This window comes from Hirundo rustica, chromosome Z (assembly GCF_015227805.2).
Source record: "Hirundo rustica isolate bHirRus1 chromosome Z, bHirRus1.pri.v3, whole genome shotgun sequence".
NCBI lineage: Eukaryota > Metazoa > Chordata > Aves > Passeriformes > Hirundinidae > Hirundo > Hirundo rustica.
Genome location: NC_053488.1, coordinates 65,821,344 through 65,965,522, shown reverse-complemented (window position 1 = coordinate 65,965,522; position 144,179 = coordinate 65,821,344). Strand labels below are relative to the sequence as shown.

The window sequence follows — 144,179 nt, the reverse complement described above, 5'->3', positions numbered from 1 at the left end:
CTGCAGATGCCGTGCACACACCTGCACTGGGCCGCTGGGCTGCAGCAGAAACAGACCTCCAGAGAAAAGAAGGAAATTGCATGTTGTCAGGAGGGTGATGGAAAGGGATGGGAAACAGAGGGAGAAAGCAGAACAGGAAAACAGCTGTCTGCCTTTTTTTATTTTACTTTTTTTCAAATGGAAGACGTTCTCTGCTTCCTCTGGCAATGTAAGAGGTGCTGCTGAGGTGAAGAAAGGGAAGAGGGAACATAAATAGAAAGGTGAAAAAGATGCTTGATAAAGGAAATTCGGACCAAGGAGAGAAAATCTGGAACTATTTCAAAGCAAACCTTCCCTTAACTGTGGGGAGCTAGCCTGTAAGTCTAAACAGGCTATGTAATTTGCTGTAGCTCATGCCCTCTAATTTAGCCACTAGGTGCATTTGTACAGAAATACAGAACTAAAAGCAGTTCAGAGCATGTCAGGAAGTGAAGTTGAATATGTGTTTTTTGGGACTCTATCTGGTTAAACTCCACTTAAATACCTGTTTGGGAATATAAGTTTGGCAAACAGCATAGCCAGAAAAATGAAAAAAAAAAAAAAAAATTACTTCAGAACTCCTCAGTCATTTGTGAGCTGTGCTGGAAGCATTAATGAATTGCCATTTCAAAAGTTTGTTCAGAAGCTGTCACCACAATGTAGCAATGGTACTGTTTGAAAATCCGGGAAAAGGGGAAAAAAAGCCACTTTTCAACTTAAGAATGGTCAGAGGAGTATTGAAAAATACCTGGAGGTGCAAAATCTTTGCTGCAGGATTTGCATTAATCAGAGAGACTTTCTTTCTTTCTTTCTTTCTTTTTTTTTTCCTTCTATCAAGCAGTAATTCATAGACATTCGCATCAATCCTGTTATTTATGGTGGGATGGCACACAGAGACCAGTGATGCTAACAGTATGATTATCCTGCACTTCCTTCTGCAATCAGGAAAGAAACCACTGCAGGGTGTATTGCGATGAGAGCATGACACTGATTTGGTGGGGCTTGGCAGCATTTGAATCAGCAGATTGCTGTGCAGCTAGGGATTATTTGTGTAAAGCCAGTGCCCTCAGGTGTGCTAGGTCCACACAGTGTGCAATGCTGAATGATGTACACAGTAAAAATAAAGTTTAAGAGACAAAAATGGAAGTAAGAAATGAGAAACTACAAATGGGAACCAACTGGAAAAGACTGCAAAACAGCAAGATCACATAAATCAGGATAAAATCCTGTGCTTTTGGCACCAATGACCTCACTCTCTTTGGTTCTCTAGTACTACCTCTCCCAGTGCCATTTCCTGAAAAGGTCAAACTTCTTTACCTAAGTCATTTTATTCTCACAATATTTCACCCACAGATGTTGCTGGTCCTCTCCCTATAGAAATGAATACCCTGAGCCTTAAAATAAAGTCACTCACACTCACCATCACAAGTGTGAAATATCAAGTACTGTCAAAGTGCTAAATACATTTAATTGGAGCCCACATCTGGTTTAAGGGGACTGCATCTAGCTCAGCTGCAAGCTTTGAATTGACTTATTACTGGGGGTACAGTATGTGCAGCAGCGCTGGAGAGGTTTATCATGTATCTATGCACACAAGCATGTAATTTTAAACTTATAATAGATGCAGGGGGTTGATTTGTTGTGGCTGGATTTATTCTGTATTATTTTTTAATTTTGCTGGTGTATGCTGGACAATGTTAAACACTGTACTTTGTGAGAGATTTTATAGAATTTAAATACAAATCTGATTGAGGTGTTAGCTGTCCAGCATATCTGATTAGACAGAAATGGATATGTAATAGATAATTTTTAATATAGATCATATATTGGTCCAAAGTTAACTGTTATCAATTTGTCTATGGTTTATAGACTGTAGCTTTTACATAGAAGAGGTAATACATTAGTCTGTAGTTAATGAATAACTGTTATTGACAGAAAATATTTGCAAATAATAAAGCAACTTATATAATGCCTGTAAAAGCTTTTGTTTCCTTAATGTCTGTGCTAAATGTAATCATGAGTCACCTAATGGCCTGGAATGGTGTCCTTTGTACACCCAAACATACAAGCTTATGAAGAGGATAGGTGAAGGGAAAAGTGGTGCGGTTTACTGAGGAATCCATTTCTGGCTGTTGTGTTTATTTGTAAAAATTTCCCAACATGCTGAAAGGCAATTATCTGCCATTGGGTATGTACTAAAAATGTGTGGCATGTCAACAAAGACCATAATTCATATTTAAGAGGATGGGATCACCGCTGTGGTCACTTTCCTGGGTTTTTGATTAGGTTTGTGGATGGAGTGGAAATTGCTCCAATGTGATGGATGATCTTGGACTCTCACAGTAGGGACAAACCTGGCAAACATTACTGTCAGGGGGGTTGGGGTATGAGCATAGTCATTAAAATGTAAAATTTTAAGTACTTTCATGCCATCAGCAAGAGCCTAATAGCAAAAATTTGACACAGTTAGCTTTGCTTTTACTTCTGTGGACATGGAGACACAAAATAGTTTACGCCCTACTGAAGGAATAATCAACAAGAATGCATTCAAGCAAACAGAAGCGGCAAAATTACTCCTTTGGTCATTCTTATCTACAAGCCACCAGAAGAGCTGTTTGCTGAAGATGTTCTAATGACAGGATGATTCTGTCATGACAACAAGCACGTATCCCAGCTTAAACATGTATTTGGGAAAAGATCACTGCTGTATTTCCCACACATGGAATTCAATGTAGGAGAAACAAATTATCTTCCCTCAGTTTGACTGCGCATCGGGAGATCTGGTTAGGTATGGCCTCCCTGAAAGGCTTTCTGGTTGTCATGTTGATCTGAGACAGTAGTCTCAAGGACTGCTGATCCCACAGTCTTGTTTGCTTTCCTGAGATTAGGGGATTTCATGTTATGAAACCAAATTCCCTAAAAACACCATGAGTTTTCTAAATTTAGGTGTCATCTTTCGTACTGGGACTGTTCAGATTTCTTTCCATTCTGGATGAATTTCCCCTTCATGTAATCCCCTTCACGATAGCATGAAATATTCATAGAGAAGTTAGTCCAGGCCAACACATAGCTAAGGTGTTTAACTCATCTTTCAATGTGTTTAATGTTCATCTACATATTTTCTCTATCTCTATCTACGTGTTTTGTCTAAAATTTGGAGCTCTATGCACTTCCCATGCACTGGCTTCTCTGAAACTTGTGTCATTCAGCTGCTCCCTTTTCCTTGCATGTTTCACATCCCATGGGACAGTTCACAGTCAGGATGCAGAACAGCTCCTTATTGCAATTGTTCAAGGCAAGCATGTTCCTTCTCTATGCACAATTCTTCAGTGAAACACCTGCAGCCTGGACAAGAGTATCCTGGTACTTTGTGCAGCCCTCACAGTGCTGTTTGTTAAAGGCCATTTAAAATTGCAAGCCACAGGTGAGGCTTTCCTGAGGGTAGTTGCAAAGGCCAGTTCTCTACACATCCTGGTCTAGAATCTGCTCTTCCCAACAAGCCCACAAAGAACTTCTCACTGTTGGCACCTTCCCCATGTTTCCTGGGGTTGAAAGAGGACTTGATTTACATGGAGTTTCAAACTAAGCAGATTGACATCAAAGCAACGGAAATCAGGCCCCAGTAAGTGGTTTATAAATGCAGCCTAAGTGTTTTGAATCAAAACAGTTCTTTTAGTGAATTTGGAGGGGTACGTCTGTTGTCCTTATCATTGTTCGTTTTTGTCTTGAAAACACTGAAAGGTCACTCACATGAAATCCACACAGGGGATCATTAGGAAAAAAGTTTCCATTCCTGAATAAAACCCTTACCAATAGGTTTTTCCTGATCTTTTCTTGCATGGTATTACTTGGAGAGGATAGTAATCTAAAAAGAAAGGTATGTATGGATTGTCTCAGAGAAACCTCCCATGGGTTGTATTGGGCAAAATCAAGGAACAGAAACTCAGCTTGTGCATGCTTTTCTCATCCCAGATGGAGAAGACAAAGCTTTGCTCTGCAGTCTTTGCAAACAGCCTTGAGGCTGCTTCATATCCCTGAACAAAAAGCTTATGCAGAAGCACACAGTGAGAACCAGATGTCTGACTCATAAAGTACTTAACTGAAACAACAGCAATATATAAGTTTGCTGGATGTTTGTTTTAGGAAGTGTGCTATCTCCATGTGTATATCTCTAAGATGTCAATGACAACACTTCCTTCCAAAACTGAAAGAACTGTGTCTTTTTGTAGCACTGGTGCATCTACTGGCTGCACCAAATAGCATGAAACAAATACAATGTTACAAGGAAGCAGGAAGGAAAATCCAGCTTTTGACATAAACCTTTTATGTAATTGGGCATCTAAAGCTTCATTGAGTACATGTGTACAAACACAGCAGAGAAGAAAAACAAGGCTTCAATAAATATTTAGTATTGCAATTGACCCAAACAACAGAATTACCTAAAATCCACTCTTCATCCAGATTTGACTTTTACAAATGGATCTGGGATATCCGATCAGCTGAACTAGAAACAGCAGGGTTGTTACTCAGGAGATGATGCACTGAGGTGTTCAAAAGAAGCACTGTGCATCACAGCAATCTTGCCTTCTGTCTCCATCTGCCTGAAATGGCTGAGTAGGCTCAGTGATGTCACCCTGCTGATGTGACCAGTAAGGGAAGGAAAAAAATTACCCAAAGGAAGAGCTTAGACTGATAAACTGAGGCAAAGAATGAAGTCCAAAACCACTGAAGTGCTTCTGTCACCTTCTGCTATTGAAACCCTTCAGAGATGGACACCAAGACTGGCTTGAAGGGTATAAGAGTAAATGCTAAAGGTTGTGTTTGCACCCGAGCCCACCTTCCCACAATGGGAAGATGTCTGCTGAACGTGTGCCATGGGGTGCTTTCCACAAGAAGCCTGAATCTCCAGAAGCCTGAATCTCCATTTCACAGAGACATGTGGAAAAGCAATATTCTTTATTAACAGTCCTGCTCAAAATGGAGGCAGGTTTTCCCATATGCTATGGCAATAGGAGAAGACTTTTACACTGATGGCTGTTATTTTCATCACAAGCAGAAAGACAGGATCTGCTCAACCTCACATTAATGAATGAACCTGGGGAGATTTTTTTTTTTTCTTTTTTTCTTTTTCCCCTCTATCAAACAAGCTTATGTAGAGGGTCACAACAGGAAATCATTCTGACACACAATGAAATTTCCTATGTATCTGTTTTCAAAACATTATAGATTTGGTAGATTATTTCAGCTTATCTTTTCAAAATGTAAAATTTAAACAGTCCTTTTCACTAGAACTTGATTTAAAAGAGAATCTTCAAAGAATAATAATTTAAAAAAAAATCAGTCATGATTTAAACTCTTTTTTGAGCAATGTTGCCATTAAAGTGTTACAAATTCTTACAGCCATAAGGCAATGTCACACATTTTACTGTAGCTAAGAGTCAGTGAACTGTAGCTCACTCATGAAGTAAGTGAAACTGTATAAATATTCTGTAAATTACTCTTCACAATGAGCCATCTGTCTAAGCAAAAGCTTGTGTTATTGTCCAGACAATACTGAGAACTTTCTAGCACTGACCTTAGAGAAGACATATTGCATAGCCCAAATCCAAACACGACCAAGCTAAATGCAAGCAAATCAGGGGTGCTTTCCTTTCATTAGAATTTCTCCCTGACCTCTGGATGACAAGGGCATAGGAAAAGGAAGCAATTTTTCTTCTGTCTCCTTGGGGAAAGAACATTCGAAATAGATTTCCTGTGACTGGTCTGCATCATCTCTCTGGTGCCCATTGTGGAACTCTGGAAGACCACCTTTTTATTGCATCCATCACAAACATTTATTCACTTTTTCTCCATGAAGGGCTCTGTGTGAAATTCAAAAAAGATTTCGGTGGGTACTGCAGGTAGCTGGAAGGAATCAATCAAAATATTTTAGCACTTTAGAGAATAGAAGTGTCTTACTGGAAGAATTGCTCCAAAGTTAATCCTTCTGATCTCCTTAAAGTATTTCCCATATTTTTCTCACCAGAGGTTGTAAAGGTCAAATAATAATGATATATCCTTCTTTAAGTGTTTTGTTGAAAGTTTGAAAAGGCCCTTTTTTAATTTTATTATACATTTGAAAATATATTTAGCACCCCAATTTTTATCAGTTTAAGTTACCACCATGTATTATAGAAATAACGCTTCTTGCATACTTCCAATCCTTTTGAGTTGTGGCCTATTTAATTATGGTAAGGCCATATGCCAAACTCTTTGTTCCCAGAGTCACAGGTTCCCAGGGGACCCTTGGCTATGACCAGAAATCAGTGCTGAACCTCTCCAGATTTCCCTCTTTGGTGATATCCACCTAAGAGCAATTTGTGATTCTGCATTTCCTACCAGAAGACCCTCCTAATGTGCAGCTTACTGCACATTAGTTTTCCTTTTGTTCTACCTGGATGAAAGGATGCCTCAGCATACAAGTTCCTGTAAGGTAAGGAAGCACACCAAGAGTATCGTGGCTTACATAAGTGTTTTACATGGTAACATATGCAATATTATCCTACACAGACTGCCAGCTGCATGGAAAGAGGCGCTGAATGAGAGAAATGCAGGTACAAGCGTGGGAAAACAACTGATTCCTACACTAAACAACTAACCAAAAATCCACAGCTAAGCTCTTTTAAATATGGGCCTCTCAGATTTTACAACATTGTGAGACTAAACTTGTAGTCATATATCTCAGAGAAACAGATATGTATTACATTTAGGGCGATGCCAAGCTGCAGCTATTATCAGGGTAGACATTAGGATCAGCATTAAGATTTCAAGGAGGCAAAGAAACAACAGGTAATATTCACAGCCATCCTAATTTTTTCTTTCCTTTGTGCAAACTGGGAATGGTAAGATCATCGTTTCAGTGACTTCAGAGATACAACATTAAGAATAAACTAGTTGTACCTCTGGTGAGGGATAAGGATGGAAAATATGGCTGGGATATAGGGGAAGGAATGACCTGAAAGCAGATTGGAATACATTGACATTTTGAGCTTCATGTTGTAGCAAGTTTCTGGAGCTACTTTTAGGAGTCAGGGAGATGAGGAAAAACTAGAGGTATAGTGAAATTGGGGAAATCAGGAAGCATCATCTGTGCTGTGTTGAGAGCTGCCATCAGCTTGTGTCCATATTTTCTGGTTCAAAAAATTGGTGGCGTTACAGTAAAATGATCAAGCATCTTAATGTGATTTAGGCAGTTAGAACTGAGTGGTCACCGTTCACGAAGATGTTCAGGAGAAGTTTCCAAAGGGATCTGAAAAGAAATAGGCATCAGTTACAGGGATGCTTTTATGTCCTTCATTTTTGTGGCCTGTAAGCTATGTGCAGGGGTTTATCATGAGAATTTAGACTTCATAAAATTGGTTAACTGGAGAGACAGATGTGTTTAAAACAATTACCTGTTTCTTTTTCTTTCATGTTTATAATGGGATTGGTGTCAAGAAAAGGACACTAAAATGTTGAAGCAAAGAAGGCATTTAAAATTGCCAGATAATCTTGTTTAGAACTACTGCTAGTCACTTGGTCCCAAAATTACTTTTAGTTCTGGATTTCATGTATATGACTTGGACAAGTATCAGCTGTCAGGTGTTGGTTTAAGTAGATAATTGGAAGAAATTTAAAATAGCTCACAAGATATGTGGGAAATTAGTATCACCATTATGCCCGAGGTATTTTGCTCTGAGGTTCATATATACCTGTGACATAAGATTCATGTTTAAACTATTCCTGCTTAGTGTTGGAATTAGCATTGTTGTGGTATTTGAAGAAAGAAACCATCAAGGAAGTGTTGAATTCTTCTTTAATGTTGCTTAAATAGAGTTTCACTTGCTAAAAATCCTCAACACAAGATGATGTTGAGGTTTGGGTTTCACAGAGATCACCAGACCAAATGTAAAACTGTTGCTAAAACAAGGGCTGTGATTAAGGTTGAAGTTCAGGGTGGGAGAAAAAAGCATGAAAGGAAAAGAAAAGTCTAAGAATAGTACAGTAGCTGAAGTTAGGACCTTGTGTGGCTTGCTGCATATTTTTATCTCTTGGGCTTGTGGTGTGGGTGAGGCTTTGTCCTAGATTATTGGTGGTACTCTGTTAGGAAAAGCGAGACAGTGAAAGAATACAAAAATTCAAAACCAGAAAACACAAAGAGAAATGGACAAGCCGCTCATGGACAGTATTTGAAACTTGGCCAATGTTTTCTTCTTGCCACTTCTGAAGCCTAACCTTGGGCACCCACCACCCTCTCATTAGTCCCATAGATGTTCTCAATTCTTTCCTGGTGTTAGTGGCCCAGGCAGGGATGATCCTGGGCTCTGCTGAGGAGCACACTCAAGGCAGATTGGAAGGGAAATATATTTTATTTATTATTTATTATTAAACAATAATTAAAAAATAAATTAAATATTTTTATTATTATTTATTAAGAATATTCTAATGTTCTTAAATATATATTGATTAAAAGAAGTAAGCAGACAAGCTCTTGCACTATTCCTAAATTCTGCCTAATTATGTATTCTCTGCCTCTGGCTCCAGTTTAATATTTACTTTGATTTCTGATCCTAGCTTTAAGTTAATTAGCCCATTAATAATTCTATATGTAAAAACACTGGAAGACAGTGGTGCTGAAGGAGCTTTTATCTTAATTAAGTGGCCTTTAGGTGTGATGTTGACAGTACTTGGGTTTTTTAAACCAAGACAGTCTTAAACCAAGACAGAACTTTCACAATACCCCTAGATACAGCTTAAGTCTCAAGACAGCTGAGAATCACGAGCCTAAAATATGGCAAAGATCGTTTTGTGCATCAAACCTCAAATTCTCATTGCAGACCACTTACCATCCTTTCATTACCAGAGCTTTTGAATAAGCAGTCCAACATTCTGAAAATCAAAGTCAAATTAACATAAACAAAATATGGCATATGTAAAAAGGATTTGAAAAAATGTTGGGGAAAATATCCCACTATGCACCCCATTTCTCCTTAACAAAAATGTACTTGAAAGTGAATGCTGATTAGATACCTCAGCTTTGCCAATGGATGACAAGTTTAAAACTGAGACCCACGTTGTGACCAATCACAGATTACCTTCTTCAACATCTTCACGCTTTATGGAAATATTAGCCCTCAGCTGGATCTCCAAGCAAAGAAGGACAGGAAGTTTGAACTATTGCATGCATTTTTCTTGGAAACAGCCCCCAGGTTTGTTGCATTGCATTATTTGTTTTCATATTGTATTTTTTGTTACTTATTTTTATATTGGGCTTTGTGTTATAATGGTTTGTTCTGTACTCCCCTGTTCTCCTGGAAAGTGTTTTATTCCAAGGTTTGCAGGCCCTGTCTGTCATTCGGCTGTTCCTCCCAGCTTCTGGAGAGTTCAGGTAAAGACATCAAATGATAGGGCAAGAGCCAAGGAGGTTCCTCCCTTTATGTTCCCATTGGTTTCTTTGAATGTCCCTCCAACCCTGTTCTACTCCCACCTCATCCCTCATTGGGTGTTGGTTTGTCGCCTCCTTCAGCCCCTCGTCTGGATACAAGCCCAGAACACGAGGCTGAGGCAGGACTTGGCCGGAGCAGCACAACTGAGGCAGACGTCCGACAAGGACAGAATAAAGACCTCGGGCTTTGCCCTCTGACCAAGTCTGACTCCTTTCCTCCGCCATCCCTATCTCTCATGATAGGGGGAAATGCCCCTTTTCGGCTCCCCTGGTTTCCAGGACCCGGGGGAGTTTTCCTGTCTGATTGCAGTTTCGAGCTAGCCTGGGCAAAACAGAGACAGTGGCTTGATAGAGACAAGCAACACAGGTTAATATAATTTTTGCATTACAATTACTTCAGAAAAATAGAACACCAGTCTATGGGGATTCTTTTATTTCTTACATAGTCCAATAATACCTAGAAAATCTAAGTTTAAAAATTAATACATATACCTGTCATGCAAACAATGTTTTCTTTAGAAGGCAGATGGTGTACTGTATAGGTAAAAATATTCAGGGATTTCTAGCAGAGAGAACGTATTTCCCAACCTACATTTGGATATAAAACCTGGGAGCTTGAAAGAACTGAACATGTACCAAAGTCCATGTATGTGCAAGATCTCAAATTCATCTGTTTTATCATGCATTAATCAGAACTCCAGCTTCTCATAGACTGAACCCTAACTAATTTGAAGTTTAGCCTCCATAGCACCGAGACAACTCCTAAGCTTCAATGTGGATACATGAGAACCAGGATGAGTGAAATGCCATTACTGTTTCCATAAACTTTGAAAAAACCTCCTAAGTCCTCAAGGGAGAAAAAAAAGCAATCAAAATCCTCCAGATTTCAGGATGTTGGGAAAAAAATTAAAAACAACTCAGAAAGCCAAGCCCCATAAGATGCAGGTCAATAAGATGTGCAGGAGATAGAAGGAAAGTTGTGTTCCTCACTCTCATTTCTGTCCAACAAAACCAGTGAGTCCTTCACTGGGCCTCATGTGACAAGAAGCTTTCGTCCTCCCTCGGCGGTGGAGTCCCTCACTCCTGGCTGCCAGCATGGGTGATGCACGCTGTGAGCAGGCATTCTCTGCATCCCTGCAACAAAGCGCATTCCCAGCTAGATTACTCATACTCCACTGGCTTCTGGTTTTCTTCATGTGCACTCATTTGCAAGCCATTAAACAAGAGACACAAGCTGTCTGTAAAATTGGGTCACGTGAGTGTTACCCAGTCAAGCCATTGGTTTTGCCAAAACCAGGATTTTCCAGCCATCACAATGGATTTTTTTAAAGCTCCATCCATGACAAAATTAACAACAACAACAATAGCAACCACAACAATGAGGGGGAAGGGAGGTAATTTAAAAATATATAAATAAATAACCCATCCCCCATTTCAAAAACCTGTGGTGGGAAGAAGATGAAGTTAAGTCTCCCGTGACACTTTTCTGATATATTGAAGTATTGTTCTTCACCATGACATTTAATTTCCAACACAAGCTGATGTTTCTTACTATCTTTAATTATTTTCTAGCTAAGATACATGTGGAAAGACAATTCTGTTTTTTACAGAATATTGGTTTTGTGCAGCAAAAACAAACACCTTCTAGGCTGAGATGAACTGAGCCCTGGGATCAGAGAGTAAATAAACATTTACCCAAATCATATGTCAAAGTGGCCACTGCTGACATTCACCCAGGACTTCAGACTCTGGACATACAGCACCTCCTCTTTTCCATGAACGGCACATATTTTCTGAGCTCAGGGATCTGTCTGGCTTTTGGGAAAACCAGGTAAAGTTCAATGGGGTAAAAAGGGTTCTGGAATAATGAATTCCCTGAGGCAGGAGAATCCTAAAGGAAGTGAGGGGATGAAAGCTTGCAAAAAGGATGTTGTAGGAATAATTTTTGTTAAAAAGCAAAAGTTTTTTTGCCCCTGATAACAGGAGATTTACCCAGATAAGTGGACAAATCCAGGTAATCTAGCTGTAAGCACAGCTGGCGAAGTAGGAAAGTGCCTTATACGAGGCAAAAGGGGAGAATGAGATAAGTCAGAGGCTGTTCTGAGCCACACCTGAGAGATTTTACTTTGGGGTGGAGGAACGCTCTCAAAAGGGTAGCAGCATTGTTATCCCTGTGTACAGATTTAGATTTCACAAGAATTTGTGGGGAATTCATGTCTTAATCCTATAGAAAAGCTTAGAAAAATAAAGCTTAGGGTTGCTGTCATCCTGTTCCCTTAGGGTTGCCATCATCCTGCAACAAGAGATTATGAGACTAGAAGTATGGCGGGAGCATTGGGCAGCAGGAACAAAGCTGGTTTTTCTCACCCAAGGTAAGGTAAGAGCAGTCAGTAAAAGTCTCAGCCTGCTCTGCTCTGAATGGTTATGTACTGTCTCTGTGCTGACTAGGAGCATCACAAAATTACACAAAAGAACATCAGTCCAGAGCCTTAGCTCTGTCAGATGTGTGCCTGCTGCATTGGACTACAACTCTTCCCCTTTTCTGCCCATCTGTTGTCTCTGCTGCAGCACAAATGGAACAGGAATACCAGAAACAAGTGGGGTCATGAGTGATTTATCTTTCCTTTCTGTGGCGCTGCACTCTAGCTGCTGGGACCAGCGAAGGAGCACTCTGACAAGGTCTCCATTGTGAGCATGTTCTGGAGAGCCAGAACTCGCTGTTTCATATGAACCTGGGCCAGATCACAACCACAGGCAGAATTCATCTGAAATTTGAGATGTTTTAATAATTTTGGAATTTTGATGACAGATTGGTTTGTAGGAAAAAATAAGATCTTGCTTGGCTCCTAAGCATGCACGTGAAAACCTACATTGGTATCATTCAAGAGACAAAACAGCACCACCAATTTAGTTTTGCTCCTCCCAGAGCATGGGAGCTCCTCCCACTGAGGTGAAGCTGCTGCTGAGCAGGCATTTCAGCCTGAGCAGTGAAATAATAATCTGCTATGAGTGCCATTTTAATTAGCATTAATGTTTTTGCCCTTCACTCTACCTGTGAGATACATTTGCTCTTTTATAAGGTAAGGACATGAACTCCAACTGAGAGACCTATGTAGCAGGACACATTGTACACATTATTCAGTCTGGGTTTTGAACATAGTAAGTTAGCTTCAGCTACTGCAGCTCTGCCTCTGTTGCTTGTCCTAAACTTAACATGGGGATAAACTTGAGTCAGTATTCTTAGCAGTATCTCTTACATTCCTGTATTATATGATGGATGGGGCTGGAGGCATAATACAAGATGTTTCATTTTCTCACTGATTATTATTCCATAGCTTTCCTTTGCTAGGCAGAAGTCAAGGTAGAAAAGCCAGGCAGAGCTGAGACTACTCCGGTTTCTAGCTCTCCCTGGATTGGGAGCAGCCCTGAGGAGAAGGAGTTGAAGGCGTGGCTGAATGAAAAATTCAACATGATTCAACCATGTGCACTCACAGCCAGACCATGTCCAGGGCTGCATCCAAAGCAGCAGGGGAGGGAGGGGATTCTATCCCTCTTCTCTGTTCTGGTGAGACCCCACAGGGAACACTGCATCCAGCTCTAGGGTCCTCAGCACATGAAGGATATGGATCTGTTGGAATGAGTTCAGAGGTGGCCTGTAAAGGTGACGGCTGGAGCACCTCTCCTATGAAGACAGCTGGGAACATGGGAGTTGTTCAGCCTGGAGATGACAACACTTCAGGAAGACCATGTAGCACCTTCCAGTATATAAATGGAGCCTACAAGAGAGCTGGAGAGGGACTTTGACAAGGGCATATAGTGATAGGATAAGGGGTAATGGCCTTAAACTGAAAGAAGGTGGGGTTAGATGAGATATCAAGAAGAAATTCTTTGCTGTGAGGGGCTTGAGGCACTGGCACAGGTTGCTCAGTGAATTTGTAGATCCCCTGAAGTGTTCAAGAACAGGCTGGATGAGGTTTGAATAACCTGATCCCATATAAGTTGTCCCTGTCCATGCTGAGGCAAGTCTGAACTAGATGATCTTTAACATCCTTTCTAACCCAAACCCTTCCATAATTCTATGATTTTGGAGGGATGAGCAGGCAGTTAGGCAATGCCACAGTGTACCTGCAATACCTCTGCTATAGTCCTGATTTGTCAGACTGCTCCTCTGGCTTTGCCACAGATGTGTGCAACCGTGGAAGGATCACACACTCCTTCCTGTTGCTACTTAATTCCTGTTTTGCAACACTGGGCATTTGCCTTGGCATTCACTACGGAAAATGTTTAAGGACTCCTCTGGTTGGATGGACCATTCCACAGCCATTCCTTCTTCCAAGAGAACGTTTTCATCATTTCCAGCATCTGTGACAGAGGTCATCTTCCCATGCCATCAAATAATAGACAATAACTTGTTTTCTGACTGTGGGGGAGCCTGGACAAAATCTTTATGGATTTCTTAGAAACCTGATAACAGAGTTAGCTTCTAAGCATGAAAATACTTATGACCTTAAGCTTCATTGTGGAATATCTTGCAGATATCAAGCACAACTGCTGACCCCAGTGTGTAAGTATTCAAAGGGTTCCATATGGGGCACAACCTTTCTTGGGAGTGATTGTGCAGATTGCCTGTGTTTGTGTAGTTTCCTGCGCTGTGGTATTGAAAGTCTGGATATGTAACTAAAATACAGCAATAGATCTTTGGTGAAAAAAAACCTTATATGAAACTAAAACAGTGTCACAAACATAGCTGAAATACCTCAACAAGGCAGAAGACCTGTGTCTAAATGTCTTACAGTCATATATGTCTTTTGTTTGTTGTTGCTCAGAACAGAAGCCTGACTACATGCATGTGCAACACATATACACATATGAACACACAAATGTTCATTCATTGCTATTATTTCATTGTGAAATAATAGGAAGCATGCTAGCCCTATCCATGGGAAGATGGTCAAACCTGCTGCCAGGAAGAGCAAATGCTTTACATGTAGAAAGTGTAAGATGTACTTAGGAATAAATCCTGTATGTTTGGGTGTATCTGAAATATGCACATTTCCAGGCAGATTTGTTGTCACCATGAGCAGTATTAAAAGTTCTGCTAATAGGAACAGGATCAGACAGTGATGTCTTAGTATTTTGAAATTTAAAGTCTACAGGGTCTGAAAGAAAATAACTCTTCATTACTGCTGTGAATTTGGATATCATGCCGGCAATGAAGGCTGGAAACTATATCTTGTGCCATCCTTTAGTTCAGTTCAAACACTGGTTAGACACAGTCACTCCAGACAAAATTCAGCCCTTCTGGGATAAGATTGGAGGAAATCGTTTGGTCAAAAGTTTGTCCTCTGGTCCCCAGAGGATTATTCTGAGAATAGTTATGAGTTTTAGGGTCTCCCAAAACTGATCCAGAGACAGGTTGATCATCACTTGCTTGGATCTGATTGCATTTGTTTGATGCTGCATAAATTCTTGGGCAGCTGATAAAATGCTGTGGCTCAAAATAGAAATCTGGCGGTCCAACGAAATGGTCTGCTCCCCTTAAGTTGTTTTACGGGGTAGTCCATGGTAACCACTGAGAAACCCACTGAAACCAGCTCACTGAACTGTGTACCTCTCCTAGAGACAGTGTACATTTATGAGTCCAGGCCATATTTAGATTGCAATTCTCTTAGTAGGATGGTTACAAAACCAGAAAAACTGTCTGTGGAGAGATTCAGCATGACTTTCCAAGCCAGATTTTCTGAAGCTGCAGAATGATGATGATGATGCAAAAAATATACTTGTCCATTACTAAGATTGTGTGTGACCTGTGATGTCCTCCTCTCTCATAAAGGAGAGCTGGATGTGGATGTGTTTGCAGAGCTCAAACACCTGAGCACCACTGATCCATGCACTGGGAAGGTTCCCAAGGCATCTAGATCTTCCTGAGGGGAAAAAAAAAATCAAAAAATCAAAGGATTTCTCAGTTGTTCTTTTGCTGATCTTTTAGCTTATTTATCATCTGCAAATACAGAAATCTTTCTTTTTTTCCAATTTTCATATCTTACAAATACTCTTGCTCTTTTTTCTCCTGTGTCATTTGGCAATTTTTATGCCTGTAGGTAATTAAAATTTGTACATATACACTTCTATTCTGAAAATGAGAACTAATACAGGAAAAATGAACATGTAGATGTAAAATAGCCATTACTTTTTTCTCCCATTTTTCAAATAATCTCTATGGTAATTTTATACTCATCCAGTTTTGAAAAAGTATTCCCTTTTCCTCTTCTGAGCCTCCCACTCCAATTACAAACTCAAACCAGCAATCCGTAACGTAACTTATATCTGAAAGATCTTCATTTTCACATTTAAGACAAAGAAAAATTAACACTCTTCCTTCTGGTTGTTCAGTACATTCCCACATATATTAAATATGTGTGGCATGTCCCACCAGCCAGCTGTCTTTCACATAATTGTGTTTGTGCTTGGAGCCACTGCTGCTAAGTATGTGTTACCTCAGTGTGACCATACTGACAGTTTACTGGGAGGGATGGCACCTCTTGTTAGACAAACACATTCACTACTGGCCAAAAAAAAGATCAGGTGACAGGCACACAAGCTTCTCTATATGTCTGAAACCAAAGTAACAGATTAGAAGCTAAACATGTGTGGAAATTAATGTTCCACTTTCATAATTAAAGACATTTTGTGTCTGTAGTACAGGGTGATGTCAACAAGGTTACAGAACTCTTAATGCCTGGGAGCGGACACAGAAAGAGAAGGGATTCATTTTTGCCTTGAGGCAGTAATTTCTGATGTTGTATTTTTTAATATATTTTTAATGCAGATTTGGGAAGGCTATAGTAGTGTTGAATACATTCTCCCTGACTCAGCCCAGTGGCTTCTAAAACACATTTGTTTTAGAAGGCAAGCTGAAATGACCTGATCAGATAATGTCTCTGGATAGATCGTGTATGTAGAAAATGGGTCATTAGTCATCATTCAATGATCTTTGCAGGACACTCCCTTCTTCGTTAAGGCCGCAGGTTTCATATGGCACATTCACTTCTGCACCATCTCAAGTCGGCATTCCTGAAAAGTAATTGGAACCAGCTGTTTACCTACAAAAAACACAGAAGGAAGAGATCACATAAGTTCAGTTTTTGTAGCCAGAGACATCCCTTTGGAGATAAGGATGGCTTTGACAGTGACATTTACCTTCATTTGTCATTAAAACTACTGCATCATTTTCTTTTCCTGGACACCTACAAGGTCTAGTGGCCCTATTTCTGTGAAGAGTGAGTGCATTTAAACTGCTTTTGGCAAACAGCAATGACTTCTTCCCCCTCCATAAAAGCAAACCAGTGTAACTGCACTGTCAGTGCAGTTAAATGATCGTATATGCAATCGTTTTCAGGAGAGATTCAAGAAGGTGTTAACAGTGAAAGAAGACACTTCAAACTAAACAGTTGCAGCTGGGGAACAAATCCCTCAAATTACTTGAAGCCCAGGAAGCCTTGGTAGGAATGTGCATTTGCTTCCTCACTTTTTGAAAGAAAAAGACAAACAAAAGCCACAAGAAAGTTTGAAAACATTACCTGGCATCTCCTGCAGACAACTAAGAATGCTTAGAGAAATTGCGCATAAACTTTCAAACCTTTCATGCAAAAACTTCAGACATGAAACCTGTCTAGGAGGTGGAACAGGGGACTGAGCAAAGCTGATGGAGTGGCTTTGAGAGGCAGTAGGGAGGAAAATGCAGTTTCAATTGCTTTATAGGGAAGCAACAGCAATTCCACTGCAGTATTTTCCCTCAGTGTATCCATGGAACTTGCAGGGGGTCTCAAAAAGGGCAAAAATGTTCAGAGTGAATTAAGGTGCAGTTGGTTGGGTTGAAACCCCACATCTCAAAAAATTGAAGAGAGACTCAGAATCTGGGGGAGTGGCGAAGAAATACCTGAGACTGGATGCAATCTGAGCTGCAGCAGCAAAACAGGAGAGGAGAGAGCTGTAGCCAACATTGTCTTGCCTGTGCAGAGGAAAGCACAATGAACCTCAAGCAGGCTCTTAAACACTAGGTTGGATCGCTGTTGGTCAGGACTAGACTAGGAACCTGTAGACTCTCTCAGGGCTGGAAGTGGTGTTTGTCTGCTTCTGAGGCAACAAAGTTTTGGTTGGCATCATGAAATAGATGCAGATATCCACAGCATAAAACAGGAGGTTTTTCAGAGTTAGCGTGTTGCTGGGTTCCATCCTGTCAGGCAGTCTCTGAAAGTGACTGGTCTCTTCAATCACTGCGGTGGCCTCCTATTTCTTTATTATGTACAGATTTCTTTAAGATTATATGATATCCGCAGAGTCCTTAATGTTACGACATTTGCTCAGAAATCTTAGGAAACTTCTAGACAGAACTCAGTCCTGTAGAATTATAAAATAACTGAATGCTGCTAGTGATTTCAAGAATCTCTGTCCTTGGCATTTTCAGCAAATTACAATCAGCAATTAATTCAGCCTTATGACCCTTACCTAGCTGGAATTTCTGAGATTCACCACAAATGCAGCTTTAGAATAGCAACAAATTCCATGGGAAAGTTAGGGACCCACCAAGCTTACATAACTATTTTTTTTTCATCATAGCAATGCAAGCAACAACTTATGCTTTGAAAAGAGCATGAGCTATGTCTCCAACAACAAGCCTGTGTTTGATCCACTTCAGATGCTGCTTCTGAACTTCAGCAAAATTGTTCATCCATTTTTGATTTTGTGGCAGCTCAAATACAGGGTATTTTTGTATCTTCTCTGCTTTTTTTCCCTAAGCATTTCTTACTTAGCCAAATTTTAGAGATTGATATCACTCTGTAAATGACTTCTGCAATGTTTTAGAACCACTCTGTTGCCTTTGTGTGTTTTGCATGGAGAGATGACAACTGCATATGCCTTGGACAAAATAGTTCGTACCTAGGAAAAAGACCGAAGATGATTCCAGTACATAAGGGCAGTGGCCTGCAAATATTATCTGCAATCCAAGCAAGAAGTGAATCAAACCAAATACAACAGTTTCTAAATGGCCCAAATATCTTTTCAGTATCACTGAGGTCTGCCCATAGTTGGCCTGCAACAGGTGATGAAACCCCAGGCAGTGACATTGAGCTGGGGAAGAGGGGTTTGCAAAGCGTTTCCCTGCCAGGAGTGGGTTATTGGAAGCAGTGGTCAATGTGCCAAGGGTTGCTGACATGGAACTTACAAGTTGTTACGGAGTTGATGATATTTCCCAGGAATGGAAGACTGGACAAGAATAATGCCCACTGAAATCACTTAGAATATCTGTCAGGCTGACTAATGCAGGCTGTATCAGTATATTTTCTGGGGTGCCTTGTAGCATGTCTCTTTCTTTGAAGAAAAGTAGGGGGATTGTCTGTTGACCTAAATGATCTATGCCAGAAGCATTTTGATACTGTATGTGTATGTTAAGGAGAGGAAAAGTCTTCAGCCCCGTCTCAGCTGTGTGACATATCCCACCACAAGAGATCCCTTGTGCACTTGCTGATACTGCAAGCGTGTCTGAGCACAAGGGCAGAACAAGCATGGTGACACACACTCCTCCCTTGAGAAATACCAAGACATTTTACTGCAGCAACCTTTGACTTAAAAGCCTGTCTGACAGCACTTGAGGAAGGAAACAATGAAAGAAATAGTGTAAAATATTCAAAGGGGAAAGCACTAGACAGGAACTTCAGAAGTGGTTCAAAGCATTTTGTAATTACAATGGAAGTTTTAGAAGGAAGTGAATGAAAATAGCTGCTCTAGCATTCTTTAGATGGTCTGCATTATTTCAGGGGAAAAAAGGAAAAATCGGATCTGTTTCTTTTAGTTAAAAATAATAAGATTCCAGGGAAAGAAAACCAAAACCAGAAGCATCAGCAACAAAAATAAAACAGGGAGGAGGACCTAAGCCTAGCTGAAATTAAATAAACAGTATAACCTAGGTTTTGTTTGCAATCCTGGAACACTGAACATAAGATAATGTAATGTGTGTAGTAACTGTTTCACGAAATAATGTGTGTAATAAGGGTTTCATGAAATAATGGGTTTGGAATAAAAATATAGTAAAAGGGTAGAAGTGCGATAAACCCATGGAGAGGTAACGTAGGTCTGCACTTGACCTGCTGAATGCAATGAATACTTTATCAAATTTAGGACTGTACTTTAGGACTGTAATTTAGGATAACTCAAAATGTTATCCACAACTCAAAAACATTCCATATGTTTCTGCGGTACGTCGTACATCAAAAATTGTTACTGTCTCTTCAAGACCTGTTGACCGGAAAGGGAACCGTGGAGGTCGGGAAATGCCAGGACCTTTTTTAAGGTCAGGGTTGCGCAGGCAGGAGCTCTCTTGCTGTTCTTGATCTTTCATTCTTGTGAGGAGTCTGGGACGGTGCAAGCCACAAGCCTGCTTTTCCTCCTTCTGGTCTCCCGAGCAGGTGCTTCATGCAGGTCTCCGAGTAGCAACCCAGGAGGCTGAATTTGGCAATCCCGAACTGCTTCAGGCAGATTCCGTAATCCCTGCCCGCAGCCTGGAGCCAGGGCCGTCTGCGGCCAGACTGCCATTCTGTGGTGCTCGGTGGGACCATTCCCTTTCCCCTGCAAGACACCAGCGGCTCGGGGACCACAGTGCCAGCAGCTGCTGGGTCGAGGAGGCCAAGGGAGAGGCAGAGAAGTTGGCGCTGCGATGCCGCTCATTCGATGAGTTCTTCTGTTCTGACTTCCAGACACCAGAGTGGGTCAGCAGCTTTTGTCAACAGAGATTGACAGACAGCAGCTACCCCCTGAAGGGGCATTTCCTTGGTCTTGGACTCCAGGTTCTTTTTCTGTTTGGACCTTGTTCCCTGTTTTTGTTTGGTTGTTGTTGTTGTTGTTGTTGTTTGGGGGTTTTTTGGGGGGGTGGGGGGGCGGGGGGGACGTGGGACTTTTTGTCATCACAGCAGCTCATCTGCTGCATTGTTCATTCTCTCCCTGTTCTCTGGCTCCACACAATGCTGGCTGTGGAGGGTGCCATCGTGGGGCAGGGGCTTCTCTGCCACCTTGTTTTCTTTGTTCCCGGGCAGCCTGTGAGAACTCACTGCTTTGTGTCCAGTGACTGTTTACTGTTATTTGGCCTGTTACTTGTTATTTGTTTTGGATTTTTAATAAACTCATATTTTTTCACTTATATCTTCTCGCATTCGTCTTATTGGTAAAAAGGGGAGTGGTTAAAAATAAAAGGAACGGTAAGTAATTTTGGAGTGTCTGCCCCTTCAATTGTATTAAACCCAGATAGGCATCCATGTTCCCTAAGAGCCCAGAAATATTTGACATATTTTCCATATTATTGCCCACTTGAATCCCTGCTGTGCTTTGTGGTGTTTGATATGTTGGATGTTGAGACCATTGCTTCTGCTTCCTTGTGACCGGCAGAGAGGTCACTCCTAGATCCACAGGTGGCACAGCTCACACTTGTGGCGCTGCTCATCATCCTCTTGGATGCAACGCATCATAAGTGGGTGGTGGTGGTTTGTCATCAGGACTGGATCATGAGCCTTACAAAGGCGACGGATGCTACACCAGCTATCTGGGTGTGAGACATGTGATTTTGGGTTGTGTCTTGCGGTTCAAACATCTGTCAATGTTTGTTTTTACTAGTGTGTTTGTAAATGCAATGCAAAGGAGAGGCTTTCTGCACTACCTGACAAGGGAGCCTTTGGTGTACCTGGAGTTACTTTCACTTTTCTGGTGAACAGTGGTACCAGCTGTGGGATCAGACTCCCCCGTGCTCAATGGAAACTTCCCACTCAAGCAAAGGTGTTTTTGGCACTGTGTCCAAAGGAAAGTTTTAGCCTGGGAGTACACGCAACCCAAGATGGAAATAGAACCAATCCTTGGCAAATTATTTTGCCCATCATGACAAAAACTGGGAATAAAAAACCCCATTGAAACTCCCCAAGAATTCAAGACTTGCAACAGTTTCCAAGAAACTGCGCCTCATTACTGCAGACCAGTGCTGGATGATGAGGTTGTCAATCACATTCTTCTCTTGAAAAAGTCACTGCCATCAAGACATGGTACCTGCCGCTACTAGTTAACCGGTGCAACAAACCAGGAGCACACACCTCACATCCCTTAACAGAGGCTCATATGGATGGGTGCCCTTCCAGCCATTTCTGCACTGGACGGGAATCAGTGGCCTCATGCAAAGGACCCTCTTAACTGAGTGGCTATAGTCAGGGACACTAGATGACAAGTAAAGAAGATAGCAGTTAATCTGTTCCTTTGGTCTCCCCAGATTTTTCAAGTTTCATTCTATCCAACCTGCTGCAGCAGACATAATTCCAAAACACTACAAAACCCTGAACAAAAGCCTCAGGACAGCTAGATTAGCAGAAAACACCCTCAACAACTTTTGGTGCTATGTAGTGACTTCCTTTCTCTATTTTACAGTTGCTAACCCTGCAGCAATTGCTTTACTCACATTTTGAGCTTTTTTTCACCACCACGAACAGTAGAAACCTTGTAAAAATGTATCTCCTGGGGCTTCATTCATGTTCATTCATTCAGTGTAGCCTCAAGCAAACAGCTGCATGAGATGGAGGATGAACAAGAGAAATACAACTATTTGATAGGGGAAAAAAAAAAAAAAAAAAAAAAAATAACAGGGAAAAGAATCCAACAGTAATGTGAAATAGTTATTTTTCTTTTCATTTTCTATTTGAATTTTGGAGTACATTTATTAACCACTTTTGTCCACTGCTGCATATCATTATGAAGGCTACATTATGGCAGCAGCAATGCATAGTCTTGTGCTACAGCTGTCGGTGAAGTTCAAGAAACAACTTCATGAATGGAGATGGGCTCTGGGCTGTGTACGGTACTCTAGAAAAGGTGGAAAACACTCTGTTTGTGATAACGGGCAATCAGCTCAGGGTCACAGCTCCACAGAGTTCTTCTGCTGAAATTAAATCAGTCTAACTAAATCCATTTCTTACTGTGTCAAAACAGTAAGGTATAACACATTTGTGAGATATTTAACTTTTCGCAAGAGTTGTTCAAATGGATTTAGATCTAAAACAAGCCCTAAAAGAGACGTAGTCTCAGTGGGGATTCTTTTCTATGATGTGATCTAGGAATTGCTGAATTTTCTGAAAATATTTATCAGCTCTGTAGAGTTTTGACCAAAAACCTGCAGGACTGAGATGAGACTGGTGTCTCTTGATTAGTGCCCCTATTAGTTTGTATTCAGTCGGAGATAGTCAAGATCTGAATCGATGAAGTGCTGTAGTTGCACATGTGAAAATAAAGGACACCTTTTGAAATGTTGCATTTGGTGGTAAATTTCTCTAAAAGTTTTGGCTTACACAGGGCTTGTCATGATTGTTTTATTACTCAATGCCAGGTTTGCTATTCCCTTAGACCATCTGATCTTAATGAGACCAACATTGCAAAAACGTCATGTTGTCTGTAGGGAATACATATAACCTTGCATGTTTATTTAATGTTAGTTACTTCAAGACCACTTAGGAGGAAAAAGAAGGCTTGGTTCCTGCATGTGCAAAAGTAAAGGCATATACAAGCTGTGTTATGAGATTAAGGGCATACTTGGAATTAATTTGTTTCTGCATTGCTTTGAGAATACTATATGCTGGTCTTGTGGAGTGCTGCTGATGTCATCTGCCACAAAAGCACAGCTGGAGCGCAACATGAAGGCAGCAAATCCCTGAGACAGAATCACACTCTTGGTATTTCAGCCACAGCCATGTGTGGTTTTCTGGCAACTGGGCCGGCTTACAGATAGGAAGTTTGTTTGGAAGAAGAGACACAGATCTGCCCCCAAAGGTAGAAGGGATTCCTGCCCAAAGGCAGGGTGGCTGTCAGAGCCAGCGTGGCACAGCCACGCACTGTCTCCCATGCACTCAGTCAAGCCATGGCCATTAGGGTCTGTCTGCGCCTGCTCCTGCACCTCACCATAAAAAACAGAGAACATTTCTTGTGTCTGTGTTATAGACATGTCTCTGTACTTGAGCAGGACAGGGGCACCAACAAAGTACATGGAACAATAGACTGAGAGCAGCAAAAAGGTGAGGAAGATGGTCCCAGTTTAACAACAGGGAGGACAGGTTTTGAGCAAAGTGGTATCACTCTAAGTCCTGCATATTGCCTTGAACCACAGTCTAGGAATCTGAGCTCTGAAGGATGGTAAAATCCGCACTTGGCGTGTAAATTCTAAGCCAAGAACCCTCTGTGCTAGGGTAGATCCTAACAAAGGAGCAGAGAGAAATACCTGGTTGATATGCGGACTAGCTGTACTCTGAATTTTCATGGTTTAAGACTTGGACAAGGGAAAAAGGCATCAGTTTTAGGTCAGGCAGAGCTCAGTATCAATCAGAATGAGTTACACATACAACTGTAAGTGCACAGCAGTTTTCTACAGTTGCCTCACCTCCTGTTGATGAGCAGCATACACCTTTCCACTAGCTTCCCTTTCTTATGACACTGCTGTATCCTGAGTTACTGTCTGACTCCCATCTTCTTAAGACTGGACTTCCTCTAACCCCAGTGCAATAAAGAAGCTTTTGCCCAGGAGTCTATTAATTATGTAGTGATCTTTTCAGAAGTGGAGGCAATTTCCTCCTGCTTCAGCCCTTTCATCTTCTAGATCTTGGGGTAAGCATTCTCCATGCTGTTAAATTCATGATATTGCAGATATCTTTACTCATATTGATGTTGTTATGCTTTCTCTTTTCCCATTCCATCATAAAAGAGCAGCATGTTATCTGTATTTACAGCTCAGTAAGGGCAATGTCATCTTTCAAGTGAAATTTGGCTGCACTGTGAATTGTTTTGCTCTTTTTCTTTTCCTGCACAGCTGGAAATAAATTCCTCTCCAGTCCGGGAGAAGAGTGGAGAGAGAAAAAGACAAAACTGGCAAGGACAGTGCTTGTTCTAGATAGAGAGAAATAAACTGAAGTTAAAAAAGGCAGCGCTGCCTCTTTAGGATTAAGTGGATGGTTGTGTCAATACTGGGCTCGTGGAGCAGCAGCTGAATTGCGGGGAGCATAAGCTAGAAATGTTCAGCAGTTTGGACAGAAGGGGCTTGGCTGCTGACCAAAGGTTTGGGCACAAGGCTGTGAGATGTGCACACGCCCTTCTTGGCCTAAGATGGGGGACAGAGAGAAACACCCTGGTGTTTCACACAGACCATGGCTGACCCCTCATTTGTGCTCACTAGAGGTGGCAAAGCTGCGTCTGGATGTAGTAATGCAGCAACCTCCCTCCCTCCCCGGGAACAGGGTAAAAATTACAGCTCGTACAAGGCATTTGACACAACTGCAAATGATGAGAACAAACACATGAAGTGAAGCTGAGATGCACCAGGCTCCTCCTGAAACGCAGTTTGATGCTGCAAAAGAAGCTCAGAGTGTGACTCATACTCTACTCCTCCCCATCACCACCGTTTGGGCTGCAGGATGGCTGGGCAGGCAGCGACAGACTGAGTCACCAGCTCCCCTGCTTTCATGAAGCTTGCAGGGGAAGAAATTAAATCAGACCACGAATCCAGTGAGGTTTTATTGGGGTTTTGCTTTTGGAAAGTATGCTGTGGGTTTCTGTTGGGTCTGAAGTTTTTGCACAAGCCATCTCAGCAGCTTTCCTGCCTGCTTCTTCCAGCTCGCTCACTACACATATACATAACTTGAATGTGTATTCTGCTACCAGAATCAGAAAACATAAAGCTTCCAATTAAGATTTGAAACTTACAAGCAGCAGAAGCAAAACCCGAAAACCAGAAGTACTGGCTTAATTACCTTGAGAGTAGAAGCTGTTAAGAGTAATGTTAAGTGACACCAATTGTGAAGATTCCCAAAGGTTAACCACACACCTCCTAACTGCTTTGAAATTCTCCACTGTTCCTGCAAGAGAATTCACATGTGCAAGGACTGACAGAAAGAAGTCTGAAGAATCACAAAGAATGAAAGGCAGGCTAACAGAATGGGGAAAATACCTAGCTAGTTCAAGGCAGGACATGGTGATTAACGGGAAATCCCTAAGGTTCCATAAAGCCTAAAAAATACCAACTCATGCTTTCAAATGAAAAACTTTGCTATTTTCTTCTGTTTGGCAGCATATTACATTTTTATTAGAACAAGAATCCTCTTATATTAAAATAGTTGTAATGTTGATTAGAAGCTAAATAGGAAAATGCATTACAGCTCTTTGTTCTCTCAGCAACTCCTTACATTGGGAAAATTGCCTTGCAGTGAAAACTTGTTCTTGAAACCCACAGTCTTGTTCTGTGTATGATGCTTAGGCTGATGGGTAGAAATGGCACAAAAAGAAAAGGAAAGCAAAATAGCAGAATATAAGCATGTCTCTGACACAGAGGCTTGGTTTTACTCCATCTCTCCTGTTTGGGCTACTCCAAGCAGTGAAAAGAGAACTAGAAAGTTTAAAAGTAAGAGACTGTCCATCCTTCTTATTTAGACACTTACAGAGATTCTATATTTATTTAATTGTTTAGATTAAAACACCCACCAATCAACAATGGCCCAGGATTCCATGCAGACAAAACAAACAGAAAAGAGGGAGAAAGAACCAGAAGTTACAAACACTAGTCTTTAATTAGATTCACTGCCATGCAAAACTCTTTAATATTCAAAGAGAAGGGGTTATCAGTGAAATCTTGAAAGGGACTGAGATTCTCACTTGAGTTGACTGTACTATGGGAACATATTGTACCATACAATGCCTTCTTGTCCTCGGATCCAAGTTTCTTCTCTTTTTAATAGCTCCATTCATTCATATTTAACTTTACACTGTCATTCATAATTTCATCTATATTCTTACACTTATTTATTCCCAAAGATATTTACTTGTTTGTTTGGTTTTTTTTTTTCCCAGAGTTCTCCGACACACCACTGTCTTCCATTCTCAAGCAGAACATACCCACAAGCCAATACAGCCACATAATGATAGCCATAGGTTAGAGGATATCTGGCAATCACTGGTAAGCCTGTGATAGCTATCCCCTGAATGGCAGTCTAGCAGGAAAGGATAGGTACTTGCTTCTGTGACCTGCATGTGACTGCCACAACACTTATTTAGAGCCCAAAGAAAAAAAATTATGCTGCACTACGGCATGAAAATATGACACAATGTGATGTTTTGGGGTTTTTTTATTATTCACCCATGATCTCAAAATCCTCACTGCATTTACAAAAGTGCTTTAGACCTACGATTCCACAACAATTTTAGTTCCTGTATCATCATGCAAATTAGCAGTTTAACAGGTGAAACTGTTCAGCTGTCACAAAAGCATAAAATCAGTGGCATCACCTGTGTGTGTGCCAAGGAGGTATTTTTCTGTCACCAGCTGCATTTTTAGTTTGTTGTCACTGTGTGAGTGCCTCTGGATTAACTTCCAGTAGAGGGCAGAAATCAACATGAGGTTCACCAGGTACAAATTTGATAGCCTGAGATTTTGCCAGAGATGCTCTGCAGAGATGTGCCCAGCCGAAGATTTTGCATCCAAAGGAGATTTGAGAGAGTTTGGTGTTGCATATGGTGCTAAATTCAGTATTCACTGCAGTAGCAATGCTCTAATGAAAAGTTTGGGCATGTTACAGTTTGAACTTGATTCTTGATTCCTATCATCCAGGTCTCTCTCAGCCGTACAGGTCCTTGTTTCCAAAGAAGTGAAAAGACTCCTTTTTTATTTTCTTTTTTTTTTTTTTTTTTTTTAACAGTTATTGATGGTAATGTATTCTAAAGTTCTTAAATATAACGTCATTATGTGGTCTGTATAGCATACTGTTCAATGCCACCTTTCAGGAGTATGGTACTTGTAGCATCTAGATCTTAACAAGTCAGAAAACAAAGAGGGAGTTACATTTCAGAAGATAGTGCTTGTGCAAAGCAAGTGCTACAGGGGCACAACCATTTTTCATGCAAACTATACTTCCAGAAAGAAAAGTGAAAATACATATGTGAGAAACTCCAGTTTGGGAATGAGTTGTATTTCGAAGGCATTCTTTTTCCCTCTCCTTTTCCCATGAGATCCTTTCCCCATATATCTTTGCTTTCATCTCTTGCCTACAAATGGCGACCCTGTCACCCTTGCACCAGAAAAATAAAAAAGCCCCACAGAAGGTGTTATTTCTACCTCCAAGGATTACCGATGATCTCAGAGGGGCCTAAGATCCTCACAAGGCAGCAAATTCTTTCACCCTATCCCTGAATAATGTTTCTTCTATAATGTGGTTAAAAAATATGCACAAAGGGTAACATAAAACTTGTATCACCTAAAAAAAACCCTGAGTCTGTAATGAATTATACTTCTAAAAATTATCATCATTTTCTAAATATGTGGTTGTTATCCTTAATATTATGTATAATTGAGAGTCCCTGTGGCTCTTGGATTTACTTTCTCTGTGATCTCAGTCTTGCAGGCTTCTTTTCACAAGAGCACACTCTTGTTTAGGCTTGGCAAAATATGGGATGAAAGATGAACCTATGCATTTGCTTTGCAACTTTAATTTGGTGAAATTCTTAACTGCATCTGTTTACTTGTAGTAATGGTGGCTGATGAAAAAAATCAATACCTGAATACTTTCAGCAGCTGAGGTAAGAAAAGGCCTTCAAAAAGGAAGGAAAAGGAAAAAAAGGCCTAAAATGTGTCTAAAATAAGAAGAGAAATGAACATTTTTCTGTTCTAGAAAATAAACTGGATTCCTCAGTTTTATTTCTTTATATTTTAAAACAGGTTTTTCTTACTTGCATGCAGCTATTCACTGAATATCAGATCAGAAGTCATTATCCTCACCTTTAAACAGAGAACTGTGTTCAGCAAGACAATTTGAAAGGAAAACTGTGAAAGAGTTCTTCAGTTCTGTTTCTATGGCTAAAAGCTTATTTCTGACAAGCCTGATTGGCAGTGGTGTTCAAGCTGAGGATTGCCCCTTCTGAAATACTTTGCAGATGTGTTTCTGGGGACAGCTGCTGTTTGGAAAGAGAGGCAGGGAAGGTATTGCTCCCTCACACCACACACCCTCTGTCCTTATCAATGGCTTATAGATCTCGGTGTCTGCATCCTCCAATTTTGCCAGGAAAACCATAGTCGGAGGTGAGTGTGGAAGAACACTTTGCCCACATTGTCTCACCTGGTTTAGTCTACCTGTCTGCAGAGTTGAGAGCAAGGGACCAGAGCTGCAGCTGAAAACATATTTCTCCTGATATTAAAGGCCACAGAAGCCACATTGGCAGAGGAACTGATACCTAATGTGACCAGAGCTGTTGATGTCTCAGATATACAAGACTTCCTTTTGTGGTGCAAAGACTCATGCTGCAGTGCAGCTGTGTGTGTGGGAAGTGCACTGGTGGCCATGTAATAGCCATAAGCAATTGCTTGGTTGTACATAATTTTGCAAATGAAAGCCATTTTTGTTCTCCAGTGGTAGCAAGCAGATGAGATGGCAGATGATTTACCAGATGATGCTAGCACATTTGGAAACTTGAAATGTTTTATAGAGTCTGAGGAAATTTAACAATTTCATGTCATGGGGCTAAAGGAGGGAGTTGTATGACGTTATATGTCTCTATCTCCTCTTGTCTCAAAGTCTTCCTTCCTGCCCGCCTTCCTGCCTCCCTCCCTCTTGTGGTGACTGCTAATAAATGAGGTTATATGTGCTTAATAACCTCTGCATGGTTTACTTCCTTGGCTCATGCCATGTGTCAAACTGATCTGTCCAAACCCACATGAGTTCTGCTACTTGCTCCTCTTGCTTCTCTGCCCCTCCTGATGTATTTCACCCCTTAGTCTTTCTTCTGAACACAGGACTGGACCCATGGCAGCCTCCACTTGCGCAGAACTGCCTGCCAGGCTCTAGGATCCTTCCAGCAGAGGTTATTTGCAGCGGAGCAGCCTTTGTTCCATGGCATAGGAGCAAGAGTGTGCCTACCTCCTCAGGCAATTATCATGGCAGTAATGACAGTTGTAAGAGGGAGATTTTTACAAGGCTAGAGTGATCTTTAGTAGGGACAGGCCTGATGACAGCAACCTCAAGATGTCTGAAATACCACAGGGATCCTCTAATGGGATACAGGAATGCCTTTATCCTCATTGACTGGCTACAACTGGAAAGACATATGATTTTAATTTTAGCTAGCCCTGCACCATTTCAGAGAGATATTCACAAGAGTATAAATAGACAAAACAGCTCTGCAGACCAGCTCATTGAGGTACCCCAGAGCATAACCCCCCAGCCCTAACGCCACAATATAGGACCTACAATAACACCTGATGGAATAGACAAAAACAACCACAGAAGGTGTTCATGCTTAACACGTGATTTCATGTACTTTTTCGTGTCTGAGTGCATTTGTGTCTCTCCACTGAACCACCAGTAGCAGATAAATGCTGAACCACGCATCCACAAGGGTTAAAACAAACAAACAAACAAAAAATGTAGGCTGCCTTCTGATCTAATAATTTCCTTAGATCCTATAATGGATAGCATGTTTGTTTGTTTGTTTTTTTAGCAAGTGTTCTTGTAGAGTTGGTGTGGAATTGGAACACTGTGATTATACTGAAGGAGACAGCTGAAATAATTTTCACATTCCATGTGACCAAAAAATGATCGGCTGTCTTGAGGAAGGTGGCCATACTAATGCAAACCTGAAGTACTGTAATGGCAGAAGAGAAGCAGAAAGTAAGTCAGTAGCATTAAGAGGATCCCAATTTGGAACAAATTAGACTTATTACATTAGCAGGACAACTACAGAAATGTGTCTGAAGGTCTATAAGACCCCCCAAGGACAGGTTGTCATTGGTGTAACTCCTGGTGTCCGGAGCAGAAAGGATGTCATATGTTTTGTGAATTAGTCTTATTAGCCAGAAATGAGGCACAGAAAGGAAAGTAACTCAGTCCCATGAAACATTTTTCAGATTATTTTTTTTTTTTCTGGCTGTGTTTTGTCTATGTAGCCAAAATCTACAAAAACAGTAACATTTTTAAATAACATGTTGAAAGCACTGGTCAGCTCCCGCGCTGTAGGTCTTTCCAGTTTTTCAGTCATGGTTGATACATCTGACTGTGTAAATATGATATGGCTTTCTTGTTAGGAACTGAACACTCTAAAAAACAGACAAACAAACAAACAAAACCACGCTTTTTTTTTTTTTTGAAATCTGACACCAGAGAAACCCAGAGTTTCAGGGAGAAGACAAGGCTCAATCTGAAAGCTCATACTGGAGCTGGACACTAGGGAACTTTGCCTCTGGCTGCTATCTTGTTGTTAGAAATACATTTAATTGTCCTTAAATTTTATTATTAAGAATATCTTGAAACTGTGAGGGGGGAAAAAAAGAACACAGCAGGAGGACATTTAGTTCATACATCCTCTCAGTAGTCTGGCATTTTGCAAAAAAAAAGACAAGCAAACAAGGGATAAGGGGATTTTATCAGTTTTGAATTGCAAAGATCTCTTTTTACATCCCCCAGACCCCAGATCAGACTTGCCAGCACACTGTTCTGTCTTTCCTTATCCTTCTTTTACTCTTTGTCTCTGGAAAGAAGAGTAAAAGAGGTATCTATCAATCCTTTGATGCTTTTTCAGCAAAGTGCCACCCCACCCCCAAGCTTGGCCACTGCAGCAAAACTTGACCTGATGCTGTTGGTCACTGCTTTCTGTTGTAGAGATCCTGAGCCTCCATGCAGTACCTAGAGAGAATGACATGAAGATTTCACAGGGACAAGACATTCACCTATTTTGTGGACTTGTCTGGCAGGGCTCTTACTGTTCAACATTCCCATTTTTGCCTGTGTAAAAGGGGCAGTTTTGCTGCTCCAGTGCATGCAGGGTTGTGAGTTGAGTGACATTACAGGCATAAAAGCACTCAGGCCCTGCAGCAAGAGAGGTCACAGTGCTTCAGATGGGTTAGCTAAGTTTAAAATCTTAAGGGAAACTTTATCTTGTAGAGATTGATATGGATAAATAATGAATGGCTGCAACTTACATAGATACAGGCAGTGTCTAGTGTCAAATCTGTCCATACAAAGCAGAAAACAAAGCAGCAACATACTCTTTGATATGTGATGTCACGTCTTAACTCAGAGTTGTAACTCAGTGGGAGGATCACTGTGGGAAGTTTGGTTATGGTTTGGTTTGGTTTGGTTTGGTTTGGTTTGGTTTGGTTTGGTTTTGCTTGAATATGGGGATTGTGCATGTGCTGCCTTATGCGTATTGGTACATATGTGTGCATTCAGAAACACACTTGTGTTTCCAGGAATGCTGTGACTTGTCCAGCAGAACTGGGGAGTCCCAGCCACTCCTAGTATCCCCATTCAGCAGGCAACAAGTATACAAGTGATACTAGAGAATTTACTTCCTGAAAGTACTGAGTTACTTCCACTTCACAGTTAGTCAAATTTACCTTCCTGAAGTCCAGCTGGAAAAGTCAACAGTATCAGGGGTTTGTTAGCTTGTGTTTTTCCAAAGGATCATTTCACAAAGCAGAGCACCAAGCAGGTAGCTGCCTCCCTTAGCCCATCAGTCCTGAATATCAAACAGGAAAAGATAACTGAGGTTGAATCAATACAGTGTTCTATTTGCCATACTGGTAATGCTTCAGTGAAGACAATGTTCTTTCTCAACAGTTAAACTGCTTTATTATCTGAACACCAACTACTGCTAAAAACCCAAAGTCAAAGTCAGTTTTGGCTTTCACCACTCAAAATTGTCAACTTTAACCACAGTATTCCCATACAAAGGAGACCCTGAAATAAAGGCACAATCATCAAGATATCCAGAGAATATCTTTGCAGCAGTCAGGTAATGGGTCCCTGGGTGCAGGGAGCTGGTTGCAGAACTGGGTCCTGAAGCATTTAATGGTGGATTTCCAGAGGAAAGCACTGGGTAAAGAACAACAAAATTATGAGAAGTTGATTTCAGAGGATCCTTCCTCAGCACCTGATCGCAAAGTTACAGTGCCATCAGAGTTCCTTCTGATGGTCATCCCTGAAAGCCATTCAAAGGAATTTAATTCTCCAAGACAGGAAGCACACAGATCTAGAAGACAGAGGAAAATTTTGCACTGGCAAAAATCTCCATTGTAACAATTAAAAAGTAACTCAGGAGTCAACACAACAGTGCAGGGCCTCATAAGAATGTAGGAGAATAAACTCACCGGATACTCAAGTGCTGAAGCAGTGGAAACACAAAGAAGAGACCAGGAACAGCCATCACCCATGAGAACAGTGTCACCAAAGTATGGCAGGTCTGGGCCAAAGTAAAGGGGCAGCAGTAAATCCAATAGAGTTTTGGACATGGTAATTCCTGAAAACATTAAGAAGGAAAACCTGCCTTAGGTATTATCTACCCAAGAGCAGGGTTTATGGATAAACAATCTATTTACAGCTTATTGAAGCAGAAGCTGTACAGGGAGAATTGAACTTCAGGTAGATCAGAGACCTCAGATATACTTACTGAGCACTGTACCCATGAGGTTTCTTAGGGAGAAGAAACCCTTATTTTTCCACAGGGTATGTAGATAGCACCCAGTAGGCTGAGGCTTGGTTACAGAGCAACAAAAAGAGCTGCCCAACTACTCAACTGACCACAGAACAAAGCTGTATTATTGAGGATTAGCGCAAAAAAAAAAAAATTGATGTAAACACAGACAGATTTTCCCTGGGGGTGGGAAAAAAGGAGGAATTAATTAAATACAGCTTCTTATGATAACACATATCAATAATAATTATTAGACAGTGAAAAACCTCCTCTCATCTGGAAAAATGTTCTTCTGACCTCAGGTTCACTGCATGCTGAGCTTCTCATCAGTAGGTACCCTGAGACCCCTGCTTCCTTTCAGAAAAAAAAAAAAGATGCTGTGGTAAATAAAATAGTCATATTGCTTCATATTTTGAAGTTTCTAGGAATTTAATTACTACATTTCAATTCTTTTTGTTTACAAAATTATATTTTCTGGCTATTTTTTCATTAAATATTAGTATTCAATAACTGTAATTCTGTTGTGTTCCCCAATTATCTTTTCCAGTAAAGATGTTTCAAACTCAATTCTTTAGAAATTAATCATAGAGTATTCCTGGGACAACCAAAATTAGGTTTATCAGTGAAATAATGAAGGTGTCACTGCTTAAATGATGGCTGGAATTAAGATTAATTTGGAACTTGTGATGGTCAGGGCTGTAGAGCAAAATTAAGCATGCCATTGCAAAGCAGATCCACATTAAGTTTACGAGAGCAGACATTAGATTTTGCAATGAAAAATCAACGAATTTTGTCTCTATCTCTAGAGCAACCATATATTTAAGAAGAGAGTTCAGGAAGAAGCAATCAGAATGCCAGTCAATAGACTTCACAGAACAAGGTCTTAGTTCTTACAATAACAAAATTAGGAACTAGAACAGGAACTCCATTTGAAAGGTCTAGCATTAAGTTGATAGAAGAAGAGGGCGTGCCAAGTAAATATAGTACAAAGCTGAACCATTTTAAGAGAGGAACTGCAAAAAAAGAAGAAAATTATAAAGCAAATTGAAATATTTAAGGGAGAAAAGGCACAAAAAGGCAAGAGAAAGCAAGAGAAGGCAAGAGAAAGCAAGAAAATAAAAGGTTAGGCAAGGCAAAGGCAAGGCAAGTAAAGGCAAGGCAAGTAAAGGCAAGGCAAAAAAAAAAGGAAAAACAAACAAGAAAAATGTTTAAAAATGGGGGAAAGGGGGAGAAGAAAAGCCTACAATCAGCCAGGGAGCTTTCAAAAAGAATGGAGCTAGAAGCCAAAGTAAACTCTGTACCATTGCTCAAAAAAAACCCAAAGCAAAATAAACCCTTCATTGTAAGAGTTAAAAAGCTTAAAAAACAAAAACATGGCTTTTAAAAAATGGAAAGGTTACTCAAATTAAAACAACAGGAAAGTTTTGCAAAGGGATTGGAGCAAATTGATAAATGACAAATGAGCTGTCAGTCAACTCTATAGTGCATAGGGAGGTGCTCTGGAACATCCCTGACAAAAGCAGATATGTTCTCACACCCCTCCTCCAAAAATTTAGGGCAGTAGATTTCTTCTCTAAAGTTCCTGAGAAACTTTTCAGTCCTCTGTTCTTCTATCGGGCAAGGGTTAAGATAAGGGTTATATTCAGTGAAGCTGAATCAAGCGGATATATTTATTGTATTCTGCCCTGTCCCAACACTCTACATTTGTAACAGCCCCTCTCCCTTTGTTTTATACCCCCTTTAAGTACTGTAAAGTTCTATAAGGTCTTCTTGGAGCCTTCTTATCTCCAGGCTGAACAATGACCCTCTGAGCACGTCCTCACAGCAGAAGTTCTCCATCTCTCTATTCATCTTGGTGACCTCTTCTGGACTTACTCCAACAGGTCCATGTCCTTCTTGTGCTGCATCAGAGCTGGATGCAGGGTTCCAGGTGGGGCCTCACCAGAGCAGAGGGCAAAGTCCCCTCCTTCCCCTGCTGCCCTCGGTGCTTTGGATGCAGCCCAGGACACGTTTGGCTTTCTGGGCTGTGGGTGCTCATGGCTGGGTCTTGTCCAGCCTCTCATCCAAGAGTACCCCCAGCCGTGCTCACAAGGCTGCTCTCAATTGATTCTTGTCCCAGTCTCTTCTCATGTCTGGCATTATCCTGAAGATAATCCTTCAAGCAGAAGAGGTAGAAACTTTATTCTACAGGATGCTACCTCAATTTGTGCAATTCTTAGCTTAGGATCTATTTTTTTTTAATTTGTTAGAGTGATTTTTAAAAAACAATTAGGCATCACTGTGTTATGTTTGAGTCTATGTCTAGTGTTAGTCCAAGTACATTAAAGAACAATCATAATAACAATAGTAAGGATATCACGGGAAAGCAGAACCTTAGGTTAAGAGTTTGGGCTGAGAAATATGAGTGATCTATAGAGAAGACTATGCCAAAACTCCTTTTGTTGACTAGTCCCCAAAGCACATTCAGAGCAAATTGTTAGTTTTAGTATCATATGTTTAAATTTGTGTTTCCTTTTGAGTTATATAAAATCAAGAGGTTCTAAGAAAGACACAAAAGTTAAGATGGCAGTTTCCAGGATAGTGAATTGATACCTGAGAATGAGACGTTTGCCATGAGAAATCCAGGAAAGTAAAAACTCACAAAGTGGCAAAAATTTCTTTTTAAAAATGTATCTCGGACACATGGATTATCCCCATGGTTTACTGTGGAGCACCGAATGGGCACACTATGTACTCCCCACAAAGAACTCACTACACCACCTCTCTAGACCTTAAAGCAGTACTGCAGTCAGGTGGATGGCAATGTCTACCTTGATAAAGACAAAACTTGCTATTGGTGAAGTAGATCCTCAATAGCAGAAAAATGCTACATAGCTTCATTTAAAAAAAATTACAAAATTCCCAAAAGGGCTGGGTCTAGTGTTTGCTTCATGCTTCCCGAAGCTGTCTTCCACCTCCAAATCAAACATGATTAAGATGGTTATGATGTGTCTGCATGCAATTTGCAGAGCAAACTGTTCTCAGTTGCCTCTCTGCCAATCTGTGACTTCAAAAGATTACCTTACATTTATATTTAGCTAAGACGTGGAAGCTCTGTTGCACCAGGATTTGCATGCTCTCAATAACACTGCAAGTAATTATGTTCTTTGCCACGTGACACGGAAGGTTAAAAGCACAGGTTTGTCTTATTCCTGAAGCCCATTATTTTCTCTCATAGCAAAAGCAAAAATTTTAACTCTTTATCAACTGAATCTCTCGTAACAAAAACAAAAATTTTAACTCTTGATCAATTGAAACTGGTCCTTATTATATAACTAATGCCTTTATTGAGAAAAATCCAATTTCTTTTGTTAGTGTTGTTTATGCCCCTCTTGACATGGGAAATTTGAGTTGGATCTTCAGAGTAATTTTTTCTGATACTGAGAGAAAACTTCCACCTAGGGATTAGAATGGAAAGGCTGTATATCCAGTTTAATGCAGAGCTCCCCTTACAGTTTGCATCTAGTATCCACTTGAGTCCAGACTAGTCTAAAGGGGGTTTGTTGCTGTAGAGGCTATTTTTGTTGAAAAGGTTTGTGTTGGAGAGGATGAAACAGGAAAGCTTTACAAATATGATTGCTTGGAAAAAGATTCGAGTATGAAACCTACAAGTGAAATAGAAATGAAAGCGAGCTTTGAGATGTAGGATGCCAAGGCAGAAGACAGTGATTGAGTTAGCTGAAGACAAGATCCCTGTTGACTGAGCAATACCCCTAACAGACAAAAAGATTCCAAGGGTCCAAGGGGGAGGGGTCCTGCCAAGGTGGCAGGGAAAAGGAGTGTAGAAAGTAGCTTTTAGGGTTTGGAATGTGGCACAGTACGGTAATGTAGTAGTTCCTACAGGCTGTATGCAAATTCTGTAGGATTTGTGTCTTGTACTGGTTGGTTAGTGTAAACTAGAATAATCAACACAGAAGGAGATATAATGTATTGTAACAAGAACTGAGTTCTCTTTGTTTGGGCATGCTTTTAGCTGTGGCTGATAGCTTAAGCAAATAAACCACATGTTTGAAGAGCTGCCCTGAACTCCAGAGATCTCTCATCACTGTCCCCTCATTCTCCTATGGTTTGTGCCATACACACAAAGAAGAGAATGTGGGTGGAACAGATTTTTATTTTCTAAAAAACAACACCCTTTTTTTTTTTTTCCACAAAAGCATCTCATGTGACTAGAGCTCTGGCAAAGAGCTTTTAGGGCTAAATGGGAAGCATAGAGATAGTCTAGAATATATTAGTCACAAAGCTGCTCAATTGTGGATTGTGAGTGTTGGTGAGTTTGTTATTTCTATACCAACAGTTTTGTCAGGACTCTTTCTCTAAAGCATTTCTTAGATAAAAGCTGCAATTGTAGGGTACCTCAGACTGGGGAAGACTTTAAATTAATATTGGACAAAAAGGACCCAGGGAGCTAGAGGGATTTCAACTTCTAACAGGAAGAAGAAACTAAATTTACTCAGAAAATTCCCAAACTGAAATTCTAGAGTTCTCTTATGGTTTTCTTAATCTTTTGAGTAACTTCAAGATGAGGAGATGAAGACAGAGAAAGGATTTATTTCCATTAGACTAGAACAATTTGTGTTTCCAAACAAATTAGTCTTATAGAAAAGCCCAATAAGGAAGGATTTGTTTGCATCACTCCTATCCCAATTGCACAGACTAAGAGGTTGTTAGGCATCTGGATATTTAACTGCTTTTCCAAATGCAACTCAAAGGTATCGAGGTTGCAGATTACTCCAGACTATATACTAATCACTGCTGAAGTCAGATGGAAACTTGCTGCATTCACATGTTTGCAATTGTGCCATATTCTCATGGAACTGTGCAGCAGTAGGACATTAAATGGCATGAAATGTATTTGTGGAACTGTGATTTGTTACACTTGTTACCTCTGACCTGGTCATAATTCATGCTGAAGGCATAGAGCTCACTCTTACTTGTGACCCTTTCCTGTGGCAAGAGTTTTTGTCCTGTGTTTCACTTGCATGCATGTCTTATTTTCCCAGTACATCAAAAATATTGTTGACCAGATGCAAAATATTGGTATATCACAGGTCCTGAACAGCATCACATCCTTTACTGAGGAATCTGTGTCCAGAGATTATATCGTCCTTTCTTTGCCTGGAATGTGTCTTTACTCTGGAACATGAAAAAATATCATCTCCATTCCTTCCTGCTGTGTTCCTGGTCTGAACTTAGACTCATGTCAGGATGCATTAGTGAAAAAATCATTATTTTTCATTGGCTTTCATTCTATCCAGCACTCACGGGATACCCAGGATGAAGCCATCTTCAATTATTTTTTCTACCTTGCTGCACAATAGATGCTGTGAGTCTTGGGGGCAGTGTTGGGAGGAGGCTAAGAGTTGGACCTGATGATCCTTCTGGGTCCATTCCAACTCAGCATATTCTGTGATGTTGTGATTTTGTTACTTTATTCATGAAATCAGTCAAATTAGTACCAAAGTAGCTGTATCACTGAGACAAAAAATATCCAGACAAACAGACTTCTAACTTCTTTGTGCATGAAAAAGTTTGGGCTTGTTTTCATCTTCTTGGTTCTGAGAATATGGAGAAAGTTTTGGCTGATGTACATGCTCGTAAGGTACTATCCATCTCAGCTGATGAATGGAAGAAAAAATTATGGCTTCTTTGCTGGGCGAAAATTACATGTCATAAAAGACATACAGCACTCCTCCGAGTGATAAATTTCTTCATGATAACAACTGGTAGCCTCTTCCTAACCTTCTCGGGTTTTGATCAACTAAAGAAAGTATTGCTAAGGCACATGAGCAGTTTTCACATTTTCCTAGTGTCTTGGAATCCTCCTTCAATTCAGTGGTGGTTCAAAGTTTCCTTGGAAATCTGTTGTGCTGAAGCGGCTGAGGTCATGCCAGTACATCAGAAATAGTGCTGCATGCATGCAGTAGGCAGAGCTTTGCTCTTTGGGCCGAAGATCGAGGCAGAAAGGAAGGAATGACTTGTTTCTTCATGGGATGAGCCAGAGATATAAAATTATCCTGTATACTCATTATGTTCAGTGGGTCATGAGTGACAAAGAGGCGGCTCTTGTGGTGCTATTTGCATGAAGAACAAGCAGGAGGATTCTTTATATGACTTCTCTTTGCAAACTGTAAGAAGATTTCCCTTTAAGAATCTGGGTTCTGGAAGATATAAGGAGAGGCTGAAAAATTCAGACCATTTTCTGTTCTAAACAAGAATTTCCTTCCGCTACTGACTGATTAAATACAATGATTAAATACAGCAACCCAACTGTTTGGAGTTCTAAGGACTGGAAGGATTTAATTAATTTTGGGATAGTCAGTTATACAAGTGCAATGTATAAGTGATAATTAGTTGGTAAAAAGCAGTGAAGCAAAGCAGGAGGAGTGCCCTTTCTTTCTCCCTCTGCTGACCAGCTTCCACAAAATGAAAAGACTCAAGGCTGAGGAAATGTCCATTACAGAATGTGCTCACTTTTCCTTGCAATGCCATGTTTGTCCCACTAAAGCAAATCAGTGGTTTGGCGGTGTATAAGTGCTGGAAATACAAATGCTTGGAATGGCAGCTATGCCTGTTGCTTCAGCAAAAGCAGAGCTTTCAGTCCTAGGTGTGACCCCACTATTCCCTCAGGGTCTGCTGTCTATATCACAAACTGACAGAGAAAAAATATCCACCAAGAAGAGCCACCTCCCACAGAAGTCCACATGTTCAACACATGTTTTCCTGCCTCACCCTTTGAAGACTCTGCTGGGAGCATCTGTAAATGTTTTCTGTCCACATTGGAGGAGGCAGTGAATTCTCACTTCCTTGAGTCAAACCGTGCAAACTCTGCAAGAATCTTGACCTGCTACTGACTTAGATCTCCAATGTTAAGCAGCACCAGCAGAAGGGCAGAGATAACCTTTCCCGAAATTATGGACCTCATTACAAATACCAGTGTGTTAATAAGAAGTTAGCTATCCTGGTGCACTGAAGTGATCACAAAATGAATATGAGAAGCTGACCATCACATCCTATACACGTTCACACGTTCTGTGAATTGACAAGAAAACTGCTCAGAAATGCCGCATTGCAAAATGGATGGGAAAAGGAGTGGGATGGATGCCAAAGGACTGCATCCATGACAACAGTGGTCTGCAGCCTTGCAGTCCCTCCAAATTATTATACCCTGGTCTTGGGTCACAACAACCCCAGGTTGGAACAGAATGGCTGGAAAGTGGATCATCAGAGAAGGATCTGGGGCTGCTGGCCCACAGACAGCTGAACATGAGCCAGCATGTCCCCAGATGGCCAAGAAGAGCAATGGCATCCTGGCCTGTATCAACAACAGTGTGGCCAGCAGGACCAGGGCAGTGACTGTCCCTCTGGATTTGCCAGTGGTGAGGTCACACCTTGAGTCCTGTCCCCCGTTTTGGGCTCCGTGCTACAAGGAAGACACTGAGATGCTGGAGTGTCCTGAGAAGAGCAGTGGAACTGGGGAAGGGTTTGGAGCACAGCTCTGGTGAGAAGCATCTGAGTGAGCTGGGGCTGTTTAACCTGGAGAAAAAGATGCTTGGAGGAGACATTATCACCCTCTACAACCACCTGAATGGAGCCTATAGCCAGGTGAGGATTTGTCTCTTCTCCCAGGTAACAAGTGACAGTACAAGAGGAAATGGCTTCAAGTTGCACCATGTTTGGAATGGATATTAGGAAAAATTTCTTCACTGAAGGGGTTGCAAAGCATCAGAACCGGTTGCGTAGGAAAATGGTGAAGTCACCATCCCTGGAAATGTTTAAAAAATTTGTGGTAATGGCATTTGAGGACATGATTTAGTGGTGAACATGATGGTGGTTCTACCTTTACAGCTGGATGATTTTATAGGCCTTTTCCTAACTTAACAATTCTGTGATCTTTCATGAGCACTCCTGAGAACTTGGGCACTGTGACACATTGTGGCAATGAGTTGTACCTAGCTATATTTGTGCTGCCAAAAGTGTAGAGGCAGTGTTCACACTTATACAGGATTAGTATTGTCGGTGCACACTGACACTCCCCATACATGACAAATCCTAATATCAATGGAAAGGAAGGGCAGCCACATTTATATGGGGTATTTATGCTAAATTAGTGTTTGCTCTTTCTCAGCAGCACTTGACTTTTCCTTATTGTTATGAATAACAGCAGGCAAGCTTCTCTAGGACCAAAAGAGTCCTAGAGTCCAATAACAAAGATTTCTTCAAGTTATTTTGCAAGCTTTGAAACCAGTGATTTGTTTTGCATATATCTACAGTGTATTAAATGGATGTATCTAGTTTGTACAGGGCTAAGCCTGTATCCAAACTGTAACACAAAACTTTCCATCCACTGCTCCTTTTGCTTCATAGAGTGCAACACTCGCAGGAAAATTTTCAGATAAGACACAGTTCACAACTTTTACCAGACATCATGGTTCTTGCCATTTTGGAGCATTTTGACAATGATTTTGTGTTTTCAGTATGTTGGAGAGATCTCTTTTCTTTCTCAGGCGTCGCTGCTGAGCTCTGCCATCATTTAAGTTATGGATGTCACTTATACCCAGCATTAGTGCTATGACTTTTTTGACTGCTGCTCCATTGTTTTTCATCTTCTCAACTGCAGCTTGTATTGCTGACATTTCTATTAGAGTGGCAGAAATCATATCTTGGCTAAGTTCCCACATTTCACTGGATGTTTTATTAAGGTGTAACTAAATCTGTTTGGAAGTCCCGTGTCTTTTTTTGTTTGTTGGTTTTGTTTTGTTGTAAACAAAGCTGAGGATGCTTGCACATTTGCTTTTAATTCACCCATTTCTTCTTTTTCAGACTGTCATTTGAGAGAAGGCTCTGCATTTACCCACTTCACTGTAGTTTCTGCTTCAATCAGATTTTTTTTTTGTTTGCAGTGCGGGGGTGTGTTTTGTTTGTTTGTTTCCCCTTTCCTGAGAAGCTATCCACATCTCTCTGTTTCTCAAGTTCTTGCTCGCTAGATTGATATCCAGTTGTCCCACATATAACTTGATGTCTGCTGTGTCTGAATAATGTCAATTATTCTTCCAGTGTGCCTTTTCTCCTTTCTCTTGATCCATTCATCAAAAAAGAAGGAGCTTCTTGCAGCACCGTATTTCTTTTCCAGTTGTTTTGAAAGACAGTTGCCAAGGAAAGCTCGAGCTTCCCTTAGAATGGAGAAAGTGAACCCCCTTCCCTCCAAATTATTATAATTTTGCAATTAGGGGCTTTCAGGAAAAGATATGGGAATAGGAGTAACAGTTCTCTACTAGGAACATTTTTTTTTTTTTTAAAGGAAAATACAAATGTAGTAGTAAAAACAAACAAACAAACAAACAAAAAACGGAAGCAAACAAAAATCCTGGAAAAAACCCTGACAGAGTCAGGGATATGACCTGACACCCTGTTGGTCAGGGTGTTGGAAGCAGTCCAAGTCCTCCTGGAGTAACAGATGTGGTTTTGTGGAGTAGAGATGGTCCTGGAGAAAGTGGTGATGAGATGGGTCCAGTCTTCGTCAGGGATCCAGTGGAAAAACAGGATACCTTGTATCCTTCAGTCCCAGTTTTTATCTAGGTGGGAACAGCTGGCTCCTCCCGCACTGAGTGGAGCATCTCACAATGGGATGATGGAATGTGTCGTGTCATTGGTGGGCCCTAATGGCCCATTATCAGAAGATGTCCCCTGGAGGATGGAGGGGTGGTGAAAAAGATAAGAAACACTGCCCCACCTGGATTTAATGGCTGGGCCATTATCAGAAGGCATCCTCCTCCCTCCCTCCTGTAGTTACAAGAGAAGGACAAAACATCTCCACAAAACAGCTTTCAACAGATGAAATAGAATACACATTTTTATGTTACATAATCCAAGACACCAGTATATGTTCTCCCTTATATATACTGCATCTACTCTGCATTTTCCATGATCTGATTTTTCTTTGCAGGAGCCTAGCTACAGTGTTAGCTCAGCTCTTTCTACCATGCAACACTCCTTAAAATAAAATCATGTATTTCTGAGAACTGACTGTTCCTCTTACTGTGACTGTAGGAACAAAAGTGCAACATGTTGTTCTTCATCACAGAAATTATAATGCCTTCTGGCTGAAAGACAGGAGTTCTGCTTTGTGGGTCCTTCTGCCAATGTTATTTGTGCTGAGTAGTGTCCTGCTCAGCTGATTCTGCCCTTGATATCAAAAGAGGAACCTCAGAATGAGGAAGGGCAAAGGGATCAGTCCTAGTGTTATATATTTACTACTAAAGCTTTTGTTCAAAATGCTGGACATTCTTCACAAACCTTAAAAAAATTTTAAAAATACCAAAATCCCTACCTCAGAACCAGAGAATTAGGAAACTGTTCCATTAGGAACTCAGCAGGGAGGTGGAAAGTTTAAACAAGTGAAAAACAGATTAATGGACAGCCATTGGAGATTGTGATGTCGATACATTTCTACAAATATATTAATGAAGTATGTTGTGATAGACATAATACCTCTAATTCAGCCATATGTAAACAGGCACAATTTCAGATGAGCAAACCAAACTTCACCCACTTAAACTCTGACATCTTCTCTGTGTATGTCTGTACACAGAATTTGCATTTGAGAAAGGAGGGATTTTATTGGTGCATGTTTTGATACATATCAAATATAAAAATCTTTGCGTTTATTTTTAAAGTATATTTTGATGTTCTATAATTAGAGCTGGGCAAATTTTGGACAAGTCTAGTTTCTTCATTCTGGCACTTGGTGCTCCAGAATTCTGTTTTCAATTGCTAGCTCAGACAGCAATTACATGGACAGCTTTGGGCAAATCACTAAATCCCTCATTTCTTAATGGAGAATATACCTCTTCCCTGTCTCCTGGTCTCTGCTTATTTAGGGTGAAAGCTTTAGAAAATATATCTGTTAATATCTGGCACAATACAGTCCTAATTCCCTTGAGTAGGGCCTCAGAGGCAGGAGAGATGCTGCCGCAGTAGAGTTTCCAGATCCACCAACAAAGGGCTAAGATCCAGTGGAGGGTAAGCAAGCAGGTGAGCAAGAAACAAGCACTTTAGTAGCCATGACTCACAAGAGCTTTCATTCAACCTTGTTGCTCACTAACAGCACAAGGCAAGGGCTACACAGTTTAAGATTAAGCAAAAAAACAGAGGTGTGTAATTTTTGGTGAGTTTGGGTTTGGTTTTTTTTTGTTTTTTTCAACAAAGACACAAGCCTTTTAACACTGCTATGGTTTGGTCTTGTTTAGATGTTTATAGCTATGGCTCTCCCACACCTACTGATAAATTATCCCTTCTACCAAGGTCAGGACTAGCTGCTTCTGTCAGACTATACCTCTCATAGACACAAGAAGGTAGTATTGCCTGTTAACACCGGAGGACTTTTACTACAAGAGATATTCAGTATGACAGAGGTTTATTAGACCTAGCTTAGAAGTCTCTTTCATAGACTAAACTGACTGGCATTTTGAAGGAGACACAGATAAAGGAGGTAAGTGTGCTTTGAAAGGAAGAGACCCAAATGAGAAGGAGGAATGTGTGTTCCTTCGGCATGTACCTTTCTGTTTCAAGCAGTTACCTCAGCCTTTGAAAGCCAGCCTGCCTTTATTCACTGAAATGTTCAGATACACAAACTTTATATTGATCAAATCTTAACAGGAAATCTTAAACCACTCATGACTATAGGGCAAAACAAATCCTTTACTGCTGGTAGGAGAGATTAATGGCATCAGTGATTACTCCAGTTTTAGGAAAAATGAAAGAGAAATATACTTGCTTTTAAAACATTCATCTTAGGTGAGGTCTTCAGGTAGGGTCAAAACTTTTTTTTTTTTTTAAAAAGCACAAGTCATCTGTTCTTCCCCACGTTTCTGTAGCGTATAGATGACTGGAGAGCATTACAGTTCTTTGACAAAATGGAAATTTTGTCTGTTCTCCAGATAATGTTGTTTGTAAAAGGAAACAATGAAACCCATGGGATGATATTGAAGACAAAAGACATTTAATATTATTATTGTTGTTATTATTGTTATTGTTATTCTAGACATTTGGTTTTGCCAACTCCAGTTTTCTTGCTTTTTAATAAATTTTTGCTCTAAAATCCCAGAACATTACACAGCCTTCCAACATTTCTGCTCTATACCCAGTCTTTTTACTCCATGTGATTCAACCAAAGGCATCTCCTTTGCACAGTTTTTCTGAATGACAGCAGCACACTGGCAGTGGTGGAGTTAAAGAAGGATTGATAGCCAGGTTTACATCCTAGGTGTTGTCTCCAGCACCAAGCTATCCATATGTCAAGTGCTTCATGGACCAGAGGAGGAGGAATGTTCAGATGTAGCCTGCTTTCAGGTTTGCTGCAGGGTGGAAGGGGAACTTTATGGGTAGCAGCTGTGCTTATTTGATGGTTTCCTGGCTTTTTACAGTTCTGCCACCTGTGAGCCACCAAGTCTGCCATTACACAGTGGTGGGTGGAGCTTTTACAGAGTGGCTCCAAGCGGTGACATAATTATTTTAAAATCCCAGTACAGGATTTGTTTTGCTGTTGGAGATTGACCTCGTTTTGTCACAGAGGCCTGTATTTCCCCCCCTCTTCTGTGGCCCTGCACCGCATGTCCTGCGTTCTGCATCGCTGAGAGTCAGGCATGACATTTCCACTGCCAGCTGGCAGAGCAAGGCCAGTCTTGTGGCTGTGATGTCATCAAGGAGCTCCAGGTCATGTCTGTGTCATTATGGCAGTGACACGCTATTTGTCATTATGGCAGTTCACACAGAGCTGAAAGTATGCAGCACAGACTGAAACCAGGACAGTGTCTGTGTCAGTAAGAGTGTGTAGCAGGACGTGGTAAGTAGTAAGGATACTTTATGCCAACGTACCTTTTACGTCATTTGGAACTCCAAGCCAGGAGTCACATGTTTTCAACAGCTAAGGATCTATGGAGTGGACGTGCACCAACTGCACTTTTGTTATTTGCTTTAAATTATAGCACTTGTGGGCTCCAGCTAAAACTGATGTTTCACTCTTCTGGAGACTGTCAAAGCCTGGTTTCTGCCTCAAAGAGTTTACAAATCCTTGCTGTTGCCTTGATCAAGTTTTGCATTTATGCATTTAAATGGAACATTTGAAATGAGAACATATATTTTTTCACTGGAGTTATTAATTTCAGAGTTTTCAAGGCTTCCCCCTTAATTCCATATTCTGAGGGGCTCTCTCCTTGAAACCCCTGACCCTGGCCTGCTCCAGAAATCCTGGGAGCTGTTCTGGACTGCAGCAGGTATCCAGCTCACAGGTGGGTCCCAGAGTCACACATGCCACCTTCCTCCCCCACTTCTCCTTCCTCCAGCCTAATCTCCACTACTCCATGTTGATGAGAGTTTCTAAGGATGGTGACTTTTTAGAAAGCAGATACTTTTTTTTACAGACAACCATTCACTATCCACCTCTAAATAAGATTATCCTCCTCTAGATAAAATCCATATGCCAGTAGAAGAGAAACAGATTGGTTCTTGGTAGACTCTTGGAGGCAGAGTAGAAACTAGAATGAGATGGTACAGATGCAGAGAGGTGTCTGCCTTGCATCATGCCAAGGATGCTGGAATGAGCCTTTCCGGCTCCGCACAGGCAGCTTACTTACTATGAGAGGTAATCTATTTCTCGTACTCAGAGTACTCAGAGTATTTTGTACTTACAGCAATGTAAAGCCAATACATTTTTGGCGTAACAAAGCCCAAGCTCCTGACCCAGTAGGAAGCAGAATAGGCAAGTCCTGCTGCCTTTTATTCTCAGGCTTCATCCCAGGGAGCACGGGTATTTGTTCTGCTGAATGAGCAGTGTGAGGATGTTTGCAGTTTGAGGAGCAGCACTATGCACAATCCTTGCTTGAATGACTGACCAAAAGAGCATCTGGAAACCACCAGTCCTGAATCACAAGGAGCACATTGCTCGAGACTTCCTGTGAATGTGCTAAAATACAAGGCTGTATTCCTATTTTGAATATGAAGGATATCGTTCTGTCACACTCCTTCCAGGTATTAATGACAGTCACAGGCCAAGGTGCCTAGGCATGCCGAGAGTGGTGCAGAAACTTTTGTATAAAAGCCGCTTAAATTACATTGGCCCTTTACTGACACTGAGAACTTGATTTTAACCCCATATGTTAACTCATCATTGCCTGGATGACCTTTGTACTTTGTGATAGTCACTGATTTCTGGAGTTCACATAAGTTATGCATGTAGCTGTGTGAATGACTTCATGGTCTTCTTATTAAGAACCGCCTCTCCAAAAAATGTTAACTTTTGCTTACTGTAGTAGGTAAAAGCTTGGCTGAATCATACTAGGCATAAAGAATGGGTCACAGTTCAAAAAGAAAAAGAGACTAATAGGGTCCAGAACAGTTTGGCTAAAAATGTATGTTTTAATGTGACAAATTTAAAAGCTATCCTAGCAAAGTTCAGGAAGGTGTAATAAATCACAGTACTCAAAAGGCTTACTTAGCACACTGTACAGGTTGTTATTTAAAATTCAGAGAATGTATACAATGTCAGTCCTCTCATAAATATTTTTTTTAATCATTTTGCATCAGGATTTTTCCTATCTCTCACACAATAGGTAACTTCATTTTTTCAGTGCTCACAGGATCATATAGGTTCACCTTATCTAAATTGCAGGAAGATTCATGACCATGCAACAGTGTTCACCCTTGTCTGGGAAGAGCCCAGAGAAGTGGATTTCACTTGACTCATCTAGCTGCTCATAGTCCTCAAACACACCCTGAAGAAGAAAGATAGGTTCTTTGCAGTCACTTAAAGGGAATACTTCTTTTTTGTCATTGCAACTTTCAAAGACATGTATTTTTTTCTGTGTCAGGAAGTAAGATGCATTGCTGGGATGATGGATCCGTGACTCAAAATGGTACCTGAAGGATTTTTTTCTGAAAAGAAGGATTATTTCTGCTTATTCCTGCTTAGTTCTTCTTATTTCTGCTTATTTCTGCTTATTTCTCCTTATTTCTTTTTCAGGCTATGAATCATGTCCAATAGATGCCAGTCAAATGGAAAGAGGCACAGTGATACTGCTGTTTCCAGTGATTCAAGCCTTACTCTACCTGTGTCAGGAGTGATTTATTTGACCAAGAGATTGGGTCAAATCCATGGCTTAAGCAGTTCTTCCCAACTCGAACAAGTTCCACAGATAACAGTCTGAAAAGGGCAGATTTGTGAAGCCTCGATGTAACATAGCTTAACGAAGTGGCTGCAAGCGTGTGCAATTCAGCAGTAAGGCTCCCAGTATATAGAGACAAACAACCTTGCACCCTGACCTATTTCCTCCCGTTCAACCTCAACATTTTATAACTTTTCTTGAGAGTTTCTGCTGAGAAGGGAAAACCCTGAATTTCAATATATCTGTATAATTGCTGAATACCAGATTTCTGGTCCAGGTTTACCAATTCAATAATGTGAGGTTTTAACTCCAGTTCCCTGTAGGGCAAATGCCTCTGCAGTTCCCCTTAACCTTCCCAGGGCAGGTGCACCTACCTCAAAAAAAGAGAAAAAGTCTTTGTTTTCAAATTTCATGCACAGCTTATTATCTGGAGACTGAATTTTGGCCTAGGATCTTCTGTGGACACGTTCCAGAACAATTTGAAGAGATCAGTCTCAGATGGTATATTAAAGATTTCCTGTTGCATTTGACTACTGCATCCACTTAATGATCATTCAAGTGAAGCATGTTCCTCTTCATTCATTATAAAATAATTATAAAATATTTTTTTAAATCATGTTCATAAAAATTACTATTATTCTGCTGATGTTAAGTGCAAATACTCAATTACAGGTTTGTCTACTAACTCCTATGAGGAAAAAAATAATTCCCATTTTAATCACTCACTGTTAAATTTCTGGTTGTTAATTCAATCCCAAAACTAGAGAATACCTTTGTATATTCTACTCTGTTGAATAGCAGTATTGGGTAAAACCATCCAGCATGGCCTGTTTCTAATTATACTCTCATGTTTCCTCCTAATGAACAAAAAATCTCCATTTGGTACGTTGCCTGTTAACCTCTGCAGAGGTCAGTGCCTTGTTCCTGTAATGCAGCACACCTTTTTCCCTTCCATTTAACACAGTTATTACTTTCTGGAAGGCAGGATGTTTCTTTTTCAGACTGATGCACAATCAAGTTGTCCCTTTTCATTCAATATATTATACATTTCTGTATTTGAAGGCTCAGGGAAAAGTAATTTACCATCTCTCCTCAGAACAGCAAAATGTTTTGTTGTTTCATATTATTAAATTTTTATGCTTGTGGGAACTTTATTTGTTAAATAAATATTTTTTTCCACTTTTCCCCAGGAAAATCTTTTCCCAAACCAGTTGAAGGAAAGGCTGCTTGAATTTGCTATTCTAAAGAGACCATTCAAAGATTTTGTCCCAAATTTGCCTTAACCAGGACAGTAATTAAGTCTGACCACAAGTGTAATAGCTGCCACAGAAGTTGCCTTGGCTACTCATCCTTTGTGTGCAAAATTGATGACTGATAAAGTATGTTTTCCATAAAAATATATATATGCTTTTGGCTTGAAGATCTTAAGCCATGGTAGAGCAAGGACTTGAATTCAAATATTGCTAGTCCTGAACAGCCTGATATCCATTACTACCATCAACAAAACTATAGGTATCAGCAACCCATATTCTTCGGTATACCAAACAGCCTATTTCTGCCCTGGTCTAAAACCCCCAGTTCTGCGGCTGGAAATCTCAACCAATGTACTCTATTGCTAATTAACAAGCTGCTAGTTACCAGCTCTGTACTGAGAAATAAATAAACAGACATATAGAGGAATATCTCAACCTTGCATCTGACATCTCTCCTCCTCCCTTTTTACTCCCTTTGTTGCACTCAACCCCTTCTGACTTGTGGGTGATGACACAGGGTACATGGTCGTTGTTCCTTTACTTTTGCTTTTCTCACTCCTAACTTCACTGCCTCAGTACAGAATCCTGCACAGGCTCTATTCCCTCCTGAGCCTCCTCCCTGCCCCTCCTGGGTGACTGTTCTGTGCTGCCTGAGAGCCTCCTGAAGTGAACAATTAAAAACCAAAATCTGATGGGGCCCCAGGTTTGTTTTATGGCACAGCTCAAAAGCCAGAGCTGGAGCTATTTTTTGTTTCTCTCAGTTCTGAGGAGGTCACCATCAGGGCAAGTATGTCTCCGCAGAGTTACTATGGAAATTACTATGCACTTTGAACACCTTTTTTCCTACTAAAAGGAGAGCTGGGCATATAGAAATCTTGGGAAATCACAGTCCAAGCCAGCCAACTTCTGGCAGCCTGTCAAAAAAGTAGACGTGCCACCAAGAAAGGCGTGCTCATCTTTTAAAAACATGGGATTAGACTTCCATCAGGTTTAAAGTGGCTTTAGTTGATGATGTCAGGGACTCTGTCCCCACACTTTGCTGACACTAAACAAATGGCTTTCTACTTGTTTTCCATTGTAGCCCTTGCTCCGCCTGCCCGGTGAAAGAAACACAAAGGAACTACAAGAACAATTGCAAACAAATGCTGCAAATACTACGTGTGGGATTGTAAACACAAGCAGTGATTCAGCCATAAATGGAAAAGGGAGTAGCAGGCAATCAGGCCTTCAATGATTAACTAACAAGGCTGGACTCACCCCAAGATCTTCCTCTGTGCTTGTGAGGCAGAGCAGGGGCATTTCACCGAGTGTACAGCATCAGCGTGATTGGGAAAGCAGTGCTGCGGCAGCCAGCCGGCAGAGCACTCCTGAGGGTGCAGGGTTTAGGACTACATGGGCTTTGCTCCTGTGGAGCTGAGAAAAGCTTTCAGATATCTTGATCATTCTAGCTTATTCTCTCTGAGTGGGGAACTGAATCCAAACCTACACATCTCTTTCCATCTGGGGTGCCCCAGAGTGTCCTCACCCCCTACTCCAGAAAGACACAGAAGTGTTTACTGCAGCTTCCTTGCATGCCCAACACCAACAGAATGGGTGTTAGATAACCCTAACAGTGTCTGTGGAACAAGCAATGAGATGGTGTGAATACCATTCTTATACCTGGAGATCATTCCCTGTCCTTAGTGTCCCTGAGACATGATGCTGAAGTTCAGGAGAAGCAAACCTGACAGGATGTTCTTCTCAGAGAAAAGGAGTGCCTTGAAAAATGGGCTTCCAGCTCTGTTATCTGGTATCCATGTCTCCTGCCTTCATGCTAAGGAGGGTTGACATGAAATTCCCCCCTGCCACCTGCTCTGCTTCTTCCTTGGTGTGGCCTTGTCCCAAAAAGCAGTATCAGAGATAACTAACCTCTACCAACATTAGCAGGAGCTTGGAGGAGCTAGGTGAAAAAGGAGGCAGAGGAGCCCCAGGGAAGAGAAGAACTTGCCTCCAAGTGTCTTGTGAGCACTCTGCATCCACACTTGTCTACTTCCACTTCCCCTCATTTGTTCTATATTTTTGGGGGTTTTATTATTTATTTTACTCTAATTTTAGCTTTCTTAATAACTGCAACCTCAAATGGACTTAAATGGAAGTAAAATAAGAAATAAGAGACCTGATATAACTTCTGACACTGAGGATTGGAGTCTTTACAGCCTCTCAAAGATGGGTATGTAGCAGAAGCCCTGCTCTGACAGAAAGCCTTTGCTCACTGCTATATTCTAATATTCTAGATTTGATATTTTTTTCCTTCTTTCCTGTCCATTAGGTCTGTTCAGACATGAGAATCAGCATTGAGCCACAAAGGACAGAAATATGTTTGTCACCTAACTACACCAGGGCTTTTTGTGACAAAAAGTGTCTGCAGAGCCACACTGAAGTTAAAGCCAGTGTTGGAGTTGAGTATTGGAGCAGAGGGAAAGTTTACAGAGGAGCTGTGTAAGCCAGAAAAATTAATCTGCCTGTGGTAACAGACACAAGAAGTGGGTTCCTAGACTGTTCATTAATTAAGCTTGGAGACCGGAAAAATTATTGCTGTAGGAATTACGTTTAATAAAGGAGGCATCTGCTCTGGAGGAAAAGCACATCTCCCAGTGCCTGACATTTATCCTGTATTTGCACATATCTGGAAAGAATTCCTCCCCACATATCTACAGCTACGATTCTCTTTTGTCCTACATATCCATCACACAATAACCCTGTTGACTATAATGGAGTGTCACCTGGAACACATTTCCAGGTGTTACATATTTCCATTTGTTCATGGATCCTGCATACATTATTTAAATAGAAAAACTTAGAAAACAGCATTAAATGTGTTCATCAGTTTGACTGACAGAGGTGTTGCACACCTGCAGTTCAGTGGAAAGTGGGGACAGAGGCATCTCCTCTTTTGCATTCTGAGGAATTCTGAGGTTATTGAAGGTTTTTAATGGTGCAATCAAATCATTATAAGCAAAAAGCTACAAAATCAAATTCAGAACAATGAATGCATCAGTTCATTAATGGAACAGTTCCAGCCATCTGGTATTCATATGCGCTACACTGGGGCTGCTATTGTACAGACATAAATGACCCAATCTTACCTTCCAGCAAGAGCTTTCATTAACTAAATATATCCAAATTCTTTATTGTTCAGCTAGTATTACAGGCCCTATCCTGTGTTTTGGAAAGGCTTTTTTTTTCAGTTTTGGTCAGTTAAAGCTTTAGTCCCACAGTATTTCCCCTTTGGGTTTGTGTGTGTGTTACCCATCCCATTGTGGACATGGCACCTCTTGGAAAACTTTTAGTGACTTCTGCTGCTGAAGCTCTAGAAGAAAGAGAAGGGTTCAAAATAAAAAATAAAAACTTTAAGACTCTTGTAAGAAATACTCTTGAAAGAAAAATGTAGCACTGAGTTATTCAGAGACATTATTTACTTTTTTCAAATGATAGCTCCAGCAGCTTTTCAAAGCCCACTGAATGGCAGAATGGATAAGATTGGACAGGACCACAGCGGGTCATATGGTCCAACCTCTCTGCTCAAGCAGGGTCTTGCCAGAGTACATAACACGGGACTCTGTCCAGACACTTCTTGAGTATCTCCAGTGAGGGAGAGTCCACAACCTCTCCAATCAGCATGTTCCAGTTCTCAGTCACCTACAGAGTAAAGAAGTTCTTCTTCAGGTGGAAATTCCTGAGCATCACTTTCTGTACATTGCCTCTTGTCCTATTGCTTGGCACGACTGGCACCACCAAGAAGAGCTTGGCTCTGTCCTCTTGGCACCGTCCCTTCAGATATTTATAGATGTTGTAGAGGTCCCCTCTCAGTTGTCAGTTCTTGAGGCTGAACAGGCCCAGCTCTCTCATAATTTCCTTGTAAGAAAGATGTTCTAGCCCCTTTGTTGTCCTCTGCTGGATTCACTCCAGGAGCTCCATGTAAGACCTGACATTTAAACAGACCAAACTGATGTGCAAAGTTATATACAGTACAGAGGCATCCATGTGACTTTTTCTGAGCAATTTGGGTTTTTTAATGTTTGTGAATGAGTATGATACTCGATTTATTAGTGTACAAATATCATTCAGTTCAAGATGAAAGGGCACAGACAGGCCAAATTATAGATTTTAGATGCTCTCTATTGACGAAGAATTGAAGTTGGAGCAGGATTTTATAATCTTTGGACCTTGCAGTTAAAGCCAAAGGGGTAGGTGCTGGAGCAAGGGACCCAATGGCTGCCGCTGCAATTGCTGGACATAAAGCTTTCCTTGCTTCCCTGTATCCTCATGAGAGGGGGGAATTCCAGTCATTTCTTAGCAGACTAGAACCCTGTGCTTGATGAAAAGACAAACCAGAACAGTATTCTCTATCCAGTCATCCCTTAACACCCTAAAAACAAATGTTTTTTCAACAACCTGGAAAACAAAAGGCTGAATGAGTAGCAATGTTCAGGCAGCATAAACACAGAGCTTCCCTGAAACAGTGGTGGTGACCCAGCCCCAGGCTCCATGCAGGTGTTCCATGGGGCTGAAGGGCACATAGAAGTGCTTGATGCTGCCGCTATCTCATGGGAAATGCTTTCCCCCAGCCTTTCCTCCATGGAACCTGTAGCCATCTCTGAGCCTGCACTTACCACAAAACCATAGCTCCTCCTCACTGTCTCGCCACCCTCACCACTATTAAGTCACAACCATCAGCTTCCTGGCCTCCTATCCAGGAGCCTCCTGGCAACTTTCTGCCCCCATGCTTGCCCCAGACAAACCCCATATGCTCCACAGAGCCATCAGCCTTCTTTGTTGTATCTCACAGCATGTGATTCATAAGACTCTTAAAAGTAACACAGAGATTTTTGGTTCTGTATGAGCTGTTACTGGATTAGTCACTAATGCACCAAACTCCTTTGCATCTCTGGCAGTAACTACCTGAAGCATCTTGCAAACCCTAGTCCAGACATCTGAGGGCAACATGGATGTTACAAGTGTCAGGACAAACCCAAAACTTCTTTCACAAAGAGCCCTGAGCCCTGGTCACTTGGACAGACATTGCTCTCATTTCTGGTACAGGCATTGTCTAAACAGCCTGCTCTGACTTAGATTTTGCCACAGAGGTTATGATAATCAACCATCCCCTCTGCTTTTGTGGATGTAGTTGTAGTCCTAATCCTCAATAAGTTCAGGCACCTCTGGGCACCCATTTTTCCTTCAATCCTGCCTTGCAGTCCTGCTGTTAGGGGCTGGGCAGAGGCAGAAAGCCATAGAGAGCCAAAGCTTGGCTTCCAGGAGCACTATGGCCACATTAACTTTTCAGCCCTCTGTTATACTTCAGAAGGATTAGGATATCCTCAGTTCCAGACAACAGGAGGCTGAAACAGGGAGAGAGAGAGTTTCCATGGAAAGAGCTGCTCTTTTGCCTTGAGAACTTACAGGTTTTAGAGGAGTTTGTGGCTTACAGAATGTCATGAACTGCTGCTGCATCATAGTACGAGCCCAGAGGAGAATGAACCAAGGCAGAAGCACTGCCACAGAACAAAGGTAATGGAGGTTCATGGATAGGGATGCATTCTTTCTGTGAGATTTCTGATGTGTCTGAAGTTTCTCCATAAACCAGCGTGTTTTCTAACTGTAGGTAATGTTATTTGCTCAGATTCCTCTGCACCCTGTTTGGAACAGAGATGCCTATCACACAAGCATCAGGCTTCATAGAGTATGTATGTAACAAATGAGCAGAAAGTCAAACTCCAGAGATTGCTTTATTCTTTGCAATTGTTGGAGCTGTTCTTTGTAACGTGCTCATGCTTTAGCAATCTAGAACAAATAGTGAGACTCTAAAAAATAAAAGCTGATCAATAAAAAGTGAAAATACTGTTCAAGATCTCTAATATTTCTATCTCAGATAGTGCTGAAGCATGCAATTTTTTTCCACAGGAATTAGTGGTGATCTCATAGAACGTTTCATTCAAAGCATCCATTGCACTGAAAATTTCATCACATTTCCAATCCAAAATGAAATTATCCATTGCTACCCACACCAGAGTATGCTGCAAAGAGAAGTGACAGAGTGAAGAGACATCTTAAGTGTGTAAATTCCCAGGTGTTTTTTGTGGTGTTGTTTTTTGTGGTGTTGTTTTTTGTGGTGTTGTTTTTTTTTTTTGGGTTTTTTTTTGGGGGGGGTTTTTTTTTTTTTTTGTGTGTGTGTGTGTGTGTGTGTGTGTGTGTGTGTGTGTGTTTGGTGGTGTTTTTGTGTTTTGGTGGGTTTTTTTGGTTTTTTTTAATTAAAAACTCCAGAGGTACTTTCCAGGCCTAGACTAAAGAGGAATTAAATGTTTAACTTTTTTGGGTTTGTATGATTAATCTTGCAGCCACTCAGTTGAAACTGTATGAATGCTGAGAATTAAATACAAGTATATCAATGTCTGCACATGTTAAGCATACTTATGATTTGAATCAATTCACTAGATTGAGCACATGGAACTTACATGGTTTGTTCTGAAAACAGAAGTTTTTCCAGACTGAAGAATGTGAATACTACTTCCCTATCTAATGCAATTCAGTACATCTGTGTGTGATTACATAAACACGTCTCAGACCACAGAGTAGCACAGCCAAGTCTCATAGCAGTTATAGTCATTAAACATGTGATCTTCCCTGGACCTCCAATATTTGCCTGTTTGTAAGGTTTACTGAATATTCCCTATATTTTTCTATTTAGAGCAAGAGTGGCTGACTGAGAATTAATGACATTATCCTTGAATAAAAGAGAAGTCAATATTTCAGGACTGAGCAAGCATGCCTGAAGTCACTAACAGAAAACAAAAACTGAAAAACATTGCTGCCTCAACTACATCAGTTCACTGAAAGTTGACTCAAAAATAGTTTTCTATAAAATGTTTGCTATCATTTTATCTTCATATAATTCCATCTCATGCACAGATCAACCTTCTCCCATGAGCTCAGGTCTGCCTTTTTCTGCTATTTTCCTTCAGGCGTCAGTAGCTAGAGCTGCTGCAGAGGACATCCTAACGAGCAATTTTTGGGTAACCATAAGGATGCTAAGCAGTGGTGATTTCCAATTTGCAGATGTAGCTCTTAGCAGCAAGCACTGTCCTATTGAAGAAGACTCTGCATGCCTGAGGTTGTTGGTCTCACCCGCAGAGATATGAGTCTTATTAGATCACCCTTTGCTTGAAACTTTGACTGCTTTCAAGTTAGTTTTGGTTCTTACAGTGGTATCTGGGCAACTGGCTGAGGACAGGACAGATTCTGTAGACATGTACAGGCAGTTTGTGTCCCGAAAAGATAAGTAAAACCTGGTTTATAATGAAGATATAGCAGATATACTGCCACAGGACTGAAAGAATCAATTTTGCATTCTCAAGACCTGCATGCTCCTCAGTGATTCATGTATGTCATCCCTTTTCTACCACCAGGGGAGAACACCTGCAGTTTGAGCACACCATTTCAAGACTGCCATTGTCCAGCTCGGATGTGGCCTGTGCATAGGTGAGAAAATTACTAAGACCTGTCACCATAATTGGTGTACAGATGCTAAACCATCAGTAAGAGCTTGTAACAGAACGTGGGTTTTGGTCACCTCCTGCAAACGCTTGGTAGCTTGCTTTGAACAGGTAGAAGATGAAATCCACCACTTTCCTAAGTTAATAGCCTGCTGAATACTTAACAAAACTTTTCAGCATGTTGAAGTCTAGTCTCAGAGCAAAATTACAATGCTGAGTACAAAAACAAGGTCTGTGTGGTGACAACTTCTTCCTAAAGAGAAAGCATCTCACCAGACATGACAGCAAGAGACCTGCTCTCATTGATGCCAAAAACGTTGTTAATAACCATACCTGTGGTGTAGTAGGTACTGCCAGTAACTACAGTAGACAGTGTCATTACTGTGTTGATGACACACAAGAAAAGATCACACTTGAGAATTTCCTCTGATGCTTTCTGCTTCCTTGAGAAATATGAGTGCTTTAAGTGGGCTTGGTGCTTCATAATAGGCTTTTGTGCTGCTGGAGGCACTGATGGCGTGTATAGCTGTAGGTAACCTCCCTAGAAATCTCACTACATGGGTTAGAAATGCTTAGCCATTTCAGCCACTGAACTCTAGGTGTTGTGCAACATAGCTCTTTTCAGTTGATGCACGTACATGCAAAAGTGGCCTCTAGATGCTCCAGCAATTCAATTAAATCAGAAAAAAAACCCAAACCAAAACAAAACAAAACAACAACCCACACCAAAAAAACCAAAACACACACACACACACACACACACACACACACACACAAATTTATGAGGGGCAGAGGGTGGGGAAGAAGTAATTTGAACCTGGTTTTATATAATAAAATAATTCTTCTAATCTGGAAAACTATTGTGCAACCCTGTCCCTTTCCAAGGATGAGTGCTCAGTGAACCTGCAAATCGACTATTCCTACGACTGGGTGTCCCAAACGGCTTTTGCCGACATCGGCAACAGATTCGAAAGTTTCACAGGACCACAACTGTGGCTGCTCCAGGAACACCTGCGTACCACCGCCACGCAGCCCGAATCCCACCGCCCTTGCCCAGGGCAGCCTCCGCGGTTGGCCAAGGCACGTTGAGAAAGTGAGCGGCCGCAAGCTGGGCACGCGTGGGACCCGCGGGGCGGGGCGGGCACACCTGGGCTCCGCCCGGCGGGGGCGCGCAGGCGGAGCGGAGGCGGAGGGAGCCCGTCCCGTCCCCTCCCTATCCCGTCCCGTCCGTCCCGTCCCGCTCCGCTTCACTCCGCTCTGCTCCGTCCCTCCCCGTCCCACCCCTCATTCCTCCCTCCTTCTCTCCCCTCCTTCTCTCCCCTCCTCTCTCCCTCCCTCCCTCCCTCTCTCTGTGCGCGCCGGCGGCGGCGGCGCCGCGCTCCCTCCAGCCGCGCCCGCGCAGCCCCCGCAGGTAAGCGCAGCGCGGCGGGCCCGGGGGGCGGAGCGGGGCGGGGGGGGTCCCACCATTCTCGCCCGCGAAAAGGTGCCCGCTTCCCATTCCTCGAGGGCTCCGTGCCCACGGCGCCCTTCTCCTCCTCTCTTTGGCTTTTTCTCCCGTGTTTCCGAACCTGGTCTAAGTCCCGCGGCGCGCAGCGGTGTGCGGGGCGGCGCGCCGTGCCGGCGGCCCTCTCCGGCGAGGGGCTCCTGCGGAATGGACTCGAGTGGGTGCGAGGCGTCGGGTCAGACTGCTGTTCCTGCTGGACTAACGTCTACGGGGCTGGCCTGGAATAAGTGATGGGCACTTGTTTGATTAAAGAACAGGACTTACTTAGGGTCTCCCCCCCACCCCCTTTGTTTTGTTTTGTTTTGTTTTCCTCACCCCTTCCCTCCCGAAATCTGTTTGGATTTATTTATACCAAATTAAGGCAGTGGAAAGAGACCTAGATTAAAAAAAAAATGGTTGCCACCTCTGTCTCTTGACTTCCTCAGCTCTTCGGACGAAGAGCCTGCTCAAGTCCGATGGGAGCAGGGTCGGTGTATTCATGGCGTCAGCAAAGGTAAAGGACAGGGAGAATATGAATGACAAGCATAAGGGTGTGATTTATTAAAGAAAGACCGGGAGCGGGGGGAACAGGAGGGGAGCTAGAGGACAAAAGCCGTTAGCAAACTGAAGTGAGAAGACAGAGGTGGAACCAGAGGGACCAATTTTCTTCCTTTCACTTCTTTTCCTAAGTTCTTTTTAAGTACCTCCACAGTGGGAACCATCCCGGAAAACTTGCTTCCAGTGGAAATATATGAAAAGTTTTCATTATCACAAAAATGTTGGACTGTCTGAGTTTAATTTTCTTGGGGATATCTCTGTGAAACAAGCTCGCATCTTCATGATTTCAGTTGTATATGAATGTTAGGGCTGCATAAACCCCTCCTTTCTTCTTTATCTCTCTTTCTTTAATCCTTCTTTGCTCCGTGTTTGGGTTGGTTTTCTGTGTGGTGGGGTTTTTTTCTTTATTGTAGTTGTTTGGGGGTTTTTTGTTTGGTTGGGTGGTGTTTTTTTTGTTGTTGTTGGGGTTTTTTGGTTGTTGTTTTTTGTTTGTTTGTTTGTTTGGGGGGTTGTTTGTTTGTTTGTTTGAGTTTCAAGGCAGAATAGCTTGGGGAAGACCCTGTAGGCAACTTCTGTTCTCAAAGTGTGGAGGAACTGGGATAGCTGCAATCTTTTTACTGCTAAGAACTGCTGCAACTCTTATCTTTTCAAAGAAAGTTTTTTCATGCTAGCTCAGGTTTGGTGTGTTGTACCGTTTGGTCTAAAATGAATCACTCTCAGGTCAGGGAGTCATGTTTCAATTTGGCGGCCAGGGCTGTGTTGCTCTTGTGCGAGGATGGGCCATTCTGCAGTACTAAAATAATATTTCTGGCGTTTCCAGCAGTGGACTGAAGCAATACTCTTGTGTGCACAGGCGTAAGTGAAGCTCTGCCCTGCAGCTTGCTATTACTGGCTATAGGCGTGCCACATGTTTTTCCTTAACTGATATGTGCTCCGACTTACAAAGCAACTTGATATGGTCTGTGTTTTACTGTTGTTTTTATTAAACATTAACCACACAAAATTAAATGCAGTTTTGCTCCAGAATAGATTTAAACTGTATCATCCTGTGCAGTTGTTCATAAACAGTGGTTATTTTCCTTTTTGTACAGCAAACAACCAAGGAAATGTTACTTAGGAATACTGAGAAGCACTGCTGCATGATCAGTGTGGTGTTGTCTTTAGCACTCCCTATTACAGACTGCAGTAGTTAAACCATTGGCTGCTATAAACCTTGTTCTGAGAACTTAGCAGTAGCAGTGCTAGTTGAAGAGAGGAAAACATTGGCTGGTGTCTGCTTTCTCTTCCTCCGCTCCTCAAAACAAATATTGAGGGTCAAAAGGTTAAACGGCTTTTGAGATGAAACACACGGAAAATGCAAAATTAGAGTAACACTGTATACCCAGCTTTAATATGTGAACTCCACGTGTTAGTAGCAGACCATCTTATCACTGTGAGCAAAATACTTTATGGTCATGTGGTTTTCATCAGTAGCTCTGGAAGATTGTGACTAAAATACTTCTCTGCTTAAAAATGGGGAAAAAATAAAAAATCTGTCCTTAACTTTGTCTTATAGTGTCACTCAGCTAAACTCTTTGGGGAATCCAGGAGAAGTTGTTGAAGAATGTTTTGCTCTGCTTTGTAGTTACATGGAATTCACTTTGATATCACTGTGATGAGCCCTTAATAACACCTTAATGGGTAGTTAGCTGTTTCTCAGTGACCTCTCCATATTGAGCTTGTTTGTCTCATACTCAGAGGTTTAAATCAAAAGGCAAGTAATTCTTCTGAGCAGTTTTATTCCTTTGGGAGATCTCCACCATCTTCCCTTTGAGTACCCAGCAGTGTGGGCACTCGGAGGTGAGCTGCCTTCTCTAGGTGTCAGAAGAGCTGGCTTTGAGCACCTCTAGGTGGTGACCTGCCAGCACTTACTGAGCACTGTTGCTGTGTATCTGGCTTTTTTAATCAAATGGATGCAGAGGAAATTTGAGTGCAGCTCTTTTGCTATCAGGGCTGAGTGGGGAACTCTTCACAGGCCATCACTTAAGGTCTTGGTGATGCTCAAGGGTACATGGCAGAATTTGAGAGTGGGAGCAGGTACTGTGCGGCAGTTGTCCGTTTCACTGCTGTTTCCTTCACAATATTAGAATTTGCTACATAAGTGCAATTTCTTCCCTTTCAGAAAGAAAAATGCATTTAATTTAAGGGATACCTAAAATCAGCTTAAATTCATAAAGGGGATATTTGAGGAGCAGCTGCTGCGCATAATACCAGGGGGAAAATACATACAGCTCTTTTACTGAAGAAGGGTAGAGCAATCAATATTTGAGCCCTCCAGCATCTTTAGTTAGTGGATTAGTTCTTTATATGTTGTGCATTTCACTGCTTCATCTTTCACAATGGGTGCTTTATTCTTTTCTATCAGTTCAGTAGAGTGAAAAGAAAACCAACTTTTGAGAAAGTAAAGTGTATCTTTTCTTTTTCTACCTTCCCATGTCCTTTTCTTTAAGATTGGTTTCATTTTAGTTATGTTCCTCATTTGTTGGTTTAGAAGTTTTGATAATTTGAAGGGCAAGTGCTGGTCTGCAGAAATGCTTGATTCTGAGGTACTTGAGGCAGTAATGGCTTCAACTGGCAGTGGTTATGTAGCATCTGATGTGTTTTTGACTTTTTTCTTGCAGATGTTGCAAGTTGATACTTGTAAAGATGTGGCAGTCCTCTGCTGTGCTGTATTAGGGTTGAACTTACACATTCCATGTTTTTGCCATGTGTTTTTCTTCATAGCTAAAGCAAAAGCTTAAGGCTTCATCCACGGCCCATAGAGGTCAATGGCAAAATCTGTATTGGCACTGAATGACTTTGGATCAGGTGCGAGGCTGATGTGTTGCTTTAACAGAAATACAGAGTTATTCCCAAGGCATAAGAAAGTTCTGTCAAGGAAATGAGAGCTGTTTTTCTAGTTACGTGTCAAATTTTGGTTTTCTTCATTTGTATTTCAAGTTTAGTTTCTTTAAAATGTGTAGAAGAATTGCCAATGCATTCTTGCACTTCCATTGATGTACGACGCATATGACAGAGAACATCTGAATGTTTTGGGGTTTTTTTTGTTGTTGTTGATAGTGGAGGAGAATTCTGAGAAGTGCCTGTCTTTTTGTACCCAGACCTCTCCTTCTCTCTTCCACTGATGTTTCCTGACTGCCTGACACTTTTTTCATACTTCCAAACTGATTGGAAGTATTCCAAACCTGGCTTGCAAAATTTGGTAATTGTTTGACTGAAGGTTGCACTCTGGGAATAATTTTCATTTTTTGATGACTGGTGTTTAGCTGCTGAAAGTACTGTTTCTATTTGTGCAATGTTGAGCACCAGAAAAGAAAAGAGCCTACGTACTGGTGCTGGTTTAGATAGTATATGTGTCCACATCTCACGTGGCAACTCTGTGACCACAACATTTCTCTAACATGTTCTTGATAAAGAGCTTTGAGGTGGTTAAGTCATTGTATTTCTCTGCAGAAGAGCAATAGCCTTGCTTGGATTAGTGCAAAATGTCCAGAATTTCCTGACTGGCACAGCCAGGAATGGTTTGTTAGACCATGTTTTTTTCAGTCCTTTACCTATTTCCTACTGGATCTGGCTCCTTCTTGACCCAGATATTGTAGGCAGTTAGGTTAGTGCACATAAAGAGGAGAGCACTGGCGCATTTACCTAAGAAGTAAAGAAGTATTTCGTCTTAAAAAGAAAGTGAATCTTCCCCCTTTTCTTTTGGCAGGCAGAAACAGCCACAGACTTGCAGGGCTGCTGTGGTTCAAGGAGTCTGGGTAAGGCATGCCTGCCCCTGCCAGCAGCACAGCCCGAGAGGGGGATCCACATCCCTCCTCCTCAAGCCACTCCCAGGACAAATAGCCTGGACAGGGCTCTGGCCTGGGGTGTGTGCAGAGTGTTTTGCTTTCCAAGTGCCTTGAAGATTTGTGCTGGTGGATTTTGTGACGGATAATGGCCTGGCTGCTGGTCGTTCTGGGAAAACAGGAGCAAAGTGTTGTGCCTTGCTGTTTCACATTGCAATGTGTTCTGCTGCTGAAATGATGGTAGGTGGTGTGGATCAGTGGGACAAGAAACGTCTTCAGTTGCAAAAGTGGGGAGGCTGGATGTATTTTGGGAGTATACATACTGTATTGCTGAGAACAATTTGTAGACTTTTGTGCCAAATGAATTATCTTTATTTTAGATTTCTTTAACTTGACAGGCATTGTAACTTTTTTTTTTCTTTTTTTTTTTTTTTTTTTTTTTTTTTTTCCCCCTTGGCTTCTATATGATAAACTCTAGATAAAATGTGGAGGTCCTCTCAGCCTATTTTTAAAAATGCAAAGGTGATGAATATGAGAGCCCAGTATTATCTTTCTGGTTTTACTGTTGACTGTGACTAAGAGGCAGACCCCTCCTAAAGTCAATTTTTGAAACGGCTGAAAAAAATGTCTGTGAGTTTGATAGTCATATATGATAATCCTCAGTTTGGTGTAGGCTTCATGTTGCCATTTTGAAGACCCATCTGGCTTTTCTGTAGGAATTTACATGCCATGGTGACCTTTGGAGTAGGGTGGATTTCACAGGCACTTCATGCAGTACATCCATTTCTTTGCCAGCTAGAAATGTATTGCATATTGCATTGCTTGCAGCAGCAAGCCTGAAAGCATTGGATTGACATCAAAGGCGAGATCTTTCTGTACAGAATGCTGGAGATTTTAAGAGTGGTAAAAATCTGGCAAAGGAAATGCATACTGTTTTTCATTGCAAGCCCCTTTCCCTCCCTCATCCCCAACTTTTTAGAGTGTGTATGGCAGATATTAAATAGTGCTGGTACAATATTTATGGGAGCAGAAGGCTTTTTTAGAAGTGTTTTGTTTTGTTTTTTGCCATTTGAGGGTGATTGTTTTCACCCTGGGTAGAAAAGTATAGCTATAGTAATATCCATTATTTTTTTATTAAAAAGAAATTAGCTACAGCAATAAATGTTGGATGAGTATTGAATGTTTACAGCATAGAGAAATTTGCATCTTCTTTCAGTAAGTGTGTGATTGTTCACTAGCAGTGAGCTGAACATGAAATCTAGCAAAGACGTACTGGAATCCAAGCAGTCAAGAGAAATGCTGTACAAGTCACACCTGTTTCTAAAGTGGTTATACTTCAGGTTGGTGTTTGTAGAAAAGGAGAAATACTAACAAACTTTCAAGCTTTCATATCTACATAGCTTTCAAGTGTGGCAAGTGTTGTTTTGTCTGCTGCAAAGGGCTGTTGATAAAGGGTCTGTAGCTGCTGGATTTCACTAAATGTTACGTCTTTGACAGTGCAGTCTGGTTTTGATTTGTGGTTGTCAGGTCTACTGGACAATGTCCTGAAGCCTTGAGCTGCTGCTGAACAGAGCAAGGGAAGTGGAGTGGCATTGCATAGCTGCAATGTGTGATGGGCAGCATGCCTCCCCGAGCCAGGATGTGGGTGTCCACAGTCAGGGTGTTAGTGCAGAAGAAAGCTCAAGCTGGTTTGCTGCTCAATCCTGAATTGGCTTTGCTGGCATCAGGTGGGGTGGGAGGGCTGAAGGAGGGGTGGAAGGCTCTGTGGATGCCACCAGTACAACAGTCACTGTCCCTTCTGCTCACAGCACAGAAGCCCAGTGGGTGGTGAGCACCCCTACCCTCCTGCTGCTTTGGATCAAGGAGAAGTAAGTTGCTAGAGTGGCACCAGCTGCTGCTAGTTGGATGGCTGGTGGCAAGAGACCTCGGTGGAGGACTGCAGGTTAGTACCTCAAGCCAGTGGCAGTGTCAGGAGAAGGTCACCTTGGCCCTGGATGTTGCCTTGCACTGGATGGTCTTTTTTTTTTTTTTTTTTTTTTTTTTTTTTTTTTTTTTTTTTTTTTTTTGTGGTCAGTATACTTTTTGATTTGTGTGCCTGCGGTAGTTGCTCGCTGACTCTCTTGGTGAGATCTGTTTTCTTGTGGTTACTGCGTTTTTTACAATCTCTTTCTGCAATGGTGGTGTCACTTCTTTGGTCCTAGAGCTTTCGAGGTTTCATGGTTGTGTTACTATTTTCACAGTTACTTGTAACTGAATATGAAGTAGCAAAGGGTGGCAGCGTGTATGTGTGATTGATGTACTACCTGGACACTCCTGATCTCTTTCACTGATATTCGAGCTAATAGGAGTAAATTGTGCACTTTTGTGCATAATTGAGTTGCTGTTTCAATGCCTATTGTGCCAGGTTTGTTTTTGGTGATTGTCTGTAGAGACTGGATCAGTAGTTTTACAAGATATGTGCAGTCTTCTGAGTTGCAGTGGGAAGGGTTTCATGTCGTGGTGAAGCTGTAATGTAGGATATAAAGTGGAAATTTGGCTATCTTGCCTAAGGTTGTGCTTATAGGAGTAAACTTTGTAGCACATTTCTGTAGTTGCATGGGGACTTTGAATATATAAAACTAATTATTGCAGTAAAAAAAAACATTTGGGAAATTGGTAGGGGAATGTTAAATAGAGAAGCATACATTCAGACTGATAATGATAAGCTTCCCTGTCCCAAAGGAGAGTAAAGCACAGTAAGATCTGTGTTAATACTGTGTGTCTGGCTATTGCACTTGTGTCTTTTCAAATGTGTACACAGCCCTGCTAGGGTGTTGTGCATTGCATTGACAAATTATCAGTACAGGAGAATAACTTGAACATTCCCAGCGTCCATCTGAGAATGTCTCCAGGCATTTCTGTCTTGTCAGGATGAACCAGCAAACTAGTAAGAGCCTGCTTTCCTGTATGCCACAGTAACACTGGGACATACTAGGAGTGGTGTTTGAGCATATATTAACCATCCATGTAAGCATTAGATTTGGTTGAAGAGCAAAGCCTGGGCTTTCAGTGAAGAATTCATGGGGATTTTCTGCTGTTTCTATCCACGTGTCTCCTTGTTTGTTGCTACATTCCTGCAGACACCAGTCCAGTGCATCAACAGGTCACTGCCCCTTCATTCCTCTTATTAAGGAAATGGAATTCACTAATTTTTTTCCTGAGATACTGCAGTGGGACAAACAACTTCAGAGAAATGGATGTGTGGATAGGTACCCAGCATTCAGGGAGTATCATCTTGAATGTGATTTGTACTTGAAAGATACTATTATAAATGTCTCAAGTTTATTGGTTTCTCTGTCTTTCCTTTTCCTTGCTGTCCCACCCACAATATGTCCTACATAGAAAGCAATTCTGTGGAAATGTGCCAGGTATCACTGAGCTGCCCAGGGCATGGTTTCTGCACAGGGCTTTGAGAGCTGTCCTAAGGTGGCTGACAACATATCCAGGATTGTTTTGCTCCTCCTAAAGCTTTTGATGGAGCTATCGAGAACTTTACCTTGGAGCAGTGTATTTCCCTGTACAGAAGCCTTGTGCCAACAAAAGAAGACTTTTCTGAATTAGTGTTTGCTCCTCTAGTCTTTTAGCTTCTTGTTTACAGTAGTTTCAGTGTCCTATTTCAAAAGCTCATGCTAATGGGACTGGAAACTGACTGAGACTTCAGAGTATTACTGTAATCACAGTAGTCCTGATATTTAGTGAATAGACTAAAAATAGGTCTCTAGAATTATTCAATTTTGCGAACAGTTGATAGGAATAGCATAGATTAGTGCCTGCTTCTCCAGAAGTACAGTGTGTTTCTGTTTCCTGTCTCGGATTGCTTAAGTTTCACATGCAAAAGAAACCTAGGAGGTTCAGCCTAGAGGATAAAATTCAGGAGATGTGTAAGCTGATGACAATCTGGTGACAGAAATGAAATACACAATTGTAGAGAACATAAATGCCTTAAAAATAATATGCCTGAGCAAACGCTTATGCTGTAATCCTACAAATTTCCATCCCCATCATCTCTTCCACAGAGTTTCTTGCAATCAAGAAATTGCCCAAATTTTTGTGACAAATTTCTGTTTGAGAGACATGTTTACAGCTTTTTCAGTTCTTCTTTCTAAATTGTTCCTAATATGCTATGAATTCTCTGTGAAGGGATCTTTGGTGTAATTTTTATGTGAAAACAGTTACTTTTCCCCTCAGAAGAGTGGCACAAAAGCACAGGAGCAGCTTTGGCAAAGAAACCACAATCTGCTCCTTCGTGCTTTATGTGAGAAAGGACAGTGGGAAAATACTGACTTTTCTTGGAGCTCCCAAGATGAGGTGACATTTCTTGGTTGGTAGGAAACCCGAATGTGCACTCGCCATGCATCTGCCTCCTGCAATTGGGCCAGAAGTCATTCTATGCTCTATATATCCCTCTGACTCTTCCTTTTGTGGTTTGACTGACTTTCCTCCCAAGACCATGCAAGTGTCATCTCCTGCTCGTATAAGCTGTGTCTCCACTAGAGGGGGGTGCCAGTATTGCTGTAGTGGGAAACCGAAGATTTGGTAAGTTGTGGTGCTTTACTCTTCCTTCTCGCTTGGCAGTGTTGCTCGTTGGGTTAAGTGGAGTATTCTTGGAAGAAGGCTACTGCAAGACTGAAGGCAGCAGCTGACCAAGTAGTAGGCATTTGTTTTCTCCAAAACATTTGTCAGTTCTGCCAGCATAGTGCATTTTTGTATACAATCATAGAATGATTTCGGTTGGAAGAGACCTCAAGGGTCAGCTAGCTCCCAAGCCCCTGCCACAGGCAGGAACACTTTCCACTAGACCAGGTTGCTCAAAGCACTGTGCAGCATAACCTCAACAGTTCCAGGGATTGAGGTATCCACAGCTCCTCTGGACAACCTGTTCCAGTGTCTCATTATTCTCACAGTAAATGATTTATTCCTAATATTAATTGATATATACCATCTTTCTGAGTCAGTTACCCCCTGTCCTATCATTACATACCCTTCTCCCTTTCCATTTTTTTTAATAAGCCTTCTTTAGATACTGGAAGATGCTGTAAGGTCTTCCCAGATCCTTGACTTCTCCAGGTTGAGCAACCCACTTTCTCATCCTGTCTTTGTAAGAGAGGTGCTTCAACCCTCTGATCACTTCTGTGGCCCTCTCTGCACTTGCTCTTTCTTCTGTTCAGAGATCCAGAGCTGAATGCACTACTCCAGGTGGGATCTCGTGAGAGTGGGGTAGAGCGGTAGTGTAAGGCTGGCTGACCTGAGAGAGGTCCTGCCTCCTGCTCAGTAGCAGGAGGCAGAAAATGAGACCCAGCATGCCTAAGTGGGCTGTGTCAGGGAAGAGAGTAGCTGTGCATGGGCCTCAGACTTTAGTGTCATGGGCACAGCTGGTGTGTGCAATTGTGGAATGCCTAAAAAATCTGGTTTGTGGGTGGATTTCAGTACGTTCTTTTGTGGCCTGGATCCCTTGAACTTTTTAGTTTATTTGTGCGGTCACAAAAAAAGTCTTAGTGGTTCCCAAGCAATGCTTTATGGCTTATGCTTTTGTTACAAAACTGTCTGAAGGAGGCTTTGAAGTGTGTATGTGTTTAAAATTTGTACCCATGCTAATGTGTACCAACTTCCAACGGAAGAGCTGGAGGCAAACTCCTAGTTAGTTTTCATTTGCTTTTTTCTTTAAGAATAATCCATTGGTATTCAGTTGTACTTTTGTCCAATAGGATTGTTTTTTGTCTTTCTTACTCTTTAAAAGAGGTGCAAAAGGAGTTTATCTAAAAGGTTGTGAGGCAGACTGGATTGTGGTTGGGCACTAACTTTTCTGTTATCATATGTGTTAGAAGATAGGGGGTTTTGATTTTGTTCCGGTTTTACATCCACTCCTTTCTGCCTTCTGGATTTCTGTTTTCACTTGAATTTGTGGCATCTCCCAAATATTCTGATTGAAATATTTGTTTTTCTGTTGGGCATTGTATATGTTGAGGACCTAGTCAGAGAAGCTGAATAATCACTGAAGTATGGTGTGAATTTACAACAGCCTACTTAATTCATGTGACCTCTTGTATGCACTAAGCGCCTGTCTGCTAAACACAACTCGGCGTTAATCCAAGTCAATTCTTGAAGTGAATTAATCAAGCTGTGAACTAATCCTCTGTATTTACCTGCTTGTTCAGATAGGCAGCAGCCTAAGTTGCTTTAAACTTGATGATTGAAAGGAGAAGGGTTGGAGGGAGAGGTGATAAAGTCCTGCTGTTTTCTTCATATCTCTCCTTTCCGGGCATATTTCAATAGGGCTTTGCATTTATAAATCTTGAGTTCATAGAATGATCAGCATAAACCACCCAAGGCCAGAACCCAGTATTCTGATGCAATTCTCTACCGAGCATCCCTGACAGCTGCTGTTGCTGTTCCCAGGGTGGTTTGGGGAGTGTCTTCCGCAAAAACTCCAACCAATTGGCATACTTCAGATAGCAGGGACCATGATGCAGACTGTGAGGACTAGGAAGCGCTCTTGACCTCTGCCAAGAAACTAGTAACGAGCCCCAATTTTACAGCAGGGATTCACAAATTCTGGGTGTGTTGTTCTGAGCATGATGGACAAGAAGTAATCCCCTTTCATTTGTCAACATCAGGATTTTTGTTGTCTTGAGCCACTGGGTTTGCTCCCCCTCCATTTTGACAAGATCAAAGGTAAGATCTTATTTCTGGGTCACTGCTGTCCATCAGAAAAGTTTGTTTGTGGCCTTGGGAAAGAGCAATGACATGAGAATAGGGAATTTAAATCCTGTCATTAAGATAATTCTTTCTTATTGTTAATTCTAAGTTCTTTCAAACTTCTTTCAGGATAACTTTGCAAAATACAGCACTGCAGAAAGTATCTGGAGAACAGTCAGTTGAACCAATGCAGAAGTTGCATAAATATTTCTGAAGCAGCATGACTTATTTCTGGTGTGAGGGGTTGATAAATAGTTCCTGTATCTGCATTGGTGGTGGCCTGAACCATGTTAAGTTATTGCCTTCTTTAATGTAGTTAAGTCTTTAATGTATTTTCAGGACTGGGGGGAATAGGTGGCAAATTTCTATTTCAGATAAACTGAATTAAACTCCTGTTTGTGTATCATTGGTCATGGTGCATGTAGATCTATATTGAGGTGGTGCCTTTGTAATTTGGGATTTGGGGTTTGGCATGCTTGATTGTGAACTTCCTTGGCTTCAACATTTCCAGATAATTGTATTTTGTGGTGGTTTACTCTGCCTGAAGATTGACCATCTGTTTTGTGGATGTGGGTTAAAAAGGAAGTATTCGTTTTAAGGCTAGCCCCCCTCTAAGCTGCTTAGAGAATTGTGACATTTTGTTATCATCCAGATGTTTTATTTATCTAGCAAAAGGATATTGCCTGAATGTTTAAATACAAACTTGTTAAAGAAGAGTGCCAGCCTATTATTGCTTTTCTGAGTTTAAAAGAAAAGGTGGAGTTTACAAATGGAGTTGCTGATCCATGGAAGTCTTGAATTGTATCACTGTTATTTCTTGCTTTTTCTGCTGTGGGGTGATAGATGGAGAAAAGCATCCTGTTTTGATATAGTGATTTATAACTCACTAGAACTGTAATCATAAAATGGCTTGGAAGGGACCTTAAAGATCATCTGGTTCCAGGCCCCCTGCCATGGACCAGGGCACTTTCCCTAGGCCAGGTGGCTCAAAGCCCCATCCAGCCTCACCTTAAACACTTCCGAGGATGGGGCATCCACACCTTCCCTGGGCAACCTGTGCCAGTGTCTTACCACCCTCACAGTAAAGGATTTCTTCCTAATATATAATCTAAAGCTGCTCTCTTTCAGTTTGAATCCATTCTCCTTCCTCGTCTCTACATGCTCTTGTTAGAAGTCCCTCTCTGTCTTTCCTGTAGGGTCCCTTTAGGTCCTTGTAGGCTGCGATTATGTCACCCTGGAGCCTTCTCTTTTCCAGGCTGAACAATCCCAATTTACTCAGACTTTTCCTAAAAGAGAGGTGCTCCATCCCTCTAAACATCTCGGTGGCCTTCTCTGGACTCAAGGTCCATGTCCTTCGTGTGCTGGAACCCCAGAACTGGATGCAGGGTTCTGGGTGGAGCAGAGTCCCCTCCCTCCCCTGCTGGCCACACTGCATTGGATGCAGCCCAAGACACATTTGGCTTTCCAGGCTGTGAGTGCTCATGGCTGGGTCATGCCCAGCCTCTCGTTCACCAGAACCCCCCCAGTCCCTCTCACAGGGCTGCTCTTGATTTGTTGATTCCCTAGCCTGTGTTGATACTGGGGCTGTCCTGACCCAGGTGCAGTGCCTTGCCCCTGGTTTTCTTTAGCCTCATGAGATTCCCATGGGCCCACTTCTCAAACTTGTCCAGGTCCCCCTGGATGGTATCCATCTTTTAGGTGTGTCAACAGCGCCAATGAACTTGGTGTCATCTGCAAATTTGCTGAGAGTGCAATCTGTCCCTGTGGCTATGTCATTAACAAAGTTGATACAAAAGTCTTTGCCCACTGTTACCTTCTTTAATGATATTGATTAGTAAGCAAAATAATCATGAGAATGTATTTAGAGCTAAATTCTGTCTACTACCCTTTCAGTGCCAGTGTTCAGAATAATTTTAATGAGCAGCTCCTTGCTCTGTCACTCTTTCTCTCCCTCTTTTTTTGATTTGTTTTTTAAATTTTATTTTAATAACAGAAGAGGACAAAAGCATGTGCCATACTTGCTTCGTTTATGCACACCTCTGCACACAATGCTGACAACGGTTAATAATGTATCTTAAATGATGAGCTATCCATGGTTACTTTGAACTTTTCTGCCTCTTAGTTAACTACTTCAAATTTCGTGTCTGTCAGTAGAAATAAACAAATTGAAAAGAGTTTCAGAAACTGTTTTAAAATTACCTTTTAGAAGTATTTGGTACTATAGACGTGTGATGAAAGTGTATATTTTGAAAATACAGTCATATGACAGCAGCTTTATTGTGGTTGTGTCATGAGAGACCAGCCATATTGTAGTGACTTGTTTACATAAACCTGAGCAGATTGGCATTATTCTCGTGGAGTTGGTGTCTAGCTGCATTTTTCCTCTTTATTTTCTTGTGATTCTGGAAGTCTAAAGTAGTGAGATAATGTTGAAATTAGATGATTGCATGAATTATTATTCTGGAGTCTTCCTAGATCATGTTGCTTTTACTCAAAATACAAAAATTAAAAATTCACTTTTAGGGATATCTTATTGTTTAATTTATTGTTTAATTAAAAAAAAAAAACATTGTAGATCTCCTGCAGCAGTTGTTTCTTGAAGATGGTGCTGTGGCTAGTAGAGATGTTTTAAAGCAATTTTTTTGTGTCTGTATGTTTGGTGTGATTATTTTACACTGACCTGTTCATAATGTTGAGGCTCCTAATACATCCCTAGAGGTATGCATCTACCAGCCAATAACCCTTGCGTTCAAGCAGATGCTCACTATTTTCCCCCAGAGAGTGGGAAGAGGTTCTCCAGCCTTAAGGAATGGTGAAGCAACAATCATCTCTAAGTAATTCTTAACAAGCAAGCACTTACGGAAGTCATTAGGAGAAGCTAGATAATGACTGAAATAATTCTAGGGGTGCTGTAACTAGGGATAGTAACAGGAAGGCAAACTGATGTGTTGGCTTTAAAGGGCAAACTGCAGGAAAATAAGAAAACTGAGGAAGCCATGCAGAAATCTTTTGAGTTTTCAGACAAAGCTCAGCTTTTTGGAGAAGTAGGAGGCTTCAAGAGAAGATGAGGTATCATTCTGGGTTTAAAAAACAGCAGTAAAATGCTCCCTCAAGAGATGGGTGTGGAATAGATGCAATATGGAAATAATCAGGCCAGGAGGTTTAGCAAGTGAGAGAATTGCACAGGATGGTGCAAACTGACCTAGGTCAGGGAAATATGGAAAGGATTCTGGAAAAGGACAAATACATAAAATAAGTAGAAGTTTTGTCTTACTGCAAATGTGACTAAGTGCTCAATCTGTAGCAGAGAAAAAGCTATCCTGTTTTTAGCAAGGAAAAGAAGTATGATTCCGTTTTGGAGAGCACAGCCATGACAGTTTTAGGGGAGGGAAAAAAAAAAAAAAAAGTTGAGATGTTAATAGAAAATTAGGAATATGTCTCCTTCCCCCCCCTCCTTCCCCCCCCCCCCCCCCTTTATTTTGGTGAATTTCTTTTCATCAGTATGCAGAGAAGCCTGATGTGCTGCTGCATCCCTCATGGATTAGCCTGCTGCTGGCATGGGTCCAGTTTGTATCATAACTGACATGACTTAGGGTGAATGTCTTCATGATTTCATGTTACAATGCCAAATCCTATGGGTTTGTCTTTTTAAAGTATGCTTTCTGTCACTTAATAAAATGTGACATTTTCTTCTCCCCCAAATAACCCCCAAATAACAAAATAGTAAAAAAACAAACCAACAACAACAAAGGCTTGTAAATTTGAGAACAATCTACTAATTTAAGATCATCTGGAGGTTCTTTCTGGGGCTGAACCTCAGAGCAGATAAAGGAGAGAGGTGAACATGTGTAGTGTAATTACAGACTCTTGAACTGTCTGCCCCTTGGTGGAACCCAGTGCATTATGGTGGTCAGTCTGCTTTTGTCATCCTCAGAAGGCAAGTTAGAGTGGCATATGGAAAATATTTCCCTGCAAGATAAAGGCTTGAGGATATTATGCTCTCTACTGGTTTGTTTGGTAATTTTCATTGAAAATCTGGGAAGAGAGGTTTTTGTCCTTTTACACATTCAGACTGCTCCTCTGATTTTATTTGGGGGTGTGGCAGGATCTCTAACCTTGCCTTGGGTGGGATCACTTTGAAGGTATCTTTGCTGAGCCATGTCCTTTGTTACAGCTGATTATTTCTCTGAAGGACTGCATGATGATACTATTTTATTGCTGTAAATTAATTCAGTGCGTGGTAAGTGATTAGGTGACAGATACCTCCCTAATCTTTCAGTGGGGAAAAAGGACGTTTTCACACTACACTCCATCTGCGGACTTCATGAAACTGTTTAGCTTGGTAAAGGGGGCTCCACCTCGGGCATCTTTGCTGAACTTGCAGGCTCTGTTCTGTCATGGGAAACCTTAGCAGCAATCTTGTAGTACTTGTATTAGTCAGGCCAGAACGATGATCTTCCCCCGATTAGCCACAGAGCTTCTGTTCAAAAAGGTTTGACTGACGTAATTTTGTTTGTTTGTTTAAAGCACACACTGCACTGTGAATGCAAATGACTTAGATTTGTGATCCTCTGTGGGACCTTGTATTGTGTAAGAGTCCTACTGAATCTAAGGGAAGTTTTTTTAAATTTCTATAGAAATAAATTTCTAGCCTCAGATCACTACTGAAATCTTCATCTTTTTTCCTTTCCTAAGAAAGGCTAACAGCTCTATTTTGAAAGTAAAGACTGAAGTAATGTAAACTAGAAGTCTCTTTTAGCTCCAGGAAGTTGCAAACTTCTCTGCAGCAGCAGAGTCTAAAAGTCTTTGAGGTGTACAGGTGTGATTTAGTGGAAGGCAGAAGTTGTTTTTTCTCTGGTTAGTAAAACACTTTGGGACTTCCACATTTTAGTTTCACCTTTAAGTGAGCTGTCACGTTTTTGTGGGTTTTTGTGGGTTTTTTGGGGTGTTTGTTTGTTTGGTGTGGTGGTTTGTTTGTTTGTTTTGGTTTTTTTGTTTTAGTTTGGGTTTTTTTGTCGGATACTTTTCAGGTACCTGGGCATCTTGAAGTTAAATTCTCCAAGGTGTTGTCTGTTATTTTGTTTTCACTTGCTTAAATAAAAGCTGAGTGCTCTGGCCAGCTGATGCTGTTTCAGTAAAGCAATCTGCAACCTGATACACAGCTAAACATGCTGCTGTCCTGTTTTTAGTGCTATTCGTGGCTAAAGAGGTGTTTGCACTTAATTTTAAGCTGAATATATACTTTGGCTGACAAATTGCAATCAAAGCAGTCATCATGCCAACACAGAAGCAGATGTATTACTTAGAGCCATAGCAAGAATAAAATCCCGGACTCTTAGTTATATCTTTGTAACACTGAATCACTTCCAAGACAGTTGTTCAGGGCATGGTCATTCTGAAGGGGCAGCAGTGGTGTAGGCATTACCTATTTTGACATGTTCAGTGGTTAGGTTTGATCTGTACTTGGCGGAGTTTTTTGTCTTGTTTTTCTGGTTGTCAAAGTCCTGAGTGCTCAGACTGCTGAAAACAAAGAAAAAGAAATCCTACGAAAACACATACACACAGCAAAAACACCCCAAAACAAACAACCCCCCACCCCCCAAAAATACAACAAAACAAACAAAAAAACCCTGTGATAAGCCAGAAAACAGAGTATGTGCATGGGGTAAATGGAAGGTGGTTTTCAGTGACTGGAAGAGCATACTGCCATTTTTGTGATCTGATCTGCTTGGCTGTCCTTGCCGTTCTACCCTGGCTTCCTCTGAGATTTTGAAGTGGGTCAGGTAGCATGTTGGAGATCAAATGGTGGGTAGTGATGGCACTTGCTGTCTAGTGGTCTTGCTGGAGGCTGTTCTGATCTCTCTCAGTGCCTAGGCAGCAGGCTGTCTCAGCCAGCCTCACAACCCTCCTGTGATCCATCCCTGTCACGCAGAACATCCTGTGAGTGCAGCTCTAGTAGTGCTTCTGCAGATCTGCTACAAAATATTGTTGTGCTACATACAGCCAAAGAGTGAGTTCAGGAGAGAGGGTTTGGTACTAGCCAGTTCTGGGCCGGCCAACTCATCTATCCATTGTTTATTTATTTTTGATAAGTAATTTTTTTAATGACAGTGAAACATGTAAACATTTAAAACATTACAGTATTCTTGTTGCAGTCTCCTTCCCTCTCCTCCCTACCCTTCTAAGCCTTAATGATATTTTGTTTATCCCGTTTCTGTGTTCATTTTTTATCAGGTTGGAAAATGGTCCTTTTTAATAATTGCTCTGGATATGTTTGTGCTGAAACAGTGCAATGCTTCATCACCGGCAGGAGTTCTGTGAGCAGAAGCGGCCTGAATAGAAATTGTTGCCGTTGGATTTATGTTCTCAGACTGTGAAAGAAAATTCTGATCTCTTAAACAATATCTGCAAGGAATTGACATATAATGTTAAAGTGAATTAACTGCAAAGAAGTTACTAGGTCCATAGGGGATTCCTCAACAGGGACAGGGATTTGATGGAAAAATGTTTCTAGATATAAATTTCCAGTTGTGGTTTCGGTAAATATATGCACTGTGTTTTGGGGCTGAGGTAATGTTTTTATAAGCATCTTTTATTCTGTATAGTTATTGCCTATCTTCAGTGCATATGTAAGAGCTTTTGCATCTGTATAGCATGCTAGTCCAACAGCAGCATGGAAAATTCGCCTTGTTTCCTGTGAGAGTCTCAGTTTCTTCTGCAGAAGTGCACAAATAAGCTCAGTTTTGTTGTACCTTCAGTCTGTCTTTGATCTTTATTCTTAAACTTCAAAATCTGGCCAATTTCTTAGAGCTGGTTGTAACTTTTGTTAGTTTTGTAACTTTTGTCACTCTTGATCCTGGGGAAGGGCAGAGTCAGGTATGTTTTACTCTGGGTTTTGGTTTTGTTTTTATTTCAATATTTGCAAGGTAGGGATTTCCTATTGTTGTGTCTGAACCTTTTCATATGTTAACAAATTCCGTTCTGTGTTTCTAGACAGTGAAGTTAGACTCAAGAAATGTCTGGCTTTACTGGCAGGGACTGTTTCCAGGGGTGTTGATGGTGCAGCCAGTGCAGGCAATGTGGTGAACTTGTCGCTTATTTTTGGCACTCCCCGTCCAGACTTCCACGACCCCTCAGTAACACCTCACAAATCCATTTTCACAGTGAATTTATTCATTCTTATGAAGAGCTTCCAAATGGGTGAGAAGCTAGAGCTCTGCAGTTTTTTCAAGCAGTCTGGCCAGTGATTAGAAACAGCAGACAGGAAGGCTTTATGGGCGGGCATAGAACTGGTCTTCACTGGGGCGATGGAGGTATTGCATGTGCTATAAGAACAGGTGTAACTTGTGCATTTTGTTGGTAGTTGTACCAGTTTGATAAGAAAATACTGAGATATTCCAAGTCAGAACTACAATTTAACAGGGAAATTGAAATAAATGCAGAAAAAAATAGCTTAAACTAGTCAGAATACAACCTGACACCTGACTGGTCAGGGTGGTGATAGCAGTCCAATTAAATGATGGATGTGGTTCTGTTGAAGTGGTGATCCTGTAGTAAAGTCTTGTCCTTCTCCAGTGGTGATTGTCAAGCTCTTGATGTCTGAGAATCCAGTGGTAGATGCTCTGGTGTTCTACACCTCAGATTATATCCAGGTAGGAATGCTTGGTTCCTCCCTGTGGGTGGAGCATCTCACACTAGGATGGTATAATTTTATGAGTCGTGCAGTGAGACTTCATGGCCCATGAGCAGAAGATATCCCTTGAAGGGAGTTACCAGGGATGTGTCATGGATGAGATAACACTGCCCAACCTGATTTTAACAGCTCATGAAAATGGTGATAGAATGCATACTGTTGGTTGTATCTTCCATTGTAACTTAAGACAGTAGTTGTTCTGAAGGTGTGCTGATTAGTTACAGTCACCACTATTGAACACATTTAATCAATGCCATGTACAAGATCTATTTCAGTACTTATTCCCATGGTAATAGATCACGGATGTGAAGACACTCTTTATCCGGCTTTCAGGAGAGGGGTGTCAGGTAACAGAGCTGATACCAGCCAATGTGCAGAATTTGCTCTGTTAAATATGTTGTATTCAAACACACCCTATCAGCAAAATTTGGCTGGGACCATTAATTTTGTGCTAGCTTCCAAACTGTTTGTGCATCTGCTGGGGTGAGAGAAACTATAGTCTCTTTGCTGAGACATCAGAAATTTGATGGGGAGATGGTGGCAAGTCCCATTAAATGGAGAAAAAATTGCTTACTGTTGTTCAGAAGAGCTTTAGGGCAAAGGTACAACAGTGGTCTGCACCATCCGTCTGGAAATCTTTAATTTTTTTTCTGTTTCTTTTGCCCAATACTGAATCACAGCTATTACCTTCTTCCAGCTCTTTTAAGTACTGAGCAGAGTGCAGGGGATTATCCTCATTTGCATATACAACACCCCATGGAACAGAGAGAGGGCAGGATTAGGAGGAAATTGTAAAGTTCCTCACTTCCACTTAGGAACACACTAAATGCAAGTAGCTCAGCTTGCAACCTGCACACACCGAGCTACCTGTATTAACTATATTCCTCAAAACAACTTAAATTAGTTTGGCTTGTCCTTATGCTTCTGGTGTCCTGTTTCTTGGTGAAGTAAGATCAAGGGATCCGCCCAGGAAATTCAGTTTTTAGAAGTAAAATGACAAGATGGACATTGTCAGTTTCCAATGGATAAAATCAGCAAAACAGCACCTATGTACCAGCCAGCAAGAAGAATACACAGGCTTTCTTAGGAACTGTGGTTTTTTGGAGGATCTACAGTAGAGTCAGATTGTAAGCCCTCTCTGTCAGGTGACATGGAAGACAAATGATTTCAAGTGGGATCCTGAACAACAGCAAGCTTTTGGACAAATTGAACAATAGACTGTTCATGCAGCCCTTGGGCCAGTCAGGATGGAAGAGGATGTAAAAATGTGATCTACACTGCAGCCAGGGAGAATGGACCTTGCTGGAATCTCTCGCAAGTAGTACGTGGAGAGACTCAAGGACAAGCCCTGGGGTTCTGAAGTCAGTGATACAAAGGATCCAAGGCATCCTACACCCTGGCTGAAAAAGCATATCTGGCAGCTTAAGAAGGGGATCATTCTACTTCAGAAGTGATTGGCACCAAAGTGTAGCTCCTTCTGGCACTCTGGTTGCCCAGTGCTGAGCTGGATATTCAAAGGGAAGGTCCCTTCCACACTTCAGGCCAATGATGTTATGTAGAGTAAGTGGGTTTCACTTGATCACACAGCAAGCTCAAATAGGAAAGCCAAATCACCAGCAGTCATTATGGACTGGTACAAAAGCAAAAATTTCAGCTTATCATCTGAAGAGGAGGAGGTAGTGGTGGCATGGGCTGAGGAGGCTTTACCATATAATCAGCTACCTGAAAATGAGAAGGTGCATTCTTTATTTACAGACAGTTTGTGCCATATCTTAGGGATATGTCAAAAATGAAAAGCTACTGTATAGAGCCCTATATGGCAAGTTGCAAAGCCCTTGAGGCAAAAGTTCGATCATGTCGGGTTGCAGAACTTAAAGCCATCCAGCTGGCTTTGGATGTTGCTGGGTGAGAGAAGTGGCCAGTGCTGTTACTCGGCACTGACTTGTGGATGGTGGCAAACACTCTGTGGGGATGGCTGGAACGGTGGAAAAAAGACAATTGGCAGCACATAGGGAAACACATCTGGACTTCTGAATTGTGACTAGACATCTTTGCCTGGGTAGATGAGTTGGTGTAAAAGCATGTGCTGTAGATGCACATGCACCCAAGAGTCAGGCTTTGCTGAAGAGGAGCATTGCAGCAGCAGACAGGTGGATGAGCTGCCAAGGTTGAAGAGACTTGGGTGGATCTGGACTGGCAACAAAATTACTTCTGGCTCAGTGGGCCCATGATGCCTCTGATCATCAGAGAAGAGATGCAACACACAGGTGGGCTTGTGATCTAGGGGTGGATCTAACCATGGAAGTTTATCCCAGGTTATCCACGACTGTGAGACGTGTGCTGAGATAAAGCAGGCCAAGAGGGTGAAGCCCCTATGGTATGGTGGGAGGTGTTCTAAATACAAGTATAGGGAGGCCTGGCAGATTGACTACATCACACTGCCCCAAACACGACAAGATAAGCCCTATGTGCTCACAATGGTAGAAGCCACCACAAGGATGGCTGGAGACCTACCCTGTGCCCACACTACAACCGGTAACACCATTCTAGGCCTTGAAAAGCAAGTTCTTTGGAGGCATGGTATTCCTGAGCGGATTTGAGTTGAACAACGGGACTCATTTCAAAAATGGACGCTTGGCCCAGAGAGCATGGGATTGAGTGGGTTTATCATAGTCTGTGCACCAGTCTCTGCCAAAATTGAACAGTGCAACGGACTGCCAAAAACCACATTGAAAGTAATGGGTAGTGGGACCTTCAAACATTGGGATCTACATCTATCAAAGGCCACCTGGTTAGTTAACACTAGAGGCTCTAGTATTAGAGGCTCTACAATTTGAGCTGGCCCTGCCCAATCCAAACCTCCCACATATTGTAGAAGGAGATAAAGTCACTGCAGTGCTTATGAGAAGTGTGTAAGGGGAGGCAGTTTGGATTAGTGCTGCCTCAAGAAGAGGCAAACCCATCCATGGGATTGTTTTTATTCAAGGACCTGAGTGCACTTGGTGGGTAATGTAGAGAGATGGGGAAACATGGTGTGTTTACTTTTTGGGTGAGGAGAGTCTGTGGTGTTAGGTTAAATAATACTGGTTGCTGAATGGCACTACCACTGTATGCCGTAACTGCCAAGGACAATGAGTATGGATGCTCCAGATACACCAGTCATGAGCTCCTCGTAGAGCCCACAGTCATGGACTAAATGAACACAACAGACATCCTGGAGGGACGGCCACTGGCTGTGGAAATGATATCTGCGTTTGTGTGTTTCTGTATATGTATATGTGTAAAGTTGGAAGGCGTAGGATTGGGGCATGATGTAGATGATATAGAGTAAGGGGTGCATAGTGCTTGTTTTTTGGCCAGGACAGAGATAACTTTCTCGCAGTAGCCGTGAGAGGTCAGAGCCTACAGCCCTGTGCCTTGGTGGTTGTTCTATGCCACACACGTCACCACAGGGGGCTGGAAGTAAGGGAATTTTGCTTCCAAGAAAGGGGGGGGCGGGGCTCACAGTTGAGAAGGAAAACATGGGCACAGAGGGTCTGTGCACAGTTCATTGTCTCAGGGCCAGCATGGCACCAGGTCAGTCTTTGAGCACTTCTGCATGTACATCACTTTCTGTATGTATGCTTAATGTTATTAATATTGTTGCTGTTACTGTTCATATTCTTATCTCATTGCTGTTTACAGTAAATTGTTCTTATCTCAATTTGAGACAGCAGAAAAACAATTGTTGTGCTAACTATCACTTCAATAAGTAGTAAAATGAAGTGCTAGGCAGGACAAGTCATTGCTATTTCTCTTCCCTGGATGACGTTAATTTTCCTTTGTGACTGGTAAGGCTGCCACGGTGGAGTGATGCATTTTTTTGTGAGCCAAATGAATTAATTGCAAGTGGGATTGTTTAGTGTAGGCGGCCAGAGGTGAGCAATGCCAAATGAATACTTTTCAGATGGCAGAAATTAAAATGTGACATCTGGAAGTGTGACATTTGTGTGAGATTTTTTTCTTACTTTCTCGCCTTTTTTACATGGTGTTCAAATGTTTTATTTTCTTTGATGAGTTTACAGGACGTATCCACCTGGGATCAGTTAGTACTTTACATTGTAAGCTAAACAGACTTCAGAGTCTTTTTTCTTGCTTTTTTAGTTGTTTTATTTTTCTCTATGATGCTCTTCAGTAAATTTTCTCTCTTTTTTTGTATGACAGACAGGATTCTAAGCATACTTTTGGTTTTGATTTAGACAGTATTCCCTAAAGTCAGCATTCCCTAAAGTCATCTTCAGCTGTAATTCTTTTCCCATTTTCATTATCCAAAAATGCCAGCATTTCAGGATTAAGAGAAAAGATTTAAAAAGAAACTAACAACGACTTGCTGTAAAGTTGGTGCAGTGAAACTGCTGCTTTTAAAGATGTCATGAGAACCGAAAAAAAATGTCTTCTAAGATCTTATTTAAGTTTTAGTTGCAACAGGTCACAAGACATCGATGAGATATGTTGGTTGAGGATTTTCAGTCTGCTAATAGAGTTTTAATTAAAATCACTGTCAGGTTGCAGAAGCTTCCCTAAGTCAGAATTCCAAGATGATGCTATCTGTTTCCTTCATCTGGCCATGAAAAAGTAGTGAAATTCAGAAAATTAGTTCATCTCTCATTTTTGAAAGAAAATAGGAAGTCTGAAGGTTGAATTTATTCTTTTACTTTGTAAAGACTGTCTTGAAGAGATGCTACATCTCCATTTTCTCCTCTCCCCATGAGTATAGGAGAAGAAATTTAGAGCAGGGAGTGGAAAGAATGAAAGGTTACTAGCAAGAACTGAGTAGGAAAGAACAGGGGTCATTGGAAAGCTATATAAAGATGGAAAAAGTGATCCTAGAGCTTGGAAGATGAGACAGCTACATGTGACGTAAGGCGTGTGGGGATGTGTTGAAATGTGAAGCAGGCATTTCAAGATGATGCTTTTTAAGAAGGAGGAATAATTTCCACAGTGTCGTGCAAAGGCTGAGTTTAAATTAACAAGACAGAAAAAAAAAAATACATAACTAAAGCAGAAAAGCATGTGGAGCATAACTTTCCTACAGCACTTATCTCTTCTTTTTTGGCTTGGTAAATATTGCCTTTGAAAAACTGAACTTATGGCCAGGAAAGTTACTGGCATTGTCTGTGTAACTATAGTATGGCCTCTGTTTGAAAAATACCACTGAAGTTTGGAGTAATTTTTGGTATGTTTATTGGATGCTGATTACACTTTTCATGAGTAGATTTCTGCCATGACTTGCAGAATAGGAAGTGATAGATGAAGACCGCCATAGGTCTCTCTCCAAAATTCTTTCTGTCGTGACTAATTTGTGGGTTGTGTTGTGTATGTCTGGTCTCACTAAGGGAAAAAGCCAGCAGTAGTCTTAGTCTAGAATTTTTTAATGGGATTAATATCTTTGATGTTTTCGCTTGTTTCCTTTGCACACAAGAGTAGAAAAAGAACATATCTGTGAAGCTGGACTGACCTTGATAAACATGATAGCTGTAGAGATAACTTCATTCAATTGAATCTATTTAATCAGTTCCATTGATTAAATTTTACAGTTTGGTATATTCATGTACTGCAAATCTGTGACTACCTGGAAAAAAAGGGGTGTCATATTTTTAAGTCATAATGTGTAAGTTGTTTTTCCTAACAAAGAAGAAAAGTTCGTGTGATCACCCAACTGAGGGAATAAATGTATCCTGAATACCAGCAAGTAATACTATGAATATTCTTTTGTGGGGATTTTCTTTTTTCTTTTGTTGTGGGAGGAACATGGTTGTAGTGATCTGTAGGTGACCATATTTCCTTGCAAAAGAAAAGCGGTCTATGCGCTAGCTTCTTGCTGATTTCAGTTTGTGTGAGTTGAGTTTGTGTTGTCAAGTGAATTTTTTTCCTGTTCTGGATCAAATTCCAGAATGCCTTTTGAAACTTCTCCTGCAAATCTGTTGTGAGTGGTCATGTCAGCAAGTGGGGCTGTAAAATCTCAGACTGGTTTTGCAGCAGCTCAGGGTCTTGGTTGTTGACTGCCTACCCTGTTCTCTTGTTATTCTCAACAGGTTTTTTTTCTTTCGTGTTAGGAGTAAATATCAGCATGACTAGAGTCTGAGGAAGGGCTTCTGTGTTCCTACCAAGAGCTTGCTGGTGCAGAGGAGCAGTGCAAGGACAGCAGGGGCATTTTGAGCTACCATGGATATCCCCACCGATTTGGTTCCATCATCCATGATGTCCCAGCCTGAGGTGGTTGAGGTGAGTAGACCACCATGAAACTCTAGTAGATAACTGATGAAATCTCTTTTATTTCCTTGTTGAAGCTAGCTTTTTCTCCTCTCTCATTTTGAGTCATCAGGGGAATTTTCTGGAAGTATGACATTAAATACACTCATCTCTTACTAAGAGTTTCTACTTTGACACATGACTTTGCTGTGTTATAGTACTATTTGTAGAAGAAAATACATGGCAAAATATGGTCTTTATTGACTCCGTGTAGGTGATTACTGCACTACAGCTTGATTTTTACTGTGTTTAATAAAAACACAGGCTGTAATGTGGATGAGTTGGAATAATACCAAAGGAAATTTCAGGTTCAAGTGTTCAGATCAGAAAAGTTTGAAGTGAAAAGCAGTAGTAAAATTAATAACACATTTAGCATTACTAACACAATAATCTTGCTTTCATGAAACCACGGTGTATTTCAGACTCATTTATGAAAGTGATTTCTTAGCTTCATGTGCTGAACGCCAAGTACTTGAGTATTCTGATAAATTAAAAACTACAAAGGAAACAGAAAAAAGATGCTCATAACAGTCAAGATTTCATTTCAGAAAAGCATTTTCAAAGTCATTTTGACTTCACAGAGGCCCAAGTGCCTGCTACAACTTAAAACATTTAAGGATGTGTCTTTTACTGAAAAAGGCACCATAATAATTAAGGTAGATATCAGAAAATTTGACATCCAGTATTTATTTTGCTTGGGTTTTTTTTGTTATTCTTGCTTGCTGTAGATTATTTGGCTCAGGAGACTATAGCAATATGCAATATTGCAATATGCAATATGCACTGAGAAGTGCCATATTTCAAGGTATGCCTAGACTCTGAATTTAGGAAAAAAACATGTCCACTACTGGGTGATGATGTGATATAAGCTAAATCCAAAGTCTGCTTCTGAGAGACTTCCTAGCACTAGTCTTCCTCCTGTGTTTCAGGTGGAGAACTAATGCATTTTTGTTGCTTTTTGTGTGTCTGTTAAGGTTCCAGAAGGATTTTGGTTTTTTTATAGCACAGAGGAACACTTGGTAGGAGGTGAATGCTCCACACGTGTGTCCCAGGCTGCATAGCTACTGCCAGACTCCTCTCCCCTTGTGGGGAAAGGTTTCTGAAGGCTATTACCACACATTTGTACCCCTGCCTTTGTGGGTTGCCTCTTCAGAGCCTTCTTTATGTGTGAATGTAGTGGATTGACCTTGGCTGAGCACCAGCTGCCTATCAAGCTGCTCTATCAATCCCCTTCCCAGTAGAACAGGGAAAAGAAAAATAATATGGAAAACAACTTGGAGGTTTACATAAAGCAGTTTATTGAAGCAAAAAAAAACCTGAAAATTTGTGTGTCTGTATAAGCAAAAGGAAAAATAAATTAATCTTTTTTTCACTGGTGAGTGATGCTCAGCCACTTTCAGGGAATCAGGGCTTTAGCCTGTGGAGCAGCTGCTCTGGAAAGCAAACACTGTAAAATAACTAATGCTTCCAGTTCCTCCTCCTGACCTCCTTCAGTTTTTGTATCTGCACTGACATCATATGCCAATGAATATTGCTTGGTCAGTTTGGCTCAGCTGGCCTGGTTGTGTCCCTTCCCAGGATCTTGCCCACCCCCAGCCCCCTTGATGGAGGCAGGAATGTTGGGAAGACAGTGCTGATGCTGTGCCAGTGCTGCTCAGCAATAGCCAAAACACTGCTGTGCTATCAGTGCCTTTTCAACTATCAATGCAAAGTGCAGCAGCAGTGGAGGCTTTTATGGAGGAATTAACTCCTGCTCAGCCAGACCCAATATAATCTCCAGTCCTTATTCCATACCATTTATGTCATACTCAGATGCCACATTATTCATGTATCTTCTGACTGTTCCTTTGTATTTATTTCTCATGGCTGAAACCCCTTCTTACCCACACATACAACTCAAACTACATCCTTAAACCATCTCTCTACCAAACATACATTTTCACTAACTACTCTCCCCTGCTCTTTCACAGATACTATTTTCCAGTTTCACGGGCTTCCTTCATCCCTCCAGATCTCCAGCCCATCAGGATGAGTGGTCAGGACAGGAGAAGTGTTCATTGGGTACCAACACCAGCCTGGCCTGGGTTGCCACGACATTCTTCTTGCTCCTCATGAAATTATTCTTAATCAGTCCATGTCACTCCTGTTACTTTGCTTCCTGCAACATACAACTTACACCACAGTATATTTTTCCCCCAGGACTAAATCTCCTTGAGGCATGCACCATGTCTCCCCATTCTTCTGCATTTCCACCAAGTCATTACACACCAAATACTCCTAGGTCCACGGGCAAAGACAATCCCACAAATGGGGTTGCCTTAGTGGGAGCTAAGAAAACCACACTGACTTCCTCAGCCATTTCCCTGTGTGGTGCAGGGACCGTATCTCCTCCCACAGTCCAAAAGGATTTTGTTTGGGCAGGACCAGGGCAGTCAGCAGATCTCCTAGTGTTAACCAGCCAAATGGCTTCTGCTAAATTTGCATCCCAGTGCTTCCATGCTCCATTACCTAATGCTCTTAACTTGGTCTTCAGCAGATCATTATACCTCTGAATCTTCCCAGCAGCTCGTGGGTGGTAAGGCATGTGATATATCCATACAATGTGGAGTTTCTTCACCCGAGCCTTCATGAGGTTATTTTGAAAATTAGTCCCATTGTCTGATTTTATTCCCTCTGGTGTACCGTATCACTGCAAAATGTGTCTCTCAAGGCCTGAGATGATGTTCCAAGCAGTGGCAGTGGTTTACAGTGTATGTTTCCAGACAGACAGTTGTTGCCTCTGCTGTGGTGAATATGTAGCTCTTGCTTTGGCAGTGGTCCAATGCTGTCAATTTGCCAATCCTCACCATATTGGAAACCCAGCCACCCTCCTCTATTCCAAGGAGATTTCATTCATGTAGTTTGCTTGACTGCAGCATGTTACATATTCGTTTGTATCTAGGGATTGTTGTTTAGGACAAATGCCTTCTCAAAAGGAGAATAAAAGCAGCTGCAGTGTGAGAATGATCTGAAGAAAAGATGTCACTCTTAAAGGACTTGATGATCAGCATGGTCACCTTTCTGTTGTGTTGAATGAATGCACATATCCTAGGTCTGCAGGGAGTTTTTGCTGAATAAATTCTGCCTGGACTTATATCACTTGGCCAAAGACTAGAAATAAATAGATTATTCTGGTCATTGCTTAGTAACCTAGAGGTCTCCTTTCACACTCAAGTTTTAGAAACTGTGCTTCAATGAGATTTGACTTGGAAGCCAAAAAGAAATGACAAGAAAAAGAAAAGGGAAGACTGGTATCTCAGTGTTAAGAGATTATGGTAGAAAAAATACCAATCTCTCATCTTCATGTTGTAAAAGTAGGCTCAAAATTGGTATCTATATAAGACTTAAATGCTCTCATGAATTCCCACCGATTTCAGTAAATCATTGTGGATATGACAGTTGATAAAAGTCTTCAGTCATATGTAAAAAATAACATCTCCAGACAATCTGGAGAAACATAGGGCCATCTATATGTTTCTGAGAGTAAGAAAGACCTTTTTAACAGACAAGGACATAGTCAAATATGTCTGTAAAGAGACAATCAGTAGATTAAATATTGAAGTAAAACACTTTTCATAATTGGGCTGGATAGGCTTTTGCCTTTCATGTTTGGAGTGAATTTTTGGATATAGTTTAGAAAACAACACTGACTTAAATATTTTTTTTTTTCCTCCAGAGGACATTATTTTGGCTTTTGAAATTGAGGAGATGCCAAGGTGTGCTGCAGAAGTAATTTAGAGGCTAGTGTTTTAGAAGAAGAATTTTTTTAAAAACTTGGAAATAACCTTGCATGCCTTTTGCATGAGCTAGATGGCATCTTAGTTGCAAAAAGAAAAGTTTTGCTACTTTACTTTAATGTTTGTTTTTTTTTTTTAAATCCTTGTCTTTAAACTTTCCTTTGGCATTGCCAGCATAGTTGGCTTCCTTTATATTAGGTCAATTTATACTCAGAAGTAAATACTATCTCTTTTGTATACCTATATATGTATATGCACACATGTTTGTACATTGCAGTAATAAATACTCCTCTACTTATCATCAGTCCTTTAGCTGCACCAGGCAAACAAGCTTATTTCTCCTGGGAGAGGCTCTCAGAGACCTCAAGAAGACCTTTTTTTAAGCCAGAGCTCCTTTTGATAGGTTTTTGCTTGGACTTCAATCTTACAAGCTTCTCATTGTGGCACCACAATAAGAGAAGTTCATGTTAATTTAGTGGCAAATGACATTTTCCCAATATTTATACTCTTAGGTAGCAAAATGCTCACATTTTGAAAAAGTATTTGAAACTCACCTCTAGGTACCAGATGTGAAATTGCTAATACTGTCTTAAATATTCTTACAGCTAGTGTGTCAGCGTAGGATCTGCTTCTGGTGCTTCTCTACAACCCTCTATTGAAGCAACACATTTGCCACAGTCATGTTTCTTCATACCTTCTCTACACATTACTTTATTCAAATCTTCCCTTTTCCATCCGCAGTATCTTGTTACCAGACACAAGAAGTGGTGATTAAGAGCGCAGACATCCTGGTCATGTGTGAAAGTGAAGGATAAGTAAAGTTTCAAGGTAGTTTACCCGTCCATACCTGTGATCTGAAGTAGAGAATAGTTAGGGGACAGCATTCACAACATGAAGTGAATGAAGTCAAAGAAGTCAATGAAACGAAAAAATTCCCAAATAGGCTTTGAGCTTCTTGCCATGGGACTTCATTGTAACGCAAAAAAAATTTCAAATTAATCACAACAAATCACAATCTAGTTGTGATTTCTGAATCACAAGCTTTTCTGTTCTTAAGGAGAGAGAAATAAAACATAACAGATCTTTTTGGTTTTTAATTTGGAGATATTTTGTATACATGTTGTGACTTCCTACCTCAAATTTGGATAAGTAAAATGATTTAATAGAAACCTGACTAGTCTGGTAATGCACTAAACGAAGTTAAATAATTCTGTAAGAGGCATTTAGCATCCCAGAGGGCTTTGCTGTTTGCAAAAAAGAAGAAACATCACAAGTGGTGACCCATACTGATGAAAGTATTCTCTGAAGTGATAAGTGCTTTCTCTCTTTGTGATGGCATGAGATGAATTCTGTTGTAAAAGCTCTGAAGAAGTAATGATTTGAGCTCCAGTTACTTAATGAACCAGGGACTTCCAACAGTGCATCAGAAATGCTTAAAACAAGAAAACAACAAAAATCCATCATTCTCTCTTTGCTTTTTCCAGGAGTGGATCTTACCAGCCAAATACTAGAAGCAAATGAGTACATTTAAATAACTGCCTTGCAGCTGTTCCAAAGAGAAATCCAGAGCAGTTTCCATTAGAATAGCCTTTCATGGCCAGAGCCAAAAACCACTTCTCTCACTCTGTGCCACTGAATACATCTCTGTTTTCTCCTCGTTTTGTTTGAATTGGAGTGGAAGAGATTTAAACTATCATTGCCACAGAATGGTTATCCTTCTCTTAATATGCTTGAGAACAGGCTGCTGTGGGCTGACATAGCTGTTGTCACCCCTTTCCCCAGTGAAGTGCAACACAATTTGCATTTTGGATTTGGTGCCCAAGTTTCTGCAGTCAGCAAGTGTGTGGATTTTTTTGTCCCCCTTGAACTGAATAAACAAATTAGCCTTGTTACCAAAACAGGCCTCTGGTTGTGGTAGATTCAGCAAACAAGAGAACAAAAGGAAATGGTGAATCTGGAAAAAACAATTTGTGATTAGAAGTATATCCATCCAGTTACATACATCATAGGGAAAACTAAAAATATCTTTACACTTTTTAAAAAAATTATTTTACTAGATGAGATTACTGGAGGTTAAAATACATCTCCATTTTTTTTTTTTTTAAGTAGACCAATACTGCCTTAAAGGTGACTGCTCAGTAATGTGTGAACAAGTTAATTATAGAGACCCCATTGTTTCTAAAACACTGAGACAAAGATTTTTCTATATTCTGTTTATATACTTCACAAATATTTCAATATATCAAAGAAAAAGAAAGAAACTCCAATTGCCTAATATATATTTAATGAAAAAAAAAGTCTGTGCAATAAGAATAGTCTTCTTATTTCCATCGGTAAAACTATTTCCAGTTCCAAAATGAAACTCGCTATGCTCATTGACATAAGCATTTTTGCTTGTAGGCTAAACTCTCCTAAGTGCTCGCTTTGCTGGTTTGCTTGGTGAGGGTGCCTGGAGGTGGAAGCAGCCCTAGTGTAGCCCACAATGTTTTTTTCAGCATAAAATTGCAGTCTTTGAGCTTCTGTAGCCAACAATCAACTCACATCTTGGTTTACTAACTGGGCCTAAAGGATGCATGTTGTAAATCATTATGTATAAAATTCATTTGGGAGGTTATAGGTGCAGATTTTTTTCCCACTCTGACTGCTTCCACTCTGGCTTCTGAAGTGCATTGATAGGACTTTCTGTGCTGCACCTCTCCCCAGAAAACCCCTCCCAAGGTGGGGGTATTTGACAAAGGGCTGTTCTGCGCTGCACTCATCCTCACAGCAGCATGCAGTTTGGATGTCTGTCTGTGAAGTTCAGGTTGAGGATAAGGCAGGTGGGCAACTGGGGGTGAACTGAGCAAGATATTGGAGCAGCCCAATCTGCATCATGGCAAAGACATTTTCTGAAGGCATAAGAGTTGGAATATTTCAGTCACTAAATGAGATGATGGAATATAATTGTTTTCTGTGTCTCCCACAAAGCCACAAAGTGTTGAGCCTGTGCCTGTGTTCAGCTAGTATTTGTGAAGCTCAGGTTGTCATAAAAGGAAGAGAAGTTTTAAGGGCTTTGCAGGAGCCCTTTCTGTACGTGGGGCTTAAGCACCCAGTTTGGGCTCAATATGCTCCACCTGTGCCACTGCCAATTACTTTAGTTTTGCAATATCTGCACATTACGATGGGGATCTCCCTTTGAGAGGAGCTGGGAAGGCAGTGATGAGGTGGCAAAGAAAAGATAAATCCTTAGTAATCAATATATATAAGCCATTCTAGGAATGTAAGTGAGGATGTGATGATACAGAACTAAGCCCTGATTCAGGCAGTCTCCATTTCTTCCTCTACTGGAAAAATTTCCTGTGAACATTTATGTAGTCCTTGTGAGGGACACAGCTTATATGAAAATGCTGGATCTGTGGAAAAGGAGCAACAATACAATAGTGTGTGAATTGTTGGCTATGTTCTGGGCGGATGATGCCACTCTGTCCTTTTTTTTTTTTTTTTTTTTTTTTCTTTTTCTCCCCCCAGTTCTTCTGGCTTTTAATTTCTTAAATTCTATTTTGATTGCAGAATTTTGGAAGGTCAACAACCTCCCTGGTTTTATAGCCAAGCTGTGAAGGTCATAATCGTAGTTAATCAATGGGATCTGTGTCACTTGTGAATTATGCCTTCCTAGAGTAAAACTGTCTCTTTTCACACTCTTGCTGGTATATGAGTCTCTTTAATACAACGACTGCCTAGATATGTTGAGCTGCTTTTCCAGGTATAAACTGTAGGATACAGAGAAATTCTCAGTTCAATTTCCAGTCATTGGGATATTTGTCAGCTCTGCGATTCTGTAGTAATAGAGTCTGCAAAAACATCCTAAAAATTTTTGGATGCGCTAACTGTTGCCACATGATCCTGAAGTAAGTTTATGTTTTAGGATGTCTTAATAGCATTAAAGGGATCCCCTTGCAGAGATACTAATTTCCTCCTGTCCTGTCAGCTTTATGAAGGGCAAAATGAATCTAGTGAAATGAAGTAACCTGCTCTGACAGAACCACCCCATCTTATTACACAGGTTTATCCTTAAGTCTGTTGCATGGTTACTTTGGGAAATGCAGTTCTGAAGAGGAGGAGCCATTCTGTGTTGGTGATAGGGCTTTATACATTCATTGTGCAGATGAAAAATATGTCTGTGCATAAGACTATAATGGATTAGGACCTTTGTCTTGTGAGTTCATGATTTTTTTTTTTACTTCTACTTTTATCTTTAAAGGAAACACATCTTTTCCACTTTATTTTAAAGCTTTTCTTTCATGTTCTGCAACTTGAAAGGTAGTCTATGTTTTTCATTAGGTAATGGGCAACTGTTTTTGCAAATTGAATTTTTTTTCTCATCTGTTACAACTTTACTTTTGTAAACCCCATGTTTAGCAGTTGTGGGTTGATTAAGTCTTTACATATTGATTCAATTATGCCTATACTTGCTTGCTTATCCTTATTTTAAAGATATTTTAAATTTATACCCTTCTTTGAGGATTTTAAAGTTGGTAGATCCCTAAAATTTTTCAGATTGACTCCTCGTATGTTGGTAAACTTAAGGTATTTACCTAAGCTGGAAGCAGTGGTACTGATTTCTATTCACTGCTGCACTAAATGTAGAGATACAAGACCGTTATTACAGTTTTGTAGTCTTAGTTTACCACACCAGTATTAGAAAAATGAATTGCTTTTCATCTCCTCTGCGTTCTGGATAAGAGAACAGCAGCATGTGGAGGTGAATTCAGCAAAAAAGAGAGGAGCAGAGTGTGTTTGGAGAGTTTAGGGTTAAGATATTTTTAAGAGATTTCCTGGATATGGACTCTTTTTTTCTGGCTTGCAAGTTTGAAAAGTGCTGCAAAAGTCAGAACCTTAGCATACAAAGAATGTTCTGCTCTGTTTCTCTCAACAAGAGATAGATGCACCCACGGGTACTGGGGGTGGGGAGATGGTGGCCTGCCTTTTTTAGTTTCGTGCATTAAGGAACTTTCCAAACTCTGAGATTGCAGTGGGGTTTGTAAAGGCATCATCTTCCACTCAGGCACCTTGTGCTAATAAAGGCTTTGTTTAGGCAGGATCAATCCATGCTATTTTAAAACTTTTTGTTGTTTTTTTTGCCCTCAGCAAGCATCACTCCATTCACAGCCCTCACCAGGTGATCTGTCACTCAGCACGGAGCTGGCAGGATCCAGAGATCCCCTCTCACCTTCTGCTCCAGGCAGACAGTATGTTCTCCACTCCTGTCTCTGCCCCAGGAGGGGCAGGTAGTTGTGGGCTGCTCTCCCAAGGACATCCAATGGTCAAGCCGCTGTGGATCCGAATCCTCACCCTGTTCTTTAAGGTGTGATGCAGAGGTGGGGCAGAAGCAAGGTGAATCAGGCACAAAACATAAGAAAGCTTCCCGTGGGCTGTTCATCCCAGTGTTCCCACTGGGGCCCCTATGGTGTGATCCCATGCAACCAGAGGAGAGGAGACAAATAATTTTCAGCCAAATAATGCCAGAAAAGGCCAGTGTCAAGGTTAATTGAAAGACTAATTGCTGAAGAAGAGTGAGTTTTGTTTATTAAGTCTTGGTGCCAAATCTCCTGGTCTGTGTGCACTGTGCTGTGGTTATAACTATGTTTCATGATACTAAGAAATTTACTTCCACGTACTTTTGATTTTCTTCTTTGATTTGGGACAACTGTGTCTTGGGTCATCTTCATATGGTAAGAGGAGACTTTGCTTTTAACCTGCTTTTGTTCCATTTTTCTTTATCTGTCTTGTTGGTTTATAACTCAATATTTACTTCTTCCACACAGATGCATCCTAGAGGTTTAGTTAACATGGGCAATTTGCAGCTCAGTATGTTTTAAACTTCTCTTGAGATATACTGAGTGGATGAGGTAAATCTTCGGGCACCACACATCTGGCTTACACAGGCAGTGAAACACACTGAGTGAAACTTCAGGAAATTAAAATATAAACTTCCCTGCCCCTTTTCCTGCAGGGGCAGGAGAGGGGATGGGGTCTGCCTGCTTGCATATGCCTCTGTGGTATGTTAACGCTTTGAGTACTGAGAGATACAGTGCATTTCTCTCTGCTTGACCCTTTCTAGTCAGCATCACAGCTAAATGTGATGTCTTGGGATTTTTATGTTTGTGACCTGGGAGGTCAAAACCTTCCTTTAAGATATACACTGGCATCCGAGAAACTGAATATCTGGAAGTCCCCTGTTTGAACTTTTGCCAGCAAACTATCTCCTCTTCTCCCTTGTCGGGGGTGGGGAGGGGGAAGGAAGGTGTGTCTGAAAAGATTACTTTTACAGGAGATCCCAGGTTTTAGATTAGAATGCCTTAAAAACTTCTCCAAAATCTGTTACATTCTGATGAATGAACACAGCATTTTGTTTTGCTGTCTTCAAAAGGAGAGAAGCAGCAAGTGAGCCTCATGCTAACTTCTCTGAGACTGCTCAAGTGCTGTCCTACTTTTAAATTGAAAAAGTAGCATTTTATGTATTCTTATGTGTGTATGTACATTCCACCTTGGCTTGGCATTTTGTGAATAATTTTTTGTCAAATTTTGTTTCAGGTTTCAAACAAAAAGGTAGGGGTGAATTTTGCACAATCAGGGAATAATTCACATTTTAAGCCCATGTTCAAAACAAAAATAGAAAGGAAAAAAGAAGGAAAAAGAAAGTAAAAGCATAATAGCTGCCACATTTTAAATTTCTGAATTAAAAATATATGTTTTTCCAGGTGTATCAGGCCTCTTTCCACAGGAGCAACAGTGGAGCAGGAATGTGGGCAGCAGATATCTGAAAGAAAAAAAGTGTGACAGATACACAGATAAAAAGAATTTATTCAAGATCACAAATATCCATTAGATCCTGCATCCAGATATTCCTACAGAGACTGAAAACCCTGTGTATTACATAATTAATGCAGATGTTGGCGAGCTTTTATAAGGGCCACTAATTCATTCATGACTTCCTCTCTCCCTCAAGGGTTCTTATACTTGACCTGTTGTTACTACTAAAGGTCTTTAACCAAAGAATTAAAGCCAGATGTCTTGTAGCTAGGTCTCCTTTTGTTAAACATCCCTTATAAATATTTTTTTATATGCAACAGATCCTACATGAGAACTTTTAAAATTTCTTAAATAATTAAGGCTAAAAGGCTTCAAACCCAAAAGGAACAATAGAAGCATTATACTAACTGTGCTGAGAAATACTATTTACTCTAAGTTTTTATTATCCTGGGTCTGTAAATGCTTCTGGTCAATGTTTAGGCTGGAGGTAAAATCTTTCTTAAAAGACCTTTTTCTTTAACATAAGTTTAAATGTCCTGTAGCCCATTTGGGATATAGGTGGAAAGTTTTGTATATTGCTTTATTGGAATTGGCTTAATTGCATTGACAAATGTAGAAATGAAAATAAACAGGAACAGCATTTGGTAATTCTAAGGAGATCTTTAATAGATACTATTTTCATTTGAATCAAGTTATGAATTCTGTTTCCCAATTCTGTACCTTTTTGTTTTCAACAAGAAGGTTAAGTTAGCTGTAGCATTTCCTGCAGAGTAACTGTGGCTGTCCAAAACATATGGTTTACTTGGTATATTTGAATGGGAAGAAATTACCATGTTTTAGTGTTGTTGATCTGTCCCTTGATTGGGCTTCTTACCTGCATTGCTAACACTGGTCCTGTTACTGTAAAAATTCAAGTTTAGCTGATAAGAGTTCCAGAGCAATAAAAGCAGAGAGGCAAAGGCAGGTCTTATAGAAAGAGACCTTTTTGTCATGTGTTTCTTGGTTTGATTTTTTTTTTTTTTAATTATTTTTTTTACATCTTTGTTTTTTACCCATGTTAAACAAGGAACCAGGATGTTATTCAGAGGGGTTTCTTTTCTTATGGTTTGCCTTTTGGGAATTGCACCTTGAGTAATTGAATGGAGCTGAGAAAGGAAACTCATTAGTCATTTTCTTATAAGCTAATAATTTTATCCAAAACTTCTACATTCTGGGTGAATATGGGCTCGTTTGTTGCCCCCCTAGCTGTCCTCTGTGGAGTACTCTGCAAAGAAAATTAATCATGTGTTCTCTGACATAGCCATGACAATATTTAATGCAGGAAATAAGGTTGGATGCTTTTTACACTAGTTAAGCCAAATATTACTTTTCTTATTTCTTGGCTCACTCCTGTTTCAGATTGGACTAAGTCAGTTCTGGTGAGTTATATTTAAAAGCATTGTGTATTTCAAATCATTTCTAGAAATGTGGCTGGTGCTCATAGAAATGCTACGTCATGCTTCCTTTATTGTTTATAAAAGCACTTTTTACAGACATATGTCATCCCTGGTAATTCAGAGTCTTGGAGCATACTGACAATCTTAATTTAGGGTGTTCTTCCCACATTTTAAGACTGGAAAAGAAGGAATACCCATGATGGAAAATGGAATTAATTAAAACCTGCTCAGAAATGTAATGCACATTTCCTTCTCTTTGAAGAGCTAGTCTTCCACTACAGTAACACAACATTTTTGTGCACTGATAACATAAATAAGGTGCCTAGCAGAGTTAATTCTTCTTCATTATTAATTGCATGCCTTCCCCTTTAACGGAATCTCTCAGCAGGTCTGCTTGGCCAGAAGCTCATTTTCAATGCAACTTACAACTACATCAGAAATCATGCTGGCTCCCAGAGCAGATGAAACTGTTTCTGGTTGTTTCTAATCTGGTTGCTGTTACTAGTTTCCTCAGAGCAATTGTTTGTGCGTTGTGGAATGCCATTTGGTCTGAAAAATAAATTTGTTCTGAATCGTGTTCCTTTCCTGTCCCCTCCCCACTCTTTGTGTATGTCTCATCCATGAAGGCAATCACATGTTTTCAGTTCTGATGTCATTCTGGTTTTATTTTCTCTCTCTTTTTTTTTTTTTTCCCTCTTCTTTCAGTCCACAGCCATGAGTGAACCACAATGCTACTACAATGAAACCATTGCCTTCTTTTATAACCGAAGTGGAAAATATCTAGCCACTGAATGGAACACTGTCAGCAAGCTTGTAATGGGACTGGGGATTACCGTCTGCATCTTCATAATGCTGGCCAACCTCTTGGTTATGGTGGCTATTTATGTCAATCGCAGATTCCACTTTCCTATTTATTACTTAATGGCCAACTTAGCTGCTGCGGACTTTTTTGCAGGGCTGGCCTACTTTTACTTAATGTTCAACACAGGACCCAACACTAGAAGACTGACTGTAAGCACCTGGCTTCTCCGTCAGGGCCTCATTGACACCAGTCTGACAGCCTCTGTAGCCAATTTGTTGGCCATTGCTATTGAGCGGCACATTACAGTTTTCCGAATGCAGCTACATACTCGGATGAGCAACCGCCGAGTGGTCGTTGTAATTGTCGTTATCTGGACTATGGCCATCGTCATGGGTGCCATACCAAGTGTCGGATGGAACTGTATTTGTGATATCACTCACTGCTCCAACATGGCACCGCTCTATAGTGACTCTTACCTGGTCTTCTGGGCTATTTTCAACCTGGTCACTTTTGTGGTCATGGTGGTCCTATATGCCCACATCTTTGGGTATGTTCGCCAAAGGACTATGAGAATGTCCAGACACAGTTCTGGACCCCGCAGGAATCGGGACACCATGATGAGCCTCCTGAAGACTGTGGTCATTGTACTTGGTAAGTGCTAACTTTGCCCACCCTGTTCTTCCTGCTCTGTTTCTTATCAGGTGATTTCAGTAATGCATGTCAGGTCAGCTCCTGGGGGGCAGTAATCCTGGGGGATTTCAGTAATGCATTCAGGTCAGCTCCTGGGGGTCAGCAGAATCTGGAAGACACTAGAAGAGGTGCAGACAATAACAACATCAGAATTCACTACTATGACCACTGGGACTATAAGCCTTATTTATAGAAGTTGATGTAACATGGTCACTCAGTCCTATAACATGAAACTGGTGAAAATCCAGATGTAATATGTTGGGTTTTTGCAGCAACACGTTTAAAACCTTTTGTAGCAACCTATTATATGCAGTGTTTGTCCTTTTGTCTTTGAAGATGCCAGATGGCTTCAAACTTAAAATAGTACAGGGAAAGCTCAGTATTCCACGGAAGGACCTGTTGTCTCCTTTTTGCCACCTGAAAGGTGTTGTGTGTATTCATGTAATGTTCCAGTATGTGGAGAGCAGTGAGGGGCTACAGGCTATTCACAGAAAGATTGAGTGTTAAGCAGGACTGCATGTACTCAGTCCAATAGTGTTTGGCACATATCAGTACCTGACCATTTGCTAATACAAGAAAGTAGCATGTGAGATACCAGTGTGCTTCAGCACATTGTTCAGGAGGTGCCTAAGCTTCAGAGCTTGGCATGGGGGAAATAATATAACACACTTTAGATTCAGGAAGTTCTTGTCATTTTGTGAATAGTTCTACTTGGGTTTTTGTCTGGGGCTCCCAGTTCCCTTATGCAGAAGCACAGCCTAAATGTACAATTCCCTGGTGATCTTCTTTGGTGTTTGTTCTGTTTCTTTGTTGCTGAAGATGATAGTGAGCTGAAGGCAGCAAGGCTGGTGCAGGTTTTCTCATTGTCCCAATACTTGTTCTCGCCTACTAGGTCTTCCAGTACAGTACACGGGTCTTTAAGGTATCCCAGTACCGTGTTGCATCAGATGGTTGCTCCAGTAGTCCATAAATGCAATTGTTATGCAGTCCACAAAGCCCAAAACTCTGAGCCCCATTTTGCTCCTTGACATTATGGTTCCCACAGGTTTATGATGCAGCTTGTGCTTTCTATCACAAACATGGCAGATTGGTTGCAGAGATTTGGTGTGAGTCACTGTGTCAACTCACTTGTTAGGTTAAGAATTTACATGTTGCACTCTGACCTAGTCATTTTCTTTTTAACCAGAATATGGATTGTGCGGTTAACTAACCTGTTAAGCCATTGGTTAGATGTGTTCCTCTGTGTCCTGCTCTTCCCTTCATGTAAAGAACTTCCATGAGTTTTGCAAGGGAGACTGTAGCGGTTGGTAAAACCTCTCCTGATTTCCTGGTGGTTCAAAAATCTGTCCCTTCCTATCTCCCTGATTTTCATGGCAGGAGGCAAGATAAGGTTAAGAATACAAAGAAAAATTGGGTTTTGCAGTCCTCTTTTAGGAAACAGTTCTCTATTTTCCTTCCTGAAGACATAATTGTTCATACAGCAGTGTAGTATTTCCTATGAGGTGAAAGACCTTAAAAAAAAAATAAAAAGGCAAAAGACCCCAAAAACAACAACTGAAAAAAAGTGGGTGGAAAATAGTAGGCGCTTCTACCAATGCACTGCGGAGTTGTAGGAATAAACAGTCATTGAATAAATAGCAAATGGCAGCTAATCCCAAGCATGTATTGTACTAGAGGTATGTGTATGCAGCAGGAAGGATAGGTGGTGATCACATTGTCCTTCCTTCTCCTGTGAGAAGAGATCAGAGGGAGGACATACAGGCCACCCGCTGTGGCCACAACAGTAGTGGTGTACAAGGAACATAAAGTGACCCTTTTTTCCCCCTTATAAGTGTGTTATTTTCAGGTGTTGTTCTAGAAAGAGTGAAGCAGCTCCAGGGGTTAAGGGGCATTAGCTAAAGTGAAGGTGAGTTCAGTTTAGCTGCAGATGTAGTTCAGTAATACCTCTGTTTCCTCATTGTAAAACCTCTGATTCCTCATTAAGGTGAGATTTTTCGGGACTGTGCAAGTGGCACATGTTGAAGCTTTCTTCAAAATTCAAATAGGATCTTATTTCTTGTTACTGCTGCACTTTATTCAGTGTTTTGCATACACTGTACTTAAGCATCTCTTCTAATCTGCAAAAAATCCCATTCATAGAAAACAGTAACTTACTATTTTATTAAATCTGTTTAAAGGAAACAAAGGCACTTGTAGGTTGTGACACTCTTCATCATTTTTGCAGCTCCTACCTTGGTATTATTTTGCAAAGGGTTTGGGTTCAGTTTGGTTTTTTTTTTTTCCTAAGCAATGTAATTTTTTAGAGGAGAGCTAGAGTCATAGGCCTGTAGTGTAAAGAAGCAGCAATGCTTTCACCTGCTTACCACCTTTGAGGCACAGTTGCAAGATAAAGATGTTGGGAAACAGCTGTGGGTTTGTTGTGTAAATTCTTTTAATTTAAGAAATAAATAAATAAAGACTAGACTGAAGTCAAGAAGTAGGCTTTGAGTAACCAGAGACTTTTGGGGAGTTAAATATTTGTGTATCAAGGTGTTACCAGACTGCTAGGTGCAACATGAGAAATGTCCATTAGTTCCCATCAGCTGGGGAGTACCAAACCCTACTGCTGAATTTGCACTCCAGGGGAGGATTGTTTTGTGGTTCTAAAGAAGGAAAGCTAAGCGTCACTTCAAAGCGCTTCTAGGCAACACACATCTCAGATATCAGCAGATATCTCTCAAGCAAACAGTGTGGTCACTATCTTAATCAGGTAGGTGTGCTGGTGGTCTGTCACTGTTTGCAGTCTACTTGTAAGTCTGGCTTAAAATTTTCTTAGACAGAGGATGTAATTTCAAGCGTCATACTTCTCTAGTGCCTTGTTGAAAAGGTAGTGCTGTAAGTTTGTCTCCTGGAGCTTTGGGAAGGGCAGAAAAGCTGAGTGTCTTAGACTGGATGGAGCCATTTGCTGAACATTTATCTCATGTTATCTGTCTTTTTCTATATCAGTGAACCTGAAAAACATGGAGGAAAAGAGCCCCTGCCTTTCCTAATGTTGCAGATCAGAGTAATAATACATTACTCAATACATTGATTTGAGGCAGAAGCCAAGTTCTTGCAGGCAGTGAAGATGGGAAAGAAAGCAGATCTGAAGATCTCTCTCCCTCCTCTCCCATCCCACAGTTGACTGGGGAAGGGAACTGGTTTGTGTCAGCCTGCTTTAATCATGAGAGGACAATTCATTTTGGGGGAGAGGGAGGGTGCCCTGGGATTGGAAGGAAAACAGCACTGAGGCTCTGGGTAAACCTGTGAGCATTGGCCTAGGGAGGCAAACTGTTCCTCATCTTAGAATCTTTGTTAAACTGCTGCTCAGCCGTAAGTAACCCCACAGTGAATTGGGCAGCAGTGAACTGTTCACTTGACTTTTAAACTTCCATAAACGGGTGGCTTGGAGTTGTCCTGTTGGCTGTACTCCCAGGCAAAGCTGTGCTGCTGCTGCAAGCAGAAGAGCATCTTTTTGCCTGTCCACATTCTCGCTGTGTTTGGTGGGCAGGAGGGGGAGGGAGTAACACAAGAGCTTCTTGTTTGTTAGCTGCTTAACACAGCCTGCCCTCCTCGTGCCTTGCTGCCTTGCTCCAAGAGGAGAAGAGCTGGCCCAAAGGGGTGCAGTCCTCTAGGCAGTGATGCTGTCAGCATGTGCGGGGAGGGTGCCAGCTGCCTCTGACAAGAGGGTGATTGTGTGGGGAGGGCTATGGCTGCTTGACGCACTGACTGGAGCGGTCGGGATCTGGCACACTGCGTCATCCCACAGAGCGGGTGGGATGCTGAATCCTAGGAACAAGTCAAAAGCAGAGAACAGATTTTTTTTTTTTCATGCCCTCTTGTGTTTTTTCTTGAGTAAAATAGTTTAAACAGAAGGAAGTGATTTCATAGCTGAGCCCCTTTTTTCTTTTAACAAGGCTGCTTTGAAATCTTTCAAAAGTAACTAGGAACATAAAGCTCTTTCTCTAAACCATGCCTTTCCTTTGCATTGGAACTAAGGAAGGACTGATCTGTGTACTGCACATAGCCATAAAATCATGTCTGGTTTGGCTTGCAGTTCAGTGACACTTTGCCTTTCACCACCACCATGTGTTCCGTTTAAATGAACAATCAGGGAACAGGCAGAAACTGAGCAGATACATCAGCTGAAACTTGGCATCCTCTCTTCTTTTCTCCACTTTTTCTCATGTTACATTTAAAGACAAAGCTAAACTGCTTTTCTGCTAGGGATCATAATTAGACTCTGAAAGCATTTGTCTGGGCGAGTTGCAGGTTTGGCTAGGGTCTTTCTGGTATTTTCAGGTGCGTACCTGTATTTGTAGAGAAGTACTGGCTTAGAGTGTTACCGTTGGAAAGTCAGCCCGTATTTCTTCTACCTAAAAGCTGATTAAATATCTGTTCTAATTTTTCACCTCTTGTTTTTACAGCATGGATATCTCTGCCATATACCTCCATATTAATCTTCGGGCATTCCTCTTTATTTAGAATTTATACTATGAGATTGTGATACTGGGCATTTATAACTGAATTTCAAATAAGCACAATACGAACACCACTTCTTAGTTGTATTTTACTAATCTTGATGATTAGCCTTCTATGTTGGGTGAGTTCTCAATATTTTTTGGCCAAAAGTAGGCATGCCTTTTGAGCCAAGAGCCACAACTAGCCCCCAGGATATAGGGAGACCAAACAATGAGTTCATAGTTGTTTACCCTTTATATTCCTGGGAAGTAAGAAGACACGACTTTCCTGCCTGTAGAATCATCCACTTTGTTTGCAGGAATGTGGTTTTACTCTGTAAGATTGGGAATGTTGGCACAGATAAAAAGGGTGAAGGTTCTTTTTGTATAACTTCTGATTTAACGGAGTCTCACTGTGTTTAAAGATCTTACTTATTATAACAAAGAAATAAATGTAAGAAAAAGATCTGGAAGTTCAGTATAAACATCTGGAAGGGTAGAACAGCCCAGCAACAGCTTTTTTTTCCTGCCCTCTCTGCTGCAGTTGTGAATTGCATAATACTTATTTTTGTACTTTTCTAGCTTTTCTTTCACATCTAGGTACCAAATGGGGTTGGAAAGCAGCAAAAAACTGTTAATGCACAAGTATTCATATATGCTGTAGCTATACCATTGAAGCAAATAAAGTGCATTATTGATAACTCTAACCTTTCAGAGTGGTTGTTTTGACATGCAGTCTGCATCTTCACTCCCTTTTTTTTCTCATGCAGTAAAAGCACTTGATTATCAGTAGACTAGAGGAAGACTATGAAATAGTGCTACAACCTGACTGAAACACATGGTGCCCTGACAAAGGCATGTCTTTATTTCCATATCCCTTGTGCAGCATCAGGTAATTAACTGGAATGGATTATCTTTGTTGGCTTGAAGGCTTAAACAATATGAAATATATTTCATCAGTTAACAAGGCTGTGGTTCCTGGATTGAGATGAAGATGATCATGTCTAGACTGACCTTGGTTATGGTACCACTCAAACTTTGACAGACCTTCCCTGCCTGTGGAATGTTATTCCTGTGGGCCAAAGGAAACATCAGCCCTCTTAGCTCAATGTAGCTTATAAGATGAGCTTCTGGAGAAGCCAGGGTTTAACTCTAAGCCCAATGACTGTAAGAAGAACTTCAGATATTTACCTCCTCCTTGAGGAGTCCTGCTGCTGTTGAGAGACATGAGCTTTGCAGCAGCATTTTTCCTGAGATGAGAAATTGAGGATGTTGTCTTATCTTGGGGATGTCCTTCCATCAGTGGCCTCACAGGGAGAACAGCAGCATCCAGTCAGGTGCTTTTCCTTGTAATTATTATATTTTCCATGGAGAGTTGGGCTGGGCAGTAACATCAGGCAAGAGTTCAGATGAGAGCAGCATTTCTCACAGCTTCTTCTCTGGAAGTGGTGCAGTGTGAAGCCATAAATACTGTGTTACCCTGTGGTCTGCACAGGGGGTGAGTTCAGAGTCACCAACCCGGCCTGACCCTTGCATCACAGAAATGTCACTTGTGTATTGATTTAATCCTGACGGAAAAACAAGGCAATAAACTCTGTAACTGGAGCAGGCAATGCAAGTCTGAGCATCAATGACTTTCTGTTCTAACACACAGGTTGCAGTTATGTGCAGTCCCAGTGTTTTTAGATAAGTATATTTTAAATGTGCATAAACAGTGAATTTAACCATACAGTCAAGTAAACTGGGAAACTGTTGCTGATGGCTGTAGTCTAAATGGAGCACTCAAAGAGTTTAAAGGATAAAATCTTATAACATTGTTTGGAGAGTGAAGGTTTGTAATACACACCTTCAGAAATACAGTGTGACAGCACTACTTTCAAGCTCCATCATCAAATATTTGCATGAAAAAGTGAAATCTTGATTGAAATTATTATTTACAGCACATCTTATCTATCTGACTGGATTTGGGATGACTTTGACTCTCTCTTCTTTCTCCCTCTTCTTCCTCTTCTCTTCTCACTTGACCTTAGGAGTAGTTCTGATTGCTCCTCAAAAGCTTTCTTGCAGGAAATAAGATGCAGTTTAGGGAGTCCGTGGTTTCCAGGCCTTGCCATTTCCACTTATTCTGTATTATGTATTATCTTTCTGGTTTTGTTGTTGGGTTTTTTTAATTTCCCCATGCATCTTTATGACATTTTAGTATTGACTTAAGTAACAGTGTACTTTCAGCTTGCCAGTAGATGAAGGGGAAGGAAAGTCTTCATATTATTGCATATATTTGTTAGAAGGTTTAATTCAGATTTGATCTGAAATTATTCGGATTTAATAACAAGAACTTTAACTTTTAGTCAGTGATTCATAACGTGTAATATTTTTATGTTTGTAAATATAAATGTCTGTATTCTATTATCTTGATAAATACATCTTGTTCACTATATTATACAGGTCTAGCGCTGTTTTCTAACAGGAAGAAAAATTTTCATAAAGAATTATTAAAAGTCAGTCAGCTTTTCTTTTTCCGGTTAAAATAATGGGGGCATGAAAACTTGCCAAGAATCTGTGTACAATATGTACGTAATTATGCAGTGATTGCAGTGTGTTTTAAATTTAACACCCTTTGTAAGATGTTTCTTGATTGCTTGTTATATTTCATGCTGCTAGTAAAAGCAGTACTACGTGTGCTCTGTCTCAAAATCTCAGTCACTGATGATTTTTATTATTTATAGTCCTGCAAATGAATTCTGGTGGATTTTCTTGAATTTTTTCTAGTAGTCCCAAACCAAATGTTTTCCTGTTACTGGTTGGTTGGTGAGGATGCTGAAAGGAAAAATAACAAGGAAGCACAGAGTCTGGAAATTACAGTGTGGTCAGTTTGTTTGTATGATAAACTTCATAAGTAGCTTTCTTTTCTGAAACAAGCCCATGCAAGCTCCACTTGATGAAGCAGAAGTTACTGGTGCCTTATATCCAGGCAACTCTCTCTGAACCCAGAGTATGGCTGGATGTGTTGAAAGTCTCATTCTGAGTGTTTTGCTTAATTTCTTCACCAACTCTCTCACTTAATTTTATTGCATCCACAGTTAAAGCTGATACATCCCTGGTGACTGTCTTTTCTCTAAAGTATTCCAGATATCCCTATGGCATTCAATGCTTCACGCTGGGGAATCCATTTAAACGTTTTGTCCTACTTTACCCCTTCGGTTAAGAATAAGAACTATTAATTTTCATTCAGGATCCTTTGAAAATGCACTTTGAGGACCTTACATCATTTCCCAAGACAGGAATGTAGTTTTATTTTATTTTATTCTTGGGAGAGAAAAATGTCTCTAGTAAATACATTCCTTTAAGTATGATGAAAATGAGGCCTTGTTTAATAAAAGTCTTTCCCCTGACTTCAGTATAATTTATTACCTTTTCAGGGGAAAAATAAATTTAAAGGGCAGCTGAAAGCACTCTTCACTTTTCCAAAAATGGCCTGAAAGGGATAGTAGATCTTGCACTTCACCTTTTGATTTAAAAAAAAAAAATATATAAACAAAAATTAATTCCTTTTGGTTGCATATGTTTTGTTCTTTTACCAAGAAGCCTCTAAAAATTAGTTGCAGTGGCAAAAGTAGGTCTATTTCTCAACAGGCCCTGAGAACTGATTTTTATTTTCCTTTCATGTAATAATAGGATTTGGAAATCACACCTTGACCTTGAAAAATAGAATCCAAGATTTTCACTTGGATTTACTGATCAAGGAGCCACATACACTTACTGAAAATCCACACCAAATCAAAATTAATTGGTAACCTATCTTGCTCTGAGATCAGATTCCACTGAGCAGTGCTACATCCATGAGTGAGTACTCATCAGCCTGCACTTCTCCAAAATGCAGATGGGAATGTTTTGTGGGCTTTTGCTCTAAAACAGAGGCATTGGTAAACTTTGCTGAATACCCAGGGCAGAAATTGTTACCAAGAAGTTTTGAAAATCAGCATGTACAAGAAGGCTTACTGTAAAATGCCAGAACATGACTGAGTCCTACTGATCTCTAAAATTTGAGAATTTTTAATTTTTTGGAAGAGGAGAAGGGAACTTGTCCTTTCTTTAGTAGAGGCAACAATAATGCTTTTGCAAAATGGCTGCTCAAGACATAATATTTTTGTCCTCTTGAAAGTACATAGTTGCATGGAGAATTTGCTTCTAAATGTTTTGCTTATTTTGTTCACTGACTTTCCAGATTATATTTCTTGCCCCCTCGGCTAAAACTAATACATCCTTAGCAACTCTTAAAGGAAAGCGTTTGCAGTCTGAAGATACAGGGTAAGGTCCATGTCCAGCCACTGGCTTCTGTTTTCACCTTTGTGATACCATTTGTCTTTCCAGTGTTTCAGCAACCACTACTGAAGTGTTAAGTCAAATTTACACCAAGACCTCAGCTTCAGAAATGATGCGAACAAAAATGCCAGCTGTTAACTTGTCTCATTGCAAAACTGCATTCAGTAAGGCACTGAACTATTGCTTGTTTCCACCAGTGAAAAGCACTGGCAACAACAGACTGTTTTGTGCAAAAGAAACAGTGGTGCTCCTTCTGCATTGCTTCATTGCACATGAGCAGTGTGATTAAGTATTCTGGGTTGTTTTTTTCTGGGATAATACATGAAAACAGAAGAATAACAATCTTCAATATCAAATTATTTTTGCCTTTATAGTTTCAATGAAACTATGGCTCTTAACATCAAATCACAGAGTTATTGCTGATGGCAAAACTTGCTGAGACATCTGAGGTAATCAGTCAGTGCAGTGGGAAGTGGTCAGCAGTGATTGATAGCTTTCAGACAGCAGCCATGTTTCCATCCTTCTAGCCTCAGCATGAAAAGAATGTTCCTCAAAAAGGCTTAGTTTCTACATTTTAAAAAAAAAATGTATTTAGGATCTGATTGTGAAAGGAAAGTATGATTCTGAGTTCTGGTGTTAGCAGAACAGCTTCTTATTTTCATGTTTCATACTCATGGGATGCTGTCACTGAGCTCACTGATGGACTGCTTTTACTTTTTTTTTTTTTTTCTTTCAAAGATCTTTTTAGTTGGTTTTTTTGGTGGTTTTTTTGGTGTTTTTGTTGTTGTGTTTATTTTTTCCCCCCAGCCAGTCCACTGTAAGTTTCTCTCACAGACTTACACATTTGATACCCTTCTTTAAAGGTGGAAGCAGCAACAGCAGATCCCCATCCTTTCTGTAATCCTCGTTGGGGATTACGTTACTTCTACTTTCCTCCGTGTAAGAAAATGTCTCTGAAGTTCATTTTCCTGGATCCATATGGAAAAGTGCTTATATTATGTCCAAGTGTACTGCTTGTGTAACATGACAGGTCCACTGCTGGACGCATATCCTTTCCTGTCAATGCCTAGAGAACAGCAAGGGCTCGGAGCTTGAGTGGAAGGTCATGAGACTTCCGAAGCTGTGGCATAATTTGTAAATCAGTAAATTTGCATGCTCTGGTGTTGTCCATCACTCTGCGCTGTTTAGTGACTTACTGGAGCAAAGGGAGTTCCTGTAAGTGAAAATCCTTGGTTTCCAAACCCACCAGCAAACAGGAGGAATTTGAACAGGGCTGAGTACTTTGAAGTTTGTGGATAGGGTGATATAAAGTTTTGTGGCTGGGAGAGTGAGAACTTGGTCTGTAAAACTGCCCCAGACATATCTGCCATGGGGGTGGCCACATGCTGCTGTTAGGAGAGTAGCTTCTTGTGTGTTGCAGAGGTTGAAGTAATTAATTTCTTGATGTTGGTGTTAAAAGCCTGTGAGGTTACCGTAAAGTAAAAAGGTTGAGACATGTTTGAGAGGAGTGAGAGAGTGATTCTGTTGCATTTTTTTGTGTTTGAGTAAGAGCTATCTGCCTGGATCTTTCTGTTTTAATAAAGTACTTGGTATCTGATTACAAGTTTGTTAATATAACCATAGATATGCAAGAACAGTTAAGATTTTTGAAATATCTTCCTTCATGAAAGAAGTCACCTCCTGAAGAAAAGGGAGCGGATTTAGCTGTTAAAAGGAGGAAAAGCTGCCAAGCTCCCCTGGATTCAGTACCTTCCTTGTTCTTCTAAAAGCAGTCTTGAGGGAGCTGTTTTATATCTTCTGGTATTGATATAACCTCAGAAAGAACTTGTTCTGACATATGGCATTGATAATTCTCATCTTTCCTTGTTTTATGTTGCTTTAAGATGCTCATTTTCCACTTTTCAATAGAGGTATAGGGAATAATTTAGAGATGAAATTTCTAAACAAAAGCTCAGTATATAGAGAGTTAAAAAAAATGCATAAAGCTATTGTGGTGTTGTAGAATGGTTGCCACTGTCTTTGTTTAAACAGACTAAAATTGAAAACTGGACAGATGCCACATTGTGGCCATAGCTGTAAGGGTGCTGGGTGCCCAGGATCATCGCTTGCAGCCTGCTTCAACTCAGGCTTGTGAACACACTTGGCCTTCCAGTTGCATTTTGTATTTACCCTCCTTCAACAAGGAAAGAGTAATATCAGAGTATGTTGTAGTTTAACTTCTTTCCTATTGTTGTCACACACACATACACAAAAAAAAAGGTAAAGTGAATGCATATTGGTTAATAGATTGTAATGCCCCTTTAAACCATGAAGACTGAAAATGGTCCTTTTTTGAGGGTGATCTGCATCTGATCTGAGCCAGAGTTCTGCACAAAACGAGTTATGTGGGTTTCTGTCTTTCCAGCAGGAAAGCTTGGCTTGGTTCACTCTATGGGGTGGAGGGATCAATTCAAGTAAACAAACCAAGCAAAGTACTTAGCTTGAAATAAGTAATGTAGCATTCTTTAGATGAACTTTCAGGCAATTCACCCATCAAATGCCTGAGTACTGCACTCTCCATGTGTAGTCCTGTTATAAAGCAGAAGGCTTTCAGGTACACTGGTCTTGCCACAGCAAGTAGGGTGAGAGGTGGGGATAAAGACATATGAGCTCCAGAAATACAAACTTTTAAGCATGTTCCAGAGAACACAGTACTGATTGATGCTGTTTCCCATGAGGTTTTCTTTTTTTATATTTTGCTTCTTCACCCTCCTGCCTCTCCTTTTCCTCTGTTCCTATCTCTCCACTCTCTTTATTTATAACTTTCTCTGTGTGGTCTTGTCCCTGTTTGACTGGCAGGCAGGAGCAACACCTCTGGCAGCCAGCCTAACTGCCTGGATAATTCATGGGAGCCTGAGCTGTCAAAGGATGTTCTGGGGACTTCACAGTAGAGACCACCCTGTCCTGGAGCACCAGTGGCCCCATCTCACATGACTCTGAGCTAGGCTGGGCTGCCAGACTGTCCTGGCTTGGGGCATGGCATAGAAAAGCAACTCCAGGCCTATTTCCAGAAAGCAAAGTGTAGCCATTTTTCTGCAAACCACTACCAGAGACATAAGTATCCAGTGTGTAGATATTTACCCTTAGAAAGAAGAATATTTTTTTTTCTGAATTATTGGATCCAGGTTGTGAAATGACAAGGCCCATCTGTTTCATTTTTACCCTGCCAGTTCACCATTTAGTCTTCTGATTGATTTATCTCTCTGACAGGAGAGAAGTACCTCAACAGGAGGAGTATTGAGTACTTTGCCTGCTGGGTAGGCAGCCATTTGCTTCCCAGCTTCCCTGTCGGTGCTGATCCAAGAAAGGGAGACACTAGGATGCAAAAGAGCTTGCTGTCTTTGGCCGCTGGCCAGGCACAGGTCAATTTATTATTGCTGCTGAGATCCGGGAGGTCTAAGGGTTGAGTTTCTTTCCTTGAGTAGCTCCCTCTGCATCCGTGGGAGCTCACAGAAACCAAGCAGGGCTGAGACACATCCTCTGGTTGAAGGTGCAGAGGATACATGACTTTCCAAGGCTATAACCTCTCCTCAGTGCTCTAGGAAACTCAACATCAAAAAGACCTTTTTTTTTTTTTTTTTTTTTGGTAGTTGTCTTGTACTTCCAGTTCCTAAGTCCAAGACTTCATCGATCATCAGTAACTGAAAAAGTAGATTGTACAGAAATTTTGCACTTCTTTGAATATTTACCATTGGGAGGGATGTACAGCCACAGATGTAGCAATTTTCTAGGATACAGTGCATACAACAGTGCCTCAAATTCCAAAATCTCCTGCATTTAAAATTAGTTGAGAGAGCTAGCCAAAGCAGAAGTTCTACATTTGTATAAACACAAGGATTTCTCCATGAGTACTGTTGAAATCTTAGCAGGAACACGAACCAGATTTCAAACCTGGACTTGACCACAAAGTATTCATAAGCTTTGTACTTTATGGACTTCACTTTAAAACAATTCACCTTTCTCCCCAAAGTTTGCAGAGTGGTCTCCTGCATCCACAGGCTTTCAAGAATTACCCTTAACTCCTACAGTACACGGGATCTTGCAAAGTGTCACTTAAGGGATGTCTTCATGGCATATTGCACTGTTAAGTGCGGATTTTCTCCAAAATAACAAAGAAAATATTATACTTGCTAGAGGCTGTGTTTGAGAAGCTTGACATCCTTTTCATTTGAAATTTCAGTTCACTGCCTCTTTCTGCTGCAGCTGCTTTCAAACGGAAGAGATAAATGTCCAACGGATGCAGCAGTTTCACAGAGCATCTCCTCGGATGCATGTAAGAAAGCAGAAAGCACAACAAATAATAATGCCAGCCCAACCATAAAGCTTCTGGTAACTGTTGTAAGGAGTTAAGTTGGATTTTTTTAATAGAAATTAGTGTCACTGCAGTGCACAGCTCTAGTAGTCTGATTGAATTGCCTAAATGTCTGCAGGTATGCAATTTTGAAGGCTGCATTTTGCAGCGGTGTATTATAGTGTACTTGTGTATGTGCAGAAATCTGTGATAGTTAGAGATGTTTGTTACCATGTCCTGAAACCATATCCTCTACTTCTGTGACGCAGACTGACCACTTTCAAAAAAACCCAAGAAAAGTCCACATACTTGGAAGGTGGGTGGTGTAATTTTTAGTGTTTAAACACCTCTATTTGTCATGCCTCAGAAAGATAAAACAAAATTCTTGGAAACACCAGGCACATTGCCAGTTTTTTAAAGACCTCTGAAGAGAGTTGTTAGGCTAGCAGTAGGTTTGGAAACTTGATGAACTGACATGAGAGGTATCAGTAAGAGAAATATCTGGAATTATTAATGATTCAGCAGCTCAGTTCATGTATGAATTGTTCTTTAATTTAGATGGAGGCCTTGTGTTAAGTCCTTTTTGATTAAAGGGTGCTGTATGCATATGGCAGTTTGTGCCCTTGGTATGAGGGTTTTCCAGGAGACCCCTTATTGCTGTGACCACAGCTACCCTCTTTGTGTTAGTGTCTTCTGGCTCCAGGACTTGCTTAGCATTCAGAGCCCTCAAGAGCTGATAAAGACATCTCTATGATGTTCTCATGTTAAGAGTAAGGCAAATCTTCCTTCAGATATCAAAGGGGCTGGTGGTGGCTGGGCTTAGATTCTCAGTCATAGACAATTCCACACTAAGTAACAGACACACAGAGGCAATGCAGCACTTTAAATCCAGCCGTGTTCAATAAGAACTACTCCGATTACAGACTCACAGGTAGAACAATACCATACAATGCACTGTAAGCCTAGTCGTGCCCAGTGAACCCTCACAGCCAGAATGAAAAAATCTGATGCCATTCAATAGCTCTCATGGCCAGGTACAAAATAATATCATTTCATGAGTGCCAGAGATGTGGGTTCTTCTTGGATTGCTCATTATCAATACACTCTTTGTGAAAGCTTAAATGTGAATACTTAAAGTACAAATAATACAGGTGACGAAAAATTCATTGACTTGCGAGATGAGTATATGCGCTAGAAGTGTGATGTCACCATAAGCTAGCTTTCTGAATTTCCCTTAGTATAACAGTTAGTATAGCTGAGTCTGACCCAGTAGGTGTTCCTACCGTTGAAGAGATGTGTACAGCCCATTGACCAACCCTGGATACATTGAGAAAGGACAGGTAGAGATAAGGATGGAGAGGTGGCAAGTTACACATGGCTGTCTTTTGCCGTAAAACAGCTCTTGGGGTTGTCTCTTTGCACCTGGCTGACGCATCTCAGCACAACATTTCTCTGGAAAAGATTGAGTTTTAAGTTGCATCCATGAACTTTTACATGTTGCAGTGATACGCAGTGCTCTTCCAGGCACTGCTACCTCTGCCTCTCCCTTTCTCTGTGCTCATGGACAGTGCTCATATGGTGACCCCTGTATCTATCTCACTGCTTATCCTAAAGCCTCCTGGCAATGTCTACTGCAATTAGCAAAACATCTCATTTCCTTACTTATTGGTGAGTTTGCTCTTGCCTTTGCACTACTCCATCTACTCTGAACATCTGAATTGTTCACTCAAAAACGCTTGCATTGCAGTAACATTCAAGGTCAGACTTCACAGCTATCAGCAGGGTTTTAGAGCCACAACTGAACCTTGGGAGATCTCTGCATTCAGCCCTCTCCCACCAACCCTGAACTTCTGCCCAAAGTAACCCTTACGAATATGGGACTTACTCTGTCGTGCAGAATAAGAAAGACGATATGAGGAACATCCAGGCTGTGGATCAGTTACAGGTGCCTTTGTTGGTTTGTTTGTTTCTTTGTTTGTTTGTTTCTTTTATAAATGAAACATACAGCCGTAACTGCAGTAACATGCTGCCATAATTGCACAAACATAGAACACATCAAAGCCAGTGAGCATCAAAAAGATGGATTTCAACAGTTGCAGTTTTAATCTCAAGTGAGCTCCCCTGGCCCACAGAGAAAACATGAGATCCAGTACCATCTGAGAGAATAACACTGTTTATAGCTTACTGGAGCAAAACTCTCCTGTTTGGGAAGGGTAAGAGGAGTCCAGCAATACTGCTTCTCCTCATTCTCATTCATTCCTTTCCCCAGGCACACACAGTTTGCGTTTATAAAACCCCATGGTTCACTGATACTCGATAGATACTGATGCAAGCTTCTCCAGCCATGGGTCAGGAGGGAAGAGAGAAAAATTCACATGAAAGCAGTATCAATAAGAGGGGAAGGTGGCTGGATTGTAGCCAGGATGATATCTTGTGCAGCGGAGCATGGGACTCAACAACCCAAGAGACTCATATGGCATCTCAACACTGCAGGCTTTGCAAAGTGCTCAGCCAGCTTTGCACATGAGCTCCACAAAAAGTGGATTAAAGTAACAGGGAGTGAAAACTGTCCTGCAGAGGCCATGTTACTTTCCCCACACCTGTAGCTTACCTACTGATGCTGCATTATTAAAGGGATTCAAGCTGGAGAAACTTGAATAGGCCTTCGCTAATAAATGCAATTAAAAACAATAGGACAGACAACAAAAAATATAATGAGTGAGTGCTTGTTTCCAGAAAAATATGTCCTGAAAATACTGTGAAATCAACAAATTTGCAGTAGGTTCATAGCTACGTATTCTCATAGATAATGAGCACAATTACAATATCAGGGTTTGGATGACAGTACTACAGCAAGTACACTAATACCAGTAAAATGCTTGTGGTGTCACTGGATGCCTAAGGGAACTGAATGCTCATTATTTTGGAGGGCGAATAAATGGGCTCATACATAGTTGCTTGCATCTTCTGGAAGATACCAGGGACAGAGAAATCTCTGCTCTTTTTCTCCTCTTGTGGTTTGCAGAACAGTTAGACCCCAGCAGATAGAAAGCTTGTCGTGGTGGTTTCTTTACCTTCTTTTTATTTAGGGCACAGCTGTGATCAATCTTCAGGCTCTAAAGTTATGAAGAGAAGGAGCTGGAAGCATGGGCTTTTCCTAGAGCACTGAAATGGCCCCTCTGTCCTGCATTTGTCCCTCATTTAGCTAGCCTGACTTCGGTATGGCCACTGCTCTGAGCTCTGTAGAAAAATGTGGAGAAGCCAGCAAGTATCACCAGGAGCTTAAAATGAAGTCCAGCGAAAGCTGATCTGGGTTTGCCTCAGGGCTTTTTCTTTATGCACCTTCCCTACTGCTGCTGTGTTGGAGTTTAGCTCAGAGTTGCTTGAATATTTCATCGCTAAAACATTTTAAAAGAAAATAAAGCGATCTTTGAGTGGTCCCCTTCAGTGCATTGCTGAGTAGTTAGGAGAGTTTCCATTTTTTCTGAAAAAGGAGAAAAGCTTTGCCTTTCTTTCTGAACAGCAGAGGTAATTCTTAGAAGCAACTGATTTGCTGAGTAGAAGGATTTTGCAAGCGATTTTCTTACCATGTACTAATTGCTTGTTTATCTCTTTCTTTAAAATCCAAAAATTCCTCAGTGGAGGGCCCTTTTGCCTGGATGGTCTCGTTTTATCTCATGCAGCTTCCTGTTTGCTTTAGGCACAAGGCTACAAATATCTGCTAAAATGAAATAAAAACCCACAATTCTGGAGAAGTCCTTCAGATTCATATATCAGCATGTCTGTCCCAAAATAATCTGACTTGAACTACTGTGAGCAATGATGAGCTAAAACATGAGAATGATCCCACAGGTACTGTTTGGGAGGTGGGGGTGTTGGAGGACGAGTAGTCCGTGGAAGTGCTTTGATTAGTTAGCATTGCAATAAAATATATTTCCTGTGTCCCCACGTTCTACCTCCTGGGCAAGTGCTGGTGGACGCGGCCTTTCTGCTTGGTGTGGTACATTTTTTTAACATGGAGCAATACAAAAGTGGGAGCCTCAGCCCCGTAGGTGAGCTGCAGACATCTGCAGCTGCTGAATGTAATGCAAGTGGAAATTGTCTTTGTGGTTTGGTAGCAGTCTTAGTCCTTTGGTTCCTCTTCCATCAGGCAACCACAACTGATGTTGCGCTAGTTTGGTTTTCTGTTTCACAATCCTGCATCCAGTGTATTGTTTAAAGCAGAAGGACACGATACAGTAGATGGCCTAGGCATACTAACACCTTCTTTTGAGGGCTGATAACTTTGTCAGACTTTCTTGTGAGTTTCCACAGAGCGTGGAGGAGTCTTTTGTTTTCCTTTCAGAGGCTAGCTTTCAATGCAGCTGTAGCGATTGCAGCTGTTTGTTTTTGCAATTGCTTGTGGGAGTTAGTGGAGTTAGTTTCTTTGATGGCTGACTCCCTGCTTGTATGCTGTCCCCTCCCTTGGAGCAGATATCCCAGCCCTGCACCTAAAGCTGTGTTCACACGGAGAGGTCAGGGCAGCATGCTCCACAGACATGTCTGGTGATGGCACAGGATCAGTCAGAGGAGATTTGACAGCTGTAAGGGCCATCAGATGGGACAGAACAAATTAGGCTTGCTTTCTGGATGTTTCATCACTGTCTGCATGAAGTCTCAGGCATTTTCAAGAGGGAAGCCTGGCACCCATTGGTGTGATCTGCATTGTACGTTGTTATGCGCTGCATCTGGTGGAACTGTTATTAGTGGTTATATTTAAAAGTCGAGTTCCACCCTGCTGTACGTAATGGCGATGTGTATTTTTAACAGATCACCTTGGTCCACATCTTCAAGAATTGTGTGAACTGTCTTCTGTTTTGAAAAATTCTTGATTGCTTAATTTTCAGCTGGCAAAGATTTTACATTGGATGGCATATAAATCCCTTATCACTTAAGGACTGAAGTCCATTTAGCAGAGAGTGCTAAAAGGGAAGAGTTTTCAAGTTATTGCCCTGCGGAAGCAGCACATTCACTGGCAGGTCCCCGGGGAGCCCCTGTGTGAGCACAGCCATGAGCTCTGCCCTGACAGGAGCTTCTCTTCTCTGTGTCACTGTGAGAAACAAGTTCCGTGGGAAATCATGCTCCTGCCCAGCAGCAGAAAACCCAGAACAAAGCCAAGCAGCAGGCAAGACATGCTGCACCTCTGCTTTCCTTGCTTGGTAGATAGGGGCTGGATCTAAATGACCTTTGTCTGACACTTCTCATGAGCACCCCTGAAAGAGATGAAGGTGGCTGGGAGTCAGCCTAGTTTTAGTACAGACAGTTATTTCAGTTTTCTGCTGCTGTTCAATTGCTCTTTCATGAGATGGTGGGAATAAGGGAACTGAAAGTTAAGAGACGTGGCACTTTCTTTTAACTTCATCATTGTTGTCCCTTGTTATATATAGCCAAAACCTACTGTCCTTTATAGGGGCACTGGAGTAAACTGTCTGCCAGTGGTCAAAGGATTCACCTCCTCAGAAACATACAGATTGAGTAACCTTCAAAATAGCATGATAGTGTGCTTTTATGTGGTTTCAGAAGTTATTTATATGGCAATCTTTAAACCTAGTGACCAAGGGTGTGGTGCTGACACAATCCAAGCACTATTCTTGGGTGCTTTTAGGTGCCATAAATTTCTTAGCAGGGGTTAACGTTAGAACAGGAGAGCAGATTGCCAAAGGTAGAAGACTGTTCCTATAAGCCAATGGAAACACAAGGATCTGTTCTGTGTGCCAAATCAAGCTCACACCCCCAATAAATGCAGTGATTTTGGGGAAGGCTAGTCATAGGGAGGAGGAAGAAGTCACAGGGAGAAGACACATCTCTTGTCTAAACCAGCAACAGTATGAATGACTAATCCTCTAAGTGGATGAGACTGGGATGCCCTCATTTGTAGTCATGAGGGTGCAGCTACATATCCAGGGGTTTGCACCAGTGTGTACTGCTGAGCGAAGCAGCTAGATGAAGATGCATCCTTTTCCCCCCAGATGGTGCATGATTTGGCAGTGTGATTCTTGATGATATTACTTGAAAGAGGGGCTAGATTTCACTAGAGCTCTCTTCTGTGTTTGCCTGAAAACTTTAAATCAATCTAGATTCTGCTATGGTAAATTAAACAAAAACAAACAAACAAACAATTTACAGAGAAGCTGCCTCTGGAATCCATCAGCAGAATGAAACATTCCAATTCACTGGATTTCTCATTTGAAGTATGGGAAATACTGTTGTTACTGCACTGAAATTATACGCCGCAAGACAGCAAGCATCCTAATGGGGAATCTAGAGTAATCTGTGGTAGCCAAAAGGTAGCTACATCCCTTTAAACAATGTCTCATCTTTACAGTGTGGAAACGCAGAACAAAGCCTATTATTTTCTGCCCTATATACCAGCCTCATCTAGATAATTTTAGGAGTTGTGTATAGAATTAAGTGCCAAAACATAGAGTTTATGCTTTTGATAATCTGTAAGTATATATTTACCACAATCAAAACATGGGTGGTTCTTCACTCAGTGCTTCTCTTGTGATGTGCAACACCACATCTGTCTGCTCCCCTCTATTTTAGCAGTGCCATTTGTAGGTGCCTTCCTGATGGGCTGATCGCCTGAGTAATGTCTGAGTGACCTTAACACTGCTTGGGTGGTCAAGTGTGGAGGCAACTCAGTATAGTGTGCTCATGTGCAGTCTGTCCAAGGCTGCTCTTGCTTTAAGGTGGCAGTTTGATTTGTTATGTTCAGGTGAGGAGTAGAAAGGCTTTTCTAACTTGTCTAAACTAACTTGTCCAAAGAAAGGCAGATTTTTCCAAGCAGACTTATCCTGGAGTGGCATTCCCGTATCAATAGGGGCTTACCCTGTTGCTCACTTTGGAGATTGTGCTCTTTGTTTTCTCAGAGAGGCACATCTGTCAGCATGAATTCTGCTTCTTGGGTTTTGTGTGACCGATCTTAATGTAATTCCCTCAAAGGATGCCTACCACAGCTTAACCAGATAGCTGTAATCAGATAAATGTTAGTATGGCTGTATAAATGAAAAGCACACACAGTTTTCTTGCAGGTGAAGTAGAGCTGGTAACACTTGGTAGCACTTTCTCCTACTCAGAGTCTGGTCTTAGCACAAGAGAAACAAGTTTTATTCCTATTAAGGAAACTGATAGAGGTTAATATTTTTCTTCTAGTATTATTAGTTTAATCTTATGTAAGAATCAAGGCAGTCTTTTACATATTAAATTGCATCCACCCAGGCTTCATTTGGAGTCTAGTGTTGCAACTGGAGCCTATCCACACATAATACCGGTAACACTTAATGTCCTTAACAACAAAGAAAAAATAGAATTAAACAATCTAATGTAGCAGTTGTTTAGAATCTGCTAAACATGTTATGTTGTTTGAGCATAGCGTTCTGACCATGCCTGGGAAAGTAGCAGAGTACTGCAGAAGGTGTATAGATTTCTGTAGGAAAAGTGGGCAGAACAGGGCTTTTTCAACATGGCTGTGACTTATTTTTCTGTGATTGGAAACTGCAGCTACTAGAAAAGCAGAAAACACCCAAGTCCCAAGCACAGTAAACATAGATAGCAGAGGCAGGCAGAGGAGAGTACAGCATGCGAGCCCTGCTTGTAGGGTGCCAGCTGTCCTGCTCCTGCCTCACATGACCTCTTGCAGTGAGCCTTCACTTCTGCAGAGGCATGTTCACATTTCAAGAGATATGTGACCTCCAACTGCCCCACACTGAGGACCTGAAAGCCTCCCCCAGACCCTTCAGACAGGGTCTTCTTGCAGCTCAGTCTGTTCCCCACCTGAAGTCCCAAATCATTCCTATGAGCAATCAAGGGCCCTAAGGAGAATCCTAGCTGAGTTTGGACTAGGGAGTGAAAACAGGTTGCCAGGTATGAGCTAAAGGCTGTTTCTTGGACCCATTAGAGCAGATTCAGAGGAGGGCCAAGATGATCAGAGGGCTGGAGCAGAGGCTGAGAGCATTGGGCTTGTTCAGCCTGAAGAAGAAAAAGCTCTGGGAAGAACTTAGAGCAACTCAGAAAAGGCCCCAGAAAGGGGCCTTCAAAAACACTGAAGAGGGACTTTGCACAAGGACGTGGAATGATAGAACAAGTGGGAATGGCTTTAAATGGAAAAGGAGTAGATTAAGATTAGAAATTGTGAGGGTGATGAAGCATTGGAAAGGTTGTCCAGGGAAGTTGTGGTTGTCCCATCAATGGAAGTGTTCAAGGACAGGGCCCTGAGCAACCCAGTGAAGTGGGTGGCATCCCTTCTGATGGTGCAGGGCTAGAACTAGATGATGTTTAAGGTCCCTTCCAACCCAAGGCTTTCTAGGATTCTATGGTTCTTGCTTCTAGTTTTTCCCAGATATATCTCTCCTGCTTTTCTTTGTCCTGTGGCCCAGGGAGCCCGTTATCAGCTGGGCTTACACGTTCATTTTCCGGCCAAGCTAGCAGAACTGATTTGGGACTGTAGGAGTAGTTGTTTTCAAGTTAGAGCATAAAGGCTTGTCTAGAACACCCAAAAACTGAAAAAACCACCAAAATTTCCTCTGTGTGTCAGGTTTTTTGGCAACAGAGAGACTCCACAAGGACTACTGTTTGTCTTTACACAGAAATAAATAATCAGATTGCTTTGGCAATGACATGAGCTTCACATATCTTTATGAATTTAGAAATCAGTCAGAATGTTGACCGCCAGCATTTAATGACTTCCCGTTTTTGTCCAAAATGTTTTCTGTAGATAAAAGCTTTAGTTTCTCCCTTTGCAGAGGAACAGTGCACCATCTCTCTCCTGCAGTTGCTAGATCAGGAGCAAATTCCATTTTTCTTGTTTTGAGGCATTCAAATGGATACAGTTAAACTGCAATAGGATTAAGCTTTTGCTTTTATTTTTGGAATGCATTTTGCACATTCCTCTTTTCAAGTTGTTTTTTAAAACCATTACAAGTATGTTCTAAAAGAGGACTATTCAAACACCTTTGGTTTGCAGTTTGTCAGTTGAGAAACCTTCCTGGTCTCCTTCATTTGCATTAGCACTGGAATTCTTCTTCAGAGATGTCAGCTGTGGAATACTTGAGGGCGGCTGGATCAGCTGGCTAAAAACCAGTACTCATTTGCAAGACTGCAAGCATTCAGGCGAGGAATTGCATCAAGTGTTAACCTGGGCTAGAGTTTGGCGAGCACCCATGAAATAAGCAGGTCAGTTCTGGTGGCTTGCTACTGCCCAGTTTCATTTTCTCTTCAGTTAGTTTTGTTTTGTTATTGGTCCTCCCCGAGCTTTTCTGTTTGTTTGCTGTTTCAAACTTCCAAGCTTTAGATGCCACAGGGTAGAAAGTGCTTGGAGGCCATCTGGTATTGGAAACCCCCACATCTGGTGCCAGGCTCTATGGAAAGTCCACCTGATGATGTCCAGGTGGGCGGACATGCAGCCGACAGGATCTCCAGAAGGAAAGCCAGGAGTCTGAGTGTCAGCATACCCTGCCTGCAGCAGTGCTCACGTGGCAGTGAGCACTCAGGGGAGTGAGCACAAGGCACTGCAGAGACCAAGCTCACAAAGATTCCCACACCTGCCCTTGTGAGTCTGGCTGAATGAAACCTGCTCTTGGTCACCCCTGGTCTGGACTTGCAAAGTTAAGCAGGAAAAGAAGATGAAGGATGTTGGCCCACCATGAGATTAGGGGAAGGTATGATCACTGACCATGCAGCTCTACTGACCACAAGCATTTTGTGTCTGAGTATCTCCATGCTCGGAGACAGAGGTCATGCAGCTAGTGATGCCAGTGGAATTGTTGGCTGATGGTTGTTGTCAGCTCCCCGTGACAGATGTTTCTTCAGTTGACACTTTGTGTAGCAGGTATGGGTGCCAAAGTGTGCCTGATTTCAAAGAAAGGCTTTGACCTAAAGATTTCAGCAAGATATTTGTGTGTTTTTCAATGATAAATTGTCAGGGCCAATATGGTGATGTGAGTGTTGGAAGAGAACAGGTAGAGCAGAGGCCGTCCTGTAGCAAAGGAGTCTAGGTGCCAGCAGAAGTATCATTGGTAGTCAAGATGGTATGTCTTCTTAGAGTTTTTTGCTTTTTTTTTTTTTTTTTTTTTTTTTTTCCCTGTAATGGAGGAGGGTGCTGAGGATTGGCTGGATGAACAGACACACATGAAATACTAAATATTAAGGTCCAGAAACAGGTGATGCTAATATACACAGGACTTTACTCTTTGGGGTCAAGGCTTGCTAGTCCTCCCACGCCAGCCACAGCACAGGCAGGGCCCTAAGGCTGCTTTCATGTTAAGTCATTAACATGTTTTAAAACAGACAAATGTGTGAAGATGGAAGCAGATGGGCTCCTCAGAGAAGGGATAGTTTGTTGACAAAGATAGCCATACCTTATACACCAAAAAAATTCTGTGCACCTTCAAAGGTGAAGACAGATGTTTGAAGCAGACACATTCTGAATTCCTGCTGAGAAGAAGAAACACATTTTTGAGCAAGATGTGATTTCTCTGTTCCTACACAATCCAGCCATTATTTTGTACAAAATCCGGGCAAACTTGCTAGCTGAAATTCCCCGAACAAGATTCAGCAATAGGTTGGATTGTGTGTGTGCAGGTAGCTGTGGAAAAGATAGAAAATTGGGGACGTGATGCAATACTAGCGGAACCAGTTTATTCTAAATTCCATTTGCAAACCATGGGTGCAGTAGACTGAAAAATCTCCCAAACCTGTCAGTTACAGAATTCATGTTGAGTTCAGATATTTCATAAAGCTGAAGATAGGGTTTTATCTATTAGCTTGCACATTTGGAGCTGCTCAGCTCTCAGTAGACTAGAGCATGGATCCCTAGGGATGAGGCATGTATAGTGTTGTGAAAGACAAGGTGGTGGCTTGTATCACCCAGCTCCTTTCTTATGCCCTCTAGTTGTGTACTCTCTCTTTTGTGCTCACATCCTCTTGGTTCCAGTCATCTCAGAGAAGTATACGTAGGATAGCATTGCATGAATGTGAATATAGATTTTATTTACCTTTACATTGTTTCTCATTTCCTGTTTTACACTGGTATCTCCTCTTTCTTTCTGGAGATATCTCCTCTTTCTTTTACACACAGCCCCACCAGATAAATGATTGGCTTGAAACACAAAGGCACCCATAGTGATAGAGTCTCCCAGAGGTGCATCAGAGAAGGCAGCATTTTACAATCAATCAAAAAAACTGCAGAAGGGGTGTGCTATGAATCTCTCACTCTTTCAGAATTCATACAGCTTCCTTAAATAAAGGCACCTTGAACAAATGAAGCTGTTCTGCTAGCACCTTTTTCAACATGACCATTCTTACCGGTACCCTGTGGGCAGCTCTCCCCTACCTGGAGTATTTTTCAAGGATTTTCCTTCGCTGTCATCCTCCTCAAGTCTTTTGGAGTCTGTGGATGGAGAGGCAAGCCTTTCATATTTGAAGTTCTTCAGAATTTGCCAAGTTTAGCATACAATTATTTTAAATTTATTAATTTGATCCAAATGTGGTAGTCATATTTTATTTGTTCACACGAAAATTCCATGGGTGGAAGCAAACATTACCCCTATGTTAATGTTTCCAGCAGAAAATGAGAAAAACAGCAACAACAGTGTTTTCATCCTCCAAGAACTATTAGCTATATTGTAGTAATGTTGTGTCAAAATTGGGAAAAATTAGGTCAGACTAGAATTAGAAGAATCACTCCTACGCTCTGTATGTTTACAGCATGATGAATGCCCTTCATGATCTTTGGCATCTGTAATCGTTCATTCATTTTAGATTTCATGCTGTCATATTTGTGTCAGGGAAAAACAATACATAGCTGTAAATAAGCACTATTGCTTGCAGAATCACTGTTCATGCTATGCACAAGATAATGCTCAGTGTGATAAGGAGGATTATTAATACAGTTTACAGATGGCTAGGACATGAAGAAGTGCAGTTGTGTTGCAGCTGATGAGCTTGCACCTCAGCTAGCCTAGCAAGTGGCTTTCCCTGCTGAGGGTGGAATTATATCAGAATGTGGAAAATGCCAAGCACTTCTGCAGCCCTTCTTGGCTATGGTTTTTGTTAATTATAACAAATCATTCCCCCAAGAGCATTGCTTTTGGCTTGCACCAAGTGCAGAATCACTCTTCTCCCTGTTGGTAGTTGTGATAACAGTGATATAGCAGTGATGTTCAACATCTCTCTCAGTCACCGTTGTCCCAGAGGAAGTGGGGGTACAGCTGCCTGTCACGAGTGCCACTCTGACGGCGGGAGGGGATTTGGAGAGGACAGCGGGTGGACAAGAATAAGAGGGCAACAGCAGCAGATTATAAATGGCTCCTGCAGTTCAGCTGGAATGGATCTTTTCTGTCTTTAGTATGCTAGTTCCTTATCCAATTCCTGTAATCTTAAAAAACTGCAAACACAGGGGAGATTTTTTTTTTCTTCTCTCACTCCCTAAAAGAGGCCCTTTCAGTGTTTTTTCTCTCCACGTAGACTGAGGAATTTGCAGGGTGAGTGTGAACCCATGCCAGATACCAGGGTTAACAAACGAAATTAATAGAAGAGAACACATGAAAAGGACACAGTATGGTTAAGGCAGAGAAAAAGGGTGTTTCAGAATAGGTGTACATTGACAAGTGCTACATCCCTCTGGACCCTCTGAAAGACAGCAGTGTGTGACTTGGCAGAAGCAGAAGTGCTTCTTTTATTTTGCTCTTTTGAGTTAGAGGAAAACAAATATTCACAGAATAAACACAGACATAGGCTCTCCAAGGCAAAAGACAAAAAAAAAAAAAAAAAAAAAAAGTGCTGCTGTGCTGCTTAGGAAACACTTTGCCTGCTAGCACAAGAAGTTTCATGAGTAGCCATCCAGTCTGGTATCCTAGTGATGAGAGACTAGTTCATCAGTGTTTATTCTTGTGTAGCTTATTTCTTTTCTGCTGCTGGTTTTTGGAGTTGTTTTCTCTATTGTTCTTGTACTCACTGAATTTTGTGTGATTTATCATGGCTGGTTTCATATGCCCACTGCCTACAACAGTTTTTACTCTCTTGCAATCAAACCTTGCTGTGAGACCTTGTCTCATTTACCCAAGGTTTTCCAACATCCAGCTACCATGGAAACATAATCTGCACTGATGCACCAGACAAGGGTTCAAGACAGATGTGATGTAGTCACATCACGGTCATTGGAAAGCCTCCAGTGGACTTCTATCACAGCTCTGCAAGACAAACAATGCACAAGGAGTTGGGAGTTTCATTTCTCATTGGGCTGAGAGGTATCATACAGGAGCAGAAAACTAGATTAGGTCATAAATGCTTTTTTGTAACTTGTATTTCCTGCTGTAAAACATGCTTCTCAGTCCATAGGGACCCTTCAATCTTTTAAGAAGATGTGCTGGTTTCCTCTTGTTCCCTCAAGCTTTCCTGTCTAATGGCTAGCCACTTACCCCTCAGTCTGATGGGCATTTCTTCTTCACCCAGCCCTCTGTGGCCTGACTGTCAGGACAGACCTTGCCCATGCTCCATGGGAATGTTCCTTCTGCTGCAACTGAAGAGTTCATTTAGGCAGTGCCATTGCCTTCAAAGAACTGCCAGGGCTGGAGGTAATATCCCAAGGTGCTTTCTGTCCAGGCAACAGTGCTCTTCAGCCACCCACAAACATAAAGTCTGCACATTTTTTCAAGTACATTGAGCTGTCCTGGTGTCATGGTATGGTTGTGGCATATCCACAAAGGTTCAAATCACTGAATGCAACAGATCTGCTTTGTATGTCATTGTAATTTACAGAATCACAGAACATGTAGGTTGGGAGAGAGCGTCAAGAGCTTCGAGTCCAACCCATGCCCTAACACCTCAACCAGATCATGGCAGCGAGTGCCACATCCAGTTTTTTTATAAAACCTCTAGGGATGGTGACTCCACCACCTCCCCAGGCAGACTATTGCAGTACCTTAGCAATCTTTCCGTGAAAAACTTTTTCCTAATATCCAACCTATATTTCCCTTAGTGCAGTTTGAGCCTGTGTCCTCTCATTCTGTCAGTTGCTGCCTGGAGAAAGAGACCAAACCCCAGCTGTCTGCAACCGCCCTTCAGGAAGTTGTAGAGAGTGTAGGTCACCTCTGAGTCTCCTTTTCTTCAGCCTAAACAACCCCAGCTCCCTCAGTCATTCTTCATATGGCTTGTTTTCCAAGTCCTTCACCAGCCTTGTTGCCCTCCTCTGGACACGCTCAAGCATCTCAACGTCCCTCCTAAACTGAGGGGCCCAGAACTGGACACAGCACTCGAGGTGTGGCCTCACCAGTGCGGAGTACAGGGGAAGAATGACCTCCCTGCTCCGGCTGGCCACCCCATTCCTGATCCAGGCCAGGATGCCATTGGCCCTCTTGGCCACCTGGGCACACTGCTGGCTCATGTTCTGCCACTGGCACCCATACCCCCAGGTCCCTTTCCTCCTGGGCACTGTCCAGCCACACCTTCCCCAGCCTATAACGCTTCGGGGGGTTGCTGAGGCCAAAGTGCAGGACTCAGCACTTGGACTTACTCAACTTCAACTTGTTGGACTCTGCCCACCCATCCAAGTGGTGCAGATCTCTCTGCAGAGCCATCCTACCTTCCAAGAGATCGACACACGCTCCCAGCTTAGTGTCATCCGCAAATTTACTAACCAAAGATTCAATACCCTCATCCATGTCATCAATAAAGGTATTGAACAGAACTGTGCCCAGCACAGACCCCTGAGGGACACCACTGGTGACTGGCCCCAGCTGGATGCAGCACCGTTCACCGCCACTCTCTGGGCCCGGCCATCCAGCCAGTTCCTAACCCAGCAAAGAGAGCTCCTGTCCGAGCCACGGGCTGCCAGCTTATCCTGGAGTGTGCTGCGGGAGACAGTGTCAAAAGCCTTGCTGAAGTCCAAACAGACAACATCCACAGCCCTTCCTGCATCCACCAGGCAGGTCACCTGGTCATAAAAGGAGACCGGGTTGCTTGAACATGGCCTACTTCTCCTAAATTTGTGCTGGCTGGGCCTGACACCCTGGCCATCCTGTAAATTCTGTGTGATGACACTCAGTATAAACTGTTCCATTCTCTTGCCAGGTACTGAGGTCAGGCTGACTGGTCTATAATTACCAGGATCCTTCTTTCCATCCTTTTTTCTGAATGGGTGTCACATTGGCCAGCTTCCAGTCATCTGGAGCCTCGCTAGTGAGCCAGGACTCTTGGTAAATGATGGAGAGCGGGTTCACAGGCTCATCTGCCAGCTCCCTCATCACCCTGGGATGGATTCCCTCTGGGCCCATAGATATAATGAGTATCTAAGCATCTCAGCAGTTCTCTGACTGCCTCCTCTTGGATAGTGGGGGGACCATTCTGTTCCCTGACACCATCAACTAACCCAAGAGAACAGTTGTCTTGAAGGCAAGTTGTTTTCCCACTGAAAACTGAGGCAAAGGAGGCATTAAGCACTTCTGCCTTCTCCTCATCTGTAGTTCCCTCCCTGTGGTGGTTTCAGGCAGATTTTGGGAGAAATCCTCCCACGGGGCCCCCCTCCCCTCCTCCAACTGGTTCGGGAAAAAAGATTTCCTCAGAGAGAAGTGGAAAAAACCTGTTTATTAAACAGGCAAAGCACTCCCAGCACAATACCCGATAACAAGAGCTTCATGCCGCTTACGGAGGGATAACAAACTTAAAGAAAGTCTCCTCTTGAGGGTTGTCACTGTGCTCCACTGCTCTGTCTCTGCTGACGTTGGGAGAAAAGGAAATGTGCAGGGCTGGTCTTGGTGGGGTGAGTCCCCTGTGGAGGCCCCTGGTGCTTCCCCAGGTCCTTAGTCCAGAGAGGTTGGAGCAGTTCCGAGGAGAGGACAAAAAAAGCAAAAAGGAAGGAAAAAAGGACAAAAAAAGAAAAAGAAAAAAAAGGCAAAAAGCTTCAGCTATTCTACAGCGTCTAACTACGCTAGCACTAAACTAACTAACTGCCGGGGGAAAAAACAACAGAGCTTCTTTCGTCTTGCCGTGTTCCAGCTCCCCCGCTTCAAGGTCACTCCGATGAGCAGAGTTTTCCTGGGGAAAAACAAACCGCGCTTGCCCTCCCCCCTGCACCCAACAGACGATTGGGGATACACAGTCACCCCAGGACATCTTCCACCCCTTATCCCCATATCGTTGACTTACAGACAGAACCAACATATATTCCACATAAAACTTCCATCCATTCTCCCCACAAAAAAAAAAAAAAAAAGAATACAAGCAATACCCATCATGCTCCTGTCACGTTCCACACTGAGCCACAGAATCCAGGCCCCAGGTTGCAGGGCAGCAGGATTCCTCTCTCACTTACTCGTACCTTCAACACTTGCTCATATTTTCAACACTTAACACACACCCTCTCACTTACACATTTCCTTCTATTTCATTCTGCGTGGTTTAATGTACAGACAATGGCAATAGCATTCAGCAGACAGTGATGTTTGTAAATGATTCTCACCCAACAATCAGATCTCCCTGAGGTACACATCGTGTTGTTCCATCTTTCTGCATTATCCACCATGTGCAACCTGGTCCCTGAGCAAAGACAGCCCCACGAATGGGTTTGTCTGTACTTGAGGCAGACTTGATCCACACTGTCTTCCCTAACAGACCTCTGGCATGCACCACTGGGACTTTATCTCCATCTATTGTAGGCAGAGGCTCAGCCTGCACAGGGCCTGCTCAGTTGGTGGAGCCTTGGGTGTTGACCAACCAGGTGGCCTTTGCCAAATGCTGCTCCCAATTCTTGAAAGATCCCCCACCCAATGCTTTCAACTGGGTTTTTAACAATGCATTGTGCCTCTCCACTTTGCCTGCAGCGGGTGCATGGTAGGGAATATGGTACACCCACTCAATGCCATGTTCCCTAGCCCAGGTGTTAATAAGGCTGTTCTTGAAATGAGTCCTGTTGTCTGACTCAATTCTCTCGGGGGTACCATGCCTCCACAGGACTTGCTTTTCAAGGCCCAAGATGGTGTTTCGGGCAGTAGCATGGGGCACAGGGTAGGTCTCCAGCCACCCCGTGGTGGCTTCCACCATTGTGAGCACGTAGCGCTGGCCTTGGCGGGTTTGGGGAAGGGTGATGTAGTCAATCTGCCAGGCTTCCCCATACTTATACTTGGACCATCGCCCACCATACCACAGGGGCTTCACCCGCTTGGCCTGCTTGATGGCAGCACACGTCTCACAGTCATGGATAACCTGAGAAATACTGTCCATGGTTAGATCCACCCCTCGGTCTCGTGCCCACTTATAGGTGGCATCTCTGCCCTGATGGCCTGAGGCATCATGGGCCCATCGAGCTAAAAACAACTCTCCCTTGTGTTCCCAATCTAAATCAATCTTTGACACTTCTATTTTTGCTGCCCGATCTACCTGCTCGTTGTTTCGATGCTCCTCATTAGCTCTACTCTTGGGGATGTGGGCATCTACGTGGCGGACTTTGACAGGTAGTCTCTCTACCCTGGTAGCAATGTCTTTCCACTCCTTAGCAGACCAAATTGGTTTCCCTCCATGCTGCCAATTAGCCTCTTTCCACCTCTTCAGCCACCCCCACAGAGCATTGGCTACCATCCATGAATTGGTATAGAGGTAGAGCCTCGGCCACCCCTCTCTTTCAGCAATATCCACGGCCAATTGAACAGCCTTGAGTTGTGCAAGTTGACTTGATCCACCCTCTCCTTCAGTGGCCTCAGCAACCTGTCGTGTGGGGCTCCACAGGGCTGCTTTCCACTTCCGGTTCATCCCTACAATACGACAGGAACTGTCAGTGAAAAGGGCATAATGTGTCTCCTCTGCTGGCAATTGGTTGTATGGGGGAGCCTCTTCAGCCCGTGTCACTTCCTCTTGTTCTTCATCTGTGAGGCCAAAATTTTCACCCTCAGGCCAATTGGTAATTATTTCCAAAATCCCAGGGCGATTCAGTTTACCCATACGGGCGCGCTGCGTAATAAGAGCAATCCACTTGCTCCATGTGGCATCAGTGGCATGATGGGTGGAGGGAACCTCCCCTTTGAACATCCACCCTAGCACAGGCAGTCGAGGTGCCAGGAGGAGTTGCGTCTCTGTACCAATCACCTCTGAGGCGGCTTGAATTCCTTCATAGGCTGCTAAGATTTCCTTCTCACTTGGGGTGTAATTGGCTTCAGACCCTCTGTAACTTCGGCTCCAGAATCCCAGTGGTCGGGCTCAAGTCTCACCAGGCACCTTCTGCCAAAGGCTCCAGGACAGGCCATTGTTCCCGGCTGCTGAGTAGAGCACGTTCTTCACCTCTGGTCCCGTCCTGACTGGGCCAAGGGCCACTGCATGAGCAATCTCCTGCTTGATCTGGGCAAAAGCTTGTTGCTGCTCAGGGCCCCAGTGGAAATCATTCTTTTTGCGGGTGACCAGGTAAAGAGGGCTCACAATCTGACTATACTCGGGAATATGCATCCTCCAGAAACCTATAGCACCGAGGAAAGCTTGTGTCTCCTTCTTATTGGTTGGTGGGGACATCGCTGTAATCTTGTTGATGACCTCAGTGGGAATCTGCCGCCGTCCATCTTGCCACTTTACTCCCAGGAACTGGATCTCATGAGCTGGTCCCTTAACTTTACTCTTCTTGATAGCGAAACCGGCTTCCAGGAGGATCTGGATGATTTTCTTTCCCTTCTCAAACACTTCTGCTGCTGTGTTCCCCCACACAATGATGTCATCAATATACTGTAGATGTTCTGGAGCCTCACCCTTTTCCAGTGCAGCCTGGATCAGTCCATGGCAGATGGTGGGGCTGTGTTTCCACCCCTGGGGCAATCGGTTCCAGGTGTACTGCACTCTCCTCCATGTGAAGGCAAACTGAGGCCTGCATTCTGCTGCCAAAGGAATGGAGAAAAATGCATTGGCAATATCAATCGTGGCATACCATTTTGCTGCCTTGGACTCCAGCTCGTACTGGAGCTCCAACATGTCTGGCACGGCAGCGCTCAGTGGCGGTGTCACCTCATTCAATGCACAGTAGTCCACAGTCAATCTCCATTCTCCTTCAGATTTACGCACAGGCCAGATGGGGCTGTTGAAGTGTGAGTGGGTTTTACTAACCACCCCTTGGCTCTCCAGCTCTTGAATCATCTTATGGATGGGAATCACAGCATCTCGAGTTGTTCTATACTGTCGGCGGTGCACTATAGAAGTGGCAATTGGTACCCGTTGCTCTCGTACTTTCAGGAGTCCTACTGCAGATGGATTCTCAGACAGTCCAGGCAAGGTGTTCAATTGCCGGATGCCTTCTGTTACTACAGCCGCTATCCCGAATGCCCACCTGAGTCCTTTCGGGTCTTTGAAATACCCACTTCGGAGGTAATCTATACCCAAAATGCATGGGGCCTCTGGGCCAGTCACAATAGGGTGTTTCTCCCACTCCTTTCCAGTTAGGCTCACATCTGCTTCTACCAAAGTAAAATCTTGTGATCCCTCTGTCACGCCAGCAATAGAGACAGATTCTGCCCCCACATGTCTTGATGGAAGTAATGTGCACTGCGCACCAGTATCAACCAAGGCCTCGTACTTTTGTGGTTCTGATGTGCCAGGCCAACGAATCCACACAGTCCAAAATACACGGTTTTCCCTAGCCTCTATCTGGCTAGAGGCAGGGCCCCTCTAAGCCTGGTTATCCTTCTTTCCTTGAGCATATGTCTTAGAGGTTCCTTCAAGGGGGTCGGACATGTCTTCGTCATCATACCTGGCAGTTCGGCTACGGGCAACTGGAGCTGCTTCCCTTTTGGTGGAACTCCCTCTTTGAGTCTTGACTTCCTTCAATTCACGCACCCGTTGTGCCAGGGCAGCCGTAGATTTTCCATCCCATCTGTTCATATTTTCTCCGCAATCCCACAGGAAGAACCACAGCTCAGCACGTGGAGTGTGTCCTCTCTCCCTAGCCAGGGAGCGTCTACGTTGGGTACCAGAACCTCTGATCTGTACTGCTGAGATTTGGAGAAGGTCCTCTCTAATCTCCTCCCTGAGTTTCTTATGATTTTCATCTATCTTATCCTCTAGTTTCTGTAGACGTGTTTCTACAGCTGCGATCCTGGCGTGTGTTGGGCCATGCACAGCATCTGCATATGCTCGGTGCTTCTTTGCCATATCAAGCACCATCTCCTCCATGTCCTCCCGCTTCATTACTGCTAAAGCAGAAGTGTATTCTAATGGCCCGAGTCGTATAAGTTTTCGCCACATCACAGATGTACATGATACCAAGTCTGGGTTCCTAGTGTTTATATCATCTGAGAAAACCATCTCTGCCACTGTCATTTCTCTCAAGCGTTGAATCCCTTGTTCTATGGTCTTCCATGGGGTTTGCTGCATATAGAGATCATCTGCACACAAGTATCTTTCTGCCACACTTCCTAGGACCCATTCCCAGAGACTGCAAGGACTAGCCTCTCTCATCATCTCCTGGTCGATGACTGGATCATGTGACAGGGATCCCAGATGCCTCGCTTCAGTGCCATCCAGAATTGTAGCCTCGCCTGCAGCATCCCAAAGACGGACTAACCAACTAATTATAGATTCATCAGGTTGTCGCCGGTAATCTTTTCTTAGGCCCCGAAGGTCCTTCAGGGAAAAGGAATCAATATTTGCTTCTGATCCTGTGCTAGAAGCTTTGGCCTCTGATTTTGGTGAAGGTCCTTCTCTTGGGTCATCATTGTCCACTGGTCAATCGGTTTTGACTGTGTGCTTCTTTGCCGGAGCAACTGCCAGGGGCTTAGGCTTACTGTCTGGTTTAGCTGCCAACTCAGGCTCAGGTTCTAGTCTAGCTGCTGGCTTCATAACTGGGGTGTTGGCTGTAGCCTGAGTGACTGGGGTGGCTGTTGATTTGTATCCCTTCCCCCCTGCCTCTGTCTGCTGCCCTACAGTCTCTAGCAATGTGCGATAAGCATATGCCAGGGCCCAGCTTACTGCAGCCATCTTCTCCCCCTTAGAGCCATCATGGTACCTCTCTTTCAGGTATTTCCCCAGCTCCACTGGATTCTGAATTTGTTCCCGTGGAAAATCCCAGACTACAGGGTCAGAGAATTCCTTGAGGAGTTGGCCCATATCCTCCCATTCTCCACACCACTCAGGATTTCCTCTGCCTGGGTCAGGAGTTTTATCAGCCCCTCTAGAAATCTCAGCCCATATTCTAGAGAAGCTGCAGACTGTATAGAGGAGGCTTACCAGATGACATACCAGAAAGATGGTCTCTTTAACACTCAGGGGAAACTCAACATTCTCCAACAATGATTTAAACGATTCAGAGGAGAAGAAGGAAACAAAAGACTGCAACGCTTCATCCTCTGCTCCTCCTCCCACAAACAGGGTGAATAACCATAACCATGACCCATACATAGTAGGAAAAGATCTCAGCACCTTTATAAACTTCCTACAAATTATTATGATTAAACCAAGGCCAATAGCTACTCTAATCCGTGTCCCTCTGCTGTAAAAACTGCGTATTAATGACAATATTGGGGCTATCTCTGGATATGCAAATAAACCTAAGGACCACAAAGGTATTAAGACCTCAAAGAAGCCTAAGGATCCAAAACACAGCAAGGCCCCCACCCCAAGAGACATGAGTTCAAGCAGCATAGTTACTGACTGCTAAATACTAATCAGTCCAGGGTTTTTCCACTCTCGAGCCCCATGTATGGGCGCCAATAAATTTGTGGTGGTTTCAGGCAGATTTTGGGAGAAATCCTCCCACAGGGCCCCCCTCCCCTCCTCCAACCGGTTCGGGAAAAAAGATTTCCTCAGAGAGAAGTGGAAAAAACCTGTTTATTAAACAGGCAAAGCACTCTCAACACAATACCCATGACAAGAGCTTCGTGCCGCTTACGGAGGGATAACAAACTTAAAGAAAGTCTCCTCTTGAGGGTCGTCACTGTGCTCCACCGCTCTGTCTCCGCTGACGTTGGGAGAAAAGGAAATGTGCAGGGCTGGTCTTGGTGGGGTGGGTCCCCTGTGGAGGCCCCCGGTGCTTCCCCAGGTCCTTAGTCCGGAGAGGTTGGAACAGTTCCGAGGAGAGGACAAAAAAAGCAAAAAGGAAGGAAAAAAGGACAAAAAAAGAAAAAGAAAAAAAAGGCAAAAAGCTTCAGCTATTCTACAGCATCTAACTACGCTAGCACTAAACTAACTAACTGCCAGCGAAAAAACAACAGAGCTTCTTTCGTCTTGCCGTGTTCCAACTCCCCCGCTTCAAGGTCACTCCGATGAGCAGAGTTTTCCTGGGGAAAAACAACCGCGCTTGCCCTCCCCCCTGCACCCAACAGATGATTGGGGATACACAGTCACCCCAGGACACTCCCTCATCCAATAGAGAACAAAGGTTGGCCTTACCTTTCCTTTTACCATTAATATATTTGTAGAAACATTTTTTGTTATCCTTTACAGAAGTCACCATTTTAAGTTCAAACTGAGCTTTGGCCTCCCTAGGTTTTTTCCTGCGTTCCTTAGCAGCTCCCTTAAATACTTCCTGAGAGACCTGACCCCCCCCTTCCAAAGCTGATACATCCTCTTTTTATTCCTAAGTTCCCTCAAAACCTCCTTGCCCATCCAGGCTGGGCAGTTACCTTGTCGACTCATCTTTCGGCACACAGGGACAGTCTGTTCCGTGCCTCAAGATCTCTGTTTTGAAGCACGCCCAGTTTTCCTGAACTCCTTTATTTTTAAGGGCTGTTTCCCTTAAAACTGGAACTCTCTGAATAAGTCTCCTAAACAGGCCCAAGTCTGCCCCCTGGAAATCCAGTGTAAGAGTCTCATTGGTGTTCCTCCCGACTTCACCAATTATCAAGAACTCTATAATTTCATGATCACTTTGTCCCAACTGGTCTGCAACACCACATCTCCCACCAGCCCATCTCTATTTGCAAACAACAGATCTAAGGTGGTCCTTCCCTGGTGGGCTCACCCACCAGCTGCAACATAAAGTTGTCCTCCATGCACTCTAAAAACTTCCTGGACTGCCTCCTTTCTGCTGTATTAAGTTCCCAGCAGATATCTGGCAGGTTGAAGTCACCTACAAGAACAAGGGCTGAGGATCCTGAAACATTCCTCAGCTGCTTATAGAATAAGTTGCCCATCTCTTCCTCCTGGGTGGATGGATGATAGCAGATTCCTAGTAGGATGTCCGCCTAGTTGGCTTTCCCCTTAATTCTGACCCACAGGCGTTCAACTCCATCTTCATTAGTTTCAATACCTATGGTGTCCAAAGCCCTCTTAATATAAAGGGCCACCCCTCCACCTCTTTGCCCTTTCCTGTCTCTTCTGAAGAGCTTGTAGCCATCACGTGCAGTGCTCCAGCCACGTGACTCATCCCACCACGTTTCCGTGATGGCAACTACATCACAGCTTTGCTGTTGCACCATGGCCTCCAGCTCTTCCTGTTTGTTACCCATGCTGCGTGCATTGGTATACGGGCACCTCAGCTGGGCTACTGACTTCACCCCTGACTCAGGCTTACCACCTTTGGGCCTGCTTCCATGTTTGACCTTTTAGGTTTGACTGAGTTTGTAAAATGTTAAGATGCACCTGAAAATTACTTACACCGTACTTTAGACTGCTCTCAGTCCTGATTCTGAGCAGAAAAACATCAATATTTTGAGGTATGTTTAAGGCTTTCCAGTATATGGCAGCAGGAAGCTTTTGGATGTCACTGTTTTATTAAATGTGATATTTTTAGATTTTCATTCTTGGTGAATTCAATTTACAACAGATTTCTGGGAGGGGAAGAATTTAATCTCACTTCCAGCTTACTTCAACAAATATTCTAAGTAAGAGGGAAAGAGAGAAATTTCAATGCTTGTTCCCCTTCCAGAAAAAGAATTCCATGTTTAACAGATGAGTTTTCCTAAATCTGAAGTATTAAGAGCTTTGTATATAACTCAAACACATCCTTATTGTCAGTGATGCTTCTCAGTATTTTCCAGTGTACCAATAGTTAAATAAAAAGTGAGCAAACCTGTGGTGGTGCAGAACTGTTTTACTAGATTTTTGTAAGAAGTTTATGTTATGGTTCGTTTCACTGTATCCCCAATTCTGTATCCCTTTTGTGTTGTCTGTATAATAAGGTGTTTTGTGTCAATCATCCCATACCTCACATGACGTGTAACATCCCCTCTGCCCCAACCCCCCTCTCTGGGGCAGCTTGTCAATCACTCCCGGGGTCCCTCCCGGATTGTGAAATCTCCGTGAGAGAGCTTCAGGTGATAGGTAGCCTGGGGGAAATTCCTTTGGCTCTGGATTTTAGTGGTCTGAAGCTTGGGGGTGGGCACACCTTGTTACCCCCTGAAACCCCTGATTTGTGGTCTTTTTTGTATCCTCCCTGGGACCCTCCCCCGCTTATAGGGGGTGGGAGGGAGGAGCAAACTCTCTCAGCCGCTGGGTTCTCAGCCTGGAATCTCTCAGCCGCTGGGTTCTCCACCTAGAATCTCTCAGCCGCCGGGTTCTCCACCTGGAAGCTCTCAGCCGCGGGGCTCTCAGCCTGGAAGCTCCGAGCCGCTCGCCTCGGAGCTTGGAGATCCCTGCTAATAAACATCTTCTAACCTGCTAAGCTGAGAGCCAGCCTTTTCTCTTCTGCTGCTGTTGACTGTCACCTTTGGGTCCAGCTGCCAAGCCGAGAAGCCAAAACGAACTGGAAACTTTGTGTCTGTGTTGACCCGAGCTAGCTGGGGGTCAGCTCCCACCCGGAGCGGGGACACAACCGGACATACAAACCTGAGGCATTTTTGTGTTGTTATTTACAAGCACTTAATAAGCTGCCAGAGACAGTAGCATGGGGGCATGTTTTGCTAGGAGCAGAAGGGTGACAACTTGCACAATAGTTACTTCCTTCCACAGCTGGGTGGAAGGCAACCTTTGTTTTTATAATTTTTCAGTGTAGCTTGAACTGCACAGAGTAACTAGGTGGTTGCTCAACTACAGTCCACTTTTTCTTGAGTGCAGCAAATCAAGCCTCCGCACTGGGTTATCAGACCTGTCCGAGATACTGGGGAGCCCAGAGAGGCTCAGGAACTCCATCCGAGACAAGCATTCAGTGCAGTGGGGTGCATGTGGATTTTTCTGGATGTCTTTGGGGCTTTCTCAGGAGCAAATTCCTATCTGCCTCACCACAGAGCTTCTTGTTGCTGTTTCTAACATATCAAAAAATGCCAACAGAATGCTCTGTTGTTCCTCAGCAACAGATTTTTTAAAAAAAAGGAAATTGGAAACATTCAATTGCAACTTTGAACAATGCTATGAGAGCTTTCCTGCTAGCTCCATTGTTTCCACCTTGGACTTTTCTGCTACAGGCCTGGTGAGAATGCTGTCATTGTCTTTTGTCCTTCACTGTAGATCCTATAACTTGCAGTGTTCCTGTCTCTGATGTTGTTCTTCTAAGGCAGCCTATAATGAAGAAAATAGATGCTTAAGCTAGAACAAAGTCCACTGCTGCCTTACTAGCTAGGAGGCTGAACACAACATCCACAATTTCAACAGTGTGTGGTTGAATTTGAATTATTGGCTTGGTTCCCGCAAAAATTAGCCCAGCAGAGCTTTTCTGTACAGGGGGAAGATTCTGGCAGCATGGACAATACTGCAAATAAAGAGTTGCAGTTTTCTTACGGCAACAGGTATGAGGAATGGACTGTAGTTCTTTTCATGGGTTTCAGCTACTCTTTTGTAGGACTGCTGGAATTCAAAAGAGCTGCAGAGAAAAGCTGTGAAGTGAGTTCACGTGTTTGATACCACCTCAGCGTGGGCGAGTTTCATCCCCATGCTGTCAAATTGCTGCCAGAGACCTTAACACAGTAATTTGATGAAAGGGCTTGATGCTTTGTACTGGCAGCTGGCAATTCACCCCCCAGCTTCTTTCCATTGGCATCTTTGTTGATCCACACTATTTGGTGCAGGCAAACTCAGTTTAGGGATGCTTTTTCATGTGTAAAAAGCCTCTGTGTGTGGTTTCTTGGTTGGCCACCAGTGCCTGTCACCTGGTGTATATTGCAGGCTTGCAGACCCCTTCAGAAAATCTTCTGTTCAATCTAGGTGGGTTTGCTGTCCAAACAGAAAGGTGTCCAACAGAAAGCTTCCAATTGCCACTGCCCAAGCTGGAAATTCCTGGCACCTTCTTGGCAGGCCTGGCAAAAATCTGCATGCTATGGGAACTGACTTAGCTGCTAGTCCTGCAAGAGACCATCACTCAAGAAAAATCGGGAGCAGTGTGTAATGAAATAAATACCACAGTGACAGGAGAACCAGTTTGAAAACAGCACTCACTGTGTAGTGCTGGGAAGCCCTTATTGCTGCTGTGATAATCCTGCTCAGTGATGAAAAGACATTGGTTTCCACCTCAGTAAAACAGCCTGGAAAATCTCAGTAGCCCTATCCTTGTTCAGGCATGATTGGTGTGTAAGGGTTTCCCCAGTGGTGCTTATATTTAAAGCCTCTCTAACCCTTCAGGGTGTTACAGTCTTCCTTTAATTCAGTGCTTCCAATAAAGTACAAGGCATTTGATTTAATTTCTGCATTGGGCTCTGAATTTTGTTCTGTGCTTTGTTGTCCTCAGACCTTTGGAAAACAGAGAAAGGAGGGGGGAAGCATTTTAATCAGTGTAAGACTCTTTGGCTTTGACACTATTGAAGCCCGATGAGCCTCTGAATTTTGATTGAATAGAGTCCTAAGAAAAGAAGTAGATCTGTTGAAGTGCATTTGAGTGCAAGGAGGATGTGTGTTTAGGACTTTCCATTACATAATGGGGCTGAAATGGGTTAACAAGACCCAGGCTTTCTTTTTCTTGAGAATTGCTGTCTGCATCACTCTTTTTCTATTACTGATGCTTCAGTCACAGCACTCACAGAAGGGTTTCTTTGTTGTTTGAGAAGTAAATTGCAGTATTGTCTCTCCTGATCAAGAGATTGATTAGTCAGAGGTCTCTAGCTGATGGAAAAAAATGTTCCTCATTATCAGCTTTAAATGTAAATGTATTTGCCAAGCAGAGTTTCAGATGGTGGGGGGCTGGGGTTTGGGGATGTGTCCTCCTCTTTTGATGTGCTGCCCATAACCATTTATAGATCTTTGAAAGGCATCCCTCTCATTGAGTCAGTGAAAAGAGAGTGTGGGAGCAGTGAAAGAGAAAATTAACCGTTGCCGCTTCTGTCTGGATGGTTCTTGTGGTGTTCTGATGAGTAATGGTGCATTAGTATATTTGTAGACTTTGTGTTTTGTCCATTCTTTCTCTCCCTAGGTGCTTTCATAATCTGCTGGACCCCAGGATTAGTCTTGCTGCTCCTTGATGTTTGCTGTCCTCAGTGCAATGTCCTGGCCTATGAAAAATTCTTCCTGCTCCTGGCAGAGTTCAACTCTGCCATGAACCCCATCATCTACTCCTACCGAGACAAGGAAATGAGTGCGACATTCAAGCAGATCCTCTGCTGCCAGCGCAGTGAGAGCACCAATGGCCCCACCGAAGGCTCGGATCGGTCGGCATCCTCCCTCAACCACACTATCTTGGCTGGTGTTCACAGCAACGACCACTCCGTGGTGTGAAACCACAGCCAGCCGTGTGACCAACAAAGAGCAGTGGGCCACACTGTGCATGGCCCCAGGGAAGGTAACCCACTCACATTTTCTCAAACACTAATGGACTACAAGTGCATCTTTTCCAGGAGGCCTGACATACCAGTGCAGACTGCCCTGTCCACGGGATTGGCCGTGCTGCAAAGCCTTTGATTTCTACTTTGAAAAAGTAGGACGCAGTTGCTTTGCAGTGGAGGTCATCAATAGCCCACGGAAAGCCTTGCTGAGACTTTGTTGGACTTTGCTGCATCTTGGTGCCAGTCTGAATCAACTCTGATTAATTAAGCTTATACCTGCTTCACTGCTTTTACATGTAGCCACTTATTATTTTTTAAAAGGGAGTAAAGGGGATAAAAATATGCCTATCATTTAATAGACTTGTAATATGTATCACCATCAGCATGCTTGTGATGAACATTTTCTGTGCAGGGAGTAAAACTGTCCTCTAGTCTTTGTATCCTTAGACACATTGTCATAACTACAGTAAAAAGAAAAGGTTTTTTTCTAACACAGGCAACAGGAAGATGGGAAGAAGAGGGAAACTGGTTCCTCTTACCTTCTTTACTGGCGTTAGAGAATGCATGTTCTGTGTGTATGCAGATTGTTTTAATTATGAAAAAAAAAAAAGCTCTTTGTAAAGTCTGCTGGAAAGTAGAAAAGCTAGACTGTATTCCAGTGTTTGTTTAGATTATGAAATAAACAGTACTTTAGTCACAATGTATATAAGGTTCTTCTTTGAAGTGCAGTATGAAATTTGTAACATGAGGGATACCAAGTTTTTTATTGATAAGTTCTTAAAGTAGGACATATCCCTAAGGCTCTTAAAGGGCTACAGTCAGGTCAGTAGATTGCAAAAACTGTATTTATATTCTTAGAATGCTTTTCTATTAATGGCAAAAAGTGTATGCATTTTTAATGGAGGAAAAAAAAGGTATGCGCTTATGAAACTTCCTGTAACTGAGAACAAAACATCTTCTGCATTTCTGCACTGCGAAGTATATGTAGAGTACTGTTCAAATGATGCCCCCTTCATTTCAAAACCATTGGGCGACTAAGAACCAATGCACAATTTTATTTTGTAAAGTCAACACTTTACAAGGTAGTCATCCATTGCAAATGAATCGACCATATTTCAGCTAGTAGCTACACATGTGTAGTGTTATAAATACCTAAGGTAACTTTTTTTTTTTTTTTTAATGTGAGACTGTTTTGAAGAGAAATGTCACTCATGTGAATACCAGTTGCCAAGAATCACTGATAGTAAATAAAACTCATTAACAGGGGTAAACATGAGCAAAGGTGGGATCTTGCTGATAAAAAACTTGGGACCTCTTTCCAGGAAATTATGTGTTCTCCTAACAATGTAAATATATCAACAGTAAATTCCTGACACTGTTTTCATCATTTTAATTTGTTTCTATAACAAAAAGAAAAAAACAAACAAAACTGAAAGAAAAAAACAAACAAACAAACAAAAAAAGGCAAGCAAGTTAAAAAAAACCCAAACAAACCACATTCACAAAAAAGCCCCCCCCCCCCAAAGAAACAACAACAACAACAACAAAACACCGAAAAACCCACACCCAGAGGTATATATCCTTCATTGTACCATACTGGAATGTAACTTAAGGAATGATATTCTCCCATTTGGGCAGGGAAAAAAATGGAGAGTAGAGGGTCAGTCCAGCAAAATCCAGTGTTTTCATCATCTCTTGCTTTGAGGAGATGCTTGGATTTTATGCTTCCAAGCATAAAATTGCTTAGAATAGGCAGTTCCTTGCTGAGAGAGAGAAGAGAAACAAGTGATCAAAACCTGCCTCTTCTGAATAAAGTGAGAGTTTTGACACTGCTTTCAGTAAAACTGAAATCCACCTGAACTGCTGAGCTAGTTTTGTGTGGACACTATGGAAGATGGAGTAGACAGATAGACTAAACGTAACATTGTCTGCCTGTTGACTGTTTTGAATATATCCACTTGCTTTGAACAAAACCAGTCTTTTTTTCTGACTCCATTTGAGAGCAAGTGAATGTACAGGTTGATTTGGTTTTATTCACAGAACTGTACTGAAAAACAGAAGACCAGGCTGTATGAACTTTTTCATTTAAAAGCGTCTGCTTGCTAATCCACTCAGAATTTTTCCCTAGTTCCTTGATACTTGAACTCGTGTAGATAAGCAGAAGAAAGGAGAGGACAAGATTGCCCCCAAAGACAGGGGGCATCTGACAGAAAAACGATTTCCTTTTCTCAAGACTCCTTGGAATTCCTTTCTTCCTTGGGTCCAGCTAGAGCACCTTTTCCTAACATCCCCACAAAAGTAGAAGATCATAAACACTTTATTCTGGGCTTTGGGAGGTTTTGGTCTGGGGAGTTGCCCTATCCAAGGGTTCTTTTCCCTGCTTTTTGTTTGCATGCTTTTATTGAACCTCATGTGGATAGAGTCGGAAGATGATGTTACAAAATAGCAGCAAATCATTCACCCTATCTTAGCCCCTGGAAGTCTGATGGCTTTTGAGAAGCCAGGAGTGAATAACTTTAAAAAAGAGGTGGTATGGTTGGTTGAGACATGGATGGTTCCAGAGGCCTCTTGTGAAGACAGATGCCCAAGGAGGTTTTCTGTCATCGTTATTGTTACAGACGGCAGTTGCTGTCCAGGTACATTGACCAGCCCAAGGAGGAACACAACAATTTAAGAAGCTGAACCTTTTGAACTCTCAGCAGCAATTAAATTTCATTTGTCAGATATATTAGTCCAGGAGCCTGTCTAACAGCAGATGGATTTTCTTCGAAAAGGTGAAGTGCAATGTTTCAGATCAAGTGCAACAGGAAGAATATTGTTTGGAATTCTGCTAGAGAAATTTACTGAGCATATGGCTGCTGTGTAAAAATCTGACTAGTGCTTTATGTTGTTGACATGTTGTTCCTATATCCCTAAGAAATCTGATCTGTGAATTGAGTAGTTCTTTGCAAGCTAATGAAATTAAAGCTCCAGTGAGCAAAGAGAATAAAAACCAGAGCCTGAACATTTGCTGTGTTCCTTAGAATGGTTCCCAGCCATTTGTTTCCATCTCAGGATTTTTTTATGGTTTGCTCTTCAGATTTTCCAGCCTCATTGTGCAGTTGTAGAACTTACTTCTGCTATGTGAAAACATGGTGCAAAGTACTTAGGGAAAAAGATTGCCCCACTTATTTTTACTTATCTCAAATTCTTCAAAAGGTTTTAGAAGACTTCTTAAAATACCAACGATCCTCCCACAGTCATTAAAATTCTTTTGTTGCTGATTGCCTCTGGTCCAAGTAAATCCTCTTGAAATTCAAATGTAGTGGTGTTTGTGTCAGCAATTGTAGTGGTGGGAAGTTGTGTATTAAAAGGAATATTATTTGCAGATCAAGGAAAATGTGTTTTTCTACTTCATGTATTTTCAGTGACAGTACAAATAGGAAAACTAATTTAAAAGATTATGAAAACTAATTTAAAAGATGGCCTTTGATTTTTAATTCCCTATTGCTGTGATATATAGAGAGGCTAGGTAACTTACTGGTCAGAAAAAGCATGACCTTTTTATAAAAGATTGAAAATATATTCTGTGTATTTTGACACATTGGTTTTCTTGTCAGCCCCTTTTTTTGTTCTGAGTTTTCTGGGATCCCTTCAGGCTTCAGGCTGGCTTCTGACTGAGATACTAAAAGCTGGGCAGATAGAAGAGAGAACAGACCAAAAAAAGGCTCTTTCAGTGATTCCTAAAATTAAGCATACCTCTCCGTCCATAGTGCACCAGTAATGGACTTTTTTTAAAATAGTTGCTACAAGATTCACTTTTTTTTTTTTTTTTTTTTTTAAACTCTACTTTTGCCAAATAATCACAGCTGTAGCAGCATTTAAACAAGCAGGCAGCAAAGGCTCAGAGCAGGCTACTTGGCAGAAAGGGCAGGCCTGCTATCTTCATGGGGCAAACTAAGCCTCAGTAACTCAGATGTCAAAGAGGAAAGGACATGTCTTATGTCCAGTGTTTTAGTTTTCCTTCCTCTGCTAAGAACCTTCTTAGTATCAACATAAATTTGTCCCAGTATGGGATTGTACTGAAATGAAACTTTTTGGGTCTTTCCATGGACTACCTTTTGATCTGGACTGGTGTGGTGGGCAGGGGTTTAACCATGGCCAGTCTGGGTCCCAGGAGCAGTGTGTCAGGGGAAACTCAAGTGGGCTCTGCTTCTGAAGGAGGTTTTATAGCTTTTTCTGACCTTTGTGTTGCTCCAGAAGTATGCTCCCAGGTACCATACTTAACTACTGTAAAGCCATCTGGAGTTTCTGTGACACTACTGCAGCCAGATCTCTCTGCAGTGGGTATCCACAGACAAAACATGCAGCTTTTTCTGTGAAAGAAAAGTCTGCCCTGTAGATTGCTCTTCCCAGGTGGGATTAAAAAGAACACCATCAAAGGGAGAGGCTTTGCAAACACGCCTGGTCTGTCTTTCAGTCTGTATGAACCAAGGCGATGCAAAGCAGAGTGGGCAAAGGCGTTTCTGTAGGGCATTGTTCCCATCCCGTTCAGAGGCATGACCCCATTCCTGGTGTCGGTGTAATTGTTCTGGGTCCCTTCTGACTGGGAGACTGGATGTAGCTGACAGAGGTCAGTCTTAGCAAACCGGCTGGTTTTTTCCACTTGCTGCAGAGGTAAATATAGGCTTTTCCTTTTTCTGGTCCTGTTAAGGGCTTTACTGTTACTGCAAGTGTACTTGTCATGTCCTTTCAAACTAGTTCTTGCTGTGAGGCATCAATCTGTGCTATACCTATACACTGATGTGTTTAAGGATGGGATTTGCAACTGCAATCTCATTTGTTCAGACAAATGGCTTGGGCTTTACCATTTGATTGGAAAGGCCACCAGTAGAGAGTAGTATTAGAGCTTAAAAAGTACTGACATCCACAGCTGTCCAGCCACAGCTCCTTAAGAAAATGTGCCCTTATCTTTCCATCCGTTTTCTTCTCTTAGAGGATTTTCTAAGAAGCTATTCACTCAGCTTCTCCTTTCTAAATCTCTCAAGGAGGAAAAAAAACCAAAAAGTTTGATATTTAAAGAAAATAAACAAAACACCCAAAGCAAACCAAAAAGAAAATTACAACAAAAACCTCATAAATCAAACTAAAAAAAAAAAAAAAAAAAAAAACCAAAAAAAACCCCACAGAGCACGAGGATATTCAAATATGCTGGCTGTCTTCTGCGGTACATGGAAGCCCAACACACTGATAGCTGCCAGCATTTTGACAAGAGCCTCCATGAAATGTTCCCATTTGCCTGTGATAAAATTCTGATAACCAGAAGTGTATGTGGGAGACTCAGGAATCTGTTAATTTTTCCTGTTTAAATAAAGCCGTGTTTGTAATTCAAAAGTATTGAGAGAGCCAATGAGCTTTGGCAAACAATTTTGTTACTAAGTGCACTTACTGTAAATGTTTAGAAGCTGTATCTAGTACAATAAAGTATTTGGCATGTATAATATTGAGTGTGAAAGAAATACCCTTTTTCGGGAGAGCTGGTATTTTTGGATGTGGAGGGGAATTTATCAAAAACTGTGTCAAGGCATAGGCTTATCTCTTCCAAGAGACATCTTAGGGCTAAAACACACGGACAGGTTATTTCCAGTAAATCACTTAATCCATTCTGTTTGTGATTCTTATATGCCCCCCTTCCTTTCTTTGAAGTCCACGTTTGCACCATTTAACATCAGACTTCATCTTGTGGCTGTAGAGAAAACATTTCCTGCACGGAGAAAACAAACTTAATGCTTCTTTTCCTGCTTTCTATTCCTTCCTTTCTCCCTCTACTTTCTTCCTTTTCCTTTTGCTCTTCGCCTTCCCTTCCTTCTTTTTGTGCCTGGACTTGTTTCTCCTACAGTGTGTCTGCAGTTTTGATACAACCACAGAAGGTTAACTAAACCAAATGTGGTTGGCTTATGGATGAAATGGATGTGTCCACACATAGATCTGCCATAGGAAGGGGGCAGAAGTGAAATAAAATTATTCTTTTAGTGCTGTTTAAGTATAGTTCTTTAAGACTCTATGTTTCTGCTAAATCCTATTTAACATTTTGAAGAAAAGAGGACTTATGTAAAGAGTTCATTAGCCCCCTGCCTTTTGTTAGAGAAGCCAATCACTTACACACTGATGGAAGCCAAGTGTCTGTTTCAGCAAAATGGCAGAAAAAGAAGCTGGTGTTCCTAATCCTGCTAAGCATTATTAAGTACAAAAATTAAAATAAGAAGAGTTCAAGTCTTTTTGTCTCCCCAGATCCCAGTGATTCATGACTAATGCCTTGGTGCTGGGCTTTCCATGGCATAGCATGTGTAATGTAAAGCAGCCCCACAGAGCTTGATTGCTGG

General features: G+C 41.8%; 1 protein-coding gene across 5 annotated transcripts; it reads left to right on the top strand.

Annotated features, from left to right (window-relative positions):
- Positions 1–58,339: 58,339 nt before the first annotated feature.
- On the top strand, positions 58,340–143,297 carry LPAR1 (lysophosphatidic acid receptor 1). 5 transcript variants are annotated; one of them, XM_040090458.2, is made up of 5 exons: positions 58,375–58,394; positions 64,657–64,790; positions 83,372–83,540; positions 96,277–97,024; positions 137,469–143,297. In XM_040090458.2, the coding sequence occupies exons 3-5, from the start codon at positions 83,481–83,483 to the stop codon at positions 137,768–137,770; spliced, it is 1,110 nt and encodes a 369-aa protein (XP_039946392.1). In that variant the 5' UTR covers positions 58,375–58,394; positions 64,657–64,790; positions 83,372–83,480; the 3' UTR covers positions 137,771–143,297. The 5 variants fall into 5 exon arrangements, with proteins under 5 accessions (XP_039946391.1, XP_039946394.1, XP_039946392.1 ...); XM_040090457.2 differs by lacking the exon at positions 64,657–64,790 and having other exon boundaries at positions 58,340–58,394; XM_040090460.2 differs by lacking the exon at positions 64,657–64,790 and having other exon boundaries at positions 58,374–58,394; positions 83,351–83,540.
- Positions 143,298–144,179: the final 882 nt, after the last annotated feature.

Coding starts and splice junctions, on each gene's coding strand:
- LPAR1 (XM_040090457.2), top strand. CDS start 83,481: ATGGATATCCCCACCGATTTGGTTCCATCATCCATGATGTCCCAGCCT. Junction 83,541..96,276: donor CCCAGCCTGAGGTGGTTGAG/GTGAGTAGACCA, acceptor CTCTTCTTTCAG/TCCACAGCCATGAGTGAACC. Junction 97,025..137,468: donor GACTGTGGTCATTGTACTTG/GTAAGTGCTAAC, acceptor TTCTCTCCCTAG/GTGCTTTCATAATCTGCTGG.